General features: G+C 39.8%; 2 protein-coding genes across 2 annotated transcripts; one reads left to right on the top strand and one right to left on the bottom strand.

The window, feature by feature from the left end:
- Window positions 1-1,313: 1,313 nt before the first annotated feature.
- ath (ATP-dependent RNA helicase DHX33) lies at window positions 1,314-32,963 on the top strand. The gene is made up of 14 exons (XM_071591517.1): window positions 1,314-1,590; window positions 1,702-1,917; window positions 1,999-2,131; window positions 2,685-2,850; window positions 4,339-4,472; window positions 12,974-13,158; window positions 14,927-15,002; window positions 16,835-17,028; window positions 18,047-18,176; window positions 22,547-22,678; window positions 25,257-25,411; window positions 27,655-27,826; window positions 28,966-29,166; window positions 30,518-32,963. Exons 2-14 carry the CDS (start codon window positions 1,730-1,732, stop codon window positions 30,713-30,715), a joined length of 2,064 nt encoding a protein of 687 aa, XP_071447618.1. The 5' UTR covers window positions 1,314-1,590; window positions 1,702-1,729; the 3' UTR covers window positions 30,716-32,963.
- Window positions 32,964-38,470: 5,507 nt separating this feature from the next.
- On the bottom strand, window positions 38,471-101,728 carry LOC139693376 (kelch-like protein 17). The gene is made up of 14 exons (XM_071591504.1): window positions 101,639-101,728; window positions 86,279-86,600; window positions 83,318-83,414; window positions 79,511-79,632; window positions 77,211-77,325; window positions 74,808-74,914; window positions 52,717-52,833; window positions 49,866-50,082; window positions 47,216-47,360; window positions 45,181-45,281; window positions 43,079-43,234; window positions 41,334-41,610; window positions 40,066-40,260; window positions 38,471-38,525 (listed from the first exon to the last, which is right to left on the bottom strand). The coding sequence occupies exons 2-14, from the start codon at window positions 86,504-86,506 to the stop codon at window positions 38,471-38,473; spliced, it is 1,932 nt and encodes a 643-aa protein (XP_071447605.1). The 5' UTR covers window positions 86,507-86,600; window positions 101,639-101,728.
- Window positions 101,729-144,179: the final 42,451 nt, after the last annotated feature.

Raw genomic sequence — 144,179 nt, forward strand, 5'->3', positions numbered from 1 at the left:
CAAACTAAGTTTCCAAGGATTAAGAAAGAATTTATTTTTTTACCTTGAACATTTATGATAAAGAGGTTGTCGGATGATTTTTACCATGTGAGGTATGTCCATAATGAGACACATTTATGTTACACTGCTGTAAATTTGTATCCAAACTTAAACCAAATATGAGAGAAAATGGTACAAGAAATATATACAATGGCTTCAGACTTTGTGGAACTATTTAGTATCTATATTAAAAGATTTTGTACTTTTCCAAGGAATTTATTTTGAGGTACTAAGTATTTCACTGTCTTACGGCATCATCAGTCACCAATATCACTAGCAAACAGCCCTGGAATATACATGCTCAGGACAGAATGGGGAGAGGGTGATTGTGGTTGGGGTGAGGAAGGTTGGGATGCTGAAGGTGGTGGTTGGAGTTATTTGGGTAAGGGAGGAGGCAGTGTAGCTGTAATTATGACGCGGCATGGGAGTGAGGTTAATTCTCGTATTAATATTGAAAAATTTCCATTTCATGCATCTATACCTTTTGAGGTGGGGTGTCATTGGAACACTTAAAAAAGTAACTATCCAGTAGGTGATAAAAAGTAGATATCTGTTTGTATCTTGGAAGTGGCAAAATTCCAAGCCATTTTGAAGAGAAAATGTAAAACTACTTGAATTTTTTCTTTACACTCCTGACAAAATGAAATTTTTCCGTTTTCATTTGAATAAGAACTTATTCAGTTTTCATAATTTTTATTTAAAACTTTTTTGTCATTTTCAATTCTTAATACCGGGAAAATATAAGATATAGAATAATGTAATTAGAGCATTCAAATGCCTGGATTTAATTTTTAGTGGGTTAAAGGGAAATTTCTTCCTTCTCCCACATATTAGTTGATCCATTTCCCTTTTCCTCGATCTCTATAGAGTAATTTTTGGTGAGTGTGTGGATGAAGATCTCCGGAAATGGCCCATTATTTTTAACAAACCTATTCAGAAATTTTTGACTAAAATTTTAATTCTTCCTGGATCATCTCTTTTAACTAATGGGTAGTTACTTTAAGATGCTCTTAAGAAAAAAGAATTAAACATGCAAAGTTACTTTTTAGCTGAATAAATAATTTCAATCAAGTTATTGGATGAAAATAATATGCTGGTTATAAATGTAGTTTTTAGTTAGTTTTGAAATTGAATTTCATGCGTGTGGTGTTTCTTTCATTTCTCCATTTAAATCTCCGCCTTACATTTGTAGGACGCTGAGTACCATCTTATTTCGTGAGGAGGCGCTGCGATAAGCATGGGCATAATATTTTTAAAGGCATGCGGTACAAGTAGTTAAAACTTGCAATCATTGCGATGGCTAGGTAATCAAGTAATTTGACGATACTCTGGTGTCCTGTTGTAGTTTCATGGCATTTTTAAGATGCTGTGTTATTGGTGAAAAGAAATCTGTTGGGATGCGTCGAAGAAGTTGAATAAACATTTCGATTTGCTCTATGTCGAAAAATAAGTTTTCAATTTGAAAACTTACGCAAATAGAATGCCCAGTTTTTGAAAACTGACCGTGGAATTCCTATTAACTGTATAGTACAAAAGAAGAAGCCCATTACGGTAAGGATACATTTTTTATTCAATTCATAATCGAAGATATTGATATGTACAAAAAAGTGATTGTCATTGAAAGTTTAGTATTCATAATTTTTGTATTGTACTCGCATATAGTGTAGTTCCTTTCGGTCCCGGTACTATCATGGATTCTAAGTACAAAACAGGGAGTCTGATAAATGGTTCCTCACCTCAGAAGAATGGACCGTCACAGGATGATGGGCACTTACCGAAGAAATTTCGCTCTGATGACTCCCCTCATTCCAAGGGATATTCTAATTCTAGCATCAATAAGCATCGCCGTTCATTGCCTGTTTTCGCAGTAAAAAATAGGTAATTGTTGGAAGAAGGCAAATACATTTAATGCTTGGAAATATTTGAATTAAATTGGACTTACCATATTGCCATTTTCAGGCTTTTGGATGAAATTAATAATTCGCCTACCATTATAATAATTGGGGAAACTGGATCTGGAAAGACAACACAAATCCCACAATATATTCATGAGGCAAGATTGGAAAAAGCTGGTGCCATTGCTATTACTCAAGTGAGTGAATTATCTATTTACGATTTTATTCCTTTCCTAGTGATCCCCAAGTTTTTTATTTATTGGTTGAAATTTCAGTCGGTACAAAATATGATGCATTCCTGTTCTTTAATGTATGTGATCTGACCTGTTTTTGCTCATTATTGCTGTGTTAGTTTGTGATAGTGTTTACCATTGGCAGCTTTTGTCTTCAGACATGATCTAATATAATCTATCCAGTAAAGGTAGTCTGTGGACAGTTCATAAAGCCACTTATTTTGTGCTACGTATTGTGTGGACTTGATCTTATTGGACTTGTGTGTCATTTCCTTCTTCATTTATTTGTAGCCCCTGCCTTTGTGACAATGCGTGGGGATAGTGTAATGGTTTAAGTTTGTCTTCTAAGTAGTTGCCTCTAATCGAGTATGCTATCGAAACCTAGGGCATTATGGCTTAAAGAAAACCAAATCAAAAATTTTTCACATTTTTAAAACATTTGAATGTGACATGAAAAATCACCAGATGTGAATGATTTTATGGCGAATGGTAATTATCGCTTGTTTTTCCTCTCCAGCCGCGGCGTGTTGCAGCAATCACGGTAGCGTTGAGGGTAGCTACAGAGATGGGCTGTGCGGTTGGACATACAGTAGGCTACGCTGTGCGATTTGAGGATGTGACACGTGGTGATACCAAGCTCAAGTACCTGACAGATGGCATGCTGCTTCGGGAAGCCTTAAGCGGTATGTGTGGATCTCCACATTGGACCACAACAATTAATTGAAAGGGACAATTATTTTAAAACTAGTTCTAATTTGAAACTCCTGTGTTTCGAAACCTGTCTCTCTCGGTTCCTGCATTTGTTAAAAATTTGTTTATTTTTGTGTATTTGTTTGTTTGTCTCACTCTCTGTAGCTGGTGTTTGAAAATTAAGGGTAATACACTTTGCAGATAGCGCTGGAAGAGGGGAAAATCAAATTATCAACAGCATTCACTGCATAATTTCACATTTTCAACCAAAATTACAAATGCTCAATTTGATATTTAGAATCGGGGAGGATCAAAATAAAAAGTTTTTATTATAAGGGACAGACAGGCATGCAGAATGGTTCCCAGCCCAGTTCATGTTGGCTGGAACTCTGCTTGAAGCAATTTTTAATTTTAATGAAAAATTGCTTCAAACAGAGTAATGCAATGTAAAGATTTAAAAAAAAAAAACAGAAAAATAGGAACATTTCATGTAAAAATCTGGGGTGTTTATTATTTCCAATTTGAAAGAAGGTCATAATTAAGGTAAAATTTTAAGTGTAATGTGTAAAAATTTAAATTTGGAGCAGAATCCAAATGCTTTGGTTATGCTTATGCCAAAAAAAGAGAGCTCAAAAATATGGTCCCTACTTGTATTCTATATTAGAAGCAAGGAAATACAATACTAGGATTTGAAAGTATTTCAGGTGGAATTTATGATGACACAAGTGCTTGTTAGAGTTGAATTTGGTTTAGTAACCACCTTTAAGAGGATATGGTTGAGTTATTAATATGAATTGTGTCAAAAGGTTAAGTCAACTCCAATAACAAGTTGAAATACATTTAAGAAACAGTTTTCTGTTCATTGCAAATAAATGTTATTATGACAGACTCCCTCAACGCTGTCAAAGAGTTGAAACTTTGGGAACAATTTCAGGCAATGCTAATGAGAATGTCACAAGAGGTAGAAAATTTTAATGGATATTAAAAAATGAAATTATGACTTCTATATGTGCACTGCCGTGGACTGAGTGTGGGTGACTAAGATTGCAATTTTGCAATCACTTTTCAGGCATTTTATTTTTATCAATTATATAGATTGTGATAGGTTATTGCCGAGTTATGAAGCTATTGTGTCTAACTCATTCACCTACTTAATGGAGGAAAACTAGTTTTTCCTTTTAAAATGAGTTTTAACGTTTAAATGAGTTTTTATACCATTCATTACTTAGAAGATTAAAATTTTGGCTCATCTGAGAATTATTGCTGGAAGCATGGTCAGTTTACCCGGCACAGATGACCAACTTAAAGTATGAATCGGCTTAATTTGGGAAGGTATTGTGATCATTTTCAGAGCACCTTGTCATATGCATCTGCAACTTTTCACATCATTGGCTTCAAGACCAAGCGTATGACAAAATTTAAATTCCCACCCCTAATTTTTCTTCATTGAAATCTTTAATTTCTCTGCTTATAAATTTCAGACAACCTGTTGATGATGTACAACGTTATAATCCTGGATGAAGCACATGAGAGGACAATCCACACTGATGTATTGTTTGGCATCGTGAAGCAAGCACAGAGCATACGACGTGCCAAAAACTTCAAACCTCTCAAGGTAGTTATCAATTTAATTACAAACAATTTATCCCTTGAAGCTATAAGGGAGCAGTGGGATCATTGGAACTACTCTATCTTTCCCAGGAATATCATAATTTATTTATCACACAGCAGATGAGGGTGCTCACATGAATATGAATTGAAGTTTATCTTTGCTGAGCCTAGAAAATGTTTCCAATTTTCTTGTAGTGTACTTGGTATCCTCTTTCCTGTCTGCAGCTCCTGTCATGCCCTTGGTTAACCCAAGAAACTGCCTTGAAGGGAAATTTACCAAAAGGGAGGACTGATCATTATGCTAAAAAGCTGATAATCTTGAAAATGGTCACTAGTTTTCATTGAAGTCTTGCATTTCATGATTGGAGATTGTTGTGGCTACTGATGTGATTAATGTCATGATTTTTGAAAAAAATCCAAAATCCCCTTGCCCCAAATTTAACTGCAAATATATTTTTTTAAATTTTAGAGTGGGTTTTGAATGAAAAAGATTGTAAAAAATCATGCATTTACTGCATTTAATTCTCTGGTGTTTTTCATTATGAACTAAAAAGGGCATTTAAACATATTCTTCTTATTTTATATACAATGTAATACGGATACAACTTCTATGGTTTCTGTATGCCCATAAGTAACAGTTTTCCTAATATATACTCATTAAACTATGTGGGAGAATAGGTAGCATTTCCTTATGTGATATTGAAGGTTTTTATTGTGTTTTAGATACATTCATGGCTTTTTCATGAATTTAGCATGGAATAATGCAAGCCACAGTACTCTGTTTAATTAATGGAAAACCAATGCTAGTGGTGCCGTAGGATTGCCAGATTGTTATTTTAAATAAGGATAAGGGAATTAGTCAGATTTTGACTGTAATAATAAGTGAGTTTTTAAAACCACCAAATTACAAAATACAATTGAAATGATTCGAAGATACTGACTGGAGGCTAAATTCCAGGCGAAACCTGCTTCTCTCACTCTGTGTGATTTTTTGAACGCAAGATCTTTCTGGAAAACCATTTGCGGCCCAGGAAAAGAAACTATCTCCCCTTATGCTGAATGTCACTCACCATAGGGTTTAATATTTGGTTAGCTCTACCCTTACATATCAAGCCAACTTTCGGGTTGGAAAAGAAAAAATAATAATTTTGTGATTCCATGGAAGATTTATTTCGATACAACCCCGGTTTCGACGTTCAACGTCATTTTCAGGTGACCACACTTACAGACATCCATCTATATATATTACACTTAGCTAGGGGTGTGGAAGTGGGAAGGTCCAGAAGGGTGGGTGGGAGAGAGAAATGAGCAATGATTGTTGGAGTGAAGGGTAGAAAGTGGCAGGAGGCCCACCTATGGGGAGCTCTCCTAATGGTGGAGGAAAGTGGTGGGTGGGTTTTAAGTTGTTCATAGACATAAATACGTATCCCTTTACAAATCTCTGAAGTCGACGGAGAGTCTGAGAGAAGTAGAGGGTTTTTTTTTCCCTCATTAGCACAGGTGTTGAGTAGTGGTAGGTTTAGGTTGGGGGAGTGGGAGGTGAACAAAAGGTCATTTACCATCTTTTCTTTGGAGCATACACTTTTTAAAATTTCAAGCTGCTCTAAAGTGTCTAGTCTTAAGTCATTTCTTTTCCACTTGTAAAATTTCAAAATCAAAGTCACTATTGTGGTTATTTTTCTATAAAGGTTTCGCAAAATGTGAGGTTGACTTTTTGTTCTTCATGCAGGCTTGGTGTTCCTTAACCCATTCGTGAAATTTTCGGCCTGTTTGTCCAACATACACTGCATCGCACTCATGTCTTAACTTATACGCTCTACTTTTTCAGTTTTTGGAATTTAGTCTTTTGTGTGGAAAAGTAGAGGTTCCTGAGGTTCAATTTATTATAATAAGCCAATTAAACTTATCTTTCTGCGATTTTCTGCTAATTCTTCTTGTGTTGCCATCCTGATATAGGATTCTATGCCATTTGGCAGTAGAGTCTTGTCACGGTTGGGATTTATAAATGTCTCTGACTGCCAGTTGATATAGTTTTTTAACATGCAATTAATTAATTAGCTGCTTATTAAATCCATTGTTTCTAGCTATTATTTTTATTGTTGCTAATTCTTTTAGGAAATTCATTTGTGACGTGGGAATGTTCAGTAACTCCCCCGCGGGTAGGGGGATAGAGAATACTCCCGCAGTATCCCTGCTTGTTGTAAGAGGCGACTAAAAGGGCGGGGAGAAAACCCCGAAAACAAACCCCAAGCCAGCAAGGGATGCGTCCGGACAGTGCTGTGGATCCACTGTCTGTGAGCGGCCATACCATCTGGCCTGCGATCCGCCCAGGTGTTTGCCGTGCCTGGAGACCCGTAAGGGAGAGAAGGGGATCCTGGAGGGTGATCTTTCTGGTTCCCAGCAGGGTTTCGGATGCCCTGCATGGACCGGAGAGTGATATCCCTCTTCGGCCCCGGATTTCGCGTAAACGGGAGGCCGGGAGCTAGCCACTCCCGGTCAATCGGCTTCCGTCGCGTTTTTGCTCCGGTGGCGAGTGCCAAGGTTGTGGGGGTCTGCGTAGGGAGGTCGGAGATGTAAGGGTTTTGGTGGGCCCTTGCACCGAAGATCCACCCCGAAACAGACAACCACTCCTGGAGCGCTATATCCCTCGAGTTAGCCCTGGCGACCACTCCGGTTTGGCGGAGTGGCGTCCCAAATGTGTGGCTCCGTGGCGGGTGGGGAGGCCGAGGGACGAATCACTTATTATTATGGAGGAAAAACCCTTTCCACCACTAAAAAGATCCCGTCCGGACACCGGCGGGGGAGAAAAGTGCATTGGCGCATGTAAGCGCTATTTAATTATGTCGTGCATAAAGGAAGGTGAAACCTTGAAAAAGGTTTCTCCTTTCTTAATTCGCAGAGTTTTGTCACAGATTGTGCCTGGGGACCCAAAGAGCGTGAAGAAGCTCCGGGATGGTACACTTCTTATAGAGACCCTGAACGATACACAAAGCGAAAAACTGCTTGCTATGGGAATGCTCCATGACATTCCGATTAAGGTGGAGGTGCACCGCACTCTTAACACCTGTCGGGGAGTCATCAGTCACTACGACCTCCTATACGTGGACATCGAAGAAATCAAGAGAGAAATGTTCTCTCAGGGAGTGACTGATTGTCGTCGACTCACCACAAGGCGCAACGGAGAAAACGTAAACAGCACCTCCGTGATCTTGACGTTTGCGCGTGATAGACTACCCGACAAGGTGTTTGTGGGCTATGAATCGGTACCAGTGAGGCCATTCATCCCAAATCCCGTGCGTTGTTTCAAATGCCAACGGTTCGGCCATGTCGCGTCACGCTGCGAGGGTAAGGCCACCTGCCCGCGCTGTGGCAAAGACGCGCACGAGGATAAAGAGTGCTCTTCGGAACCTCTTTGTGTCAATTGCGAGGGTACACACCCAGTGTACTCTCGTGATTGCCCGAAGATGAAAGAAGAGAGGAAAGTCATGGAGATAAAAACCCTTGAAAAAATCCCATATGCGGAAGCGAGGAGAAAATACAGGGCGCTAATCGCCCCAACTTTCTCCCGGTCCTTTGCTTCCGTTGCAACCACGCAATGTGTAAAGTGTACCATCGCCACGCAGACGGAGATACCGAAAGAATCCCCAATTGAAAACACGCAAGTGCCTAAACCCAAAAGGGTGAAGGATGGAAAGAGTAAGGTGGACAAGGAGCCACCTACTCCTGTGGGCCCTTCAAAGAAGAGCCCACAAAAAATCACCAAGGGGAACACGCCAAAAGGGCGTGAGAATACACCTTCCCCGCCGCCTCCAGTCAAGCTAAAGAAGCCGGAGGTAATTGAAGAGGACCAGAGTATCTCTGATACTGAGGTCTTCGCAAACGAGTGGAAGAGGAAACATCGCTTCAAGCGATAACCTCAATAGAGTTGGTCATCTCCCTTTTTAGTCATCTTATTTATTTATATATTTATTTATTTATTTTAATTTAACACTTTAAATGTGTTCCATTCTGCAGTGGAACTGCAATGGCTTTTATCGGCACAAGGAGGAGCTGGCCATTTTAATCCAAGATTTTAAACCCTCTTGTATTTGTCTCCAAGAGACCCATTTTAAGGCTGAAGATAAGGGTATTCTGAAGGGGTTCACTGTTTTTAGAACGGATGACCTAAGTGGCCAACGAGCCCAAGGGGGAGTAGCAGTTGCGGCCCGTGAGGCCCTTTACACCTCGCGAGTCCAACTGAACTCTCCATTCCAGGCCGTCGCTGTCACGGTGCACACCCCTGAGAGGATGACGTTATGCAACGTGTATCTGCCAGAGGGTGCACCGGTGACCCGCCTGAACCTTGAAGCCCTTGTCCACCAGCTTCCTCAGCCGTTCATTTTGATGGGAGATTTTAATGCCCATGATCCTCTCTGGGGAGGTCCAGAAACCCAAAGCAATAGGAGAGGTCGAATTTTATCCAACTTTATTGAGGATTTTAACCTGTTTTTATTAAATAGCGGCGAAAAAACCCGCTTTAACAGCTTCAATGGGGAATTCTCAGCAATAGATCTTTGTCTATGCTCGAGAAGTCTAGCCCCAAAGCTGAAAATGTCCACCCACAACGATCTCTGTGGGAGTGACCATTTTCCTCTTCTACTCGTTAAAGAAGACTCTTCGCCCACCATTTCAAAACCTCCGGAAAAGTGGCGTATTAACCGTGCGGACTGGCCACTTTTCAAGCGCACGTTTACATATAAACACGACGCAAGTTTCGACGCGTTGCACAACGTCGATAAACTAAGTTCAACGCTGTTGGCGGCAGCTACCAAAAGTATCCCTCGTACGTCCGGGAACATTAATCGAGCTCCTGTCCCTTGGTGGAACGGGGAATGCGACCGGGCGATTCGGGCGAGGAAAAAAGCATTGAGTATTTTTAGAAAATATCCCACGGCAACTAATCTGGCATCGTACCGCCGTCTGAGAGCGCGAGCTCGAAGGGCCGTGAAGGAGGCCAAGAGGGCTTCCTGGATAGAATACGTCTCTACCATCAACCATCGCACGCCACTTGGTCAGGTATGGGACAAAGTCAAGAAAATCTCCGGGTCCAAGGGCTCATTTGTCATCTCGCCATTGCTCGTTGCTGGCCGGGTGGTTAATTCACCTGCCGAAATAAGCAACATATTTGCCAGTCAGTTCGCGGCCAATAGCAGTGACGAGGGCTATGCCACGGACTTTGCGAACCTGAAGAGGCGATGCGAGAGAGTCCCTCTCAATTTTGGTGCAGGTCCTACAAGCGAATATTACAATGAGCCTTTCACGTCCTGGGAGCTTAAATCCGCCATCGAAGACTCCCATTACACCTCGCCAGGGGCGGACGAAATCCACAACGCATTTCTCCGGAACATTCCGGAAACTGCGATTGGGGAGGTCCTAAATACCCTCAACCAACTTTGGAATGAGGGCAGTTTTCCAAATGCCTGGCGAGAGTCCATCGTGATACCAATCCCAAAACAGGGCAAGGACAAAAATGACCCGAACAACTACCGTCCCATATCTCTCACCAGCTGCCTGTGCAAGGTGATGGAACGGATGGTAAACCGACGTCTCATGTGGTGCTTGGAGAGTCGACACCTGCTCTCCGACGCTCAGTGCGGCTTTCGGCGTGGCAGGTCCACGACAGACCATCTGGTGCGCACTGAGAACTTCATCCAGGAAGCCTTTCTCCACCGTCAACACGTCATAGCAGTCTTCTTCGACCTGGAGAAGGCCTATGATAGTGTGTGGCGATGGAGAATCCTCAACACGCTCCACAAGTGGGGATTTAGAGGCAACATGGCCCTATTTATCAGGAATTTTTTAACAAACCGCCTTTTTAAAGTAAGGACTGGGAAGCACTTATCCCGATCTTTTACACAGGAGAACGGGGTACCCCAGGGTTCAGTACTGAGCGTGACGTTATTTGCCATCGCCATCAACGACGTGGTGGAATGCATCAATGCCCCGGTGATGGCATCGCTCTATGTGGACGACCTAGCCATATTTTGCCGGTCGACACGACTGCCAAACGCTTCCAGGCAAGCCCAGGTGACTCTAAACAAACTGGGAGAGTGGTCGCGAAAGAACGGATTTCGTTTCTCCATGGAGAAAACGAAATGCGTGCACTTTCGCCGTCTTCGCGGTTACCACGTTACCCCGACCCTAACCCTGTTGGGTAGGCTTCTCCCATTTGTGGAGTCCGTCCGCTTTCTCGGCATGATCCTGGACCAAAAGCTGAACTGGCGGGAGCATATCCGCGTGTTACGCGAGAGGTGTCGCCAAACCCTCAACGTTTTAAAGTTTTTAACTCACTCCACTTGGGGAGCAGACCGCACCACCATGCTTTTATTGTACAGAGGCTTGGTGCGATCCAAACTGGACTATGGTTCCATAGTGTATTCCTCAGGACGAGAGTCTTACTTGAGACCACTCACATGTGTCCACAATGCTGGGATACGGTTGGCCACCGGGGCATTTAGAACAAGCCCAGTCCCAAGATTACTTGCAGACGCAGGGGAGCCTCCGTTGGAAACCCGCAGGATGATTTTAATGGGCAACTATGCCTGTAAAATTTTATCGGATACAATCCACCCTTGTTTTAACATAGTTTTTAACCAACGGTTTTTAGACTTATTTAACAGGCGGAGAAGGGCAACTAGGCCCTTTGCCGTTCGTTTTAATGATTTTATTAATGAGGTAAATTTTACATTTCCTCAAATATGCCCCGTCTCCTATGCTAAGTATCCGCCTTGGTTAACACCAATGCCGGATATTAAACTCATTGCCTGTGCACGCCGCAAAGCCAAAACGACCGATTCCGAATACCAGCAGCTCTTCAGTGCCGTCCTCAGCTCACTTTCTGACTTTGTCCCAGTCTACACCGACGGGTCAAAGTCAGAATCTGCATGTGCCTATGCGGTCGTGTCCCACTACCATGGAGTCGTGAGGAAAAAACTGCACACTTCATGCAGCATTTTCACAGCCGAGCTGTCAGCCATAAGGACGGCCCTAGGAGAAATAAAAGAAAGCAATGGCTCTTTCCTCATCTGCACAGACTCGTTGAGCGCCCTGAAATCTTTATCGGTCTTTGCACCTGTGCACCCGATAGTCCAGGAGATCCATTATACCCTGTTGTCCCTTCAGAGAAAGGGGAACAGGGTCTCCTTTATATGGACTCCTGGTCACGTCGGCATAAGAGGTAACGAAAAAGCTGACCAGGCAGCGAAGGATGCCCTTCGACAACCCGAGACCGACTCCACCTTGGTTCCAATGGAGGACGTAAAGGCCGCCTTGCGGAACTCGGTCCTGCATCAGTGGAAGGAGACTTGGCAGTCCCTGCAAAATAATAAACTCAGGGCAATAAAACCGGTCGTTTCACCATGGTCCTCTTCCATCCGGAAAATTCGGAGGGAAGAGGTCATGATTACGCGCCTGAGAATAGGACACTCTGCCCTCACTCATTCGTACCTCTTTGCGGAGGTAAAAGAACAGCCCCGCTGCAATGAGTGTTTCCAACCCCTGACGATAAAACATATCCTGACGGAATGTACAACATACCAAAGGGCCAGAGACATGTTGAAGATAAGGGGAGACTTAAGAAATATTTTAGGGGATGACTCTGGGTCTATAAACCGAGTCTTAAGTTTTTTAAGGTATACTGGTTTAATGGGGCAGCTTTAGCTTTGGAGCTCATAATTTTAATGCTTTTGATTTTAGCATTTTCCTTTTTTTTTTTGTTTATATTATTTATTTATATATTTATTCGTATTTATTTGTTTACTTATTCCTAGTTTAAAAGGAACATAAGTTTTACGTTATGACAGTGGTGCAAAATGACCATAGCTGTCGACGCACCCTAAAACTCCTAAAACTACTATGTTCAGTAACCTGTGAATCATGGAATGAAAAGCGAATAATTTTTGGGGAAAAACAATGTCTCGAGTTAAAGTGAATCACTTGGTCAGTATAAGAACTTTTTCTAAAGATGAGAACTCTAGGTGGTTGTTCTATTTGAAATATTTAAATCAAGGAAGTTGAGGGAATTCTTATGTCTTAGCTAGAGTTCTACATCTTTCAAAAATACCCTAATTGAAGAATGCAAATGTTATGTTTGTTTTACTGGAGACATTTTCTTAAATATTTGAAGGAATATGAATTAAACACTGGAGAAACCGTTAATTATGGAAGATCTGGCAATAGTTTGTTACTGCTCTGATTCATCCTTTATTAATCTTGCAGTAGAAGGGATTAAGTGCAAATGTTTTTGACCCAGTTTGAATGACTTCTCTCAACATTTTGATGTCCTATCATGATGTGTGGGTTTTTCAATCCATGCCCCCATCTGATCTATGTGCAAAAATACTGTAATACTTTTGAATGAGTGAATATTTTTACTGATGAACGTCACCCATAGATAATTTCCATGGATCCACACAAGTGTTGATTGTCTGTTTGAAATGCAAATGATGTTATTTAATATTATTTCAGGTAATCTTAATGTCAGCCACAATGGATGTGGATCACTTCTCTGCCTACTTTGATGATGCACCCATAGTGTACTTGCAAGGCCGCCAGTACCCTGTTGACATAATGAGGACAACCAAGAGTCACGAGGACTACAATTTTGCCATCCTCGTCACTGTGTTCCAGATTCACAGGGAGGCCCCTCCAAAGTAAGTGCCCTTTGACCTGGTTTGTTTAGTGACTCCAGGTTGTGACCTCTTCCAGCATAATGCATTGCTAATGAAATGAGTGGATCTGCTCTGGAGCCATTCATCTTAGAATTTCGATAATAATGGAGGACATTGATTTCAAGCTTGGTACATGTTTTTTCAGTGCAAAGAAATAATGGCACATGACTGCACAAACCATGGTTTCATGGTGGTAGGTTGGGTTTGGCGGGGGGGTTGAAGAGGAGAAGTGTGGTATTGGGAAGGTTGGCTGAGGGAGAGGAAAACGCAGCTTATAGGGTGGCTAAAATACTCTCCCGTGAATTATGTGGTACCTCATGTAAATGGGAATAACAGGAAGTGCACTTTACAAGTTGTTGATGAAAGTTAAAAATGACTTGTGGTACTTTTTTGAGCTTTCCGTTGAAATTTGCATTCCTGCTTTGCTGTAGCAGAGATTCCCAAACTATCAAGCAAAGGTCAACCATTACAGTTAGAGGAAAATAAGTCTATTGTAAACATTGTGGTGTCCTCTACATGTACTGCCTAACATTGTGCATGCACTGTTTTATTTCTGTTATTACTGACCTGGAAAAAACCTCTCTACTTGAGATTGTAAGTTGCAGATCTTATTATGTGGCCTTGAAACTTGAGAAAAACAGTGAGAAATGGGATTATTGCAATGCCATCCTGCTTAAAGAGAGTAGATTGCTGGAATTTTGCTCCAGATTTATTATTAATCAAATTTTTAAAAGGAATCATTTATGCTTTTTTTCAAACTATAAGCTGATCTAAATGGTTCAACGTTTTCCCACCCGTATCTAACCAATTAACTCCAGATTCTTCTATGACAAGAGTTCTTTTAGAGAAACATTTTTCGAATAATATTTAATTATTTTTTGAAATTTTAGTTCTTATGCTCTTCTTTAATCTTAATTGATTTTCTCACATTTTGTTTAAATTTTTACTGATATTCTTTTGCTAACTACTTTGTGTAAGTATTGTATTGTAACTATAGGGACCACTTTTGGCCAAGATATAAAAAATTGAATTTTTGAGTCCAAATTTTGTAATTTAGAGGTTTAGTGTAAGGCTTCTGATTATAAAAAAACCGGTTTTAATATACATATCAATATGCAGAAATTTCAAAGTGTAAAAATCATTCCCCTTGACTGGGATTTGAACTCGGATCCCTTGATGTGCGGCCAAGTGCTTTAGCCAGTTAAACTCCCGAGGATTCCTCTTACATTCCAAAATTGTGGGGGATTTTAAAGGAGGGGGATGTAATAATGAAATACCATACCAGTAATGTCACAGGTTGTGCACTTAGTGCCACAGTCCACGAGGTCAAACACAAAGTTGTTGACCTTAGACAAATCCAAAGAACTACATCATAACATCTTATTCCTTTTTTTCCCCAAAAATTTCAGAGTTGGATATGTTAGCTTAACTGGCTAAAGCACTCAGCTGGACATTAAGGGATCCAAGCTTGAATCCCGGTCAAGGCGGATAATTTTTACCCTCCGGAAATTCTGCATTTTAATGCACATTAGCAGATGACTCCTTTAAAAGTTACTGTTGCGGCATCTCCTGTAGTTCTTTGAATTTAATATATCAGATGGATACTCATGAAAATATGAAATTAAGTATTAAAGAAGCCTTGCATTGATATGCAATTTGCATAAATGACCCCATCGGTGAAATGGTGGTTATAGATTTTTGTGAAGATACAGTCATATTTTGTTTTTGATTGATGTGGTTTCCCTTCCAGTGAGGATATATTGGTGTTCTTGACAGGACAGGAGGAGATCGAGGCGATGGTGTTCAATGCAAGGCTTGTGGCAAAGGTGAGTGGATTGAATAGTTGCTGTGACGTAGAGAGGCATGTGGTGTGGAGCTGTGAAGGTGTGGGCCTTTTGGTGAAATTCATATGTGATTGGGTGGAGTTCAATGCACAACCAGTGCTCCTTTTTGCATTGTTGAAGAGAGTCATAAAGTCAAAGAGTGTCAGCACCACTCTCTCCCTGCACCATGGTTGTGGCTATTGGGGTCCTCTGAAAATAGAGGATCACCTGAGAATACTTCTTGACTCTCTCCCTGTCTCCAACCCTTAATAGGAATTTGATACATCCCCTTACTCCTATTTTGCCTGCATAACACAGTTATAAACTGATGTTCATGTAATATCTCCTTGGTGTGACTGGAAATTTTATCCAAAGGGAATGACCATGTAATTGGACTAGATTGCAGAGGCACTATGAAGCAATAAAATGGAAGAGAATGAATTTTGAAGAGTTCGGGTAAAAAAATACATTCATCTCAGAGGTTTTTTAATAATTTTTGATAATTGATTTATAAAATTATTTATTATTAGACCAGGGTTCATAATGTCTCATTTAACTGGATTTAAATTTTAACATCCGTTTAAGATGAAAACTTAGTTTTATGACAGCTAGTTTAGTTCATAATTAATCATTTAACCGCTCAATAACTGGAAGACAGTGTTGCTGTGGTTACAATGTTCACAGTACCTTGTGAGCAATATTATTACAGTGTATTTGGTGTTTGGCATGTGCTAATGTAATTTCTGTTATTACTTCATTTCACAGATAATTTTGGGCTTGGGTTTAAAGTTATGTGAATAATGGCGTAAAAATTAATTTGACTTGTATCTATGTAATCATATGGAATCTATTATTTTCACTAAAGTTGTTTTGAAGATTACCCAGCAACAGTATCTGTTGCACTTAATTATTCAATGAAAAGAAATACATCACTTAGGGGTTAAATTACTTAAGCTATTTTCAGTTTTTTATCTGTCTTCTTCTTTGTAAAGATCTGCAGGTTATAATTACCCTCTCCCATACTTATATTAAAAAGGTATCTTTTTCTAAAAAAAGAATTAACCACTTTTAGTTTTGAATCTAACAGTTTCAGGCTTAACTTGGTGGAATTCTTTCATGGTGAGGTGAAAGAAAGAGAAAAAACAACTTTGCACTTCCACACACTTTAATATAACACGACCATGGTTTCGATTCTGCGCATCATCGAAACCATGGTCGTGTTATATTAAAGTGTGTGGAAGTGCAAAGTTGTTTTTTCTCTTTCTTTCACCTCACCACTTTTAGTTTTGGTTAAAACACTAATTATTTTTATCACCGATCAATTGAAATACGTTTTTGTCCTAGAAAAGTTCACCACATTGCAAGCCAACTTGTATATTTTTATTTTAGCGATGTTCAAATGCATCCAATGAAATAAAACAAGCATTTTGAAATGATTTTTGTAGGTTTATAAATGTATAAATTATTTTGAATCATGGTTTCATTAGTAAGCATTTGCTAAATACCTTCTCTGTTGTTCATGGATAATTATATTTGTTTCATCATAATCATTAGCTGAACAATTTCCTAATAATAAATGTTAAAATGTTTTTTCTCCAAATTAAAGGATAACCCCTTAGTCAAGTCCATGGATCTTCATGCGGAAATATTCTTTCATTGAAATTTTTGAAGTGGTGATTGAATAGGAAACTGAAAGTAGATTTGCCAAATCTATGCTAAGGCTTTTGAAAAATCCTGAATCATGTATGTCCCAAAAATGATCAATTGCCATTTGGATTGGTCTAACCTTTTCTCACTTGGAATGTTTTCCTTTCACATTATGTCCTCGCGAACAGGATTTGATGAAAAGTGCTCCACATCTTCGAGTTTTGCCCCTTTATGCCGCCCTGGCACAGTTCCAACAGTTGGAAGTGCTGCGGCCTGGATTACCCAACACCCGCAAGCTCATTCTGAGTACAAACATTGCTGAGACATCAATAACCATTCCTGGAGTAAAATATGTTATTGACAGTGGCATGGTGAAGCTTAGGTGAGTGAAATAGAGTTCTGGGAGTAGCTGTGGGGGTCAAGCCAATGCCTGACCCCTGGATGCTCTCCAACAAAAACAATTGCCTCTTCCAACAAACAAAGGTATTCAACTTTTGAAATGGGAGCTCACCTATCCCAATGACTAGAGGTAAATAACTGGAAAGGTAAGGAGAATTATATACAGTGAAATCACACCTTTTCAAAATTTTAAAAGCCTCCATTCGATGCCTATTGTCTTGCTTCAACAGCCTTGTTTCCATGCTGTACAAAATCACTCTCCATATTAAAGGTTTTATGGGTCTATTCTTAACATCCATACTCAACTTTCCGGGCATCAGTCAGTTCCCTTCTCCTTGTGAAAATTTCATTGCTTAATGCAATTCATTTACTTATGTCCATTCTACTTTGACAAATCTGGTCCAAAACATGACTGAGATAGGTAAACTACCATCTGCTCGAGTCAATGAATTTTAATGCTTATCTTAGCTTAATTCCTGGGTTAACTGTTCTTGTCATCTTCACCCAAGGGAGGAAACATTCTGTGGAAGTCGTAGAAAATATTTAATTCACCTTTTAAAAAATAATATGTTCTATTCTGTAAATGAATACCTGGCATTGTTGCTATGTATCAATTCTGGCTTAACCAATTAATATGTAATTATACTAGTGTATTGGTATGTATATTTAGATACTGTTCTAAAATTATGAAATTTAAATCTGAGGTGTCCTACATTTGTGTATGTATGAATATGCAACTAATCTCCAGACAAATAAATGTATTATTATTATTAACTGATTTTTTGACTGATTAAACAGTCCTTTTCAAGGTCAGAATCATCCTTGTTCTTGAATTGACCTGGAAAATAATTCTGTTATCTTTGAAAGCTGGGTTTCAGAGTTGAACATATTCTGAGGCTCCTTTAATTGTTTATTTCCTTTTGATATTAAAGTTTGGAAGTTGATGGGAAATGTAAAAATTCAAATTGGTCATGGGCACACTTGTTTTGTATGCTTTGCAGGACGCACAACCCCATGACTGGCATGGACTCTCTCAAGGTGCAGCGTATCTCAAAGGCACAGGCATGGCAGAGGGCGGGCCGGGCTGGCCGTGAGGGACCTGGAACCTGCTACCGAATGTACACGGAAGAGGCAAGTATCTCTTATTATTCTTTGTTTCTTTAACTTATATTCTCCAATGTAAGATGCAGCTCCATATATCTTTTCTGTTACATCTTTTGAGACAGTCCATATGGAAAAAATTTTTGTCAAAATAGTTTATAAAATTCTTCATTTCTGAAAAATTCTAAGCTCAATTATTGTTGCATTTTGATGTAACTAATTCATTGAGTGATATGTTAAAATTTATATGGGCCACAGGATCTTTTGTTGCCTTACTTTTGCTTTTTCTCATTAAGAGATATCACTATGGCAGATCACATTGATCACTCGGCTGTAGAAATACACTGACAATTCCAGAGAGTTATTTCTCTCGGAGAGAAGACTGTATCATTACTTTGATTGAAAACAAAAATCATCATTCATGACGAAAGCAAATGTGATTTGCTTGTTATCGGAACCACAAACTTCTCATCAGAGCGAGTTAACTCATTTGGGGTAAAATATTGACTGACCCATTTAAACATTTCTAGACATATTACTGAAACTGCAAATTAGCTCAAAATATCATTGAATCATTGTTAAATTATTAAAAAAGGATATTTAATGGTAAAACAATGATTTTCAAAAGATTTCTCAAACTTTTACTTACTGTAACAAGATGTGAGTCTCTATTTGATTTACCTTCTTGACCTAAGTACAAGTTGTGACTTAATTTCTTAAATATGCTTCTAACTGATTAAGTTCATTTTATTATATTATGTATTTTTATTGATTTTTAATTTTCATAGTCATCTAGCTCTTGAAATTTAAAACAATGTTAACTTGATTTTGGTGTTATAATATGCATTATTTTTACTCATTATATCATGGATTGCTAATAATTGAATTTATATGTAATAATCCACAAAATGAATGCTCTCAAAGCATCATTCATTTTGAATGATGAATAAGAATTACTTAATTTTTCCACACAAACTTTTATTTTTACGACCGGGTTTCGACGAGGATCGTCATCATCAGGTAATTTTTACAGAAATATACACACATATATATACCATTGCAATGCTTGAAAATATGAGGTGAAGGAGTAAGAGACAGAGTTATTGGTCAGTATGGCTAGGGGGGGGGGAGGGATAACGGGGTGTAATTTGGTCGGAGAGAGGGTGGGGACGGTTAGTCCTTTGGGCAGGCAGGTAGAAAGAGGAAGGAGAACGGGAGGGGGGTCCCCCTTGTTCTTGGGGCTGTTGGAGGGAAACGGTTGATGTGGGAGTGAAAGGTCGAGGAGATCTGAAGGTGTATAATACGTCATTAACTACTTTGCACTTGGTCCTTTCACTCTTGATGATCTCCATCTGTTCGAGCGCGTCCATCCGGGGTCCTTTTCTTTCCACATGCATAATTTCCAGCTTAAAATCACTAGAATGTCCGTTATCCAAAAGATGTTTCAAAAATTGGGACGCACCATTCTTGTTTCTGAAGGAGGCTTGGTGTTCCTTGAGCCTTTCCTTGAATTTCCTTCCCGTTTGCCCCACGTAAACGGCTGACCACTCACAGGAGAGTTTGTATACTCCACTCTTCTCTAGATCTGGGATTTTTTCCTTTCCGTTGGTTATTAAGTTTTTTAAATTTGTTTTATTGTAAAAGGCGGGTATGAATCTATCCCTTGGTATCCTACTGGTGACTTTCAGGGACAGCTTTCCTAAAAAAAGAAATCTTTGCCATTTGGCCGTGTTGTCTCTTTCGGGGGCGGTGCTATCGATTAATTTTACAGCCCTTTTCTCCATTTTCTTTTTGTACAATTTATCTACTAACTGAGTCCGGTAACCGTTATTGTGGGCAATGCATTTAATTATTTGGAGTTCTTTGTTTACATTTTCCTGGGTCATGGGGATGTTTAGCAACCGATGTAGCATCGAATGGAAGGCCGCCAATTTCTGAGGGAAGTGATGTCTGGACTTTGCGTGTATGATTTGATCGGTTTGGGTGTCCTTCCTGAAAATGGAGAAATCTAATTTTCGGTTCCTGCTAGAAATTGTTATATCAAGGAAGTTAAGGACTCCGTGGATTTCCTTCTCCATGGTGAATTTGATTGATTTATTTCGGGAGTTTAGAAATTGTAGGAAGCTGTCTAGTTGTCTATGCGAGCCTGTCCACACACACAAAATGTCATCCACATAGCGATACCAACATAACACATTTTTCAGCAGGGAATTCCCTGACGAGAACAGTTCACTTTCAATATAGTCCCTGTAAATGTCTGCTAGTAATGGTGAAAGAGGTGATCCCATGGCTAAACCGTCGGGCTGCTCGAAATATTTACCATTAAACTTAAAGTAATTTTGTGAGACACAAGTATTTATCATTGCACATACTTCTCTGACTATCGGGAAGGGGACAGTCTTTCTCAAAAGCAGTTCTTCTGCCAGAGTCATGGCTTGCTTGGTGGGAACACTAGGGAACAAGTTGCTGACGTCGAAGGAGACTAGAATGCATTTTGGAGGGATGGTCACCTTGGATAATTGCTTAGTTAGGTCTGAGGAGTTCCTCACACCATATTTCGGGGAAAACTTGGAAAGGTCCCTGAATATGTTATTGAGTTTCTTAGCCAGAAGGTGGTTAGGGGCCGTTACATTCGACACTACCGGTCTGATTGGAACATTAGGTTTGTGTATTTTTGGAAGTCCAAAAAACCGAGGCGCTGAGGGATTTAGTTGGAATAACTTTTGCATTTCGTGTATGGTAAACAATGTGGAACCAGATTTTATAGAACTTTTACACTCTTTTTGGAACTTCACTGTGGGATCACTTTTTAACACTCGGATGTTATTTTCTTTTATGAAAGTCTCGCACTTGGTAATATAATCATCCCTGTTCAAAATCACTATGGAATTTCCTTTGTCCGCTTTCTGCATGACTAGGTTTTCTGATGCCACAACACGTCTAATTGATTTCACAGTTTTCAGGTCCGAGAGATTTGTCCCAGCATTAAGGACGGATAGGGAACGCTTCTCCAATTCGCGGGCCACGAGTTGCTTGTCCCCGAGTTTTGACTTTCTCAGGGCGACTTCACAATCGGCAGCAAGATTTTCTAGATCATTGACATTGATAGGAAAATTCGGGACATAATTCAGGCCTTTTTCTAGCAGATTCTTCTCGTTGGGCTTAAATACGTGGCTTGTTAAGTTCACTACTCTTTCGCCAAAACACGGGGTTTAACTAAGGGTTTCCCTGACTCCTGGGTGACCGGATTTTTCTGTCGGATGAGGGCTTTTAGCTTTTTTGAGATAGTGGCTCTCTTTAAAAATACAACTTCACTGCACCTCTGGCGGGTTTGTGTGGAAAAATTAAGTAATTCTTATTCATTATGAATCGTTTCCACAAAGTGACGGCGGATACTATACAGTACATCATTCATTTGTTAACAGCTGTTACCATGATCAACTTCATTTGTTCATGGATTCCTGCTACCTTCAATGAAATATAATGGGATTCAGTTGCCATTAACCCTACCATGTTGTCACATGGATTACCATCAGTTGTAGTATCCTTAAATATTTCACAGAGATGAGTAAGTTATGCATTTTATGTCTCTTCTTCGGGGGGTGTAATTTAAGCAATTCTGAGAATTTGACTGAGCATTGCATCTCACTACTTAAATTTACATAAGGAAACTAGAACGAAGTCTGGAGTTAAACTTGCATTTTTCAAATTAAAACATAAGTGATTCACCTTATGTATTTAAATAGATAAAATAAATGGGATAATAGCTTTGAAAAGAGAATAATAACACATAATCATGGTTGATTGAAGTTACTTAAGGATAACTAAGCTAATTTCTGAGGACATTATGAAATGTATTTTATTCTAATCAGATTGTCAGATATACACTTTTACACTTGAGCCTTCATTTTTGCCGTATGAAGTCATTATGTGGGTCATGGTAGTCCAGAGGGTAGAGCATTGGATTACTGACCGGAGGGCCTAGGTTTGATTCCCAGGAAAGCCACTCTGCACACCTGCATCTCTACCCAAGTTATGTGATTTTTTGGGTACCAGATTTTCCCGGGAAACAACCGGCACAGGGAAAGGAACTGGCTCCCCTACCCTGATGGGTGAATTTCACACGCCGTCGGGCTTAGTACTAGGTGAACTCTGGCATCACCTCCCAAACCAACCTTCGGGTTGATTACTTTGTTTATGGTTTAAAGTCATTATAAGTCATTGGTAATTAAACATCCATAAGATCAGTGGTGAAAAATAATTCATGGGGTTACATGCGTTAAATACCTGAATAATCGGGATATTCCTAAGCTGGACAACCTCTGGTCCCTTATAGTCTGGATTAGTGAGGGGTTACTGTACTGTGCTTAAACTCCTTATTTAACCCTTTTGCTGCGCAGGAGTACAACAAGATGGCTGAGATGACAGTTCCTGAAATCCAGCGGTGCAACCTGTCAGGTGTGGTGCTGCAGTTGCTGGCGATGGGTGTGAATGCCCTCTCCTTTGACTTTATGGACAAACCACCCACTGAGGTATGCTTTGCATTCATCTTGCCATGTTCTCTCCCTTATTGATGTCAGCTGAGTGACCTGTATGATTATCCATATGAGTGATGGTAATATGAACCCTGGAGGGCCCTGTGTGCATTTGCATGAATGAGAGTTATTGAAACTATTAACAGGCCCTTGGTTACTCTCCTCTCTCTAAGAGTGCTAAGATGTTAAACTAACATTAAATTTACTGGTACATTCTTCCAATAATGGTATGGGGAGATTTTGTCTGACCGGACCTTAATTTTTTGTACAGATTCAAAAATCAAAGTTTGAAAAGAAATAATTACGTGAATGGAAATTTCAGGAAGGAATATTCCAACCTGGTCCTATATGTAAGCATGTAGTATCTTCTTTATTCCCAGTCCAATGTCCTGATCGTATGGAACAAATAGTTTTTATCGCAAGGAGTTATAGGAGTGCAAATGTTCTGTGAATGGTTAGTAATGTTACTATAAACAATTTTTAACATTTTCTTTCCTGTATTTTCTGATTCATACAATGTATTATGGTTATAAGAGAGTGCTTAAGTGAAGTGGAACCTCTTAAAATAAGCATAATTCATTCTGGGATCTTTCTCGTAAGGCAAACACATGTTTGCTGAGGCAATTTTTCCCATGTAAATTGATGTAAAATGCCATAATGCATTTTGTGCTGAAAAAAATAAATAATTTACAAGGTTTATTCAAAGAAAAACATGCATGCATTGTTTAGGCAGGTCATCTTCATCTTTTCTTCTATCACAGAATGAACTAACCTGGAATGCAAATATGATTTGTAGAAAGCAAAAAGAATCGAAATGATAAGTTAATTATTTATGATACATTCCTAATGATTTTTTGCTAGAAAGCTTTCTACCGACACTAGGTTTTGCCAACAATTCAACATTTTGTGAAAATGCGACTCAGCATTATCATTCAATAAATTTCTGGTGCGCGTATCCAGTACCTTATTAGGGTGATGCATTCTATGCATGGCACGATATTACAGTTTCCACGCTTTCCCATGACCTCCGCATCACATTTATCCTATTCTTCTGGACTTAACATTTCTTGAAGGCTCATGGGGTTTCTGAATGTTAATCAAGCAGGGGTTTAAATTTTCAAATTGCCGTTTGCATATGCACAGAATAGCAGCATGAGATGGCTTTTCATTGGCTTGTGGCTGGGCAATGCATTCTCTTCTGCTGTTGCGTGTACAATACAGGTTCGCTTCGGCATCTTTCTCCGGTTCTTGTCACAATTAAAAACCTGTTGCAGGAAGTAACTCTTAGAATCGACCGGCTTCTTGAAGTCACCGATGAAGTTCTCTCCTTTGACTCGGCGCTTGCTGCTTCACCATGCCTCTAAATGCCGTGGATCCCTGTTGTTCTCTTAAACTTCTTGGACCAGGCATGGCTCCCTTAAATACTTCTTCGACCATTGATGATCCTGGCATCTTCTTAACGATGTTGCTGGACATCATCACTATTACCTCACAAATGATATTCTTGTTAATAGTGTCACATTGTAATTGCTTTTCATTTATCCATGTGAGAAGCAACCTTTCAACATCATTGGGAATACGTGCCCATTGCTTAGGAATTTTAGTCATTCCCTTTGAGGTATCTATCTCCTTAATTTTGTCCTTGTATTTAAGGATAGTGGAAATTGCTGATATAGACTGATTGTATGTGCATGCTAGATCAGCCCCAGTTTAAACCTTGTTTTTGCTTTTCAATGGTTTTATTTTTCATTTCTACTGTTATTCTTAGTCTCTTATGGCTATCTCCTTTTGGCTTTTTCTTTGAGGACATTTTTCAACTACGCCCAAAATGTTATTAATCTTTGCACAAAAAAATCACAAAATAAGTCAACGCAAGTTTGGGAAAATGTGTGATCATGAGCGATATTAAGATGCTTGCTAAATGAGTGTTAAACGCTAACCGAAGTAGCAGGTGTGCAATAATTCTGGGAATTCCCCTCTCATCTTCACTTGCTATGGGAAAAGTCACTTGTTAAGCGAGTATTTTTTTCTCAAATGTCTCTTCATTATGCAAAGGACTGAACATGCAAAGTGCTCATGAAGCTAGGTTCCACTGTAGTGATATCCTTCCATTTCTGAAGGGTGTGATTTTGTTCCATTTGTCAGATGTGCTTACTCAATGGAACAAGTCAACCACATTCGTTCTTGTGATTCCAGTGTCTTCTAAAGCTACAGTTTTATAGATTTCCTCTGTTGTTATTTTCCATTTTAGATAGACAATAAGATATGATATACTTATACTTAAGAAATGACTACTTATAGTAGTTGATATAAGATTTAGCATGAAATGGGTGCAATTTAAATCAAAGAGATGAAATAAAATGAGGAAAAAATTGTTTCTGCCAGTAATCACACTTCTGTACCTGCGATAACCTCACACAGAGTCCTTCCTCACTTAGGTGAGGGAGGGAGGATTGTGAAGAAGAGGGTTACATCAACAGCCCACTGAATAACGTTTTACATTTTGTAAATGCTACAGAAGGCATATTGTCACAGCTGCAGTGATCTCTTATCTTTGCTTCCTTGTGCATTCCAGTCGATCATGGAGGCGATGCGGAAGCTATCTCACCTGAATGCTATCCTGTCAGTAAACCACCCGGAGTTGACACCCCTCGGTCGCCAGATGGCCACGTTTCCACTCGACCCACACTACAGCCGTGTCATCCTTGCTGCATGGGAGATGGGATGTGTGTAAGTGTGTTTAACCTCCTTCCCTAGTCTCTCCACCACCTCCCGATGCTTAACTGCACATGCAGACTTCCTTGCAAACGCCTTCATTTCTCTACCCAAGATTACAATAGTCATCCTTAGTGCAATGGAAACAAGCACTATGAATACAAGTTATTGCTTGCTTTTGTGACTTTATGGTTGTCATTTTTTTTAAATTGAAAATTAATCAGAAAAAGATAATTTCCCATGTATAATGAAACTAATGAGAATGCAAAGCAAAATACTCTTGTTATTAAAGTTCCATGATATATTTGAGCCATTTTCGCTCTGGATAGAGGTAGATAAATATTTGTTTCATATGTGCTTGGTCCTTAGTTCAATCACAATGGTAGGTAAAATTTGTATGCATAGTATTTGTGAAAGAAATGATGTGAAGGAAATTGATTAAATCTTAATACAACTTATTTTATTCAAAAATGTTGATGACAAGTAAATTAACTGGTGGTTTTAAATGGAAGCTAATGTGGATGAGCTAAAACTGCTATTTTCATTCCAAAGCAGGAGATTTGTGAAATTTACGAACAGACTTTGATTGTTCCTATATAAGGATGGTGGTACACAAGTTGGTAGAGCATTTGGGTTTTTACTGAAGGTTGCTGGGTTTAAATTCCATCTTTCACTGCTCTATTTAAAGCCTTGGCTCCATTAAAAATGTTATATTGGTGTGTTTTTTTTGTTTAAACTTTGTGGAAAAGCAAATGGTGTCACAGTGAGAATGAGGAGAGGATGTAGGTGAGGATACATCTACACAAATACCCTACGATTCACCAAAAAGGTGTGTCATGGGGTGGGGTGCAAGCACCATGTAAGAAGAATTGGGCAATAAGGGAGGATATGGGAGAAAGGAAAAAATATTCAGTAAAAAACCTCATATAGCATGCAAATTAGTGTACATGCTGGAGGGAGACTTAATTCAAAACAAGTGTTAATTTCACCTGATGAATTATTCCTTTGTTAAACCAGAAATAAGGAAATAAAAATGAACCACAGCCATTTATACGACAGACTTCCACAGTAAAAGACAGGTCATGCAGAAGGTAGAAGTGGAAATTCTACTATTTCATGGATATAAAACTCAAGTTCCCTTCCCCTAAAATCACAGGTAGATAATATGAAACACTGCTCTGGCAGTGGACCGTGTGAGGCATCCCCCCACAGAGAGAGATGAGGGATGGAAGGGGAAGCTTAAAAACAGCAAAGATGAGTAGGCAATATTGTACCAAGCACTAGATTCATTAAATGAGTCTCATGTGGTCATGCGGGAAAGGATTTGCCAACAAAACACACGAGATTAATGAAAGGTCTTGCACTTTTTAGTAAAACAAATTATTTCCTTGACACTGTGAGTGGCAAGTGGGATTTTTGTTATCTCTAACCCTACAGGGGCTATCTCGTCTGTGGGAAGGAGTCCTTGAGACTGCTAGTTCTGGGATCTATTTCTCGAATTTTGTATCCATGATCCAAAGAACTAAAGTAAGTTGGAATGTGAATAATTGACTAGACCTTGGTGCTGAAACATGCGGCTCTGTATTTATATAATAAGTTCAATGTAGCCTTGAATTTTCTTTTTCTAATGATTCCCAACCCAACTCCCAAAGCATTTCTGTGAGGCTTTTTGTTTTTTCTTAACATTTTTAATGAAACAGGCTGCCCTGTGTTTAACCCTCTCAGTTTCCTGAATGAGGCCTTTTTCAGTTGAATCCCATATACTACATGCGTATTCCATATTAGGTTTTACAAGAGCATGGTAACAACATTCCTTGACCTTGACTCATGCCAACAATGGGTCTAATATATCCCAATTTTTTATTTGCTTGCCATATTTCATATTTTACGCCTGTAGGTGCCCCAAGTTAAGTCATTAGTTACAGTAACACCTAGGTATTTTACCATATTAACTACTTCTAGGTCAACTTCAGCAAGTTTGTGAACAAATCCTGTTGATCTATTTAAGAAATTTACCACCAAACAATGCTGATAATACAAGTGAGGTTACCAGAATATATTCGAAAGTGTGCACTTAAAGGTGATTCATGTAACTGAGATAGGGGTTATAATACTTTCAGCATTGTTGTGGTGTCCAAAAATTATCCCACTTTTTGGGAAGTTTTTTTATTTATTCATGCTGTTGATATTCTGAGGTTCTGAATATTCATATTTTCCTCACGTCTCTCTTTTGGATGGCTTTTGTCACCTGGGCAAAGGGAGGAGGTTGTGACACTGGTGGCAGTCCTCTCTGGGGAGAACCTGCGAGTGACTGTGTCCAAGCGCCGTGAGGATGCTGCAGCTGCCCATCAGAAGTTTGTCTCTTCAACTGGAGACCACATAACCAATCTAAACATATTCCGTGCATACAACTCTGCCGCCATGAAGAAGGTTTGCATTGATTTTAACTTTATTTTATTCAGTCAAAAAGAAAAATGATTGTTTGACTCAACTGTGGGCTGTTTTAAGTAATGGAAGAGCTTAAATACTATCATTAAATGATCTTAAAAATTAATTATCCCAAGTGGTTTAAACGATTTCAAACATTTGTTAGTTCATTGGAATTAAATTCTTATGACATGCCCTCATCATTCCAAAACATCATCACAAGCTTAATTATTGGTTTAAGCTGAAAGGTATCCTAAATACATTGGGCATATATGGTATTAAGAAATAAACTGATAAACATTAAGTCCTATTGAGTAGAAATGCTTCAAATGAAAACAAGTGTGCAGGCCTTGGCTTTCGTGTAGTAATCCATCAAGTAATGATTCTAAATTTCAGGTATTTCTCTAGGCACATCAAGAACACCTCTGTTCATCTCTATTACTTATTAGTTGAAGTTGCAGTGGTATTGCATGTTGTATTTTGAACATGATCATAAATGATTTTCATTCAAATGCTATTAAAATTGATGTACTAATATTTTTGGGCATATATTTTAGTGAAGACTGTTTACAAAATAATTACTTTTAATTTAATGTTCAAAAAATGTCAAAGTGAGCCTGAATGTAAAAGATCAATGACACTCATGTTCTCTGCATGATGTAATATTTTTAGTTTCTATTATAAGGAATAAGATTAATTGTATAGTTACAATAGTCTCCCCAAGCACCCTACGGGAATTGACGAGGTAATTGTTTTAGCACTTAAAGAACATAATAAAATATTGCCAACCAGTACTACAATTTACTAAGGATGCATTTTACTGCATGAATAGTTTGGTGAACTTGAGTAGCCCATCTATGCAGCAAGTATATGACATTTCGTTTAGTTTTTGTTGTGATGAAATTTATTGTCTCAAAGTGTATTACTTATACTGTAAGATCACAAAGGTTTGCATCTCTCTGGTATGAAATATTTTATAGGATGCAATGCAAAGGCTGTAGGGTATGTCCCTTGGCCAAGCACCTGACAGAGAAACATCATAGGGTGGTTAGTGCCCTATCCAATGGGAGCATGGCTGCAAATGCCATCAAATGTCTTATTCTTGTTGTAGTGTGTTCAGTATACTTTCTTTCTCCCACCAGCAATTCTGCTTTGATAATTTCCTCAACAACCGCAACCTTGAGTATGCAGGGGGCGTGAGAAGTCAGCTCCTTGACTTGTGTCGCCACTCCAACATTCCCATCTCGTCTTGTGGTCAGGACAGCGATTGCATCCGCAAGTGCCTCATTGCAGGGCTCTTTGGAAATCTTGCACAGCTGCAAAGGGAGGGTCATTATCTCACGGTAAGTGAAAATAGTCTCAAGTGCATGTTGTGTGAGTGCAGGGATCATTTTCAAAGTCATTCATGTAGTGAGCTTCTCGTGGGACCCAGCGGGGGAAGTTACTGCTGCCTATCTCTCAACAATGCATGTATTCATGAAATGTTCCCACAGGTTGTGGGGGCCGGGACATCTTTTCTTTTCCCCTTCTGCTTAAATTGCACTTGAGGACAGGTCAATCCTCCTTTCTATTTCTTCAAGCCAATCACGAAGGCATCACCAATACTATAAAGGGAAAAAATGATTTAAATATCTTGTGCTTTGGAGCATATGATTTTGTTTTTGTGCATTTATGGTGGAACAGCCAATGAGCATCTATGCTGCAAGTTAATTAATTACTATTAAGTGGACATAATCCTGTTCAGGCGTTCCATAAGTCGTGCATGCCTTGACTTGCATAAATCTGCCCTTGTAAGCAACCACAGACTAAGATGATTGCATTTGCAGTTTCTAATCACCTGTCTGGTAAAAATGAAATGTGCATGTTCTTAGTTAATCTTATGATAAATATCACTTCAAACTATGAAGTAATTAAAAAAATAAAGGTGAATGGTTTTGGAAATAATTTACTCTCAACCTGATGGGTATCATATGATTTTTGGCAAATGATTTTGACCGTTTCAATAAGTTTTCGTGCTTATTCATTCCCTTGATTTTAAAGAAGAAATAGAAGCCATAGAGAAACTTTGGATACGTAAACCTGTTCACCACATGCACCTTTTTCCCTGGTATTGCTGCTGAAAAAGAGGATGTGCATCTTAGACGAGGGTTTGAGTCTCTCCCATTTATCTGTTTGTCCTTCTTGGAAATCCTCGGGGTGGATAAATTGACCCCTTCTCTGCCTGCAGGGCCCTAACACATAGCATGAGACCAGGAGGGCATTTTGTTTGCTCACCTGACTTGAAGGCCATCGGTCAATTGCTACTGGTCTTCATTGATTCTAAATTGATGTAGTTGTAGTCTTGTCTAATATACATGGATTGAAGTGCGAATATATTTAATAAATTTGGGAATTTGTGGAGTTCAAGCCAACTAATTGAGGAATCACCTTGGTCTTGAAGCTGCACCAACTTGACCTCTTCTGTATGCATTGGTGGATGGTGTAACTTTGTGGAACTCCTTCATCTAGGAAAGGAGAGCACTCAGCTATTCCACACAAATAAAATTTTACTACAATAGTGGCTCGTGTATTGTCTTATTCCTATTACCTCTTCTATATTGATAGTTGTCCATGAGGTAATCAGTCCCAGTGTTGGCCATGCATTTTCTATGTTGCTTCCCCTAATTGCTTCCCTCTCGCTTTACCATGCCACAGGTTGGTTCAAACCAAGTGGTTGCCATACACCCGTCATCTGTCCTGTTCCGCTCCAAACCTCCACTAGTCATCTATGGGGAAGTGGTGCAAACCGGAAGGTGCTATATGCGCCAGGTGTCATCCATTGACCCAGATTGGGTGGCCCAGATGGCACCAACAGAGTTCCAGCGAAAGCTGTGCCTCAACGGTGCTGGTTGAGAGAGAGGAGGTGGAATGGTGCTCACATGGTGCAATGGGGGGATGGCAATGATGTTCCCCATGGGGGCATCTGATTCTGATCTTGAATGCATCATCCCCCTATGTTGCGTGGAGAGTTAGGGAGACAAGCAATTAAGATGACCATGCATTTGTCACACCCTCTCCATTTCAACTTCGACCACTTGGGATTTGACATTGTACATGAATACCAGCCCTTAATGCATTGCAGCTTGGGCCCTGCAATCCTAATCAAGCCAAGTGGTGGTATAATTTGTGATCGATACTAGTGAAAACTATTTAGTGAACTATCTCCACTGGTTAACTCTGCTATCTTGATTGGATTGGATCAATTGGTCTCCTCTCAGATTTCGGATTCTATTGCCCCTGTCCATATCGAAAATGTTGAATTTTCGCTGCCTAAGGTTCCAGAGAGAGAGAGAGAGTCTAGAGCTGAGAGGTGACTCGAACCGGTTGTTGGATGGTCATTGTATGTTGGGGACTGCACCAATATAGAAGTGACCATGTGGAGAAAGCTACTTCCTCAGCAGCTGTGGGAGTAGAAGTTCAAAATATATGAAAAACATTATGTGCTGGCACCACAAAAAATATATGGAAACCTGGGAAAAAGATATCATGTGATATAATGTAATCATGTGTAATGATTTGTTTCATAAAATTACCCACTAAATCAGCTAATTACTGCATGGTTGAATCTCTCTTTCTTCTGGTAACACATAAGAATTGACATGGTCTCTTTCTTCCAACTTCATTGTTCTTTTTTGGCTCAATTTCAGTTTGAGTAGTGTTAAAATTTACTATTGGAGTGTTTTGTTCAGCTGAAAGGTATTTGTGGTGTTGACCAATCAGTACCTATTGTGGAGAATTTCCTAGGACTCAGTTGATTGCTTGAGTTGGTTTAGAGTTTGGTATTACGAGACTTTCTTTGGACTAGAGACAGTGAGAATTCATTACAATTTTTGTTCGCTAGCAATTGATCACCAAGTCTGTAATGGGTATGCAGTTTGATCGAAAGTTTATTAGGTTTTTTTTAATTTGATATTGAAAGGTGCTTCCCAATGTTCTGATATTTTGTTCAACTGTTTATTAAGAATTACTAATGCAAAAGTGATTGGTTTATTTTTTTGCATACTTTTTTAGTTTAGTTACCAAACTGCATTATGTCATTTCACTTTCTGTCTGGAGTATTTGATTTTCATTTGTTATTTACTCCAGGGAGATACCTGAAGAAGTATTTTTTTCATGCTTATTCCTGCACCGTAAAAACCTAATGAACTGTCAGCTGAGATCTTATTTTCTCCAAGATCTCTGAGAAAAGTTAAAAGCTTAACTTAGCTCCCGCCAGCCTTACATTTATCATTATTCCTCTATATTCTGTCTACTTTTGCAAGTATAAAAATAATTCGCCTTTGAACTGAGAATTGATTACTGGGATTCCTATCACAGTTAACCCACATTCTCCAAACAGTGTTCATTTCTGCCTCTATTTTTGTATTAATATTTGTATGGGAAAATTGCATTGTGTATCCCATGTTATAATGCAGTTTCATGTTATTTTATCCTTCCATTCAAATTCAACCTATGAAATACACTTACCGACATGCAGTGAAAATGTATCATGTATAACAGACAGGGTTAACTGTTATTTCCCAGGTAAATGCCTGTTTTTGTTCATGGAATCACTAACTTCATGGGTGAAAGTGTACGAATGAAAAAGATATTCATGCATTTTACCCGTAAATTTATTTTGGTTAAATTACGTTGTTGTTCTTTGGTAAAAAATATTTTGTTTTTTATTTTGTTGGAAGTAAAGATGAGAGATTTTTGGCATGGATAATCACTGAGCCGGTTCTGCAGAATTGCCCATGTGAAAAGCAATGTATATGCAAATAATGCCAGCCACAGTCAATAGCCACTTTATTGATAAACTTGCCTAAGGTCAGATTAATCAGGAATTGCAGATGCAAGAAAAAAATATTGTTTATTTCATTTTAGCAATAAATGTGAATGTAAAATATTTTCCTTCACATTCTGATCGAGAATGCAGGTGTTGCAGTTATTTAACTAATAGCCCTAATCCAGTGACTTGTTTGGAAAAAATTAGTTACCAGGACTCACCATATCAATTTACTAATCACCAAATGGATCCCTGTGGTGGTTATGGTGCTTGGAATCATACTATTTTGTACATTCTGCCTCAAGTTTTTCTTCTGTTCTGTTCAGCTGAATGTCTAAGACCATTTTCAGAGTTATGACATTATCATGTACGTATTGACAGCATTCTAAAATCTCATGTGCCAAATGGATGGTTTAAGGAAAAAAATGGTGGGGAATGATATATAAATAAGTCAGAGTATGTATTACAATTTGAATGAAAATATGTTTCCTGATGGGGATTGGCAATTTTCTCACCTAATAAAATTGTCTAAAGCCAAGGCATGGCCACAAATTATGCAACCCTTCTGGGATGTAGAATTGAATCAAATACAAGTAAGTTTCCCTTTAACGAAATCATTTTAGTCCTTAAAATTGAACGCGACACTATTCTTTAAGTAGCATTGTTTTGCCTTACAGCTATTCAAAATACAGCTTCTATTAAAATGTGAAAGATAAAACTTAATACCTGTTTTGGAAATCCAATACTGCTAATGGAAATAAGTTCCATTAATGGTATAATCATCAGCTTATTTCTTTTCTCAGTGTGGTCTTATTTTGTTGCTCAGAAAGCACACTTGCTTTCTGGTGTTGACATGGTAAAGGGTTGACCTAGTTATGATCAAAAGCATCAGCTCAACTGGAATTTTTGTGGTTTCTATGTACCTCTTCCTGTTTGATATGTCGAAATAGTTACAAAGACTGCCAGTAGTTTCACCACCAAAGTGGATATTCGAAGTAGAGGTCCTTGGCCATTATAATTGTGCAATAGGTCCAAAGTTTTGAGGATTATCTCCGTTGAATAATAATGGACTTGCAATCAATTGTCAACAGTGAGTATTTGGGCATTTTCTTGCATGTCGAGCCCATTGATATTTCTGAATCACAGAAGGTAAAGCAATGAATCTCTCGCGAGGTTGATAGTTTTTTAACATTCATATAAGTTGAATTGACAGCTTCAAGTATGGAAAAGGTTTGCAAATGTTAAAAATAACAACAGTAAAATTGTTTTGTCACAGAATAAATTATTTTGCTTTAACATATAGTACATTATCACAATGGAAATCAGCAGGAAGGAGCAACTCCCCTGTGAACACAGTGTCCTCTTGGGGCAACTTGCTTCTCGTGTCACAAGGCAGTGTTACTGTGGTCAGCAGAGGGGAAAATTTTGCAACATAACAACCTCATCATCAGTCTCATTGACACAGCTGAATGCAATTGCTTGTCATCCGTAATTTTAACATTAATGCGAAATTCAAAAATATACTTTGCTCATAAAGAAATTCACATTGTTTGCATAGTACAATTTTGTAAAAGACATTTATTCTCATATGGTCAAGTTTATATTATTGTTTTAGCAAAATAATTGAAAACGCATCATTTTTTTCGTTTCAAAATATGATTGTTACAGTTTTTTTTCCCTGACATCACATCATTTTTAATGATATGGAATGCATAAGAAGCAAATGTTTGTTACAAAAAACTTTTCAACAAAGTCATCAAAACTAAGCCTCTTCTTTCCAAATAAGGGCTTGACTTAATCTTGATGTCTGTTCAAATTGCTGAAAATTTACACACTCCCTTTGCCCCAAGTTGTACAAGAGTTTTTGTTGTAAAAAAAAATCATCAGAGAAATGCATGCAAAATATTCTGTGGCAAAAAGTTTTTCAAAACATGAATATGAAAAGTGATTATAATTGGAGCAGTCTTCGTTTTTATCATTACTGAAGCACTTGCTCAGTTTGCTTGAGGTTCGTCAGTCATTGTGACATTTTTGAGAGTTATTTGGCACTGGAGAGAAGAGAGTCTTGGTAATTTTGGAAAATGTATCATTTCCCTTTGTCTGTTCAGTCGAGGGGAAAGCAGGGTGAGAGAGAGGGAGCCAGGCGCACCATGAATTTGTTCCCCTTTGGAGTTATGCATCATTGTCCGCTTGACTTGGGAGCTGGACAATTATGGTTACAATGATCAAATGATGGTATCAAAAAGTCTTATAAAAACATTACCTGAAAAATGTGGAAATGAAGTGCATTATGGTATGAAATATGTTTCTGTGGAGTTGAGGGAGGATTTGATGCAGCACACACAGCAAGGAAGATTCTTTTTCATTTAGAGAAGTGGAAATCAATGAGGGATGCATAAAGTGTGTTTAGAAAGATACGAGTGAATCACTGTCAAACCAGCAGGGAAACCACTTGATAATATTTTATATTTTGAGGACTTTAATAGTCATTTTATTTGGAAAGATCAATCCTTTGAAGGAATAACTTGGGAAGTGCAATTGTAATGACATTTATTGACTAATTTTCTTAACTTTGTGGGTGTCAAAGTTGAAGTTTTTTGCAATTGACAGGTTTGGTGATACCAAATGCCTCATACCATTTTCCTGGCTTTTGCCTTGTTCTTGAATATATCTGAGGGGAGTCACAGATGTTGCTGTTGTTGATGTACTAAAAAGGCTTTATGAAAAATGCAAATGAACAAGATGGAAAGATACCAAAGCTACAGAATTAAGAGCATTTGACAGGAGCAGAAGAAATGGAAATTCTAAATCTTCCTCTTTTATCAATTCTCCTTTGCTTAGGGAAAAGTTTGCCCCTCAGGACAACCTTGGATTAGAGGAGAGAAAATACTTGGCATGATAGTATAGAGCTGGGCTGTGTGGATTTTAGTGGGAATACTTAGAGTTTATGAGTTTTACTGCAAATTAATGAAGATGCATATAAAAATAAGAGGAATATTGTTAGAAGTATTGACTTTTATTCCACAGTCAAGAATAGATTGTGAAAATTTAACTCTGTATGAATGGGAATATTTTTCAAATTCTTTACCAATCTTTCAAATCGTTTCATATTTCAATACATGCACATCTATTTGCTTTGAGGGGCACAAACAGAACAGCAAGGTGTGGTGCCTATTACAAGACTACGAAAATCCATGACTTCTGAGTTTTTCATTTATACTTCCTGAATTGGTGTAATTTTGAATTTATCTTACATACAGTGGACTTAAGTCCACTCATTCCATTAAAACAGTTCAAAAGAAAACATGGGCATGAGAAAATCAATTTGTTTCATGTGGTAAGCATAATAAAGTTTAATTTCTTCTTTATTAAATTTGTTGTTATTCAGAATTTTTTGCCCAGGTAAGCTGCGTTTTTACTTAATCTTTTTTCAATGAAGTGAAAAAACCTTGGCAGTGGTTATGAGCAGCATACCAATGCTCTTTTATTTGTTGGATTCTGGGATCATTATGCAGGGGGAAACAGAACTGCTGAAATATCTGAAAGTTTTCAAACCTGGAGCAATCTCAGTAGAGGGTTATGTGAAAGTTGACCTCAAAAATATCAGAGGGTAAGTAACATGAAGGGCATTCTTGTAATTGTTCAAGTGATGTCTGGTTGCTCAGCAAGTCTGTCCTGTGTCTTCAAGGTGAGGCATGTTGGTATGACAATGGTGTATCTGTTTGGATAGTCTGACAGTGTTGTCTAATGGAGGTGGTCACAAGGGAGTTCCTGGAATGCATTGAACAAACCACAGGTTGCTCTCTGAATAAAGTGAATATAATGATAACGTTAATTTTGCTAAGATTGTCATAATATTGTCACATGGAAATGCAAACATTGAAAGAGGCTTTACACTTAGAGGAGAATGTTTGTGTCACATGAGACAGCCAGCACGAGTCTGTGACATTTTGAGATTACGAAACCATTGCCTTCCTGGCAGAAATAATGGAATGGAGTGTACAGTAGTAGTAGTATTTAGGGGAGGTGACTGGCAGCTGAGGTTATTTGCACCATAGAGCCTGTCACATTTTGAGATTACAAAACCATTGCCTTCCTGGCAGAAATATTGGAATCAAGTGTACCGTAGTAGTAGTATTTAGGGGAGGCGACCGACAGCTGAGGTCATTTGCGCCATAGGGGATGGACAGGAAAGGATGAAGGGTGGAGAGAAACCCGGCGTCGGCATTAGCCTACTCTTTACAAAATGCGCCAAGGGGTCTGCAGCTTAATGTCCCATCCAACGGATGGCGTACTCTCTCAAAGTGCCCTCCACAAAGCACCTCAAGTAGGGATCGAGATACCTCTGAAAGATGTGATAGAATAGCACAGTAGAGAGGAGAAAGATAAAGGATTTTGAGAGTAAGAATGGCTGTCTTTTAAAATAAGAGATGTGAAAAAATGTGATTTTTTTGCAGATATTTGGTCGGAAATGGATTACATGAATTGTTAGGTTAAGTTCCTATGTGTCATATGAAAAGGGGGCAGAGTTTCATGTTTTTTTTTCTGAAGAAAATCATTTTGTTACCAGCCATTGCCAAATAGGCTTCATTTATGTAGTCATTTTGTATTAGATAAAGGTAAGTTATTATGAATATTATCCTGTCATTGATAAAGTTGCTGCTGCATTACTCTTTACATAGACGTTAAGCACATAAGGTCACACTACCAGTTAACATCAAAAACTGAAATACATTTGACTTGTTTTTGATTGTAGAAATATTCCCTCAATGATAGAATTGTCATATTTTTTTTTTTACTTTTCCTTCTATTTTCACTGTCTGGTTTCTCAAATATATTAAATATTGGAAGTAAATGGGTCGAAATAAAATGAATGCTATTTGCGACAAGTCAAAAACCATTGGATGTAAATGGAAGCTAATGAAATCATCGCAAAGCACTTGAGGATATCAAAACCGCGAGATACTTGGAAAAAAAAATCGTACTTTCCAATTTCTACTGCCAACATGCTTGATGCTAAGGGACTAATTGTATCTTTAGTGAGTAAACCATTAAAATAAACAGGAAAGCAATTGGTGCATATCAGCAACCTGTAGTTAAAAATAGCAATTTTCCACAAAAATAAAGTTTAATGCGACCGGTTTCAATGTTACATCATCATCCACCTGATGATGATGTAGTAAGATTGAAACCGGTTGCATTAAACTTTATTTTTGTGGAAAATTGCTATTTTTAATTAATCATGATATTCCACCATATCACGCCTGAAATGTCTCTTTTTAGCAACCTGTAGGTTCATACTTGCAAAATATCTGAATATTAAAACTGGCAGTGATGAAAAAAACCTAAATGTATGCACCTAAGTTGAATTTGAGATCTTTATCTGATACCACATGGCACTCATATTACATTGACTCAGCATAATGATTTGAGAATGCAGTTTAGGTTTTGTTGTCCCAGTTGTCAATGCTGTTAAATGATAGGTCACAAATAAGTATACGAGTGTGTAGTGGTCTGTTTGCCTCTTATTTGGTTGGTATTCACATCAAATGAGTGAACTTTATTCAGAATAGATAATCTTTCTAAAGCAACCTATTGATGTTGTGAATTAGAAAAGTGTTGGCTGATAAAATCTTTTTTTTTATCCAGATATTATCTCATTTAAGTAATTCCTAAAAGAAAACTCAGGATTTAAACAACATGTACCTTGACCTAATATGTTATTTACTCATGAAACAAGGCCAATGTATGTTAGAGTTGAAATAATTAAAGAGCTTTGTTTAGCTCACAGCTAATAATTTGATTTTATTTATTTTTCAAGTAATGGCCAGGATTGAAATCTATGATGTTCCTGTAATGCACCTGCCATTTGCTTTTGCTAGGCTCATTGAGCACCTGCACATGTAAATGGAGATCTCACTAAATAGTACCTACCTACCTACACACTCATGACATGGTGAAGAATTTTTAATCAATTGTCTGTACCCTACTAATAGTTACATAAATTTCCATTTCGTATGAAAATTTGAACAGAAATTGAAAATTATTTTCTAATTTGAATACTGACATTAATACTTTTCAGGTCAATAAAATTTACTGGTTTAATTGATTTTACGTCAAATTTTCCAGCATTGTAGATGGAATCCAGTGATGAAATTATAAACACAGCATTTAATATTATTGCATTGGAATGTATTTAGGACAAAAGGAATCCTGACCACAGATCATGTCTCACACACGCAGAAACATACATGCTTGTTTGTTTTGAGTTTTATGGTGTTCATGACAGTTTCTGTTATCTACGGTGGTCAGTTAACCTTTTTTTTACCAACCCTGTAACTCATTGATTTACCAAAAATCAACAGCTCAAAGGAAAACATGATAATGAATGAACTTTCATTGAGAATTTTTCTCTATAAATCGTTGAAAAAGGAAATTTATTGCTCTGTATAGGCAGCATTAGAGTTCGTTTTAAAAATCAGATTTCACAAAGGCCAAATCCTCTTTTAAGTATTCAAATCACCCATGGTTCTTTATCCTTATATGCGTTTGCCTTTTGCCAAGAAAGGAAGCAGAAAAGGAATTGTGGGCTGGAGGGGAGTGACTCATTTCCTTTTGCTTCAAAGCTGTAGTTAGGGAGGAGGGGTATATTTAATTTTGCATGTACTGCATCCTATCGACATGTTATCATGTTTTGAAATGGTATTATTGCTGATGTTTTGTTTCATTCGCAATCCAGGCATATCCTCATGAGGTGGGATGTCATCCTATGATGGACATTGTGTGTGTGGTCATGTATGGTTTGGTTTGGGAACACTTCATTGGCAATGATAGTTACATGAGAACATATGCCTCTCTCCAGTTATCCCCCAACCAAACAGAACCACATTAACCCCTTGTGCTATGCCTCTAAACCTTAGATCATCTCATTTTGTCGTGCTGAAATATCATGGTTGAGAGACATATTCACCTTTGCTCTGAAACTACCTCTGACATGGCTAAGAATGAAGCATGCAATCTTCCACTTTTTATGTCATTTTAATGACTGTTTGAGACATTTTTTTGTACCTAAATAAGAAAAATGATGTTTGAAAGTTTGCATTGAGTTATCATTGAGAGTGTTTGAAAAAGTGGAAGACTGCCATGATATTTGAATGATGAATAGGTGTACCATGCCATTTTTTGCCCACCTCCTCCCCATCAACAACCTCCAGCGGCCCTCAGGCAGCTGGGAAGGACCATCCTCCAGTAACCTCCCCCCAGGCCTCCCCTCCCTCCTCCTCCCAGCCACCCTCCGACCCACCCCCCACCCCCCTTAGGTGGTCAGGTAGCAGTTCCCCCTCCTCCATCACCATCCCCGCCCTCCCTATCTCCCTCCCCATCCCCATCATCATCATCCTCATCCCCCTCCTCCCCCCAGCCGCCTCCTAAGCACTCGTCCCCCATTCGAGCGAAGAGGCAGTCGAGGGCAGCTGCTGCAACGCTGTTCCTCCGTGCCAGCATGGGTGCTGCAGCGCACCACTTGTTACTCCTTGGCTCGTATCGCTCCACTGAGCTTAGGCTGGAGCTGCCATCGTTCCCACCAACCGCAAACAACCGGCCGCTCACATTCACCAACTCGTGGGTGGCCCTGTGATGTGAGTGAAGGGGCAAGTGACTCACTATCTCGGGTGCAAGGCATACATGATATACATTGGCATTATTGATTAGGGTGTTCAATTTTAACTCGATATTTTTACAATGCTCTATTTTACTGCGGCATGGAAACATGGTTGTTGAAAGAAGGATGATGAATTGGAGGTTTTTAAATGTGGATGTGGAGAAGGATGGAGAACATATTGAAATGTAATGAAATAATTGACTTTGTAATTCCACACACTTTATTTAAAAAACACGACCCAGGTTTCAACGTTGAACGTCATCATCAGGTCTGATACTTGATGATGACGTTCAACGTCGAAACCTGGGTCGTGTTTTTTAAATAAAGTGTGTGGAATTACAAAGTCAATTATTTCATTACATTTCAATATGTTATGCAAATTCCACAAAGTTACGCCTGAGACAACAAAAAAGGATGGAGAAGTTTGAAGTGTTCAGAAAGGAAAGGAAATGAGAAAGTGCTGGACATACTTAGAGGGGAGGTGGGAGGATATTTATAGAAATCCAAAGGAAGCAAGAAATATAGTCGCAGATCATTCTGATTGGTGATGGGATGTCTGTGATAGAAGAGAGAATGTTAGGAAAATGAGGAAGGGGCAGAAATTGAATAGTAATGTTGGAAGGGATGAATGAAGTGTGCAGAATGGGAGAATGATTAACTGTGGTGTTGGATGTCAGGTTGTATTTTGCTTGGAGAAGCAAAGGAATGTTTCATAGTTCAATCTACATCCTTTCAAAATCTACCCTAAACATTAGAATACCAAAAATAATAAATAGTTTTACTAAATTTTTGTTTTTCGTATACATTGATTAATTGGTGTCAAATATACTCTCATACAGTAATTTTTGGCTATGATTTAAGTTTAAAGGAAATTTTTTGTAGATATTTTTTTATTCCCCTCATGCTTTCTAAGTCCGTGATTCAATGATTTATATATGATTTCCTGGCCACTCGTTAACATGGATATTGATAATAGATTGTGAGAAAAGACTTGTTTTTTGGGACGAGTATTTGCGGGCATGGTGTGGGTGCATGCTTCTCACCTGCGGGAGATCATGGGGGCGATGGGCTCCCATGCATTGCGCCGCACATTGAGCCTCTCCCCGCTGGACATACACATGGTGCCATCATTGCCGCCAACGCAGTAGACAGCTGCTCCGCCTACGCCTTCATCTCCAGGCATTGCAGCCACTCCGCTGCTGGACCTACGACTGCTCATTGCGGGTAGCGTGACCCATCGTCCCTCACGAGGATCCAGTCGCTCAACACTTGCCTGGTAGTTGCTGGAGTCAAAGCCACCCACTGCATAGATGCACTTCTCTGTTTGAACGATAAGGGTAGATTGCTCACTGTCTTCAACAATATGACTGAGACTTAACGAGTGAGTGGGTGCACAATTGTCCACAGTTGCTGGGAAACTACGGAGCTTGCGTATATGTGTGATTATTTAATGCTTGGAATGAACAGAGAAATAATCATTAAACTTGTTATTTCTTATGACTCTTAATTTTAAAAAAATTCCCGTACATATTTCTTTACAAAACTTCCCCTTAGAGGTGGATGTACCCTTTTCACCTTGTTCTCCGCATCACAAGAACTTCCTGGGATGCCTTGTTTTATCATCTTGTTGCACATAGTGCCTGCCTGCTTTGTCTTTTTGGAGTCATACCCTAATGAATCTACTTCAAAAATTGTCTGACCTGGTGAAGTCTTCACTCTGTTCTTGAAGTGATTTTCAAGTATCCAAATAGTTTTAAAAAAATAGCAGTGTTGCAAGTCATCAAAGGTGAAAGGAATCAAAGTACAAATCAAGATTGGCTGCACAATGATGATGCATGAGCTAATACTGTGGACACTAGGCATAAAATGGTAGAGGAAAATTGTGTTTAACAGCCTACTGAGGCCAGGGCTGCATTTTGAGCTGTACAAATCATATAAAGGAGCATCATTTCAATCATTTCAATTGGGCATCATTGCAATATATAATTGATTGAACTTTCACAATCATTTCTAGCAAAATAAAATAATTTTAGGTTATGATGCGAATCTTACTCTTCTTTCCATGTTAATTTTGATACTCGGTCATGACATGCTAAGGAATCTATCAATAGAGATCAGCCAAAGCATACACTTTAATTCTATCTCGTATATTTAATGTAAAACATGTTATGATTTTAAATTAGCAGAAAATTTTATTTCATAACTTTAAGATTCTTATGCCATCTAAGAAATCATAAAAAAAGCATCTTTGGAAGAAGGTGCAACTTTTCTCATATAGTTGAATGAGTTTGGTTTGCGAGACTGATACTTCTATTCCAGGGGCATCGTGTGATGAAGCTGTTCAGTTTTTTTTTTACCTTTCCTCTAATGCATAATTAAACCAAAGATAAAGTTCAAAGAATATTTGAAGTCAAAGTACAGACAAAGACAACAAAATAAGTGAAATAGTTTGTGTTAAACAATGAGGTCTATTAAGACCCTTCAGCCAGGTCTCTTTTAAAATTAGACTTACAATATTGAGTATAGTGTAAACACCATAATTCAATATCTTCATGTGGTCTTGATTAGAACAATATATGTTTTTCAAAAAGGGACCATTGAAAAAATATGAAAATGTATGGTAGAATAGTTTCAGCAAATGGTCCTGAAAAAATTAAATTTTAAACTTGGTGACTGCATGATGTGAAATGACCACAATCTTGATGGCCATACCACCACAACTATCAACTCTGAAGGGAAATGTATAAATGTGTGTTTTTACTCGGAGGACACTGTGTTTGGTACTTACCAAGCACAGCAAGTCGGCAGTACCTCCGTCTGGTGACCATGGCTGGGCATGAAGTCCACACTGATGTCAGAGGGTCAAAACGCTCAACACTGCTCAAGCAGGATGCTCCATCATAGCCCCCACATACGTATGCCAAACCGTCAAAGCTGCAGATGCCTTTGTTTGGACATAAAGGGAGAGAGATGTTAAGGCTGAAGTAAGGATCAGAGGAGAGAATGCTATGTGAGCCTCTTCTTTCACCAACTTCTTGACAAACCTCCCTGACTTTATATAGAGTTGATTCAATGTTATCATTTGAGAATGTTGTGAATGTGAAGAAAATGCATTAAAGTATATTTTACGTAACTCCATTAAATCATCCAGGTTACATAGATTTAAAATTTATCAGTATATAGGTATTTCAGAGTGAAAAATAAAGACATTATAGAAATTTCAACTGCACTACCTGTTATATTAGATAACAAGTCATCTATTGAGTCAGTTATGTTCATATTTTTTTCGAAAGTTAGTTTGGGGGAGATAGTATGTGTCTACATTTAAAGAAATGAAAAAATTCAAGTCAGCCCAAAAATATTGGTCATCTGGGGCTTACATTTGGAATAGAGCTTTTAGGTAGGTGGCTGCTATCTTGGGTCTTATGTGAATGCCTCAGAATAATTTGACTGTGCCTACCTGGAGGAAATTTGAAGATGAACCAGTGAGGAGGAAAAGAAATGCATATATTTTTTATATTTGAAATATTTTGCTTTTCTGAATATAATTGTGATTATTCTGTGACTTTTCTTTTAGCTGTGCCAGCAAACATTAAATCACAAGATTAAAAAAAAATCAGAAAGTTTAATGGGAACAGTTAATACAGAGATGGATGCTCTTAAAAGCTCATTTAAAAGAGATAAAGGAAATTGCCCAAGATAGTTCTGGATAAATTTTTGGGTACCTATCATTTTACAGTCAGTGCGGAAATGAATTAAGGAAAGAGGAAGATGGCTTCCCGGCAATGTTAAAAAATTATGAGTATGGTCTTTCTCCCATACCCAGGGCATATATGTGGTAGGAGGGTGCCACTGTGTGGAATCTGGAATGCTTGAAAATTGATGCTAAAATGTGATCATGAACCACACTTTTATGACTGGTAATGTATCCTACATGAAATGGATGGGGTATTGGAGAATTGGAACTGCCCTTGTTGATACATGCTTGTGATAACATCTGAGTCATTACCACCACACATAAGGTTGGTAAAAGATGCAAGAGGGTGTTATGTGGGGCAGTAGGGGGTGTTGAAGGTCAAACAGGGCTATCATTATTGCTCCTACATGTTGGTGAACCATTTTTTTGTCAAGATTTTGACCCACAGAGAGTTAATTAAAATTGTCAAATCGCTCTTTTAGACTATTTGAGGTGCAATTGATAAGTTTCCAGACTATCCTGATTTGCTTATTTTGATTCATTGTCGTGATTTAGCAATCTGGAGAGGTTGGTAGGTGCACTGATATAAGTCACTTGTCTGCAGGACTAATGAGTCAGTGAGCAAATTTGTAGTTTGGTGATTTTGTGTGCAAAAGTTTTACTTGTGCTTTTCTGGTGCTCTAGAGGGCTGTTCTGTGAGGCCATGATGGTTAAAAGAAACCATTGATACATTTTTCCAAGGGCAGGAAATACTCTGGATTCTTTGTCAAGCTTTAGACCATAAGTAATGTCGCAGTATTCTCTTTGAACTCCTTTCTTCTCCCCTCTTATTGGACTCTTTGTTTGTTATTTTATCCATCCATTTGACATTTTAACCAAATATTTCGGACATTTTTACGTTCACTTTAAGGGTGTTTGGATTATGAAATACAGGTATGTGATGTGAAACAGGAGACAGAATGCAAGTGAATATACTCTACAGTAACATAGATAATTGGATCAACTTTTGTGTTAACATTTCAAATGGTTTGTATGTTTATTCTTTTATGATGTTATTTTTTGATAATGATTTTCCATCCATTTCATTTGCACTCCTGTATATATATGCAAATGTGAATGGTATGTCTGAATTATAATGAATCCATGCAATGTATCTAATTACTGGTGGAGAATAAAATTCTGCTGTACATTACCAAGGCAGCTCCTTTTGGTGCCCATTGGGGTGACAGCTGCCCACTGGTTGGTCAGTGGATTGTAGCATTCTGCTGTGGCCAGGTCCGTTGCCCCATCATACCTGTACCACGAGGGAAAGATAGGGAAGGGGATGAGATGTAGCTCAAAGTCCTTTGATGATACAGGGCAAACAAATTGGCAAACATGAGTGGGATGAAAGGAATGTGCTGAAAGAACAAGGGAACTGGAACTTCATTTTTTAGTGTTATTCTAATTTTAAATGTTGATTTTCATTCTTGTTTCATTCTGCAGCTACTGTCCACAGATGGGCTGTATGTTTGGGCTGTATATTTGAATGTTTTATGTTGACTGATTGTGACATTTTTTTAATTTTATAAGACGCTATACTTACATAAGTAGAACTGGCAAGAGGATATCTGAATAACCCATTAAAAAGTAATATGAAAAATATGAATATGGAAATATGAAAAAATTCATAAGGCTAATAAAAATTGGAAATTAGGGAATAGGGGGCAAAAGTAAACAAATTATGGAAACATTCTCCTTTTTACACACTCATTGTCTTCCAAAATATTCCCTCATGGGAAATGAAATTTTGGATCCAAAATATTTTTAAGTGTATGTTGATAATTAATATTTTCTGCTAGTACCCTTAAGATACTTCTGACATGTGCATCTTGGAATAGTTTTATTCATCTGTTGGATCTGTGAATAGTTTCAAGTGTTCTGTGTTAGATCAAGAATAGATGAATTTTTTCGAATCAAATCTTGATGAGCAAAACATTTTTAGCCGGTATATATGCTATCATGGAAACAATAATATTTTTTTCTCAAGGGTTTAGTTCTCCAGTTGCTTTGCCTCTGCTGGGAATCTGATTAATATCTTGATGTTCCTGGAAGTGTTTAGATCCCATCCTGTAATCAATGCATAGAGGCAAAATTTTTCCACAGATTAAGGAATTCATTGACTTTTAGGCTGGTGGTGTAAATATATGTAACACATATAACACCAGTGGCTGAAACCAATGATTATGAAACAATGTGCAGCTTTTTATAATTTGGTGATGCAGTAGGCTTTTTCCCAGGCAGAGGGTTAATATTTGAATATGTGTAAAAGGAATGCTTGAACATGCACAACATATAACAAATAAGGTTATATAGTAGTAATGGTAGAACAAAATCTTTGAATGCAAATGGAAGAATATAGTAGTAAAAATGAAGGAAAAATTTATTTCATTCCTGTTACAAATTAATGGGTTAACTAAATGATTCCAGAGTTTCCATAGCCCCACTAAAAACAATTTGGAGAGAATATAAATGTGATGCTATGTAAAAATAAAATTAAATGAAGCTTAAATGGACATGATGAGAGCAGGATAAATCAGTGCCAATTCATCGACAGTTTAATACCCTGTGTTGTTTGTGTACCATTTTCCATTGCCTAAGGATTGTGTGTCAATGAAGAATAAATGGTATTAATCTCTGTTTACTCTGAGTGCCTGCTTACCCAAAATTCATGGATTTCAGTACTGTGCCTCAGTAACAGGGGAATAAACTGTGGTCAAATGCATTGGCTAGGCAAGAGAAGGCATAAATCTGGCATTGGGGAAACAGTAGGCACATATTTTTGTACTAGTATTTTAGGGAGGCGACCGACAGCTGAGGTCATTTGCGCCATGGGGGATGGACAGGAAAGGATGAAGGGTGGAGAGAAACCTGGCGTCAGCATTAGCCTACTCTTAATGAAAGACACCAAGGAGTCTGCAGCTTAACGTCCCATCTGATGGACGTCGTACTCACTCAAAGTGCTCTCCACAAATCACCTCAAGTAGGGATCGAGATACCTCTGAAAAATATTCAACACCGGCAGGATTTGAACCCGAGCCCTCTGGGTGAGAAGCCAGTATGATAGCCACTGCACCAATCCTGATCCCTGGCACATTTTATTGCGCAGAGGGCTAGTGAAGGGGATAGTTTAGTGGAGGGTTAGAAGAATCTCCCTGAGCGGGCATTTCCCAGGATTTGTACACTCACCCTCCGACGACATACAAGAGGTGTCCAATTGCGGTGACTCCTGTTCGACTTCGCCGGAATATCATTGGTGCGATTGAGTGCCAGCGGTCAGTGCGGGGACTGTAGCGCTCGCACTCATTGTGCGTAGCAAACAGGTTGCCACCACCTTTGGGGGAGAGGAGCATGCAAATGTTGTCATATGTCATTACTCAATGCATTATTTTTTTCCGATATCTATTGGATATTTGAAGACAAGCAAATAACTTAATTGCTCTTAAATAAGGTGTACATTATGGCAATCATAATAAAACCATTGTAATGTCATCTAGAAAGGTGTATCATTTTGTGACAGTGAGTGTGTACATGAATTTTAGACTAAAAGAGATTTTAAAGTTTGCCAAATCATGTGATAGTGATCGTGAGTGTATACTGTATATATATACACTCACGCAAACACATATATATATATATATATAGAAAAAAAATATATATATATAAGTATATATATATACTTATATATATATATTCTATATATATATTCTATACATACATATATATATATATATATATATATATATATATATATATATATATATATATATATATATATATATATGTATATATTTATATCAATTCAACTGAATAATATCTAAAATATGACATTCATGCAGTAATACAGTCATATATTCATGATGATAACTCTGCTCGCACATGAGAATAATAAAGTAAAAACAGAATATCAATACTCACATATTAGAGATAGACCAGTGGTCACCATAAATAACCAGATTAATATGAAATAGAGTTTAATTTTAAGTGGTGTACATTCTTTCAGTTGAGCTGAGAGCTGATGTTGAATTCCAAGCAACCCTTTCTTATCGGGATCTGCACCCAGGATACCTGAGCAGCCATTCCCTGGACCCTTCAGGTGAGTGGGTGCCTGGCCCACTATATGGCAGTATCGCTTATCTGGTTTGGCTCTGCGGGTGATGTGGTGAGCTCATGGCTTTGTTGAGTGTCTATTCTACTCCCCCATGGAAATAAGTTTTGCCATGAATGAAAAAGATTCCCTTATCACTTTTCTATCAGGGTGTTTCTTTGCTTGTGACCCATGGGTAAACTTCAATGCTAACTGTGGCAATGGACACTGATGAGTTTGTCCAACAAGAGCATGGAAGAGTAGAGCATTTGGCTGAGAGGGAGACTTGCATTGATGTAATGAATCAAATCTCCATTTTTGTGGTACCCACTCTAATATTCTTTAAAATTCTAATCATATCTCTTCAAATATTACATCTCCCTGGATATAACATAATGATTTGAAAATTTTCTTGTCGGAGGTGTTTCCATGTCCATGCCAAATATATAGATTATAATCCAGACCAAAATCTTATGTCACTAATTTGCAAATGCTACTAAAACTGTAGTTTTTTCTTTTGGAAAAGCTGTGAGAAATTAGATATGCACTCTGCATTTCCTTTGAGAGTATGAAACTTGAAAATACATGTGAAACAGGTGAAAAATTTACCAAGTATATGCAATGAATTTGCACTAGTGATCACAGGTATGTGCATATATAGCCACAGGGGGGACGGACATTTTCATCCAACCTTTAAAATCTGACCACATTTTCATTAAATGAAGAACACAATGTATTTTTCCACTGTTTTTTTATTTTGATACTACTAGTTTCAATGCTTAGGCATCATCATCAGGTACACACCTGGTACAGTACCTGGACGGCTAAGTGTTGAAACCAGAAGTACCAAAATAAAGAAAAGTAGAAAAATACATTGTGTTCTTCATTTAATGAACATGAACTTCCACTAAGTTAAGCCAGAAACAATCGAATACATCTGACCACATGTATTTAGCTGAGAATTTCTAAGTTATTATGTTAATTGGAGTTAAGATGTCTCGGCTGGTCTGATTGCTGGCTGCGTAACTATAAAGTTGACTGTACAAATAGTTAATTTTTCACTTATATTATGGTTTCCTTTCTCAAGCTATTACAATTCTGTGGAACCACCCGTTAAAAAAAGTGTCAGTTTAGTAAATGACTGCACATTGTCAGGAAGGAATTTTTTCGAAAGTTAGAGTTCTAACATACAGTTGATGAGAGTCATGCATTGACAGGTGTATAATAAAAGCTTGAATTAGCTTAATTTAACGCTTCCGACCCTATTGCCCTAGCTAGGTCACTGTTGGTGGAAAAGTCAGAAGCAGTAATCGAATAGGGCTACTTGTGCTTAAGATTGCACCCTCCTCAGAGATTCGTTGCTCTCATGCCTCTGAGTCCATCTGATCTAGGGAGAGAGACATCCCTAGAAAATAAAAGGGTGTAAGGAGGTAGGTGCGAATGATTAATGAGTGGACTCCTCTTCGTCTTCTGGTCCCCCTGAAATTTTACCCTTCCATCGATCATGGTGCCACGCACCCTTTTTATATACATTTATTTGACGAAAGAGCTTAATTATAGCTCTGATGGCCTGAAGTTAAAATTGTACCGCCAAAGAAAGACGTTCACCACCACACGTGGACCATGCACCTGGTCCCAATGTGGCAATGGGCGGGTAATTCTCATCTGGGGGTCACCCATTCCTTAAAGTTCTAAACTGCTCCGCGTTCCGCGCCCAGAGGGTGGGGCACGCCCGTCGTAGGCCACGCTCACCGATGGCGAAGAGGTACGGCCGCGTCCCTTGGGGCCTCCGATGCGCCGTCCGGGGCGTAGACAGCGCCGCCCTCTGCTCCGGCAGCAGGTGGTACTTCATGGCCTCCAGCACCAACTCGCGTACCTCGGCGCCGCCCCTGCGCACCAGCGCCTCACCCTCCACTCGAGACATGAGGAACGAGCGGCCAATGAGCGCCAGTCGTACGTGGCGCATCAGCTGGAACGAGAGCGATTCCGGGTTTTGCGTGCGTATTCCTCACCTGGCACGGACGGAGTGAGTTCGCAATGAACACTTAAGTGAACACGCGGAAGAATAAAGGAATGATCGAACTAAATCAGGGAATCTAATGCGATCGCGAACGATCATCTTCAGTTAAGTTCGTGCAAGGGTGTAGTTTGGTAATGTGTTTTGCACCAATTGCCGACGAATACTATTTAAGAAAACTATGAAAGTAGAGGCGTGGTAGTCCAACGGTTTGTGTAATTGTTTCCTGACCAGGGGCCTAGGTTCGATTCCGGGTTACCCCCCTGGATATCTCTCGTATTCACTCAAGCCCTGTGATTTTTGCGGAAACCAGGTCTTTTTGGGTTTCTACAGGCTGTGGTGACGTCACAGGGAAAGGAGAATGAATGAACCATATTAATTATTTGCGTGCATTACATACGCCTTACATCTGCTACACTATATGCTTCCTACTTCCCGAGTATCTCATCAGATTAGAATTCCTGTTATTAACCTTAATTGGATTGGTCATGTCAGGCAATTTTAACATTAATAGTCATCGCTTGGTTGTTTGAATAACTATTGCTTGTTCACATACAAACCTGGCATTATCACATCCCCACTGACTTTAATTCCCAACTCAAATCCTTCCTATGCTCTTTAAATTTGTGCGGTAGGTTCATAAAATTTAAATACTTGAGATGATGACCAAATTTGTCTGACTCCCTTTGAGTACAATTCCATTGTAGGAGTATTTCGTGTTTTGCCACGATAAAATTGAATTGAGATTCATCCATATAAGGAGAGTTCTTCCTCCATGAACGCATTGTTTCTTTCTTCCATTGTACCGTTATTTTTTTAGGAAATGTTGGATTGGGGAGATCATTTAACCTTAGTCCCATTTAACCTTAGCATCACATTTTTAGTTTCTGGGAAAAGGCTTGAACAGATTCTTCGAGAGAATTAACGGAATGGGCAACAAATGACTCACACTTAATTTGCAAACATGAAGCACCGGGTTTTCAGTCACTTTTCGCTTTGTTGTTGCAATGTTTTTAATTTTAATATTTCGGGCGATGGACGAAGGAAGCGAAACTTACTTTGAAGGGTTCTCGTCCTATTACCCACCCACCGTAAAGGCATCACGATGTCACTGATGATAATCAACGAGATATCATCTCTTCTCTAAGTTCAGACCCACGTCTTTAGCCTGTGCTTCCCGACTGCATCTAACCCGTAAATTTGATCGCTTACTTATATGCATATCATGTATATTCATGAATCCTGTCCACTACTACACGTATGGCAGCTATGGCATAGCTAGAAAAATGAAATATTAGCAGATTGTGAACTCTTCGTTATTATTTTATTACCAACTCATTTATTTTATTTATTTGAAGGTAGTCTATAGTTTCAGGTAGGTTTTGGATGAGCAGAGACTGAACACCCGTACTTTCTTTGCCTCACCTCAGAAGACACAACCTGAAACCCTGAACGACAGTAAACTCTTCTCCTATGTGTCAAACTGTCAGCATCCCTTCATTCTGTTCAACATGCTTATTCTTGTTCTCTCACTTCCCCGCCTTCCTAACATTCTCTCCTCTATCACAGCTTTCAACATTCAATTTCAATTCCATCACCAATCAAAACGCTATGCATCCACCTTTCCTGACTCATTTTGAATTATCCCAATTCTTCTCTCTATTTCCCCACCTTGCCTAGTATCCCTTCATTTGTTTCCTTTCCGTCCATTTTACCTTTCTGTCCTTCTCCTCATCCACATCTCAAAAAGCCTCTAATCTGTGTCTATCATCTATCCGCGTTCCCAAATCAAAATGTTCGCTAAAATTTTGTTAACATTCTTACTTAACGCCCCTGCCAAGAATTACCTGCTCGTTAGGAAAGCTTATTTGCCTAACGCAATTCTTTTTCCTATGTCCCCCCTAGTTTGACCGTCTTGCTCCCGAACATTTCCGTGAGAGGTAAACTTCTCCACCTGCTCTGTATTTTCTCCTCCTATTGTAACGTTTAACTTGGCCTTCCTCCTTCTCTAAAACCTCACAATCTTTTTTTTGGTTACGTTTATTTTCAGCCCATGCCTATCACACTAACTTTCCAATGCGCTCTTGAATAAATGGCTGACTGCGTATCAAAAATTTAATTTTTGTAATCAATATTTAAATTTCCGTATTTTATAATAAGTTAGCAGTTCTGGAAACTAAAAATCTTACTTTTAATACATAGTTTTTGGGTATACCTGTATTCCTTTACCCATTAGATTCAGTCATGGGGCAGAAATTTGCGAAGGTAGGATTAAACGAACTTGAAATCCGCGTGAATGTTATCTGGTGTCAGTAGTTTTAGTTTGGTGCTCTAGACTTATTAAGGCATTCAACTGTCATATTACTCCCCGCCGTTTCACTTAACATCGACGACGCATTTATTCGAAAAGAAATGCAATAGTTACCCCTGTCATATCATAGTGCTTATAAACGTGGCCCATTCGCCAATATTCTTTCCCTTCGGACCGTCCTAAGGCAGGCTCGGGATTGGGATTGGGATTGAGAGTCTGGGCGCGTGCTCTCGGTGTGCTTTGTTCGAAAGAGTCGCGGTGTAACTGTGCCTTACCTGGGGCAGATGCTGTTCCCTCTTGGCCAAGTCGTGCTTAACCCAGCTCAGTACAGCGAGGAAGACCATCTCCTCCGAAGGGACGTTCAGTTGGGCGCTGGATATCAGACCCTCCACCTATGCAAGATGAAGGTAAGAGAGAGAAAGAGAGAAGATATAACATAGCCGTTGTAGGCAACCTTTTGAAGATATCCTTTAGTTATTCGATAATCTTATCGTGAGGGAGATTCTATATATCATCACTTACTTTAGTAATAGGATTTACTGGCTTTTTGTCTTCGTAAAACAAATCGAATTAGGTTTGAAACTGGGCATCTTCAGTTACATGTAGATACACCGATAATATCCAGACTCAACTTGGAAACATAAATATTTATTATGATATAGCGTGAAAACATATGGTAACATTTTTTTCGTACGAATGTTAAAGCATGAATGCAAATACATCACATGTTTTCCTGAGTCATGCACTTTTCAAAATATCATCTTCCACATTGGGCGTTTTTCGAAGATTTTCTCGTGAATCAAGAGGCCATTTAACAGCGCGCCGTGTTTGTTCAGTCGACTCCAGTCACTCATGCCGGCCATGGCTTAAGGCCAACGGGGCAATTCGAGGTGTATCGCTTGGTTGCTAAGCGTTCTATTTTTGGTTTTTCGGAAAATAAAGTTTGTTGACGAATGATTGACGGGTAATAACACTAGGTACTGAAAAATAGACCGGCTCTGCGTCGTATAAGCAAGAAGAATATCAGCCGCGATCGGTAAACACGAAGCAGCATGAAGAGTAGTCTTCGAGGAATTGACTCGGGATCCGAGGTTAATTGATGGTTTTGACTATCATTGCTGTCTCATTTAGAATGGATTGTCTTCGATTTTTGGAAAGCGCATGTAATATTGACTCAAGTGTCTCAAGCGCATACAAGGCCCACCTTATTAATTTAAAAAAAAATAATATATAGCTCTCACGTAAACTGGCAATTTGTGTGCGGTAATCAAATGTTCGCATCTCATTTCAGTAAAAAGAGGAAAAATGTGTATTGAAAATAGGATGCTAAGTGCTGCAAGAGACAGCACATTAAACTATAAACGTAAAAGAATTCAAAATTGATCATGATTAACCGTGGAAGAAGAACGTTTTCCCGGAGAAGGCGAGAAGAATTTTATGGTAAACTTTCTCAAGAGACCATTAGGGCCAAAGGGGATTATACCTGGTTGTCCGCCCGGAGTAAGAGAAAAATCTATGGCAGCCACGCGAGATAAGATAAACACGTTGTTAATGAAACCAGTGGAAGTTTATGGAAGGTAAGTTAGGACATGCAGAGGGACTTTCTGGCAAAGAGCTTAAGTCAGTCGGTTTAGAAAGAGAAAGGGAATTCCAAGTGGACGAGGATGATACTTGGTTAATCTTGGAAGAAACTTGATTGGATAGAGTGAATGGATTGCGTCCGGGGTCATGCTTCCGACCCGTTTCTCCCGAGAAATGAGTGGGGGGAGACAGAGAGACGGATCTCTGGGATCTGAAGCTGAATGACAAATGTCCCGTCCGTGACTAGTCGAAGGGCCTTAGGGGAACCCCAGGCAGGGAGAGGGAGACGATCCATACGGCAGACCTCGTCAGGCACGTAGGCTTTTTTTCCAGAGGAGAATTTGCTTATTGCTTGCAACAGTGATTTGTCGATTTTCTCTGAAATGGCGAGTTATGGGCCGGTTGACATTGATTTTCATACTTAAAGAATAATTGGATGGGATAAAATGGGTACCTAACTTATAACACCTAAGCGGAAGGGAATGAGATTTTAAAACTATTTATTTGTTGGATTTCTGAGTCCCTACTTTGACTGAAAAATTTGCCTGCTCTAAATGTGTTTTTTCTGTTGGTTCTTATTTCAGTCTGCTTGTTCGCTTAGCAATGGTGACCTAAGGAAACCTCATCAATTACAATATAATATGCATTTATCGTAAACACTAATATAAATTAAGAGTGCCGTGTGGTCGGTTATTTGACGGGTAATAACAGCTGATAGGAGCGAGTAGGTAGATTGCGGAAAGTGCTGACGAAGCAGGAGATTTTAATATAAAAAGATAAAAATAGTATATCGTAACGCGGATATCTTCGCATAGAAAATGGATGTTTATGCATTCAAAATAAATTTTTGACGGAGTACATTTGGAATAATTTTTTGTGAACGTTATTTTGAAGCAAAACGTGCAAATCTTCATTCTATAATGAGGAACGGTCAAGGGAAAGTTTTAGACGGTTAGTTCAGACGGTTCCGACCGTGAGTGAGGCATGAATATGAAATTATACAATATCCCGTTTTAGGACCCATATATTCACTCATATGCTTACTTCTTTTAAGTTTTACTTGTAAAGTGAAAGTGATTTATAAAGAGTACCTTGATGCAGGTTATATGGGTGTAACATTAAGTCGACATATTTTTCGAATAATTTACTCGAATCTTTTTTGAAATATCTAAGCATGCATTATATATGGACAAAATGAACCTGTACTGATTGCTTTAACATACCTTACCTTAAAGTGGAAATTACTAAATGGTTTCTATTATAGCTTTGAGTGACAACCCCAAATTAACGATTTTTAAGCCTCAAAACTTAGGAAATTACATCTTGCAACAGAGTAAAAACTCATTCCGATTTCTCGAGGAATTTCAAATTAGGTGCGACCGGTTTTCACCGTTTGTAGCTATCACATCGCCTGAAGATATCATCGTATCATTGAACCGAGGGTACCTTCGTAAAAGTTTCGGAAAATTGACATTTTTATAATACTCAAAAGTGACCAATGTGATAGCTACTAAATTGCCACAAATTCTCATTACTTAATCATGATTAAGTGCAGTAGTAGAATGAATACCATCTTGTTGAATTTGAAACCTGAAATTTCATGAAAACTTGAAGAATTAATGTAGAAGTACTAAAAAATATGAAATGCCTCTCAAATATTTCATTTCATTCAGGCGTTACCTTACTAACTTGAAAGATTTTAACCTCTGTGCTGCAGAGGAGTTTGGAACCGAAGTATTTAGGAATCATATGCCTCACATCTCTCGTAGTTAAATTGAAACATTTTCAATGGATCGTAAAATACCTATAACATATCCCTCAGCAGGAATCAAAAGCACTCAAATTTACTCTCTAGAATACCATTTAGTGTGCGGGGACATATTATTCGTTCAGCGTATCCAGCTTGAAATAAGCTACTTAACCTTCAATGAGAAAATTTAGCTAAATATCGCATTTTAGTATACATTATGGGGGTATCAATTAAATAATATTTTTGTGTTCTACTTTGTTTATAAGGTAAATTAATGTGGACTTCGTTAGGAGTAGGCTCTTCGTTAGTGGATAACTTATTTCTTAAACATTAAAAATGTCATAGTTACCATTCTTAAGTGAAAAAGGTGGATTCAGATAATGCACATAAAAATTATGAACGTTTGATACATATTCTTGATCCTGTATCTAAGATTAACCAAGTTTAAACGTTTCCACGAATGGAAAACCAAAAATATTAGTAAAATGTCAAGCATATGGCTGCAGTATCACTCCAATTTCAACTTATTTATAGTAATGCTCATAAAAACAATAAAAATTGTCCTACGTAATATGAATTGCGTACTGAAATATTATGGAAGTACGCAATAAGAAAGTAACGAGAGATATATTTATTTGGCTCGTTTTAACACTTCTAGAACTTCTTATCGCCTTCATTCTTCGTTTGCTCCGTACTTTTACGAACGCCTTTCCGTCGGAATGGGTCACGTCATTAAGTTACTGGATGGAGAAAAAATTTGGCAACAATTCTTTCTCCAAAAATAAGCGCCCAGAGTACTTGGCCCTAGGAATACTAGACGATGAAATGGAAAAACGCTACGGGAAATGAACTCAGACAAGTCTTAAAGAATATAAAATATCACCGTTGAGTTATTTCCGGGAAAATGGAAGAAAGTTTTTTTATGGGCTTGTACGTATGAGGAATGAAGAAGGATGGAATTTGGCCAAAATTTGGTGGCACCTTAAGTAAAACGAATCAAAAAATGGTAGCGCCATTAAAAAAATTGTGGAATTAGAGAAAGAATGCTTACCATAATTGTTCATAGCTTTGCAATCAGGTGCGATAATTTTTTACTGCAATCTGTGAACATTTTTTTTCATTTCCTATCATGGCTAGATCAATTTTGATCCTAATCCCGAAAAATATTTAATTGGTAATATGGTGGAAATAATTGAAAGTGGTAATTATTGCTATTATGATTTAAGTAGTGATATGGATTAAAGTGATAATATGGGGTGAGAGTTTTAAGAAAAACAGGCTTAATTTTACATGTGGCGAAGGTCCTGAGAATGGCAGTGGCAAGAATACTAGTTCGGCGTATTAAATTCAAGTGTTTAAGTCAGCCAGTCATTTGCAGATACGTGATAATATTCCCTATTTTGAAACCCCCCCCCGATCTTTTGTCTCTTATGTGCGAATTGTTAATATAAAATGGTCGGATTGATAGTTTCGAATAGTTTAGAAAAAGATGAATTTTTTAAAGGACTGCTCTTGATGTAATTAATGATTTATTATCGCTTGACAAAGAACTATTTGTAAATCAGGTGGGATACACTTCCCATCGAGAGCTTCCCTGAGCAAATAGCTATTCGTGATTATTAATGGATTATGCTATCCGAAAAATATGATAAACACACTGTCGTAGTCTGCTGTGAATACAAGGTCCACGGCAGGACGACTTTCGACGGCGTTGAAACATCTTGGTCAGTCGCCCCTCCCCCCAGAGAGCAATCACAGCAAAAAAAATGGTTGATTACATTTTAATTCATCATAATCGAGCCTTTGTTTGCTCTTAAGTGTCGTTAGTTGAGCCTTTCCACTAATTTCTATTGGTTCATCTACTTGAAACGTAGAAATTGCCCCAGACGTGTTGTGATCAATAACCTGCGCTTCGGTATCCTCAGGCACATGTTAATTGCCTGGATATTTGTGCGGGCAGGAAGTAGTACCTTTATCATTTCCTTATCTGGATCGTCCCACTTTACTGTCGAAACAATTATTTTTCAGACTATTTGAGGTGTTCGGCTAAGAGCGGAGTCATTATTCTTTGCCACTTAATGAGCAACGAGATAATTAGCTTCTTGGGCTTTGTCAGTAAGTTTGACGCATTTTGAGAGTTCATTGAATTTAAAGTAATTAATTATTTTTTTTGAAAGAGGTTATTATCTTTCGAAGGGAATAACTTCCAAGCTGGTTGGAAGTCATTGGCTTTTTGGGAAATTTATCTTCGGACTCAATCCAAATGGGGGCCGGTTAGTCTTCGTCAGCTCAACTCGATAAAAAGCCCTTCTATTTGCTAAGTGATTGTTCTCGTGTTTAAGGTAACTAGGTGCCAGTATCTTGAAAAAATTTTCGTGAGTAGTCTTGCAGTTAGTGCTCACCGTTGTATATTTGGGAGTCGAATTTATTCCCTTCCTCATGTTGAACTCTTGTAATCTTCTCTTCTTTGTTTTTTTGAATTATAAATTCATGCCATGTAATTTTTTTGTGATGATGGAAAGTATAATCACATCATTTATTTGTTGAATAATTGAAATTTAATTTTACACAATCGAAAGCGTTATGGTTAATCGCAACGACGCTATAAAGTAGAAATAAATAATGACTTAATGATAAAAATGTACGAAATTTATGAAAGAATTTGAGCCGAACTTTTTCAGCAGAACAAACTTTAGGAGAATATTTTCCCTATGGTAGTATTGAGACCTCGTGAATGAATTCTAGAGAGTTGTCGCAATGTAAATGTGCCAGGAAAAAGGTATCTGCCCTGTCAGAGTCATAATACCCTGTGTTAAGGAAGAACATTAGAGATTTTAAGAAAATGACGCCAACTCTTTCATCATTGTCTTGAGGATGTATTCATTTGAAGCAATAGGAAACTGGCAAATACTACCTTGATCAAAAAGTTCCCGGAATAACCACCGTGTGGCGCTCCCATCGTTCCGATTTGAGTTCTGTTTTTTTTGTTAAATTGGTACATCTGTTGTTGATATTCCCTTTAAATCTTAGTGTCATAACTTGACATTTGCAAAAGTTACGGTCGGTTTTCGGTATGTCCATCAGTGCTTCCTGCGATTTTTCCATTACTTCCTCTCGGCTGCTAAAACGCGTTCCCCGTAATGGTTTTTTAACTCGATTGAACAGAAAGAAGTCACAGGGAGCCAAATCAGGTGAATTCGGTGGCTGTTGGATGGTATTTGTTGCATTTTCCGTCAAAAAATTACGAATAATGATAGCACTGTGCGACGGTGCGTTATCATGGTGCAAAATCCACGAGTTTTCTGCCCACATTTCTGGTCTCTTTCGGCGAATTGCTTCACGCAAACGTCTCATAACGCCCAAATAATACTCTTTGTTTACTGTCTGGCCTTCTGGCAAAAATTCATGATGCACTACACCGTTGTAATCCATGAAAACCGTCAGCATTGCCTTCTTTTTTGACTGAAAACGACGTGGTTTTTTTGGTCTCGGCTCATTTGGTGAACGCCATTCACTTGCCTGATGTCTGGATTGCGTGTCGTACTCATAAACCCACGTCTCGTCTCCAGTAATGATCCTTTTGATGAATGTGGGATCGGATTCAGCCTCGCAAATCATGTCTTTTGCGACGTCAACACGGTCTCTTTTTTGCATGAAATTGAGGTCTTTTGGCACCAACTTTGCTGCTACACGACGGAAACCCAAATCATTAACCACAATGTCTTGGGCGGATCCATAGGCAATGTTCAAGTCCTCCGCTATTTCTCTGATGGTTAATTTGCGGTTATTGACCAACATTTCTTTTACTTTATCAATTTTTTCACCGACTTTCGATGTCGATGGTCTGCCACTGCGTTCATCATCTTCGATTGACTCACGACCACTTCTGAACCGCTCGTGCCACTGGTAAACGACCGTTTTTTTTAGAGAATCGTTGCCGAAACACTTTTCCAACATTTCCAACGTCCGTGCGCCACTAAATCCGTTTTTACGCAAAATTTAATACAAGTTCGTTGTTGCAAATTTAAATCCATTTCTGCAATTGTAAAAAATCGCCAACACACACAGAGATAGATGTACTCTTGGCTACGTAACTTTTGCAAATGTCAAGTTATGACACTAAGATTTAAAGGGAATATCAACAACAGATGTACCAATTTAAAAAAAAAACAGAACTCAAATCGGAACGATGGGAGCGCCACACGGTGGTTATTCCGGGAACTTTTTGATCAAGGTAGTATTCATTTGATGAAACATGACTAAATACTTCTTGAATAATTGCTATTTAATCAAATGCAAACATTTTTCCTGTGATTAAATGAAGAATACAATGTATCTTTCCACTGTCTTTTATTCACGTACAACCAGTTTCAACGCTCAAGCGTCATCATCAGGCGAGTAAAAGATAGTGAATTTTCATTTAATTAAAATGAATTTCCACAAAGTTGAGCCGGGAACAATTGAATATTTTTCCTGCGCACTAATTTGAGAAAAAGTATGAGTACGTATGTATTTTTAAGGTTGGTTTATTTCCTAAAATTTTATCTAAAACGTTTCATAAGAAGAGACATTGACTAAGTTGATGTTAAAGTACAGTACGTATTGGAAATACAAAGTTGAAACTTAGGAAGATGCGGTAGAGTTATTTGGTTTTATTGACTACCCCTGAAGTCGCAAATTTACAACACTACACTAATAGAAGTATGCATTGAAGTAAAGGATCGAAGTGAAGAATAAATCAACCAATATATTTATAGATAAACAACTTTTATTTAGGTAAATCTCGTAGGTTTTTGCGCAAAATATAGACGTAAACTCTTTGCCCTAGCAATTAACTATTCATTCCGGAGTAATTTCGGCCTCCTACGAAATAATTAGACGTATTATTGATCTTCTCTTACGACAGATTGAAAGGTACTGATGCCTTGTGTGTCTACGTAAATATCAATGGACTCGGATTGACGCGGATTATTGTGGCGGTTGTGCATTCTTTTCTCAATTCGATCCACGACGAGGTGATATTTAGGATGCCGAAAGAGGAATCGAGTTGTTGAATTGCTCATGAACTGCTACAATTAATACGAAACATCAAAAGAGTATTGATGGACAAAGTTATCAGGAGAGGGCACAGTTTTCATCAGATGCCACCACACCTGGATACGAAAGCGGAGGATTATTTAATTGAAAGTGTAATAAAGCGCTGGAGAGGCTATGTACATTTAAGGGAGCGAACATTGTTTATCATTGTTTTCCTGGAACAGTCTTGGGATTGAAAAAAAAAGATTGTTGTTTTGGTTGCCCTGAATAGCGAATGAACCACCACCAAACGTGTATTCGTACATGACCCATTTTATTTTTTTTTCGACGTTCAAAACAACCTTGATCTTTTCCTGAACTTTTCGTGACACACCTGGTCAGCGACGCACGACGGTGCCGCGCGATATACCAGTTGAGAAAGCCTGGCTGGCTAAGGGGGCGCAGCAAGGGTTAATGCCTTTTACAAGCGAAGAGCGACTGTGATACAGGGTAACGGACGAACGACTAACGCCAATAACATCACGCCAGGGGGTTGAGGGTTAGCTACAGGATTGATTGGACGGGTGCTGGAAGTCCGGCAATCCCCTTCTATTTGACTTCGCTCGTGAGGATGATTAATGGCTTAGTTGACCCCGTTGTTGGTACATTATTATTTCCTGCAGTGCTGCAGAGTTGGGTGACGTTCTTCGTGTTTATTGGTGTCTATAGGGTCGTGTATTTTTCGTTCATCTCTCCAATATTTATTTATTCTTAGATTGATACCTTCCGTCACTTTAGGATACTGGTTACAAGTGAATTTATAATATTAACCAAGGATTCATTTGAAAATTTTGTAAAATTTTGATGAGCTAAAGATTTACGAGTCCTTCTCGCCCAGAAGAGAGAAACGCTTTGACATCATCGATGAATGCATTCGAGATATGGTTCAGACAATCGGCCCTTAACATCGATGTTGGGTTTGGGAGGGCGACAGGTCGTTTATGTCACGATCACAGCACCGGATAAATATCGCACTTATCGCCCGAGAGCAGTCAGGAATCACAATTTCCAAGCGGGATTTAAAAGCATCTGTTTGGACCACGTAATCAACATGTGCTTCCTTTCGAGTGCGGGCAGTGGATGCAGGTGTCTTGTGCCCACGTAGAGAGTGCTTGTTCCACCTCAGTGCACGTAGTGAGCGCGTGCCCTTTGACCTCCTCCCCCGCCGAGCACGACGAGCCGTTGACCTCTCTCCGCCTCATTTCCTTACTGGAGCGGAGTCGTGGAATGTGGGGGGTTGGGGAGACGGTGGGTGGGGAGGGAGGGTGGGGGGGCGTCGCGACGCTCGGCAAGGTCATCGCCCCTCGCCATCGATCCGACGCCTAGCGCCGCCCCGCGACCGACAGCTCCCACGCGAACCACCTCGCCACCGTTGGAGAGAGAGAGAGAGAGCGGCTCGAGGGAGAGGGGACGTACTCCAGGGGGGGAACGAAAGGGGGGCGTTTGAGTGGAGGGTGGAAGACGCGCTGCAACTCACTTCGACCCTCTCAGTCACCGCGTCGGGCCTTGGGGTACGGAGAATGGCCGACTTCTCAAGTCATTCACTGTTGGATGCTTAATATCCTTTAAGCAACGGCCTAAGCAAAGTTTTATTACGGAAATTCCTGATTAAATAAAATAACAAACATGTGGGGTCGATTCTGTGTAGTTCTTGAAATTATTTTCAGCAAATAAGTGTACCTGTGTCCTGGGGGATTAATTTATGTTTCGTATTTCAACATTATATGTTTTGAATGGCAATTAAATAAGAATGCGACATATTCATTTGACTTCCGCTATGCTCGGGATTAGGCAAAATCTAAGGAATCGAAATGGGTGGATGATTTGGAGGGATGCGAGTGGAGTGATCCGTAGGGGGTGTGTTCGTCTTGGGTCGCTCCCCGTGCGGGAGGCCCCCGTTGCCCTCCCAACCTCTCCCGCTCCTGGACCGTGCGCCCCGAAGTGATCCGACGTGGCTCGTTCATCTACAGGTGGCAGCAGCGGTGCCCGTTGCTTCCCTGGCGCACCATCAAGTAAAGTGAGCGAAGCCAAGATACCCTGTACAAAAATTCAAACCTAAAAAGCATGTTTAAAAAAGTATTGAAAATATTCAGTACATCATTACTGAACCGTGGCTGTAGAAGTATTAACCTAAAGCATTTATAGGAAGTATTAACAAGAAGTATAGGAATATTCATTGCTGCATTTAAGAAACTATTCATGAGACGCATTGACAAGAAGTATAAACTATCCAATACTGTTATCATCAGTATTGGAGAAAGTATTGATCAGAAGTATGGAAGGAGAATATTCAATACCATAATAAAACAAAATTTTCAAATTAGTGACGTATTTTTTTTTAGGTTTGATTAACTTAAATATTGGATTTTTTTAAGGCACTGGTGGTTTTAAGGGCAGTAGCATATCTACAAATCTAGAGACACTCGAATTAAATGTACGCGTTGACATTAAACAACATGAATTTCGCGCATTTATGCAGGCATCCGAAGACGTGTAGAATGAGAGGTCTTCATGGGTGAGTATCCACACTGCCTGTGTGGTTTTTCGTGGAAAAGAGTTAACTTCCATTTAGAGCGCTGGTTAATTTGTTACTATCGGAAAAAATGTTGAATGGACCTACATTTCGTCGTCCGTCCTGCAAAGTCACAGCAGGACTCGTTTAAGTGCACTCTCACATTGTCGAGTCCCGGTCTTGGATGTCACTTAGATGCCCCCTATGCTCCAAGCTCTCCTCCAGGACTTGACCGAGATGAAAAAGAAGACTGTGTGAAATTAGACGACTCTTGCACCCGAGAACTGTTGTCGAGAAGTTCTGCCAATCAGACAGGAAGTTCTGTGTATTTTCTGCCAAAAAAATACGATGGCTACGACTTAGCGCGCGACTTACGCCTATGACTTAGCTCACTCATGTAAAATCACTATTACCATGACTGCAGCGAATTTCCTAATGAACGAACAACGTTTGTGCGTTTCTGCGGCCCCCACTTGGCCAACTGTCGCACCTGTGTCAGAGGAATGAAATGGGAGGTCTGCGAGAGAAGGTGGAAGCTGATCTCCGATCATTATCGAACCTCTCCTCCTCGGTTAATCCGACCTTTCCCTTCGTAACAGTCGGTCAAAAGGTCCTCATTTAACATTCCACGCGCCAACTCCTTCCATTCGGTGCCCAATTCCACTCCCAAGAAACACCTGCTCCTTCTCCTCCATCCACATCCCTGAAACACCTGGTGGCGAAAAAGGTCCCTATTGACCCAGTCGAATATACGAAATCGACCATCTTGGTGGAAGGGCAAAATCACAGACCCCTGCACCTCTCCACCTTCTTCATTAAAGTCTTCCAGACGTAATTACGTGTACAGGAGACGTGATATAAAGTCATACAATGCCATTCAGTACTCCGTAGCGATGGGGTTATATGCTCTGATGAGGGGTCGAACCGAGGGGAAAGAGTTATACTCCTGATAAGGAAATCTTTCCTACTGATCCGAACGCTCCTCTGGTCCAAGAGCGTAGTCCTGGACCCGCGCGGTTCCCCTCTGCTCGTCCCCGTCCACCCGCTGAGAGCCACCCCTTCTCGGCGAACCATATCTTCGCCAGAGCACTCATCGCTAAGGGTAGTGCGATTATCTGAGGAGGGGGCTTATGGCTCGAGCCAGACGCCGTCGCCTCGCCACACGAGCAAGACCAAGTGGTCTGCGACGAGGACCCTCCTCCCGCTCCCCCTAGGACGACCATTGCCGCCCCTCCCACCCAACCACCCTCGTTTGGCTTTCTTCCAGATTCGTAAGTCTGCTATGACTGCAATCCCCTCATTCCCTCTACCCACCGTCTTCCTTCTCTTCATCTTCCCCTGTAAAAAAATCTGGGCAAATTGTAAAACTGCAGCCTCAATTTTTTATTCAAGAAAGATCATCTCGCCCCGATGAACACTCGGTTTGCAGCCCGACGCAAATTCTTCGCTGTTTCATGGTGCTCCTATACTCTCCCGCCGAGGACGGGACGGGTCTCTGAACCTTACCTCTTCCCATCCACACAAATCTTCAGTCCCAAACTCGTTGTTTCCGAAAGTGTGATTTCGCTCGTATCGCTGTGGCTAAATTTCTACAAATGCCATTCAGCATTCTCTATCCACGGCCTTAGGCCTAATGCCGGCCCAAAAAGTCTCCTATCAAATATCCTCCATGTGCTTCACAGGGTTCGTTACTGCCTTCATCGCTCTCTACCGTTCCTGCATCCACCACTTTCCAAATTCATGAGAATTGGCGATTATAACTCTAATCCCAATTGACTCCCCTCTGACTGGACACCAGCGATACCCTTCCTATCTACGTTCTCCAATCCCTACGAGAAAGGCATCCTTTGACGTCTCCTTCGTGATAGAGGAACTAACTGACATTTCCGACACGTACGGACCGGTTTCCGTTAGCGCGCCGCCGCACGTCAGGTTCTCCACCTTCGCTCCTTAAGCTTAATGCTTATTTTTGGTTTTGCTATCAAGTACGTAAATCTTCGTGTTCAACCTTCAAAAAAGCTTCGCTCCCCCCTCCCCCTCTCCGATGTTTTGTAGCCGACCGCGTCCAGGTACTCCCAGACCTTCAGTTGAAGATTGAACGTATGTTTGGGAATTTACTCCCATGCCAAAAATATAAAAACGCTTGTTTTATCCGAATGTCTTGCTGAAAAAATAGCTCTTTAATGGAAACTGTAACATTGCATGCAAAACTGATATTCCAAGATCCTTCAAGTGTAGCTAGACCAAGTACTACTACGGTACACACGTGCGTAAAATATACCCTCGGTGAGAGAAATACTGATTTCTAACTACTCATCATGAGTATTTCAATCTTAAAATTGGCGTTTTGCAGTCCTCAATTCTTCTCTATTCAGTGTTAAACCCCTCACCTCCTGATTGCTTTTTATTTGATTTCCTATTGAGTAGCTTCAGGCGTGATGCGGTGGAAGTCGAACGTAATAAATAACTGATCGTAGTACTTTTCCACTTGATAAAATTTATTTTAAGACCGAGTTTCGATGTAGTAAATCATCATCAGGTTAATGATGCTGACATAATACATCGAAAATCGGTCGTAAAATAAATTTTATCAATTGGAAAAAAGATACGATCAGTTATTCATTACTTCCTATGTACCTGTACCTGTCCCTTGGTTTTCCTCGCGGGATCTTTCCTTCCCTTATACTTGTATTATGCGTCTAACTAAACTAATCTATTGTAACTCGAGGCGTGTCCAATTAATCTAGTTCTTCTTTACCGTAGTGGTCTTCAAATGGCGCTTTTCTTTCTCCCCATTATTCTTGCTTATTGACGATAAAAGTAAACATAGGGTTGCTAGGTCGCTAACCCTATGATATGTCTACGATCAGGGCCCTTTATTATGTACAGCAATCCTCTCTGAAGAGAAACCGCCAAAACCGTCGCAAACTCTCCTCCAAAATAGCGTCTTCCAAAGTAGAACAAATGGGTTTTGGTTTAACCGAAATTAACCCATTTAAGAGTATTGAACTTCTTGCATAGTATCACTGAAGGAATGCTTCACCGTACGATTTGTTTCAACTAAAAATCCTGTGTTAGATTAAGCCTTGACACTATATCCTGTAACAACGACTAACATTTTGAAGCCCCAATTAGCTCTCAAGTGTCCGTACACTTAAGGCAAACCACGACTCAAGTGAATTTGAAAAAAATTATGGATTCATTCTGTTTTTATGTTGACTTCAAACATCTACAATATCCAGGGAGCGATTAGCACATTCCATATAACCTATGTCTTGGGAAATCCACACCCGACACCGCTAAAATTCAATCGCACTAAACTCACTTACTAGTATACCGATTCAAATTTGTTTCGGATGTTTCAAGAATTTTAAAGATTCTACTCTCTGAACGGACCATATGTATTATTGAAATACAGCAGGTCGTCTCTTTAAGTATGAGTCCCAGAAAAATGAATTATGGTTGATTGTAGACACATTATCAGGAAATGCAAGGAAATATGATGGTCTTAACGAGGATTGGATCTGTGTTGCCATTATTTATAGAGAATTCAGTTCACTTTACATTTTGAAAGTAATCGTCGACAAAAATACGTGAACTGAGGGAGTACATCTCTTCGTCAGATTCCCTTGCTACGTTTTTGTGGAAATTTCAATGAAATTCACATCTCAGCTGCTGTAGTATGCTGCGGATAATTTTAAGGTAAACGTGGGAAGTTGGGGAAAGTTAGCGATTTTCATAGCCCGGGCTCATTCTCACTCGATCAGGCATCAGATTTTGTCCCATATATATTATTCCACATGTTAAAGTCAGTCTCTCATCCACCGAAAAGAGCTAGATGGAGAATGTTTGCTCTTCCCTCGAGAGCATCCGGGAGGCCCACCGGTCTCTTTCCGCTGGAGGGAGGATGTCGGTCATAGCTGACCGACTCTCTTCCGTACTTTGTTCCGCGTCACTTTCGATTCTTTTGTCATTGTTCCTACTACTTCTGCTGCTGCTGCACGCCTTTCTGCCACACCTGGTGCTGTTCCGATCGCATCATTGGCCTTGTATCCCTTTGCGTACGAATTGTGAATGTATGGACTCGATTAAATACTCAGGCGTTACTCTCACTCATGAACTCTCCAGAGTGAAACATATACAGGGAATATGCGGACAAACTAAAAAAATTTAGGATATTATAGAAGAGTGTTGGGGTAATGTGATGAAATGTTTAAAAGAGAAATGTCATCTTTCGCTCGTTAGGCCTCGTTTAGAATATGGGATCTTCATGAAGTTAGATTTATTGCTAAATTAGATCGCGTGCAGCATAGAGGACCTGGGTTTGTGAAACGTTGTTATGAGAAACTGCGTAGCGTATTAAAATTATTAGAGGATCTAGATTGGGAATCCCTCACGGAGCGAAGGCTAAATTACAGTTTAAATCTTTTGGATAAATTGGAAGGACGTCTCTTTAGCAATGACGTTCAAAATGTTTTATTAGCCCAATCGTTTTACGGTAGGAGAGAACATGTGTATAAAATCCGAGAGACTAAATTCAGACTAGATGGATTTATTTATCTCACGAATGATGAGGGATCAGAATAAAGTAACGTTTTTCCGATCGGGCTAAGATGGAAAGGTGTTTTGGGTCAGGATTGGCCTGGTGTGTAATCACCCCCTGCCACACATCCTAGTGGTGGCTCGTTGGGTATTAAAGAAAACTAAACCAATCCCTTTTCTGCTTCCACTGCTCGTCTATTCAGCACTTCCACACCCTGGATTACTTTAATTTTGAGGGTCCACCCTACCAAACGGCTGGATTGGTGGGGCGGACTCTCCGTACTCAGTCGCTCAAAAGGTAAAAGAGAACCTTAGTTGTCTCAACTGTTTCCGTCAGCAGCAAAAAATATTTGATTTGTGCATCCCCTCTGTTCGTCGAGCCTTCCATCCCGACCACTTCCATTCTTTCTTGCATTTCAGAGCAGAGCTCCCATTTCCGCTGCCACTATACCTTGGTCCATGCACTTCTGCATTTTACGAGACCACTCATAGACCATTCTACCTCTTTTTATCCAAAAACTTAAGGTTCCCCCCTCTAAATGCAGTAAGAATTTCAATAGCCATGCGTATCTGCAGCGAGAGCCGCCCGCGAGCTGAACCCCCGTCACTAACTCCACAGGGAAGAGACGGGCGATGCAATAAAGTAGTCCTCATCGGAAGACCTTTTCCTCGTCCGAGCCTAAAGGAGAATTTCCTCTCTGATCATCTTAAATCCTACGTCAATCATAAGTCGCGGATTTGAATCGCTCAATGGTTCTCCTAATTCGATTCTCGAAGAAAAACCCATCGTCGGCGACGACGGATGAAGCGTCTCACATGTCAGTCCCACACTTAAGCCATCCAATATCCTCTTGGCGATGCCGATCGCCTCCGACTCCAAGGTGGGACGGAAATCGGACCTGGACGCCACGCCGCTCGCTTGACCGTGTGCGGTGGGCCTCCTTGGAAGGGGAGGGGGATGAGGAAATTCTGCCTCTCGCGGGGGTCGATGGGGGACAGGGACGGGTGAGGGGGGGTGCTTCATATTTCGGGGAAGCCGTGTAAGAGGGAGTTGTGCTGCGAATGGAAGCGCTTCCCTCTCTCTCCTCCTCGGGGAAGAATAGTTACGTGAAACAAAATCGATCGCTCGATCTATCGATCCTCTAGTCGACACACGCCGCCCTAGTGGCCTCCGAATCTGAAGGCGAGGCGACCCCGGACATCGCTCTCGCGACCCTGGTTGCATCATGGTTATGATATACTATAGACGCAAGGGAGTGGAGTAGGACACCTTAGCAGCTGCGAAGGAAAGTGGGGTGTGGTGTGGCCGGGGCGATTTTCGCCACCCTGTGGTGGCCGCTGTCTCGTCATCACCGTTTTAAGCGAATTTTTAAAACCACCGCTTTCCTAGTATGACGCAAATAAAAATGTCTTGGTTATATTTTATATTCCTTTTCCCCTAAATACTATGCTTTCGGATGCATTTTCCTTAGCCCAAACTTTTTGGTTTACTAATCATCCACTAAATATTCATCTACTGTCTTTTCCGTTCTTTTTATCGATAGCCGTAAGAGATATGTACAAACCATGCTTAATTTTTAATCAAACTTTTGGTGTTTTCGTCCTCGCAAAATTCTCCTATTTTATGGAATGGGAATGAAAAGAGGCCGAACGAAGTCTTCTCGCCAAGTCTCTTCCCGGTAAATCATACAAATTTTTCCCTGAACCGTTTATTGGTTCTTCAAGGATGTTGTCGATATCCAGGGTCGTATTTGATTTCATTTTCTTTAACTCTATCTCGTAGGCAAGTATACCTGGACCTTCATTAAAAGCGCAATCCCTTTTAATGTCTTAAACTTACTATCTTCACCGTTTAATTTTCTTTTACTCGTTCTATATTCCTCAACGCTGTTTAGTTCCTGTGACTATTTCGCTTGTCGTATCTAGAGCGTATATAGGAAGGGCTAAATAAATGAGAAATGCATAATACTCTAATTATCGCCTATCCTTTCCTCCATAATTCCAATATTTCCGAATACTCAACAAGCTCTTATTTTTGTCGGCATGTTCTGTTTTTTATGCGCACGATGTGGAGGGAGCAAGCATTAGGGAACACGTTACGAAATACGAGTATATCGCCGGAACCGGTCGCGAATATATCATGACCGCACTTATTCCGATTCTGTCGAAGAGAGAAGCGGATTCTCAATGTTCACAACTTATTCTCATTAGCGAATTTCAAAATAGGTTATAATCTCGTAAATCGGGCATATAAGGATGGGTGGATTTTTTGAAAAATCCCCTTTTTAAAAGTGTATCATATAGTATTACGGCACAGGACAAAAAGTACGTTTTCATTACGAAAAAAAAATTACGATTTAAAATACGCAGCATGGAAAGATATGTCCATACGGGACACATAATTGGCAAATATAGCTAGCCGCTTTACAATAATTGCAACCCAACACAAAGCGAACCAATAACGTGAATTTAATTTTTTCCTAATATATATTATTATTTCCGTAGTACACATTCCTCTAATATCACTCTCTCTATCTTCGCCAAACCTTTTAAATATCTTAAAATCCACCCAACCCATTGACTGGGGCTCTTCATGCCTCCCTCCATCGGCCATCGACCTGAGCTGACCGCGCTGAATAAGCACGTTCCCTCATCCTCACTCCACACGCTTACCCCTCTCCTCCAACGACTGCCTTTTCAAAAACCTCATTTTCCAACTTTCCTCCTCCTCTATTGGACTACGTACAGCTCCATCTACTTCCACGTCATTAATCATTGTTTTCAGCTGAATATCCATGTCTGTCAACCATTCCTATCACTATGCATTCTTGTTCTCGTGGCATGACTTTTGACTAATGTGATTGCTTCCAAAATCAATGCTTTCGACACTTACTTTCTTAGAATACCTTTTCGATATGTCTAAAAAAAATTATTCCCTGCGCGAATTTCAAAGGAAAAATCATTATCATTAAATATGAAATTCGTTGTCTCCGGGGCAACTTTATGGAATTTACACAACATATTTAGTATGAAAAAAGTAACTTGGTTATTCCACACGACTTTTATTAAAATACGACCAAGGTTTCGACGTTGGACGTCAAGATCAGGTGATGACGCTACCTGATGATGACGTCCAACGTCGAAACCTTGGTCGTATTTTAATAAAGGTCGTGTGGAATTACCAAGTTACTTCTTTCATTTTAAGTTTCTTTAAATATGTATTTATTATTAAAGAGGTATGGGAAGAACCTGAGGTAGGAATGAAAGTGGGCGGGGAATCCGTAAAATCAGTTAGGTTTGCGGATATACAAGCTTTAGTTTGTCAGTCAGCCAAAGGGTTGCAAGCATTGCTGAGTGAATTGGAAATTCTGTGCGACAGGTATGGGATGAGAACCAATATTAATGAAACAAAGGTAATGCGGTTTCGTAGAAAGAAAAAGGCTAAGCTAAACATTAAAATAGGAGGTCAAAAACTAGAGCAGGTAGAACAGTTTACTTATCTCGGTACGGTTTTGGACCAACAGGGTCAAAGTAGTAGGGGCGTAAGGAGAAGAATTGCGCTAGGCAAAGAGGCTTTCACAAGGAGGAGGGAGTTGATGACGGGGACGTTGAGGAAGGATATTAAGAAAAGACTCGTAAAAACTTTGATATGGAGCGTAGCTATGTACGGCGCGGAAACGTGGTCATTGAAGCAGGAGGATAGACGTAGACTGGAGGCTTTTGAAATGTGGGTGTGGAGAAGAATGGAGAAAGTAAAATGGACAGAGAAGAAAACAAATGAGGAAGTACTTGGTATGGTGGGCGAAGAGAGGGGTTTGTTGGGAGAAATCCTGTGGAGGCAGGAAAAGTGGCTGAAGGGGGCATTGACCAGCAGCGGGATGTTGAAGACTGTAATTGAGGGGAGAATGTTAGGCAAATGAGGAAAGGAAAGGAACAGGATAGGGATGTTGGACAGGATGAGGGGAGGAAGAAATTACTCAGAGATGTAGAGGGGTCACAGGTAGAGTAGGATACTGGATTTTGTATTTTGTGAGGAAGCACAAAATATATATCTAGTAGCTGTGTCCATCCAAAACCTACCTTAACCGGTAGATTACCTAATAATAATAATAATATGGAATTCAGTCCATTTACTTGGTTTCATTGTACGAAAATAACGTTCATTTCTACGTGTGGTTCGGTAACTTTGTGTTAAAGCCCTCGAGCTTTCAAGAAGTTGGTCTTTTGAGATGCGGATAGGCAGAAGAATGGAGAAAGCAATTTGGGCAGAGTGGATGACTAACAGTGAAGTTTTAAATATGATGGAGGAAGAGAGGAATTTTCGAAATGAAATGAAAATAAGGCTTAAGGAGTGGGTGGCGGAGAAGATTGGAGAGGAGGAGGTGGATAGGGGTGTGGATAACTATGGAATATAAAGCCTCTTTGTGAATGGTAGCGGGGAAGAGGAGGCCAGGAGAATATTTTTTGGGGCATCTTGAGAGGAATGGGAGAAGGGATGGAGAAGAAGGACTCAATGTGGGGGAGGCTAGGGTTTAAGTGGGGAGAAGTCCAGCCTCTGTATCATTTTTGCTTGGAACTAGTCTGAATGTGATTTTTTTAAGTTAGATAACCTATGATGAGGCAACGATAATGATGAAAAAAAGAATTCCTATTTTAAATCATAAAAGTAGAAAGTTTTGATAATATTTTTTCTCGTTGGGGTGTATTTGGAAAGTAAATTTTACGGCAATATGTCTTTTAAATATCTTGTAATAGTCAAGCGTAATATTTCACGTAATTTACAAATGCTCCAGTCGATGATCTCAGGCTCAACCCTTGCCGCTTGGTGCATTGATCTTACGGTCTTATACATGTAGTCCAAACCTGCTGCCTCTTCATACTTCGTTCACATGGGAGTCAAGATGAAACGAATTAAGTCTGTCAGCCAAACACACGGAGTTTATACGAAAGAATCAATATAAATTCTTCCTTACAGTTTCTCCTCAAACAACAAATAATCCATCTCCAGAAGCCAGGTTGCCTCAATCATCTTTTCAAGGATTGCACCATCTCGAAGGTTAAGTGCTCCCAGAAAGTTCCTTATCGACATACTACCTTGATCAAAAAATTCCCGGAATAACCACCGTGTGGCGCTCCCATCGTTCCGATTTGAGTTCTGTTTTTTTGTTAAATTGGTACATCTGTTGTTGATATTCCCTTTAAATCTTAGTGTCATAACTTGACATTTGCAAAAGTTACGTAGCCAAGAGTACATCTATCTCTGTGTGTGTTGGCGATTTTTTACAATTGCAGAAATGGATTTAAATTTGCAACAACGAACTTGTATTAAATTTTGCGTAAAAAACGGATTTAGTGGCGCACGGACGTTGGAAATGTTGGAAAAGTGTTTCGGCAACGATTCTCTAAAAAAAACGGTCGTTTACCAGTGGCACGAGCGGTTCAGAAGTGGTCGTGAGTCAATCGAAGATGATGAACGCAGTGGCAGACCATCGACATCGAAAGTCGGTGAAAAAATTGATAAAGTAAAAGAAATGTTGGTCAATAACCGCAAATTAACCATCAGAGAAATAGCGGAGGACTTGAACATTGCCTATGGATCCGCCCAAGACATTGTGGTTAATGATTTGGGTTTCCGTCGTGTAGCAGCAAAGTTGGTGCCAAAAGACCTCAATTTCATGCAAAAAAGAGACCGTGTTGACGTCGCAAAAGACATGATTTGCGAGGCTGAATCCGATCCCACATTCATCAAAAGGATCATTACTGGAGACGAGACGTGGGTTTATGAGTACGACACGCAATCCAGACATCAGGCAAGTGAATGGCGTTCACCAAATGAGCCGAGACCAAAAAAACCACGTCGTTTTCAGTCAAAAAAGAAGGCAATGCTGACGGTTTTCATGGATTACAACGGTGTAGTGCATCATGAATTTTTGCCAGAAGGCCAGACAGTAAACAAAGAGTATTATTTGGGCGTTATGAGACGTTTGCGTGAAGCAATTCGCCGAAAGAGACCAGAAATGTGGGCAGAAAACTCGTGGATTTTGCACCATGATAACGCACCGTCGCACAGTGCTATCATTATTCGTAATTTTTTGACGAAAAATGCAACAAATACCATCCAACAGCCACCGAATTCACCTGATTTGGCTCCCTGTGACTTCTTTCTGTTCAATCGAGTTAAAAAACCATTACGGGGAACGCGTTTTAGCAGCCGAGAGGAAGTAATGGAAAAATCGCAGGAAGCACTGATGGACATACCGAAAACCGAATATAAAAAATGTTTCGAGGATTGGATCAAGCGCTGGCATAAGTGTGTTGCAGTCGATGGGGATTACTTTGAAGGGGACAATATAGATTTAGATGAATAAACTTGTATTTTTAATTTTCTGAATAAATTCCGGGAAATTTTTGATCAAGGTAGTAGTATTCAATTGCCATGCGTAAGCCCACAGGATTTGATTTACCATAAGGGTTTGGAATCATAATTTTGTATTTCACTAATTCATTTATTATCTTCGACCTGGTTTCATGTCATTACATCTTCAGATACATAGTATTAGATACAAGTGTTTATGGAACGTTAAGTGGAAAGGACAGAAGAGTAGGGTTGGGGGAAGGAGATTGTTGCATACGCATTGGGTTATGAGAAAGAATATTGCTTTCTTTTCACCCCCTGTGCAAACAGCAGACTCTTCCTCCCTCACCTTCTCCCCCGTTTCCTCTGCCTTACGATATATAAACTCATCTATCTAAGATTGTGTCACAGAAGATGTAACAAAGTCTCCCATATTGAATGAAATTGTGGAGGAAAAAGTTGTTATATTCCAATTTAGAGCAATGCCAGCAAGTGATGCCATGCATTAAGTTTACCAAGGATTTGTTCTCCGCATTCCCTCCCCCCTCACCTCGTGGATCGGGAGCAGCAGGAACTCTTCCGTCTGCATCACTTCCTGGAAGTTCTGGAGTGCGAAGCGGTGGGACTTGCGATGGAGGTCCTTGCAGGCGTGAGCGTCTGCCGGTGTCGCGACGGGGGCCGTCGTCATCATTGGGAAGAGGGTGAGGGTAAGAGAAGAAATTATTCATTTGCGCGAGGAGAAATATCCCCTCAGAGCGTAATCATTTATGTTTGTAAATGCTATGAACATAATTCAAGGACAAAATTAAAGAATGAAAATGCAGAAGAAATACGTAAAATTTAACAAAACGTAATGAAATATCTGAATTGAAATTAACGTAGAGAAAGGGATAAGAACAAACAAAAATGCATAGTTGAACAAATTACTAGTACTGGTAGTCCACCTTTTATGATAGGCTTGGTTGGAGAGACAGACTATAAGTCAAAACATGACACCCCATATGATAGTAAATTCGTCTTCAATTCTACAAATTTTCTGCCTTCCTTCATTTCGTTATATTTTTTTTCTCTCTTTTCATTTGTCTAACGTAACTTCGAATTGCAAATTAAAAGGTTTCGCATCCACTTTTCTTTCCTCCTTTGAATTTTCCCCAAAATTCTTCCCTCCTCCCCCATCATCCCTAGCTATTTCTCGTTTCCTTTCTTTTTCACCCGTTTTATTCTTCCCATTCTTCTTCTCTACGCCCAAATCGAAATGCTAAATGCATACCCAGCAAAATAATAAAAACCCCTAATCCAACTTCGAGAAAAATGAATCAATTCTGGTGACATTTATAAAATTAATTTTTATGACATATATAGCAGGGAGAGAGAGAGAGAGAGAGACAGGTTATGGGGTCAAGTACATCATTCGAGGTATAGAGGCGAAGGTGGGGTTTTGACCCCCAGGACCCTCAGGTGGAGTGAGCGACTTAGGGAGCAACGATGAATGCCACTCGCTCTTCCGCCCACGCCCTGTGAGTGAGTAGCTCTCCCCAAGGCGAGGGCCACTCCACACCCACTTGAAGTTCACATCTTTTGGTTCTCGTCCGGCCGAGACCTCTCGCCAGAGCTTAACTTCTCCGGGGCCACGTGGCTCCCATGGCTTGGCTTGTCGTTGACCACGCCGGGACGAGGGGATGTGGGGAAGAGGCTACCGTCCCGCAGACGTGGGAGGATGGGGCCTTGCGCTACATTCACTCACTTCCCAAAATCGACCGTCGATATAAAATAAATATCGATCGAAGATGACAAAGGAATTAAAAATAGCCTTGGCTTTTGGTCATCAAGTTTATTTTAATCCTTGTAGATGAGAAAGGGAGTCTGTAACGCTTTTTGGGTTTAGTGCCTCTCTGCTTGGTTCTTTCGCGTCCGCTCAATACCACCGCTTTTTTCAAATTCTCCCCAATAATATTGGAAAGGTAGGTTTACTGGTCCCTTACACTGTTTTCGAGAGTTTTCCAACAATATAGAAAATACTGCTTCGTGTCATTTCGTCTCACCGAAGTAGTGACTTCATTTCAGGAAGTGAAGAATTCATTATTTGAAATTCTCATTATTTTCCATGATGCAGCCGTCTTTTAATACTGATAATTTTCCATCATCATTCAACTTTTTCCGTGGACCACACGTATAGCAAGTACCATAACCCTGGGTGGATCTTCCTTTTCCAATTCCATCTTTATGAAACCCGGAAATGTGTGGCAAAACCAGGATAATACCCGTGTGAAATGTATCTCCTGATCGAATTTTGCTAACCACCCTGTTTTATAAAACCGTTACCCACAAAATTTTCATTGGGTCGAATAGTCTCAATTCAGGTAAATATTGCGATTGGGTTTTTTTATCTGAACGATCTTGGAATACTTGTACGTTCGAAAATAATGTGGTAGAAATCATTTGTTTGGCGACAGCTCCGTGACTGGTGAAAATGCGTGCCGATATAACTAACCCAATTGTGAAGGAAAATTCGATTTCGCCACGAGAGTCATAAGAAGTTGATATTTCCAATCTCTCTTGTATGTTTTTCCAATTGCTGTTGCAATCCGTAATTTTATTTTTTATCGCTGACGAATAATTATTTTTTTGATGAATTTTACATTTGACAAATGATTAAATTTCTGCCTATCAATGGAATCTGGCAATCCATATGAAAGAGGTGGCAGGGATTTCCAGGAAATGGTCCGACCAATATGAGGTCGCGATGACATTCAATACCCCTGCCCTGCGCCCAACACAACCACCCTGGAGACGAACGGGGGTTGGCAAGTAGGAACCGAATACTACAACAACTCAGAATTGCAATTGCTTCTGAGTCGTGAGCGCGTGCTAGTTGGAGTCTCCAGGGTCGAGTTCAGGAGATATGTCGTCGCGGGTAAGGGAAAGTGGGCTGGTGTAGACAGAGTGAACTTACCGGCGAAGCTCCGGATGCCGAGACAGTTGGAAGGGTGCAGTTGGCGAAGGAGGAACTTGCAGCAGGCGTCCGTCACGGAGGCCATCTGCAGGAGGCTCGATGCGGGGAGTAGCACCTGCAGGAAACACACAGGACGTTGGACGCAGGACTGTCGCAATAACTGTCGTACTCGGGTGTGTCAAATATTTTCGACTCACACAAATGTATTAATGTAAACGAAGGAATAATACTCACTACTGCAGGAATTTGCGTGTATACATTTTCCTGTAGGTCGGAAGGTTCCGAAGTGAGGTGATCGGGGAATGCGGTAGATTTTGTAGAATAACGGTGGATATTAATGCTTAGATTGAAAAAAATGGTGGTAATTCAGTCACATGTATACAATGAGGAGCGAAATTACAGGAGAAACAGTATGTATCGTTTTTCAAAGCCTATATGGCAATGATCATGGCCAATTCGAAATAGGTTATTTATTAAAATTTGTTGTCTCAAGCGTAACTTTATGGAATTTGCATAACATATTGAAATGAAATTGAAATAATTGACTTCGTAATTCCACACACTTCATTTTAAAAACACGACCTAGGTTTCGACGTTGAACGTCATCACGGCTATTTATTTTTTACGAGGACCCTTTTTATTTGTTTCTATGTTCACGATGGAGTTTTTATAGTGCACATTTCATTGTGTGTGTGTATTATATAAGTGTAGATACACGCATTTACGTATATATGTAATTTAAACAGAGAAGCGAGATATCGCTAGCGAACAAAAACACAGAGAAACACAAATGAAACTCAGATGTATGCCGAACTTTCGGTGGTTAAACTACCTTCCTCTAGGGAAAGAAGGAACACATACGTGTTTATATATATATATATATATATATATATACATATATGCCCTGTATATATATATATATATATATATACATTGATGTATAACAACAGTATTGTCAACTTTCGCGCGGACTGTTTGCTTTGGCAGGTGTTCGATTTTCATTTGATGGCCCCTGCCCCTGTATGTAGGGGCACTGGGCCCCCTCCTACCCTGATGTGTGAAATCCACAAGGCCACGGGCTTAGTACTGGGTGAACATTTTATCACCTACCAAACCGACCTCCGGGTTGATTACTATATCTACGGTTTTTACATGTATATGTACCCGTGGTAGTGCAATCGAGTCCGAAGATGAATTAAGAAGCTATCATTTAATTTAAAGCACATTTAACCATGAAATTTATTAATAGATGAAAAACTTTTATAAACCACAGTTACAAAAGTCACGCGATCCGTGTTCCGATGCATTAGCGCCATCATCATCATCATCAGGTGAGGCAAAGGAAGCAGCAACACTCTTTTCTACTTAACAAAGAGGGGAGGAAGATAGGAGGGAATTAAGGACAGAGGAAGGGTTCTGCTGTGTGAATACAGGTATATGTTCTCTCTACCTGCAGATGGTGCAAGGGGTTGGAAAAGGCAGGATATACGTATTCATTTGATACAATTTACTTCAGCGCCACCAATTCATTTTGAAGTGTCTAGTTCCGTCTACGTATGGATTTTATTATTTTTTAGCTGGATTAATGGATTTTAGAGTGGAAACAAAGGTGAGTTTGACGCTTCAGGTAAGCGAGAAACTTTAAAAAGAATTGGTGACCCTAAAGTTACCGTTATCAGTGAATACTTATATTCCGTCTTTCCTTGCTGCAGTTACGTAATATATTCCCTCCACTAACCCCTTATTTTCCTCCCCCCCCATCTTTGAGTATAGAAAATGAGTTGCTGTTTCCTTTTTCTCACCTGTGATGCCACCGTATTGAAAGCTGGGCCATGTGATTTGATAACTGTGATTAGTAAAAGCCAATCAATAAATTTCAACGGATTACCACAAAGTTTCGAAGGAACGAGTCCTATTAAAGAATAGAGTATCCATCCATTGCAGATGAAGTTAAAATAATTCTCATGAAGAGGCAGGTAAAAATATCGATCAGACCGTCAGCATCGTAGTCATGAATGGTTTCGTGGTGCGACCGCCTTCTCGTGTCAATGGGTACTCTTCAGAAAGGAATCGAGATTGTCGAGGGTCTATAATGAGGAAATTCCGATGTCATCGCTTCACGACGAATTCTGAACTGCGTGTACAATAATTGGTGACTTTTCGAGGTCGCTCGTATAATTTAGGGACGGTAATTTCGAGACCTCCCCGAATGGTGCCTGCCTCCAGAGAAAAGCAGCGGTGAGGTGGGTGATTATTCGTCAGTCAGTTTCACCTTCGGAATGGAGCGCATTTTCACTCACCTGCACGTTGTCCTCTGTGATTAGGATCTCGCCAGAATATGCGTAGTCCACCAGAAGATGGAGTGCGGAAGAGTCGATGTCGTGCAGAGTCACCTCGCACTGTAGTTTCTCCGCCATGTCGTCTGTGGGGGAGTGGAAAGAACCGCGTGATAACGTTGGGAGTTAACCGCGACACCACGCAACATCGACATCTACGTCTACATTAACACCCTGCAAGCCGCCGCAAGTGCGTGTAACGGGGGATGTTCGTGGGCGATGTTCGAGGGGGATGTGACGAGGTCACCTCCCGTAAAACAGAATAAAACCACGTGTGAAACCAACAAATCCATGCCAATTTACACCCACATAGGCGATTATATTCATAGAAATACCATTTTAGCTTACACGCATGCAAATACATATATGTACTATCAACTAACATACACATGCACCAACGAATACGTATACCTTATGTCTACGCAGAGTTTAATCTTGTCCTGTCTTGACTTGTAAATCGATTGTCTTTACTATATCTGTAACGGCTTTGATTTCTTACAAATATGATTCCTGATTTTCCACGGAAAGAACGAAAACTACGCGCACAAGTATTACACGAAATTACGCTCATTAAGTATTGGAAGACCGTATACACGAGAATGAAGACAAGGTGGAGGTAATATCAGAATATTGGGGCATATTTTGAAATTTAAAAGAAATTCTTTCAGCAAATATTCTTTTGAAAATATAGTCTAATCACGATGGCGTCTTTTAATTGTGTTTTTTAATGCAACAATTTCAGAGAGTAAAAGTCATTCGCCTTGACTGGAATTCCAACCCAGATCCCTCAATATCCGGTCGAGTGCTTTAAATACCTAAAAGGGCAAATTTTGTAGAGAATCAATGATATCGCATAACGCGCCTTGTGTTGACATTACATTTTACGGAGACTTGAATCATTTGACTCCATCGGCTTCTCTCCATTCCCAAGTTATAAGGTAGCATCATAAAAAAAGCTAAGTGTTATTAAACATGTGGCAGTAAGCAATGGTAACATTGAACGTTGGATGTGTAAAACCTACGAGGAGAAAGTCACGAAACAAGTCACGGGGGAAATTTACAGCATCCTTGGTGAGGGAGGAAAGAAAGGGAATTAAGGGATCGAGATGGTACGATGGCTATCGTACTTGCTTCCCACCCAGAGGATCCGGGTTCAAATCCCGGCGGTGTTTAATACTTTTCAGTGGTATCTCGATCCCTGCTTGGGTTGCTTTGAGTGAGTACGCCATCGGTCGGATGGGACGTTAAGCGGCGGACCCCCTGGCGCCTTTCTTAAAGAGTAATGCCGACGTCGGGTTTCCTTCCACCCTTCATCCTTTCCTGTCCATCCCTAATGGCGCAAATGACCTCAGCTATCGGTCGCTTCCGCTAAATACTACTAATAAGAAGGGGAATAAATTTACTTCTTTGAGCGACATATCCCTCAAGGTAAAACAATATCTGCAGGAATTGAATATAACTTTTTACATTAAGGCAAGCATAAGCTTTGTCACACAAAAAACAATGTGAAAACTATGCATAATAAAATGGGCGTACATAAATTATAGTGCATGTACAATCCTGTAGAGAACACTCGCCAGAAAATCTCTCTTCCCAAAAAATCTATTCAAAGAGAGACATCATAGTGATTTCTTCCCTTAATCCTCCATACAAGTGAAAAGGGATCCAAATTATAACTAAAAGTTCGAAATGATTTAAAGAGTAAAGAAAAATGCATTTTAGAGATTACTGATCTTAATCTCTACCGCAGTCTCCTCAAAATCGGCCAGAATACCTCATTAACCCCATTCCGTTTCTGACCCTTGCCATGGCGCACTCCCACCCCACAAAACTCACCCATTACCCCTCCTCCTTCGCAACGATCATTAACTTACTGGTCTCTGGCACTTTCCACGGTTGCAATGAACAGAGTACTTGCAAAGGACGCTCTTTCCCTTTCTACTTCCTTTTAATCCGCGAATGCCCCTCACCCCCGACCAATCTGTTAGCTCGAAACTAATGCTTTGATTCAGTTGTGAAAAATATTTTCACATGTACGCTACATGTGTTTAATATGTATTTTGTCTTCTCTCTCTTTTGATTACCTTTGCTACTCAAACTTGACGATGTCTACTGTGGATTGCACATAAATGCCATCTAATGACAAATTAATGTATCATTTATTGAATTTATTCTCGTGGAAACAGCATTCCGTCGTCTTTGTTCGCCTGGGGCAGGCCCCGGGAGCACTATGGTTGTGTGGTGCTTCACCCGACATAAAGGGGGCGTAGGTAATTTCTTTTTACGAGATTAGGATTTTACGCTCCTTATGCTTCAGATCATCCCATTTTATACGTTTATCTACATAGAATGCTAAGTGAACCGTTTCCCATATGGCCATACCTCATCTTGAAATAATCCTTAAATTGGCACGGTACTCATTTTTAAATGTTGATATACTTGGCATAATTCTACTCTACTAATTTCTGTGTAACGTGCGGTCAAACGCTATACCTACGATTATTATTATTATTATTAGGTAATCTACCGGTTAAGGTAGGTTTTTGGATGGACATAATTACTAATTAAATAATTTGTGACCCCTGGCAAAACACAACATCCTACTTTACATCAGTTTCCTCTTCAGCTCTGAGTACTTTCTTCCTCCCTTCATCCCGTCCAACATCCCTATCCTGTTCCTTCCCTTTCCTCGTTTGCCTAACATTCTCCCCTCAATTACAGTCTTCAACATTCCGCTGCCGGTCAATACCCCCTTCAGCCACTTTTCCTGCCTCCATAGGATTGCTCCCAGCAAACCTCTCTCTTCGCCCACCATACCAAGTACTTCCTCGTTTGTTTTCTTCTCTGTCCATTTCACCTTCTCCATTCTTCTCCACACCCATATTTCAAAAGCCTCCAGTCTACGTCTATCCTCCTGCTTCAATGACCACGTTTCCGCGCCGCACATGGCTAAACTCCAAATTAAAGTTTTTACGAGTCTTTTCTTAACATCCTTACTCAACGTCCCCGTTATTAACTCCCTCCTCCTTGTGAAAGCCTCTTTACCTAGCGCAATTCTTCTCCTAACGTCCTTACTACTTTGACCGTGTTGGTCCAAAACACTACCGAGATACGTAAACTGTTCTACCTGCTCTAGTTTTTGACCTCCTATTTTAATGTTTAGCTTAGCCTTTTTCTTTCTAGAAAACCGCATAACCTTTGTTTCATTAATATTGGTTCTCATAACACATACATATACAATATACGACGCTTTTAAAAAATCGTGATTTTCAAAACTTCTGCTCGTGCATGGCCCAGAGGATGAGATTATATCATATTTACAAATATGCTTATGCGAATAAGTTATAAAAACTGAGGATCGGCTTCCCTATCGATAGGATCAGAATACGTTCGACTGTAGTACATTTGTGACCGGTTTCGGCGATAAACTTCCGCTGCTATGTCCCAGATTTATTCATAGCTGTTTACTAATTACGTCGATTTCTCCTTAAATGTATGTCGCTCACAGGATGAACGGGCCTTGTTGAGGAATCAAAAACATGCATTAATAGAAAAAGGGATATCAGAAAATTAGGATTTTACGCATTGACTGTTGATGTACCTGCTTACTTTCGCACATACGTGTAATTTTTGGTCTTGGACCCCCTCAAACCCCCCCCCCCCTGCGACGTAACATAAATAGAGCACGCAAGGAGTGCTGAAATGGAATTAATAAATGCATGTACAGTTTTGTATATTATGCGTAGTTCATCGGAAGTTCTGGGCTCTCACCGTTGAACATGGCGTAGAAGTAGGGGCTGACGGAGGCGAGGACGACGCGGTGCGCCCGGATTTCCTCTCCGCCGATCTTCAGGACGATGTCGCAGAGCTGTAGAGGAGAGAGGAGAGGACGGGGTGTAGGGTTAAGGGTCTAGGGAACAGGGTGCCACGCCCAGAAAGGGTAGCACTCCTCTTTTCCCTCAGATTCTTGTTCCAACAAAGTGAGCCTTTTGAATAAACACTGACACCAGATGGAAAAACATATTTCTCCTCCACATTGTAAAACCAAAGGCATATTTATTTAAAAGGGGAACACGTTTAGCAAAAATACGTGGCATATGACCTATTACTAGAGGAATTACACTTAAAATGTTAGTACCATTGACGTATAGACTTCGTTTTTTTTCATAAATAATGTAACAATTAAATTATCATTCAGCTCAGGGTCTCTATGTTGTTTAAAGTCTAGGCAGTCATACGTCTTCAATGAATAATCTTGACTTGTTCAATGTGAGGATTGTAAAAATTTAAGATTCAAATAATTTAGCTTACTCCTGTACCACTAGGGGGACGTGATATTCTAGTGGGTAGGGCGCTGGGTTACCGGAGATCCTGGGATCGTTTCCGAGTGACGCCACTGGGCACACTCAGCTTTAACCGGGCTTTGTAATTTTTTTTTCAGGTATCAAATTTTCCTGTGAAACCACAGGTGGCACAGGAAAAGGAACTGAACCCCCTTAGCACCCTGTCAATGTTTGATTTCATTTAGCACTTAGTGAGGCTTGCCTGGGAATCGAACCCGGGTCTGTAGTTCAACGATCTACCCCTAACTACCGCAACCCATATGTATGTATATATATATATACACATACGAGGGTCATCCGGAAAGTAGTACCCGTTCGTGAAATAAAGACACAAAAGTAAATATTAACAAACATAAAAAATTTTATTTGAAAGAGGATACTTTAAACTACTTCTCAACATAATCTCCAAGCAAATTAAGGCATTTGTCATAACGTGTGACAAGTTTCTGTATTCCTGCTGCATAGTCCTTCGCCGCCAGCTCATTGAGATTTGCGAGGGACCCATCTTGCACAAATTTTTGCATAATGCAGATGGTGTTTAACAATTTCATGAACAATTGTTCGAGAAACATTGGGAAAATGCTCACAGATGTCATCAATTGTGACGCGCCGATCGTTCCTCACGAATTCGTCAACTGAGCTCACCAGTTGGTCTGTAATGACAGACGGTCTCCCCGAACGCTCATCGTCGTGTGTGTTCCCCCTCCCCGTGTTGAAGTTGCGACACCACCGCCGAACAGACGACTCGTCCATTACATTGTCTCCATACACCTCCTTTAATTGGCGATGAATATCACATGGGCGAACGTTTCTTGCATTGAGGAATTTAATCACTGCCCTCACTTCACAACTGGCGGCGTTCTCAATTTTTTTAAACATTGTAAACAATCACAGAAACAACACAGGCAATGCTAGCGTCACGCAACTTGGCTCAGAGAAGGCAGACAAGCCACTGAAGCTATCTGACCTCGTCCAGCGGCTACTCGCGTCGTCAGCACTTCATGCGGCACGAACGGGTACTACTTTCCGGATGACCCTCGTATGTATGTATATATGTATGTATATATATACACATATATATATATATATATGCGCGGCACGAACGGGTACTACTTTCCGGATGACCCTCGTGTATATATATATATATATATATATATACGATATATATATATAACAGAAACAAAAACAAAAAACAGAAATACGGAAATACAGAAATACGGAATACAGAAACTTGTCACACGTTATGACAAATGCCTTAATTTGCTTGGAGATTATGTTGAGAAGTAGTTTAAAGTATCCTCTTTCAAATAAAATTTTTTATGTTTGTTAATATTTACTTTTGTGTCTTTATTTCACGAACGGGTACTACTTTCCGGATGACCCTCGTGTGTGTGTGTGTGTGTGTGTATATATATATATATATGTATACACTTATGTGTGTGAATGTTCGTGCCTAAAGCCTGCCTCCAATACGATGAAGCGCTCACTTCGTTCTAATAGAACCATTGGTTATCCTCATGAAATCATTACCGCGCTTAATACTTCCATGAGAATTAACAAAATCCAATGGAATTCATTGACATTAAAAGAATATCTGAAGGAAAGTTTATCTTAATTTGAAAGAACTATGTCTTTAAATGTACTTTCAGAACCAACTCCTTTTTTGTGATAGTAACCTAAAATGAATCCACATTTTTAAAATATTTTATTTCGAAGAAATTTATTCGGAGAAAATTTGGAAGAAAAAGATGATAAAGTAATTTGGACTAGAGTAAGCTAACTTTTCGTGGTGTTGCTTCGAAAACGAAAATTTATTCTCGGCGACAGTCGAAAAAATGTATTACACTTGATGGCAATAAACCATTTCTCAATCTAATAAAAACTTTGATGACTTAGATATTGATTTTTCCGAATGCATCAACGGCAAAAACTGTAATATATTTCCACATAAACAAGATGGCGGGTCTAAGTAACGATATTGTCACACCACACATGGAATCGAGTCCGGGCAATGTATTTAGGCCGCGTCCAGCTACAGGACGTCAACTCATTTCCCATCTGATGCATGTCAAATGGGGCAGTCCCGCTAAGACGGTCATGTTTTCTAGTCGCTATGTGGTCCATAAATGTCGTTAGGACGCCAATTTAAAACCAGGCCTTTTAAAAGGGAAAGTGTTTGAGGGAGTGATTCTCCACTCGATCCCGAGAGCCCCGCAATATCACTGCTGGTACTGTCTCAAGCGCATGCCAAGATCTCGAACTGTCTACCGCTCTGCCACATGGCTCCCACGTGGCCACAAATCTGGCGGGAATTGTGCGCTTCGATCGATTTTAAGCACGACGGGCCAAAATCCCCAATGAAAGGGAATAAATAAAACCCGGCACTTACCTGCGAGTTGAGCCTCATCCTGTTGATGGCTGCGAAGGAGACGGAGGAGTGATCCGGGTTGCGGTGGAAGAAGTGCGAATGTATGGGCGGAGGCGGGGGTCGAATGGGTGGGGTGGAGGCTGGGGGCGAGGGTGTGGCGGAGGCGCCGCTGCTGGGGCTGCTGCCGTTGGTGGCGGAGGCGGCTGAGGCGGCGGATTGGGCGGAGGGATTGGTGGTGGCGGTCATCATTCCGATGGCCCTGAGGTAAGCGGCGTGCCCCACCGCGTCCTCGGGCCGCAGAACGTACACCGGCTGCGGGTGGCCTCGCGGAGCCACGGACACCCTGTGCCCACACAGGAAGGGAGAGATAAGGGAGAGAGAGAAACATACTTGACCATCATTCGTTAATACGACGGCGTCGTACACCGACACCCGTCTCATTATTCAAGGTAGATAAATGAAAATATGCGTTCGGGAAAGACGATTTCAGGAAAGGGAGGGGAGGATTTCGAGAAATTTCATAGCAGTTCGTGGGCCGCGGTAGTCCAGGGGGTAGAACGTTGGACTACTGACCGGAGGGTCCCGGGTTCGTTTCCCGGGCAAGTCTCTGGGCACCTGCAGCGCCACCAAAGCTATGTGATTTTTCGGGTGCCAGATTTTCCTGGGAAACCATAACCGGCACAGGGAAAGGAACTGGCACCCCTACCCTGATGTGTGAATTTCACTGCGGGCATAGTACTGGGTGAACTCCACCATCACCTACCAAACCGATCTTCGGGTTGATTACTTTGTTTATGGTTTTTTATATTGTAGCATTAACCGATTGTAAATAATACTATATAATAAAACCAGAATACATTTATATTAGTTTTATTCGTGAATTTCGGGATGATGTTTGGGTATAGGCTTGGAAGACTTACTTGAAATCTGCATAGGTATCAGATCACATAAACGTAGGTAGCGGATGGAGAAATAGGTTTGGTATTGATACGCAGGGTGTGAATAAGGATATTCGCTACTTACATTTGATATTCAAAGTTTGAACGCGGAAGATGTTAAGAGATACAAGGGTAAGTCTGGATTTGGAATGAAATTAGGTGGGGAACTGATCAAGTCAGATTTGTGGTGTATTCAATTATTAGTTCTCCAGTCTGTCGGGAGAGCGCATTCGTTGGTGAGAGCCTGACGGGATAGTTGAGAAAGGAATGGAATTAAGATCAATGCAAGTGTAACCGAAATAATAAGGTTTACATGGTATAGGAAGGCTAAAATATGTAGACATTAAGGTCGGAGGACATGAAATAAAGCAGTTACCTTATTTCTGGAGTGATACACATACACGTGGGAACATTGATTACAAAAGAAGAATTACGTTCTATAAATAAGCTTTTACATAGAGTGGGAGTTGACATCAGGGATTTTGTATAAGGATGTTTAGAAAAGAGGACTGAACATTAACATGGAGAATAGTACTAGATGGCTTCGTATCTAGTCCTTTGAGACTAGGAGATAAGCCTAGAGACTTTTGATATGTGGGTGTGGAGGATGGAGAAAGTGAAATAGACGGAATAGAAAATAATAAGTTCTATAAGTATGGTATTTTAGGGAAAGGGGTCACTCCGAAAAAAATCATACAACTTTATAGAAAAATGATGTAGAGAAATGATTTAGCGAGATAGAGGAAAGGGAAAATTACGAATGTTGGACGGAGTGAAGGGATGTTGTAAGCACTTTTAGCTGAAGAATAGCTTATTATGCTGCAATGAGATGCGGTATTCAGGAGGGAATTTGAAATATAGCATATTCTATCAAAAATTAACCTGAGAATAAATGGACAATTCAAAATTAATGATAAACTGAAGAGAATGTTATCTATACATGCCAGCCAACGGGCTTTTCTTTTTTAAAGGAATTTGAAAAATTGGATTTTAAAAGGCCGACAAGATTGAATGGGAGTGGTGTGGCGGCAGGTGGAAAGGCTGTCCGTAATTCCTTGATGAATTCACGGAATTATTAATCTGTGAGACCCAAACGGGCAATTCTACCGGGATTCTGCGCTTGAATGTTTCCGGTGTTGCGGAAATTTGCGCGTGTCGGCGTTGACACGCTACCGAACGGAAATGGGCCCTGCGACTACATTTCCGGCTCAACGACCCACGTTACTCTTGGTGGGGAAGAGGGTCAGGGGTGGAAAATTTTTTGGTATTCTTTTCAGTGGATTTACAAATTCTCATTTATTCCCACAAAAACAATTCAAAAGAAGGAAAGTTTTCAAAGAGAATGTGGACACGTCTCGAAAATCGCCGGGATACATCTTGTCGGGTTTCCCTTAGACTTATTTTCCAATATGACGTCTTTCTCGTGTTATAGTTGTTTTATTCCTCACGAAATGGAGTGTTTCTGGGGTAGGTGATATGTTTTGAGGCGGTTTATAAATATTCTGAAAGTTTCCTAGCAAATCTTCACATGAGATTTAAATCAAGCCCTTCAAAAGATCGAGTCTCCTGGACACGTGGGTGAACGGGTGTCCCAACATAATGCAAGTGGCGCCTCCTATTGACGTAGAAAATTTTACTGCATCTCGAGTTTATTTAACGAATCAGTCCGATGTTTTGATGTTGAGTGTGTGGAACATTAAAGTGTTTACGTCATATCAACGCCATTGGATCCATTGACTGGTCATATACATGAGTAGCTGGGCAATATATAACACCATAAAGGGAGCGTACTCGGGAGTACCCACAAATGAAAAATTATTGCATTACGTCGTTCAAGTCTCATTTATATATGATTAAGCCGATAAGATTTGCAACTCTAATTTGGATTTGGTTTCGTCATGATTTAAGATTCACTTCTCTCGGACAACGGAGAAAATGAGGGTGTCACAAGATGTTTGGAAGTGCTTACTTTCGTAATTACGGAACTGGAAAAAGATTCGCGTCAGAGATGAAGGGCACTCTGATTAATTTCCACCTAGTTGCGGAGATATAAGGATTAATATGAAAAACTGTTTAAATCTAATCAGCTCACACATATCCCCTTGTCGTAGAAAGCTTTTCTCCCCCTCGATTAAACTTGGCTAATCAGTTTAAGTTGTCTGGGTGCAGAACGATCTTACAGTTTTTGCATACCACCAAAGTAAAAACAAAGTTCGTCTCTATTTCCCACACGGCTTGAAAGGTGACTGTGGAGCATAATAAGACTGGTCATATACTAACTATTCTACTATCTAACAATTGTTTTCGGCTTCGATCGAGTTTAATTCTTGTCATTTTGGTTAAGATAAACTTAGATACTATGAAAAATTCGGAATCTACAACAAAAAATAAGCAACTGTAGAACTTTTGTACTTTTATTATAATAAATTCCTTAAATTATCAGATTGACTAGAATATTAATTGAAAAAATAAATTGCTTATCTTAGGAATTAAAATAAAATCCAAAGCCCTAGTGTGTGTGCGATCGAACAAAAAGGTTTCCTTGATCGTCAGGTCGATTCGTTCGACATGACGTATCGGTATTGCTTAGCGCTGTTTAAAATTTGGAGTCATTTATTTACATTCGTTTTATTCAGGGAACGGAGAAAATTAATATCGTAAAGCATTTTCATTCCATTTTACAACACTGGAATCTATTAAATGATAAAAGATTTTCTGCCATGTACAAATTTTTATGGAGTGAGTTTCCAACAAATTATATCAAATGCACTAATTATTGCTCAGCTACTTGTATTACTTTTGAAAAGTTGCACCTATTGTATGAGTATTTAATGCTATACGCCAGCCGTTGAGGTACAGACCGTGTCATGATAGTCTCTTATTATGTGACAGTGTACAGTTAAGGTAGGTATAGATTTACACAAAAGTAACTTTCCTACATTTGTTAGCCTCGCTCAAAAGACAGTCGGACCCCCCGTAAAAAACTGTTCTTCACTGCTGCATGCATTCGATAACTTCTCTTGATTCCGTCCAACTTGCCTATTCCTTTACTCCCCATATATTGCTTGTCTAAATTTCACCCATCAATCACAGTCTTCTCACATCTCATGGCCAATCAAAATTCTCTATATCCGTCTTTCATGCCTCCTTTGGATTTGGTACAATCCTCTCTCCTCCCGTTTCAACATGCTATTGCACTTTCTCGTTCATTTTCTTTTCTGTACATTTTACTTTCTGTCCATTTTAAGTTTTACCTCCTCCACACCCACATTTCAATAGCATCTAATCTACGCCAATCATATTGCTTGTATGGCCATATTTCCGCGCCATACAAATCCACATTCCATATCAAGTGTCGAGTTGTTTCTAAACATCCCTGTAATCTATTACTTCCTCCTAGCGAAAGCTTCTTTGGCTGACACAATTCCTTTTCTTATGTCCCTACTACTTTGACCATTTCGGTTCAAAGCACTTCTGAGATGAATAAACTGTTTCACCTGCTAAAAATCAATACCTTCTATTCAGGTATTAATTAAATTTTTCCCTTTCTTGGAAACCGTATAACCATCGTTTTGGTTACAAAGATTCTCATTCCACGTCTATCACACTGATTTTTTAATGTGCTCAGATCTTCTTATTACTCACTGGCTGACTGGCTAACCAAAGTTTGATCACCCACAAACCTAAATGATTTTATTAATTTTTTCGACTTCCATGTCTATCTCCACTTCTTCCCATGTCTCTTTTACAGTTTCCTCCAGATATTTGTTGAAAAACGTAGGTGATAATGGACACCCCTGACTTATTCCTATTCCTAATACTGCGCATCCGGACTTTGGTTTATAACCTCCGTTTTGTTTAGATCGATTATCATCCCATACCTGTCGGACTGATTTCTAATGCTCGTAACCCATTCCTGACTGACTAACTAAAGTTTTATCATTGGCCGAACTAACTGATAAAATGAATACCCCATCGACTGTCATTCGGATATTTAATTCTTCGTATTCGTCTTTTAAGCATTTCTCCACACATAAGTTGAAAAGTACGGGTGATAATGAAAACCCCCGTCTTACCCCTCTTCCTGACACTTTCCACCTCGAATCTCCATCTACGACTGGTATCTGAGCAGTCTGAGTCATATTCCGGTTGCAAAAAAGTGTCCTATCCCTCTATTTTATGCAATACACTCATTATTTCTACCCAATTCAGTATATCGAACGCCATTTTGAAATCTACGAAAGAGATAAATACATCCTGATTGTTTTCTATGTTCCTCTCTATTACATACCTCATTAATCCTATGTTATCACGCGTGCATCTCCCCTTCCTTTACCGAAACTGAATATCTCGTGAGTAATCATTCATCTTTAAATTAATCCTCTGATTGATTATCTTGAGTATCACCTTAGCTGCGAGCGAAATTAGTCAAAAAAACAGGTTTTGGTTCCTGTCTACATAGGTACCGAGAAATATGATTTTTCCCCAAAGTTAAGTTCTGTTATCATAGGTCTCCTGTGTTTTTCAGTAGCAGTTATTGGGGGAATAAAAAAATAAATAGTTTATAATTTGTAATCTCAATTATTTTTATCCAAAGAAGAAATAATCAGAATAAAACCAACATCAATTATTTGCGGCATTATATACCCACCGAGGGTTCCTGCTCTAGGTACTAGTGATAGATATTATTTCCCTAGGTACTCGTAATGGTGCCAAAGTAACGGTACCTAGGATTTCATTGTCCGAGTAATTGTACCAAGGTACTCGTACCTATTTTTCTTATCCTAGATACCAATTCCTTGTAAAAATTAATTTTATTAAGAGAAACCGTGTTCGCAAATATTTGTAAAACGTAAAGTGATAAATAAAAATATGGAAAAATAAGTTACAATTTGGTTCGTCATACCTTAGAAGTGGTGGGCATTAATGCAAAATTGGGGAATCAGGGACGTCAAATATAAATTTTTACTTCATTGATTTTGAAGGAACCTATCTGGACTGCGACGAAGTAATTTTAATGCGAGGATCGAGTAACGTTGTACTATTTCCACTTTCCCCGATCGGTCGCTTCCTCCCTTCCTTACTCACCCCGTCGCGTGCGGCTGCTAAGGACTTAGGCTCGCTAGCTACGGGAGGAGGGGAGCCTACGACCAGTGCTCCCGTTGCACTGGGCAGAGAGGGGCAAGAGGGGTGTGAATGGTGCTGGAGAGTCGGTAATTGAGGACGAGGGGGGCAGTTGGGGGCGAGGTCGCATCCTAAATATTATAAGGTTTACTATAACCTTAGTTCGTCCTCACCGCAAATATGACAACGCCATCTGGATTCCTGTTGACGAAACAAACTTCGACCTCCTAGAGAAAGTTCAAAAGAATTCTATGAAGCAGACGCGTTTTGCAATAAAAACCTCGCGTTTGATAGACATTATGTCCCTAATCTTCCTATCATGTTGTCCATTCAGACTTCACGGCCGTGGGGAAAAGTCCTCGATGTTTCCTTTGTCCACAGTGTTATAAATTGAGTCATTGATTCTGGAAAATTCGTTGGTTTTTTACATCTTTCAATTTCCACTCGTGAGTTTATGATGTTCTCAACGCTTTGATTTACCTTTTTCTTTTTAAAATGTTTGGAATTGATTCCCTCTCTATGAATAACAATAAACTTAAATTAATTCTCGGATTAGGTTGGGTTTTACTTAAAATCTATGAATTAACTACATATTTGTAGTAAAAAGCCCTATAAATTCTGCCATCAGACTTTAAATATATATATATATATATATATATATATATATATATATATATATATATACATATATATATATATATATATATATATATATATATATATATATATATATATATATATATATATATATATATACTCGTAGAGATCGTGTTAAAAAAACCCAGGTTAAATCTTTTTAACACGAGGCTCGTAGAGTATACATTTCACGATAGTACTGAATTGGATGCCTAGAGTTTTCATTTTTCTTGAAATTTCGGTTCAATACGCTATATAATACACAGTAGAATGTATGCAATAGAAAAATATATAATCAGAATACGTATTAGAATAGTAACTCTAGGATTTGAATGCTGCTATGAGCGTAGGAAGAAATGAGTGAGGTAGAGGAACATATAATAGAAGGTGATATTGATATTGACGAATAGAAATTCGACGGCAGAAACGGAACTACTGACATAAAGTGAGAGAAATGGATAAATAAATAAATATCGACAAATAAATGGTATTATTTGTGATATCTGCTCAAATGCATTAATGAAAGTAAGGATATTATTGAAGAGGGAAAAGAGATGGTGGTGAGGATGGATTATTTGGGGCAGTCAGTTATACGTTGACAAAGGAAATAAATAAATTGAGCAATTAAAATACGTCGAAGGAAAAGTTAATTGCTGGAGAAAAAATCATTTTCACCCAGAATTTCCAGCATGATGGACAGTTTCGCAATGTGGCCATAATTTTCAAATGTACTGGGACCATAATATAAAGGATCTTCTGGCTGGATAGGACACGACAGTCCAATATCGTGGCCCCAAGGTAATAAAATCTAACTTCGATTATTATTTACAGTGGGAAACTTAAAGAGATTTGTTTAAACGAATTAACGAGGTAAGCTTTGGGATATTTAAGTGACAATTGAAGTATTTACGTGAAATTTAGTATTTTATGCTTATTAAGAGCGAGAATCTGTGTCGAAATGAGGGTCTGATTGTTAACAATTTGAAATTATGTCTTTGAAATGTTCAACGCCTAGGTCGACGACCAGGACTGTCGCTCTTTGCGTTGTTATGCTGTAAGCTGTTTCCATCCCTTTACCTTCCCTTGTGGAGGGGGAGGTAGGAGGTGCCGTAGGCTCATACGTTGCGGTGAGAGCGTAGAGTTGGGGGGGGGGGGGAAGAGAGTCTTGTTACGAAAAGGGCAGGTGCGTGTCATAAGCATGTTGGGAAGGTGGAGGGTGTTGGCGGGTCGAAGATGGTGGTGGGGATATTGTGTGTGTGTGTGTGTGTGTGTGGCAATGGGATTATTCACGTGGTTGTAGCCTCCGGCGTTGTCCTTCGGAATGCGGAGATGGACAGGGTAGGGCGTCGTACGCTCGCGGCTTGGGGTGGGGGAGGTGGGTGGTAAGGGTTGGGAATACGCGCACGAGGAGCGGGCTTCCGTGTGCTCGCCGGATGGGGGAGGGATGATGCCCCCGAAGCCTCCTTGACAAGCGTCCCGGTGACTGTCACGTCACGATGACGTCTATCTTTGATAGGCGGGAAAAGTATTCCATCGGGAAGATTCCATTATATCGTGGTTTCGTCGTCGCCCCATGACATTCAATATACTGCACATACCAATCGAGGTTGATCCTCCTGAAGGCATTATTCACAATTGAAGAGAATGGACCGAAATAATTTTGCCGGCGACACATAGGATGCTTTTTTATTCACCATCAAAATTTGCATTAGATTAACGCGTGTATTTTATTTCATAATTTAAACTTTCGCTTGCTCACTTTTTTCACGCATTTTCATTGATTTCGTTTTTGAAATTTTTATTCTCCGACTAAAAGGACAATTTCTGGGAGCATACACTGTCACCCAATGTTGCAGTTCTGTCGGCCTGTGGGACCAAATAACCAACTAATCGATTTCTATTGAGCAACGTTGAGTGATGGTTGAGAATCTGATTCGAGGGCTCTGCCGTGAATGGTGGACTTTTTCACTCTTGCGCCTACCATGGCCAACATGAAAATATTTCTTTCCCAATTTTCACTGGAAGATATCATTTCGCTCCTATTCCTCCTCGTAATTGAATATATTTAATTCTACTGGTTCATGGTTCAATATCTACCGTCATACCAGCTTTCAGGATTACGCGAAGGTACAGAATCCCTTAACTCTTTTATTTTCGCCCCCAACACCCCTCTTCTTTGCCCTACTAAGCCTCCTACAATGGGGTAATTCCCTTCCTTGATATGAGACCTTGGGTAACAAGAAATTTCATTAAGTAGACGTGCTCTGGGTGAGATGCACACAGAAGGGGAAGCAAAATGAGGAAATAAGAAATGACTATCAGTTGACACTATTATGGCATTGATAGAAAACGTATACGTGTAATTTTAAGTATATACTCACAAAATCCTTTTCATCCATCTAATCTACTTGACATGCAGATAAAAAAATGTCATTTACGGCCTTTCCTTAAACTTCTGCTCGGTCTTTTACTTGGACGAATGTACAAATCTCTCTCTATCCGTCTCTCCGGATTAGCAGAGTTATTCCACCATATTCCGTACCTCTTCCAATTATTCCACCCCTCAGGCCGACCCCATACACTCAAACTTTCGATAGACGCTTTTTCCTCTCTATAATCGAGGTTCTCTCGAAAAATGCAAGTAAAATTGACGAGAGAACCCGAGTGATGCCCCACATCAACCTCCTCCGTGCATTTGAAATCCCAGCCTCATTAGAGTTCAATGATACACCTTACTCATATCTCCAATTTTTTCTCCCCTCTCCGACACAATATTTACCCCTTCCAGTGTTTCCCTAACCATCTTCTTTCCGCTTCCTCCCTTATCCCATTTTGGAGATCAGTACTATTTACTCTTAACACCTGTGGCTTTAGAAGCGGAGAATATTAGTTGGATCTCCAAGGAATAGTAGTACACCCCCTTCTTACTTTTAAGTTCTGCATGACCTGTCTTTTTATGGTGCAGGCCTGCCGTATAATGGTTGTGGCTAATTTTTATTGCCTTCTTTCACATAAGAAGTAACCAATTTCCTAGCTGAATTAACACTTGTTTTGAATGAAGTCTTCCAGCAATATGTATATAAATTTGTACATTATTTGCAGAATAGTTTTTTTACAGAATATTTTTCCCTTTTACCTCAAACTCCTTTATTACTTACCTATTTCACCTGATGCTTAAACACCTGCCACATACCTTTTTGGGGGTTCGCGGGAGGGTATTTATGTAGATGTACCGTTTCGAGGAAGAAAACTATGTATGTATGTATATATATATATACATTACATAGTTTTCTTCTCTCTCTCTCTCTCTCTCTCTATATATATATATATATATATGTATATATATATACACACACATAATATGCGTTTTTTAAAGGCATAATATCTAGAGAAAAATGCGACAGTTTTTCCTACTCATAGAAATGAATGAATTAAAATCTTAATTATGAGTGATACCTCTCCTGTCTTCTTTCTCTAAGCGGAATTGTTAAAAAAAAAATTTTTTTTTGGTTCTAAAAACTTTCCAGAAAAATATATCCAAATTAAATCTAGTCTATTTTATTTGTGTATTTTTACGCTATTTAGGCAAACAATCAGAGGTATTACTCCGTACCATCTTATTATTCTTTGTTTTAGATCGACACAACTACCAAATAAATATCTCCTAAAGAAACACAATCCAGTAATCTATTCTACATGGTGTCCCACTTCATCTCTGTGTACTTCCGTCCTCCCTTCATCCTGTCCAATATTCCTATCCTATTCCTACCCTTACCTAGTTTGCCTAACATTCTCCCCTCTATTACAGTCTTCAACATCCCACTGCCGATCAATACGCCCTCTAGCCATTTTTCCTGCCTCCATAGGATTTCTCCCAACAATACCCTCCCCTCGCCCATCATACCTAGCACTTCCTCGTTTGTTTTCCTGTCATGTAACCACAAAAAAACGAACAAAAACATTGATTTTTAGATTTATATGCGTGTGTATGTTTGTTAGTTTTGTTAATATGTAGATGCTAGTTATGTTTTACATACTTGAATATGTTAGTAAGATATACATGTATATTCTACACCGATACATATTACAATCGATATTTTTGATGTTTACTCTATGTAAAAGTTTTGGATAAATCGCTCAGCTGTCGCGTCCATTCCGGTATCTCCTTGGTTCACCTCCCAGTGCCTCTTCCCCCCAGTATCTCTTATAAACTCGCTCCTCTCCTGCCCTCAAATATCTGCCAAACGATGTTGGAGGAATCATGTCATGACAACCCTGTTATCCTGCAGGGTAGGCAAAGTAAATGTTTTGCGTGCTGCCAGATTCCACGGCGCACACAACCCTCGCCCGCCCGCTCGCTGGAGTGATGGATTCTCCACATTCCGGAGGTAGGGCGGGTGGGAGGCATCATCTGCCGCTGCCCTCCCTCCCACCTCTCCGGGGACGTCGGAGTCCACCCGACCATCCATCGCCATTCCACGGCGCTCCGAAATCGAATAAAGCTTGCCAAATATCAAATGTCACCTTCTTTCGAACAAGCTTGGTGTTGTATAACCTCACCAATGCCACTGCGATATATTGATATTTTATTCATGCAGAGTGAATCGAGGAAATCGTGTACAGGTTAGAGTAAAATGTAGGGGGGGGGGGTGAATATCTTTCGATATTTCCCGTTCAAATTTTTTCAAGTATACAAATTATCGGAAGTGGGTTCTATTGCCATGCGTGGACAAAGGCATATCATTTTCGGCTGATTGTTATATATATGTATATATATATATATATATATATATATATATATATATATACGAGTACTACTGTTTCTCCTGAGTAAGACGGAGCTAATTTCCGTCGAAATTATTAAGAAATAACGTGTGAGTGTTCTTTTGAGGGGTGTTCTTATATTGTTTGTTGCGGTGCAAGTTTTTTATTCAACACTTGCATGTTACCTCGACGAAATCATACATATATATATAAATAAAATATATATATATAAATATAAATATATATATATATACACACACACACACACCCTACTCAATGAATTCGGCTGGGATATCATCAACCACCCTCCTTACAGCACGAAAGTTGCCCCCAGCGACTACCACTGGTTTCCCCCTCATAAAAAACAGGACAGAAATTTAAGTCAGACGTGGAAGTACTAGAAGCAGTCATCAGTTGCCTTCGCGACGCGGCGGGAAAAAGGTACGACGCCAGTATTAAAAAGCTGCTTACAAGGATGCAAAAAGTAATTGATCGTCAAGGCGACTATGTAAAAAAATAGCTAAATGCGGAAACTTTCCAACGATGCATGTAAAGTTGAGAATAAATTTGATTTTTCATGAAAAAATAGGAGACCTTACTTTTCGAATCGCCCTCGTACAAGTACAGATATCCTGGCTAGAAATAATAGAAGCATATGGACGTGATAGAGTAATGTATTTCGTATTAAAATTATATGAATTATTTCCCTTATTACTTATTTCTTCATGCACTAACGATGTTTTCCATAAACCAAATAATTGTGAGATTTGACCTTTACAGAGGAGTCACTCATTGCAATACTTTTTCCAAATATGATCTTGCGTTTCACTACCTTTTTTGGCGCTATACACATGGAAACTTCTGACTTTCTGACCTATTAAGTATTTGTCTATTGCAAAATCCTCGCGGAATCACTCAGCCTTGATTCACAAAAGAATGCACGTTAATTTTGATACTCCCAGGGGAAAGCATTTATTCTGAGGTTCTACAAACGTTAACTGGAGCCTGTAAAACCTACCACAAATAGCCATGTCACTTCATGCGGAAAATATGTAGATTTCCATTCTAGGCCTATCTTTCGTTGGAAATATATATATATATGCTCGTAGACCACAAACAAAATGACATTCAGAAGCACTTATGGTGGCATGTGAAAGTAACATTCCCCCTCAAAACGCATGCTCAGGTTTGAGATCGTTCATTCATCCAGTGTATTTCGGGAAACGGAAGTATGGAGACGTGTTCTATTGCTATGCCAACGCGAGTAAAACATGACGCGAGAAAAATTGACTCTTACCGAGATTCATCGTCGTTTAAAGGCTGTTTATGGTGACGATACTGTTGATAGTTCTACTTTACATCGATGGGTAGTAAACTTTCGTGGTTGCGAGCATGGAAAAACCATAATTGTTAATGAAACACGCAGCGGACGTCTTTTGATTGTGTTTAGGGATGCTCACTGAGTTTATGAGACCGATTTTATGGAACGAGGGAGTACGGTAAATTCTTCAGTATGTACAGACTCTAAAATACTTCCGACGTCGAGTTTGTCGGATTAAAGGCATCCTGGCGCTAATAATCTTGCAACCGGACATTGCTTGTCCACACAATTCAAGCGCGACTGGAGAGGCTCTGCGAAACCTGAAATTTGAACCGATTTGACACCCTCCCCATTCCCCCAATCTTGCACCTTGCGATTATTTTCCCCTCAACTCAAGAAACACCTCGAGGGTAATCATTACACCTCGAATGATGAGGTGAAGTCAGTTGTCAAGTCCTGGATTTGAGAAAAATTGGAAGAGTTTTTCAGTGACGAAATGAAAAACCGTGTTACACGTCGGGAGAAATGTGTCAGCCTTAACAGAGACTACGTTGAAAAATGAATATGTGATTTTGAAACTTAAGAATTGTGCATTAATGTCCTTTTTTTCGATCTTGTTATTTGTTTTTGCTCGCTCTCTACAAGCATGTGTGCATGACTTTTCAGCCTACTCTCGTGTGTGTGTGTGTGTATACTCGTATTACGGATATATATATAAACATAGCCAGCATTAGTCGGTGATATACATAACTATTATGTCAGTGATAGTCTATTAGTCGGTGATATATACACTATTTGAGTAGGTCGGGGAAAATAAGAAATTGAAGAAACGAAAATTTTATCGACTCTTGTCAAATTGCATAAGTATCAGACTCATAATAACTGCGAACTGTAATCCTGTTCTAATTATAACATGTTATTGATCTTTTTCTTGCCGTAATAAATATATCACCTATGGTATTTATAGATGTCTTTTTACTGTTAGTTTAAAATTACAACAGAAGAAAAAGAAGCATCATATATATTTAAACCTGAAAAACAGGTGAAATTATTTTGATATCCAACCCAGATAGTCTGGTGTGTAACCAACCTTCCTTCCTGAATCGTCCAAAAGATCGCGGGTCCGAATCCCGTCATTGAAAATGAAAATTGTGCCATTAGTCAATGGTTTATCTGTTCGAGAGCTGAGAGCAATGCATGACTGAAACAATCGGAGCCTATTCTTATGAACGTACTTTGTTCCACGAGTTTTTCGGTTTTTCAATTTTAAATATTGTTCAAATGAATTGGAATGAAAATGAAAATATTTTACAGGGAACAACTATTTCATTCGTCGTGTTTGATGAGATACGATAGAGATGACGCTAATGTAGTAATGTCATTTCGAAATTGTAACAGAGGTCGTGTAATTTTCAAAAATGTTTCCTCCTTCTTAGGACATTCAATGGAGCTACTATATATTGCCATACACCCTCTGGCACGTAAATACATGCTCAATAGGCGTAGATAATATAGCTCCTATGAAGTTGGGAAAAGCAGTGCCGGAGAAAGACGGTAAGGAATGGAATAGTATATATTATATTAATTTTATTTGCATTTAGTTTCACGTTTAAAGCATTAAATTTTGCAGCACGATATATATAGAGATTTGTGGAGTGTAAATTCGCGAAAACATTCGATTGGATACCGTAAAGCCCGCTTTCATCTTAAAATTTCAGTTTAATACGCTATAAAATACATAATAGAATTTACGTACCATAAAAATCAATTATGAGAAGCGCATGAGAATAGTCAGTAGCATAGAATTACTCCATAGCTGAAATATTCGGCGCACATTCTTATAAACATAGTTTACTCTACCAATATTTCAGTTATAAAATTTAAATATTGTTTCTCAATTAACTTTAACACTTAAACAATACTCGAGCATCCACATTTGATGAAACCGTCTCAAGTGGATCGACAGCTTCTGAGAACGATTTTTGCTCAATAAAAACAACAATATTTTTAATCGGTCTTTGTCGCCTTGGGGCCACGACGTGATCGGTTGATGGTCAACCAGCCGCCGCGGACGCAATTGCCACGTCGCGGCGGAGCGGGGACCTGCTCTGGAATCGTGGCGACGAGCACTGTCACCCAGTATTCATCGCTGTGGCGACGACCTCTTGATATCCCGCGAGCATTCGAATTTCCCCCCGTCTCCGAAACCCTTGGCGACGATCTCGTGAAAATTTTCGCTTTCTCTTCTACGTGCGCGGCTTCTCCATTGGGATCGCGAGGAGGCCATCTGTTGCCTTCGGGATTGGAGGGGGGCGTCCTTCTGCTTCTTCCCCTCCGTCCGCTTAGGCGCACGCGCGGAAGGAGAGACACGTGCGCCCGGGGAATGGATCATCGGGTGAGAGGACTCCGGGGAAGGGGGAGAGGGAGGGTGTCGCGCCGGAGTGTGTGTTGGCGGAGGAGGCGTTCGGTGATCGTTTCACTTGGAGGCGGCGGCGGTGGATTTGGGGGAGGGGGCGCGGAAAGAGAGCAGGTAGGGGGAGAAAACAGGAAAATAAGAGGGAGGACAAGGGTTCAGGGATCTCTCGCCTACTCACTCACCTCACTCTGCAGATGAGCCGGCGTGGTCCTTCCCCAGGATCCTCCAGGATTCCTGACCCTCGCGCGGAGGCCCTCAGGCCCCACGCCTCATCTCCGTCCCCCTTGGGGGCGGCGGCCACCTGGCCCCCCGCTCCTCCGATCCCTCCCCCGACGGGTGAGGAGCCTACCCGGCGCCACGGCGGCCCGTCCCGGTGGTGGGGCCCGGTACCTTCGGAGGCCCAATCGTCTACAGCGACAGGGGGGGGGGTGGGTTCCCAGCAGGGGTCCCGCTCACTCTTCCCGTGGCACGCGCGCGCAACCGCACTATCTCTTCTCTCTCGTAGTTACCCCTTCCGCCGCGTGTGCAAGGGGGGGGGGAGTCGATAACGTGCGTCGAGGCAGGAGGCCGTCGGAGAGGGAAACCCGGCTACTCCCTCCCTCTCTCTACCTATCTATCTATCTCCCCCGCTCCCCTCTACTCCTCCTCCTTCCCCGGCACGCGCGGCCCCTCTGCCTCGCTGCTGGTGTCCGCCGGGGGCGTCCGCGATCGCTCGACTGACGCCCCCTGCCAAGCGCCGCTCCCTCGCTTCCGTTCTCCGCCACAGCGCGGCGCTGTTACTGGGAGGGGGTGGAGGGGAGGGGACGCGCTCTCTCCTCCCCCACGGGGCTGCTGACCCTTCCCTCCCCTCGTGATACGAAAGCCTACCCGTTGTTTCTTTTGAACCCCTCGTCGCGTTTGCTCGGATGTATTCGCGTCAGAAATTCTATTGTTCTGGAGTCAATAGCTCAGAGTGACGCTCTGAGAGTCGGCGTACTGTACGATTGTGATAAGCATCCGATCCATATACGTGCAATATATATGCATGGGGCGGCATGTTAGTTCGTTCAGAATCACCATCTTCAATACTTGCAGTTCATACTTATCAAACTTTTTTTTCGATACGCCCAAGTCTATCGATATTATTCAGTGTAAATGTAGACCATGGCAAAGCAAAATACTCCAAAATAGAACAAGGGCACAATGCAAACATCTAGCAGTATAAGTATTGAAGTCTGATGCATTAATAATATCAAGAATAAGCAGGGATTTTTTTGCTATATTTTCAGTATATATATTAAAATTCAATTGCGGATTTACCTATGGGAAATCTAGAAAACGTGGAATTTCCTTGGATATTTACATAAATTCCTGCATACTATTGTGCAAGTCGGCTGCCAAATCGTATTTGTTTATTTATAATCGAAACAGCCGTAACTTCAGTGCCAGCGTGTAATGCACGTTCCTCCCGCAAGAAGTGTTTTTGGGTTACCACCTGGCTATATTCAATGCTTTTTGTTATGCTCATTTATTTTGTTTTTTCATCACACAAATATTTCTCATAATATAATTATAGATAACCTTGTTGTGATTTAAAAGGGTTATTTTATTTTGAAGTAGTTGCTACTCAATGGAATCCAGGCTGCTATGATGGCTTGAAAAGTCCGTACAAAGTCAGAAAATTTGCACTGTTGGTATGTATCAAAGTAATTTTCAGTAAATAGAATTTCTTGAAGAAACACACCAAGTTTCAGCCAGATCGATCGATTACTCTGCGTTAAGAGTTTGTTTGAATCGAAAAAGTCGAGTGGTTTACTACAAATGGATGAAAGAGAATTTCGTGTATTGATCGAACATTATTTGGACAAGGTTGGTCGTTTCCGAAAATTATGGGGAAACTTGAAGAACATTATATAAAATTCGCTGCTTTGATAAGAATGATTTATGAATGGTATCCAAATATGCAGTAGTGACTACAATGAGCCTATATTACGCTGAGGATTCTGGACGTCCTGTTGAGGTCACAACTCAACAAATCGTTGATATAACCCATGGTAGGTTGATGGGTAATAGATGAGTAATTGTGCGTGCTAATTGGAACTGGCGTGATGTAGGTATCTTGAGTAAAAAATTAGTATTTTCGGGCGTAATTCTGTAAAATTAGAACAAATGTAATAAAAATCGGATAGTAGCAATTTTCCACTAGATAATATTTATGTAGGACCAGGTTTCGAAACATTACACCATCTTCAGGTGATGAAATATCGTACGTAAATCTTATCTAGTAGAATATTGCTCCCATCCTTTCTTTATTATTTTGACTAAACATATTTGGAATCAGTATTTGGACTTACGAAAGCTGTACGCGTGATGAATGCCGCGATATCTCACGGTTGACCAAACACGAATTTGTTTAGTGTGTTGCCGTGCCGGTTAAATGAAATCCCTAGGGCTTAAAAGCGTTGTTTTGTCACTGTAGACAAAATATGGGGACACCACTACACTTCTGACACCAGGGAACAATGCAAAAAATGGGTAATCAGTCGAGAATTTACAACAAAGAAGGCGAACTCCTTTTCTTCAGCTGGGAAGCATATAGCGACCTCCTTTTCTCGAGGAATAATCTTCATTTGAAATTTGAAAAGGTTATTAACTATTACAGCACCTGGGCGTGCATATAATGCATTGCTAATAGACTGTTTTTGAAAATCCATCTGAAAAATAAATTCCAATATTGTCCCAAAAAAGTCCTTTTCCATCACGACAAACGCACCAGTTCATTCCTCTGCAATGGTCGCCGCTAAAGTGATGGAGTAACATTCCAACTCGTTCCCCTTCCCACCACTCCCCAGATTTAGCTCCCGCGGCCCATTGGCCATTCCCCAATAAGAAGTAACCGTCAGCGGCGGGGAGATTTTATTCAAAGATGAGTGATTACGGAAACAAATGCCTATTCTTAAGAGTTGAAACAGTAGCGTCATACGGAATGGGTCAAAAAGCTGGAGAAGAGGTGGACAAAATGTAGCGTTATTGGAGACTGTTAAAAAAAATAATTTTTACCAAATAATTAAGTAGTTTTCATTTTTGCATTGATTTTTCAAAACAGTCGCGTGTATTGCCTCAGAGGCAAAGTTTTTCAAAACATGGTTTCATGAGCTTATCTAGTCATAAATTGCGGAAAATTTTTAAGTTGCAGTCTGTCAAACCTGGAAATGTTCTGGAATTTTGTCTTTGGATTTTTGCGGAAACCATGGTATAAGGATTATCTCATCGGACGATTAATTTGCAGGAAAACGTTTTCAACTGTTGTCTTCCTCTTTGAATCTGTTCTGAATTTTCTGATTGAAAATGATTTCTTTTTATCCTTTATTTTCCGCCAAAAAATTGGCAATCATCGGTAAATTCAGGGGAATTTTGGAAGAGTTCCGTATCTGAAAAAGGTTTCATCAGTTCTTGCTATTGACTAGTACTGGACATCTGTGCATTCCGGACAATCTTTTTCCCGATGGCAGAGTCGGTTTGGTAGCCTAATGTTGTGACGCGTGTTCGACTATTGTCCTTTTCGGAGGCGTACTTCGAGCGGTTTCCCTAGGGAATCCCAAATGGAAAAATCCACGGGGAGAGATTATCCAATTGGTGTTCAGTATGCGGAGAAGTCGGTAATAATTTTATTTTTTCGGTTTGTTTCCCCATTTATGGAGTAGAATACGGCAATGCCGTGTTTCCGGATACTTAAAATCTTCCACGAGCACGTAGGGTAATCGTTCGTAACGAAATTAAATTAACATTTAATGTAAGATTTGACCATTATTTCAGGGATATTATCCACTCCTTGTGCCAGATCGATTGAAGATTAAAAGAACTTTTTCTCTGATAAATGACATTTCTCTCCTATCTAACGATATTCACACTTAATAAGGTGCGTCATAAGCGGGCGTTGGGAAAATGATTTTGATAATGCTGTATAGAAAAATTAGGAATCCTCGGGTTTGTGAGACTCAAGTTATGACTGGAAGTTATTTCATTCGGAATAATTATAATTTACGTAATTGTTCTAATCCAGAGTATCGCATCGTTATCCTCATTGGTCACCCTAAATCTTCATGACATATATAAATTTCTTGTAATCCGGTACAGATCTTGCCGATGGGAATGCTAAAATGTTTGGCGTGCCCTATTGCAAATATTATGAAGGTTTGTTATCGTCTTCTTCCATTACTAGATCTGCGAGGTGTAGAACCATTCGCAAACCTTCGCTTCATGATGGCATTACAATTGGACACGAAATAACTCACGGGGATCGAGATGGTGCGGGGGCTAACGTACTGGCTTCCCACCCTGAGGGCGCGGGTTGAAATCCCGGCGGTGTTGAATATTTTTCAGAGGTATCTCGATCCCTACTTGAGGTGCTTTGTGGAGGGCACTTTGAGTGAGTACGCCGTCCGTCGGATGGGACGTTAAACTGCGGACCCTTTGGCGCCTTTCGTAAAGAGTAGGCTAATGCCGACGCCGGGTTTCTCTCCACCCTTTATCATTTCCTGTCCATCCCCTATAGCGCAAATGACCTTAGCTGTCGGTCGCCTCCCCTTAAAACTACTACTACGAAATAACTCATAACCCTGTCCCTGAGTTTATGCTGTGTGTATGTGTTACGAGTATAAGAATTTTCCTCGTTAGAATTTGGGTCTCGTCTGTACATTTCTGGCACTCTTGTCTTTCTCCCATGCGATTAGAAACCACAAATGGTCTTTTTAAAATATCTTTTGGCATTCCAAGGAGACATATCCATACGACAGACATTTGGTACACCAATTGCCGCCTCTCGTATTCCACCAGACTTGAGCATAGATTTTGCCCATCTCCTGTGTGAAAATATGGTTTCAAGAGCCAAATGCTTCTTAAATAACTTGCATAAGGGAACTCAAAATGGAGATACCAAAAAAAAAATAGCGAGAGATGTAGATCAACATATCAATTTAAATCATCTTCGTTGAAACATGATCCCAATTTTTTGACGGCGTTCTGTGGGTAAATATTGCATAATTTGGCGATTTCTTAAAATTCTCTCAATTGGAATAATGCCGAGGAATAATTAAAGATTAAAAAAAAATTGAAATTAAAGTCAATTTGATTCATGGTTAAATTTTATTTTAATATATTTTACAGACATTTTTATTAGACATTGGAAATAACTTAGACTCTCGGGGATGTAGAAGTGTGTGCATTTTGTTTTGAGAACTTACACATATATTGAAGCTGATTGCGTTCGTTTATTCCGCAATATTAAGTGTTTAATTATCATTATAATGTTTTTAAACGTCGATTTTGTATTTTGAGAATCATTCAATTCCTCTCTCTCTTTCTATCTCGTTTCTCCGGCCAATTGTTTAATGAGGTTGGTTATCTTATCTTGGAGAGACAATAGCTTCCTGCCCCTAAAGGAAGTGGCGCTCGTCTACAGATTTCATTCGCGGAATGCAATAACCGACTTACGATTGATTTGACTGATCGGTGTATGAGCCCTTGAGTCTCAATGCATACAAGAGTTCTCAGTCGGTAGCGGATCTCCGAGTGGGAAGAGATACAATTCCTGTTGTTTTAAGGATTTCTCTCTTGTTTGATGAAGGTGAAAAGAATTGGCATTATTTGGAGTGAAGAAAGTGTAATGGAGGAAATTCTAATGCACACGACTTAAACGTTAATATTGCATTGGTGGGATTCGATGACTATCTTGTAGATATACTGGAATGTGCGATCAATTTTTCGTGGATTACTCGTCTTACTGAGGGTATATTCTTGTTGGAAATGAAAAAAAATGGTAACTTTGTTATTACACAGAATTTTTTTTACGATACTAAGGTATCGTAATAAAATTTCTGCGGAATCCTGAAGCGACGGGTATATTCGTGCGTGATTAACCACAAAATGGTTACTGTCGTGCCGTCCAATGCTAATGGAGAATTAAAATTTTTAATGCTTCCTGAATCACAACAGCACACGTCTTATTTCTTTTTGTGTGATTTTTTTTTTCAAATTCGCTACTCGGGGAGCGCTACTCTTTCCTCTTGGGTCAGCCGGCGTCGTTCAAAATCGCGGAATGGTCAGAGGCCATGTCGACGGTACTTCGAGTGGCTACTGCCTTTTTTGTTCTTCCGCTTGTTCTTCTTCTTCTTATTCTTACTTGCGCAGTTCTTTGGCGGGTTGTAATTCATCCAGGCTGCCAGGTCCAAGCGTGGGATTTCGCCGCAGTGTTTCAAGGGGTTCCTGGAGTGAGTGAAAGGTTGAAAGTTCATTAAAGGTGGTTTTATATGGCGACGGCCTGGAACTCTATCGCCAGCCTCAATAGCGGTCGAGTAAAAAAAAAAATACCGGCATTCGCGCCGGTATTTTTACGGTTTTGAGATCGGGAGCGTCCGTTTTATTAAGGGACTGAATATCGCCAATGAAGCGAGTGGATGAGTTAGTTGTATTACGTAATAAAAAACATTGAGATCATGATTTTCGTTGCGCCGATCTACCGGAGTTGCGCCTGAATGTAGAGGTACTGTAAGATTATGTCATTATTCAAATCTGACGAGCATTACGTTTGTATTTATGCGTCTAAATTATTTATTTACCGAAAGGCTTGAACGAGATGTGGTAATTGAGAGGATAGAAATTTAGGAATGAATTCATGCGGGAACTAAAGAATTGTAGGAAAAAAAATGGAAACACGCAGGAAATCACAGCAAATATTACAAGATGATGAGAATGGTGACCATTTGAGACCAGGGTTTTTGCTCATTTTTTTACGAGAATTTTAGGTATGATAGTGGACGTATTTTATGTGCCTACGTCAAGGAAAGAGAACACGAATCAATAGCAAAATGTGTGTGTGTATCTTGAACATAGGAGTAAGGTCAATAAAATGAGTTTCTTTTTCATCTTGTATTGCATTAGTTGTATCTAGAGAACCGGAAAAATGAGTGAACCTAGGAGTAATCCTTAAAAATATTAAGTAATTCGGGGAAATTAATGATGTGATACCACTGCGAATAGACAAGCGGTTACATGAGAGCGGGGTTACGAAAATAATACGTCTGATTTCCACAGCAAACCAAATCATGACGTTTCAAGCTGAACCCAGGTCCCTTGGCTTGAGGCGTGGCGCGGAAACATTTGCGTGTCAAAGGTTGAGAGTGATCTCAATTCATCGCCGACGATACTCACTGATAGCTGATGATCCGGAAGGCGTCCATCTGCATGTACTTAAGACCCTCAAGATTATCGCAGAGCAGGGAAGACAGGCTGACCTTCAGAATGGCATTGTACTGGGCTGCAAGGAAGAATTTGAGATATGCAATCCGTTCATGCACATGTCCTGTGGTATTATCGCCCTTTACATTACTTATTCAATAGCATACCAAAATAAATAACATTGAAAGGGGTCCAGTTAGCATTCATATAAATTGAAATGGATATGAATGGAAACTGAAAGCATTGTCCTTTTAGTCATGTTTTAGCGATAATTATGGTCTCCATTTTTCCATCATACTTTATCGTGTTATCTCTTGAACGCGTGGACATCGCCGTGAACAAACTTTACACTACGTTTCACTCATTGTTCCTTATACTTCGTCAGGTAGCAACTGTTAAGTTGTTGTGATATAGTTTCGTCGTTCAAGAGAAGTCAGCAGAATGTATTGAGAGCACCTTAGAGAATTGGGGACGAGGAAAGAGTTGTTGATGGTGTCCCTGAAGGCATGAGCTGTTGAGTAAGGGAGAACTGACAGGCTATCAGCCACTGCGAGAATATGTGGCACGGGGTGAATACACACCAGAATAATTTTACCCGAACGTGACCCAAACGCGGTCGAACAATGTTATTATGATACCCTAACGTTCGTGGAAAAAATGAAATCTCTTCTAAATATTTTCTACACTTAATATCTCTAATTTTAATAGCATGCTCTCTCCTACCGTAGTACGATGGGGGTAATAATACATTTTCCGCATCACTGCTAAAGAGACCTCCTTCCAATTTATGCAAGAGCTTCAATCTTAAGTTTATCATATCAATGTTTTACAAATCCAGCCCCTCTACGCTGAACACGATCCAATTTGGCAATTAATCCAACTTCGTGAGGATCCAAAATACTTGCAGTATATTCTAAATGAGGCCTTAACCAGCGACAGATAACATTTCTCTTGGACCTTTTCATCACATTTGCCAATTACTCTTCTAAAATATCCTAATTTTTTTGTTAGCTTGTCCACATATTCTTCGTATGTGTTTGACCCAGGTGAAGTCGTGAGTGAGGTTAATGCCTGGGTATTTAATTGAGTCTATACATTCCATTTCGGTGTTCCCAATGCAGTAGGCGTTCGGTTGGGAATTACTCTTTTTTTTTTTAAATGTATGACTCCGCACTGTTTTAAGTTTGATTCCGTATAAAGAGAGCGTACTGCCCTTTAAATTATCCGTATTAATAAAGTTTTTTTAAATGTTTATATTTGAAATAGAAAAAAATCTTATCCCTATTCATGAAACATACGAATCGTCTAAATCACTTTCAATTGGAAACACGGTACGCATGATAAATGTAGTTAAAAATCTCCTAATTATTATTATGGTGCGACAACATGCAGCCATTTGCCGCTAACGTCTACTCAAATCATGTCGCATTGCTCGACTCCAAGAAATGCATAGTTTCGTGGAGTACAACGGTTATTTCAGAAAATGTTAGGATTCTAATACTTGAAAGCTTACTTCTATCCTTCACCGCTGAGGTAAGTATAAGGATATTTCACCACATCACAATTAGATTTGCTGGCATCTATTTTTTTTGCGTAGATTCATGAAATTATTGACCAAAATATTCAAGAATGTCAATACAGGCATTTAGCCAGATAGAACATTTATATATTCATATTCTCTTCCTTCCCATTGGTTATACGATTTACTCATTGAATAATGGGCTAGGAATCAGCTTAAAAATATGAAAAAAACATCTCTAGACAACTTCTCCTATCATGGGCTTCACAACCTTGACGTGGTGGAAGGGCTTGATCGTTCCGATTACTCCTCGAAATGCACTGGGAGACTCAATAATAATTCCTTTTTGTGCGGTGATCCACGCCAGTTACACTTAAAAAATAAAAGCCAGACAAAAGAAAGTTGACGAAGCCCATGTAAAATGATTGCAAAAGCGTATGACCCCAGGGATGACCGATAAAGTTATCTTAGTAGTATTCTGTTAATAAAACTAAAGAGGAAGGAAATAGTAAACAAGTTGAGCTATCTACTTCACATATCGCGATGGGTAAGAGTTGGTTAGTGATTATTGACAGTTTTAACACACCAGTCAACCCAGTTGGGCGAGTGTTGTATCAGGAAGCAGTTTCCGAGTTCACCATCACACCGAATCGTTGCACAGTCGGAATTGTCAAGAACAAAAAAAATACGAATAAATGCCGTAACATTTTAAATGGGGAACTGGAGTATTGCGGTTAATTTTAACGAAAAGGAAGCTAGAAAAAATTAAAGAAGGAAGCAACAATTTCAGATTGTAAAAACTATTTGCCTTGAACGGGATTCGAACCCGGATTCCTCAATTTTTGGTCAAGTGCTTTGGCCAGTTAAGCTATCGAGCCGTTATTTTAAAATGTTGAAATTTTGGGTGATTAAAAACCCCCAAAATTAGAAATTGTTGAAAATCCATCTTTCCTACCTCCTTTGTAAACCAAAGGAGGTAGTAAAGATGGATTAAGAGCATTCTGATGATCTTGAAGACCGTAATTAAGGGCAGAATATTAAGCAAACGAGGAAGGGGTAGGAATAGGATTGGTATGTTGGACCGAATGAAGGGAGAAAGGAATTACACGGAATTAAAGAAGGACCTATTGTAATGTCGGATGTCAGGTTGTTTTGTCAGGTGAGGGAAGTATATGTATCGTCGTACAGTTGTGTAGGCTGTTTCCTTCAAAACCTATCTTAACCGGTAAAACACCATTAATAATAATAATACGTCGCATGTAATATAAATAGATGCATTAAAAGGTCATCTATTACATCTATTACAAAAATAGAATATATATTAATACAGATAACGATTAGAATTGTAACAGAGAAATTGAAATCAGTAGTTTGATCAATACCTCCCAGCTGAAACTCTCGAAAAAGAATGTCAGTCGTCCATGATCGTTATTGATTGGGCAGTGGTATAGTAACCAGTAGCAAAAGGAACTCATCCAGATGATTTTACCTGTGGTAAACGATCCTGGTCCGTTCGCACGGTCGAAGAAGTAGCGGTCGCCCTGTCTCAAGCGGAAGAACTGCTCGGCGATGATACATCCGAATGTGGGGCCCACAAGACCCGAGGAATCTCCGTACGTGCAGTGGTTCTCCAATGAACCACCTACATACAGGTCCACGTCGTCGACCGTGTGGTAGAGGTCCATGAGGGCGTGGACGCTCTGTTTTTGGAGAGAAAAATAGGATATGTTATGCCTTTTAACAGAGGGTAAACATGTCTCAGAAGTTCACAAGGCGGAGCAGATGGTGGGAACTGGGGTGCTTAGGGAGCAGATTGAATGAGCACGGAACATGCACCAGATATAGTAATGTTTCCAAATTCATGATGTCCTCTGAGGGCTGTTTGCCCCGTGTATGGAAAGAAGAGTCAAGATAGTACTCGAGGATATGATTAAACCCGAATTTGGTGGCGACTATGAATGTGATTCTCCAGCTGGGATCTTTAGACCAAGTATCATAAGGTAAACTTCCTCCACAGCTGTCAATTATTTGCGTACTTATTGAGATAGATCGTCCATTTTCAATGTTCACTCTCTATCGAGATGACTGCGCAAATTTCTGCGAATTAAGCAGCCTTGAAGATCACTTTTCAGCATCTAATATTAATGTATCATGGGGCATGACACGAGGGGGGGACAAATACCTGTTGCGACATGACGTCCAGAAAATCATTGAAGTTTGTTGCCTTGGGGAGGCCACATATTTCCCTCATATCGTTGTAACTGGGCAACCCGTGGTCTCTGCCCCTCTGGATGTCAATGCTGACCAGGTCCTTTCCGTAGCCCTTTTTCGACTTGAAAAGTTTATTCGTGATCTGGAAAGTAAAGGTTTGAGAAAATAGTGACTGGAGAAGGAACCAACTGAAAAAAATGGCTGAGATGAAGTCCGGCAGTGCAGGTGAAAACTATCAAACACATCCGAACCGACGTTATTCCAATTAATACTGTGTGTAAAGCATGCACTGATGGCATATTCAGAAAATCGACCTAGCTACTCTAGTCGACCTAGATCTTAACTAGCAATATTTGTGGAGTTGGTGATGATATTCCTACGTGTAAACCATTCATGCCGTTACCTTTCAAGGTAGGCATTATCAGGAAAAGTTTGGTTTTAAGTTATGAACGGAAAACTTTACCTCCTGTTCACTCACTCGTCACTATCTGCATCACTCTTTCACTGCGTACCACATTTTTAATCCTTTTTTCTAATATTTAACGCATAAATGTGTGTATATACACATATATATGAACCATAAACCGAAGGGGCCTAAATGGTTGGAACAAAAGCATAATAGGCGTCCCATTTGACATTGTTCCTTCACTGAAACTGACCTCCGTGGTGAAATATTGATCATTATTCTCGGATGGCTGGTTGGTCATTCCCCGGAAGATGGAGTTCAAGTAGTCGGGCTTCTCCAATATGGTCGAGTGGTAATGCAGATCACTGAGGTACATCAACTTCACGGGACATCTACCCTCGTTTTGGGTCCTGCGGTAAGAGAATGGATTAATGCAGGTGGACATAATGAGATGGAGATGTTTTCGATTTAGGGAGAGCGCGTGTGAGTTGGAGTGAAGGAAATTAATTATAAGAAAGTAAATGAGATCAACTCCGTAAAATGCCGAAGTTTGATTTAAATAATGCATCATATATTATATTGCATAATGCATCATATTTTAGTCTTGAGTTTTGATTCCGGGTCGCACATTAAACAGTTCATATTTCGGGAACTCTTGGAAGTCCTACATAACCCTTAAATTCCTCAAATTTTGAGTCACTTATAAACCAAGTCATTTCAACGATGTATTAATTCACACAATGATTGAAATGTGTGATAGTTAAATACCATTTAAAAAATGAATATGGCTCATTCTTATTCTGATTATCTTGCTCACAAAACTTTAAACTTAAGCCATCCATATTCAAAAAGTTATCCAACTTTAAAATTAAGAATTTCGAGTCAATTATTGTTTGAAAGATATCAGTGAAACAGAGTAAACTATAGGTAAGCTACTGTGTATACTAAACCTGTATTCGGAATTTCAGGTTTTCTCAATGGGGTGTCTTATCGACTCCGACGAAAAAATGAATTTTTAATTTGGTTTCGATAAATATTTTTCACCCGACTGAATAACGGATTTAACGTACTCAAATGCATTCAAGAACCTTAAACTCACCTTATATTCTTTGTAGGATGGTAATTTTTTCACTTTTAATAATATTCTGGAATTTTACTTTTATATACCTGTCCTCTAAGACTAATATACTAGTTTCACAGGTATGTTTGAGTGAAAGATAATTTTGTAATATTTGGTATGGAGCGCCGGGGATAAAAAAAAATACAAATCGCCTAAAATCTTGTTTTGGAGTGTTTTTTCGATGCCGTCAACAATCAGCTGGAACCGTATATCTAATTATAACGTAAAATTAATATTTAGAATATATCTGACATACTATGAAGTAGAGTACGATCTCGGAACACGCCCACACGTTGAGCTATGTTGAGGCCATGTCTTTGAGGGGACATATCCGAAACGTTCTACGGCGACACGGTCGTCGAATGCGGGTATGACTATATTTGGAAATGTCTAGAGACTTTTCCCTCACAAATGAATGGCAATCAACTCATTTATGTTCGATAAATTTACAGCATATCCAGAGCAACAGTTTAATAAGTCTGGAAAACGAGGATTCCCCACAAAGAGGAATTTTTGTCACTCACTGTAAACGTCCTTCGATGAGGCTGTGAAGATATCGGAAGGCGGCCGACGAGAAAACGGTCAAGGTCGATGGGTTGACGCTGCCGTTGTAAGAACCGCTAGGTGGTTGCCCTTCGACCCCAACCACCAAGTTCAACTTTTGCAGGATCTTTTCGCCTGTCGAAATAAAAGAAGACTTAATTCCGATATCTTCGGGGGGTGAATTATTTTTCTTGAGTGTCAATTTAGATGATTAAAAGGTACCCAATGAGAACTGACGCTGGAAGGCGAGCATGCTTGGTGTTCATCTAACCGTAAGATTCTTGTGAGGAAAGGAGCGTCGTGGTTTTTCTGTGTGGGTGGGTGATAGAATCTTTATCACTTGTGAGGAGTGTGTACCACCAAAGGAAATCATTCGGGAGAACACACGTCAATGTTTGATTTCGTCAACTTCTAATCACTCAATTGGCCCTTCCTCCAATTGTTGGCACGAATAACACACTAATTTATCAATGCCCATAATTGAGCATCAGAACTTCTAGCGTAAACTTTGGGCTTTTACCCCGCGAGTTTATTGCGATGAGAATTTCTGAGTTCCCTTTCCAATAAGCATATTCAGCGCCTTCAGCTGATATATTTACTTGTGTCCACCTCGATTAGATGACCACACTGAAGTGGGTAATCGTATACTTTCGACTTGTCATAAATAACATTGAATTCAATGTCCGCCCAATGCGGTGCAGTCATTTGAACAAGTTTGGAGTCCTCCGAGAAAATAGATGAAGGAACAAACTTTGTTCATTTTGAACTCTTTACGTTCAAAAGGAAACATGCTTTCTGAAAAACTTAATTTCGTTTGTCAACCTTGTCAAATGAAGGAATGTAAGATCTTGGCTGGTTAATGGTTAATGCCGAAAGGAGGGATAAGATTGTGCCGGAAGTAATATCCTTTTTTGTTTTAAATCTCCCAGTAATTTTCAACCGTCGCGGTTGGTTAATATGGCTAGGATATCAATGGTAGAGAACGAAGAAGTCATGGCTTTCGACCTTGAGTCCTCTGAAGCTTAGAATAAGTAGGAGAGGAGCCCACAGGATGTTCACCGTCTTACTCGGTACGCGTGACACTCACCCACTATTTTCTTTAGGAAATCCCTGTACGTGATGAGGCTTAACTCCGCGATGACGATCCTCCGGGCCTCCTGGAACACAGTCTCGTCTCTCCACTCTGGGTGCATATTACTCAGGAGCCTCGCCAAACGGTTGTGCTCTCGGAGGAGCAACACGTGGAACGACGTCAGCCAGGGGTGATCGTTAACCCTTTCGTCACCTAGGGCCGCAATCCATTGGAGAAGATAAGAGGAAACAGAATCGTATGTCAGTTGCCGTCGGAGATGATTGTTGGTTAAGGGCAGGGGGAAGGTACTGACCCAGTTAGGGATGAGGGACGGTTTCAGATACCCCTCATTTCATCGAGCTTGTGTCTGTTATATTTCCAAGTTTTATTTTCAATTAATTAATGTGCTGCGATTGAAAAGTAAACAAAATAGCTTTTTCAAATTTAATGAATCTAATTCTCACCGTCTAAAGTGGAAAAGTGTGATTTTACTCTATGTCCAGTTATGTGGCATTATAATTACACATTTGTAACACACGAGACTGTGAACAGCAATGTGCTGTTGATAGTATCAGCTTGCTTGTTCATAAAACCGCTTCGAGATTGAATTTTCCCATCCATTTCGGTAAAAATTCCTTGGTTGGGTTTCACTTTAACAATATGAGATGACGGCTAACAACATTTCCTTAAGGGCAGTTTTAAAAATGCTCCTTTCGTACATCAATCCCGATGAGGGAGTTAAGTTTAGTTTTTCCGCACATGGGAACCTACAAGTAACGCAGACAGAATCATTCAGTCCATCGTGATTCTCGACACCATTAATCGACTGATTAATGTTTATAATATTTCAGATTGATTCTGGGTAACAGTTAGTTTAGAGGCATTTAAAATATTGACATAAGTCGTTAGCACTTGCTAAACTTTTACTATCTAGATTAGGACCAAAATGCTTCGGCCTTATTTAGGCTCGACCTTGGAGTTATTATAAATCCATAATTAGAGGTAGAGAACGAAAATATTTTGATTCATTTGACTTGGCAAAATTATTTATCCTTACTTCCAACTCAGGTGAATTTTCCATTTCGGAATGTTAATACTTTGTCTCCTCCCTTTCCTACTGGCTGTTATGCTGCCTCCGAGTCACAATGCTTCTCTAGCATAGTACAGGGGGTAATATGTAAGTAGATTATACCTGAAAGGTAGCAAGAGTTCTTCTTGGATGAACCCTCGTAGCAGCGTTTGTCGTATTCATGTAGGAGCAGCGGAAATTCCTGGCCGGTATGGTAATCCTCCTCAGAAGATGAAGACGATGAGGACGATGAGGATTCCGAGCTGTGCCAATAACTCGGATGCCCATATCCGGGGCCCCAAGGCCCATACCCGGGTCCCGGGTATCCACTACCAGATCCATAGTACCCACTCCCGGAGCCATAGTACCCACTACCGGATCCCGGGTACCCACTACCGGAGCCATAGTACCCACTACCGGAGCCATAATACCCACTACCGGAGCCATAATACCCACTACCAGATCCATAGTACCCACTACCGGAGCCATAGTACCCACTACCGGAGCCATAGTACCCACTCCCGGAGCCATAGTACCCACTCCCGGAACCATAATACCCACTACCGGATCCCGGGTACCCACTCCCAGAGCCATAGTACCCACTCCCGGAGCCATAATAGCCACTCCCGGAGCCATGATAGCCACTCCCGGAGCCATAATACCCACTTCCGGAGCCATAATACCCACTCCCGGAGCCATAGTACCCACTACCGGATCCCGGGTACCCACTCCCGGAGCCATAGTACCCACTACCGGAGCCATAGTACCCACTACCGGAGCCATAGTACCCACTCCCGGAGCCATAATACCCACTACCGGATCCCGGGTACCCACTCCCGGAGCCATAGTACCCACTCCCGGAGCCATAATACCCACTTCCGGAGCCATAGTATCCACTTCCGTGATAATGGTGATAGTGGTCCTGGGGAGGGATGTTAGAGACCAAGAAGGTAAACAGAGATACGAATGAGTGTTAGGTAAATTAAATGAAAATATCACATATATAACTGCAGACAGAAAGGAGAGAAGTATATGCATGACTTGGTCAGTGACTCTGTGAAGTTGTTTCTTTTAATGTAGTTTGAGGGAAGTGTAATGAACAAATGCGTATCTTAAATAATAATGACTCTAGAAAAAGGTAATTTTTGGTCACAGATAGGAATTTATACTTGATTAGGAGAAACGAAGTGGTCCAATCAATCATCCTAGCGATTTAGGCACTCACACCTTGCCATAGTTACCAAAATTATTGTAATATACCTTCTTGTAAGCCTTCCGCACTTTCCTCGCCTTCAGCCGGCCGCCCTTACCCTCTCGTAAAAAGTCACCAAGTTCCTGGGTGTCGCCGTAGAGTATGGAAGCATCCAAGAAGCTGCTGACGTGGTTGATCTGTAGAGCGTTAATTTGGATAATCATGGTAAATAAGGATACTGAGTTATTCACGCCCATGAAACATACAACAAGGTTATAAAAACTACAGAAAATTTTGCCATCGTTTCTTATGGCACTGAAATATAGGGACTACTTGCCACGTTTAAAGGTTTCTGATTGTTAGTATTTTACTTCATTATTAAATAAATTTTCATTGGGATCCGTCGAAGGAATGGATGAGAACAGACATGCAAAAGACAACTTCAGAGTGATTATAAATGAAACCCGAGAATTAAAATTTGTCAATATCCATACGTACGTTAAGTTTTCTTAAATGGCCGGCAGAGTATAGAAAATTCGCCGGTAAACTTTCAGGGTATATTTGTCTATTGATCGGGGAACATAATATCGCGACTAATTGCTGAGCAATGAGGTGACACGGTGGAGAGAGGATCAATCCGAAGTACATGCGCGCTTTTGCGTAGCAAAGTCGTCGTGGGAATGATTCTGGAGTTAAATTTACGTAAGTATGTGGTTACTGGTGCAGTACCTCCCTTCAAGTCTTATTGAACAGGAAAGAAATAGAGCTTATGGAGCGCACACATTCGTACTAAACTATGTAAGTTCTCATGAGATTCAGAGAGGTTCAGAACAAACGAGTTGAACGTTGACACTAAAGGAATTATAATGGCCCCGCACTACTTAGTGGTAGATCAGATCACAAAGATAAAATAAGGGAGATAGATTCCAGTACAGATAGATACAAATACTCATTCTTTCCCCGAACAATCAGAAATCACAATATTAAGAAACCGAAGTCTCTTTAGAAATATTAAAAACATTGAATTTACAAGTCGGAACAAAATTTAACATTTAATTTTAATCCTTATCTCTCTGGCATCGTCCATCAAATGCACCTCGGGGTTGGTACAGTGGATTTTTCTCAGGATTCCATTGTCAATGCTAGATCATTGGAAAGCATAAAAAGGAATTCCGTTTCTTAGCCGCGGAATGAAGGTTCATTAATGTTTTGCTCGGTATATTTGCTGATGCGTTAACTGTAGATTAATTTTCCGTTTATTTATTAGTTTGACACTCAAATCGCCTTCGTACGAGATTTGGACCTCTCATCCAAGAAAGAGTAGAGCTTTTGCTGGTCGGGTTTCCACAGCATGTGAGAATTCAGCTTCGGTACTCCTAATGTCTAAGTAGGAGATATGTATACTCTCAGTGATCTCGTATGACTGAGGTAATATAATATATTATTATTACATAATTACTATATGGCTTTATACATTCTTAAATTTAAAAATATAATTTTATTTCATATCCAATTTTATTTTATTGCCGATCACAGAAATATAAAGAAGTAACTATTTAATACAACCTAATTTAAATGCGCTTATTTAATGACTGCATCGCCATTGAATTACGTTGGCAAAATAAAGAATGGCGTATAAAATTGCACAATTTCCATGTGCACCTCCTCTTGGTTGACAGACATTTGGATCTACTCTTGGCTCGAGCAAGCTCTTAGAATTACATGTATGCACCGAGTACAGCTATTAGAACTTCCGAAATCCGGGTATTTTTCCTTGTGTTCATTTAAATCCAGGAACCGAATGTTATTTCCGACGTTAAAATATTTCTCTAGCATGCTTATTATTCGAATCAACCGAAAACCAATAGGTATCCGCTGTTATACGAGGATACGCAGAATTTCACAGAAAAGTGCTGATTCTTCAAAGATCTCATTTTCGCGGATCCGATTTTTCGCCGACTTCCACGAACACCCCTTCGCATAAATGGCCGTAAATAACCAACAAAACAAGATATCAAAACAAAGTGATTAAAGGCGGTTATTATGGAAGTTTCTGTGGACACAATGCCTTAAAACGGTGTAGAAAAATAACCAACTGGAGGCGGGCTATTAAAAAAGTTCGGGAACCTTTTGAACATAACTCGTGCAATGCTAAATATCATACCTGAATTCCCGTTTCATTACTGAACTCTCCGATTAACCGTAATCGTGGTAGAAGGAGTCGCTTTATATCAGTTACTCAGTGGATGGAGTGGGTGCTCACCTGTTGGACAGGTATGCGCTTGTTGCTATTGGAATCGTGGTAGTCTTTCTTACACCTGATCCATTCCGATCGCACGAAGTTTAAGCAGCGACGCTTGTGCTTGGAGTAGTAGTAGTCATCCTTGTCGACGTAGATGGGTAAGCATTTGCTATTCCAAGACTTATCGTCATGATGTTCTGACTGCTGGCAGCAATCGAATGGCTCGTAATTATCTACACGTCGATTTACGGGGTCGAAATAAAAGATCGATAGTCACTTAGGAGGGTCACAGTGATAGATTCTATGACATACTATCAAGATAATTCAAGAAAAATTTCACTCACCATCGGTCTTTTCTTCCTGAAAACCAATGTCATGCGTTACAACTTGTGCCCACTGCATTAGTGAGAGGGCGTGGACATCAGAGGGGTTGTGCCCGTCCTTGAAAAGAGTGATGCTGATGGTTCTGGGGGAAGGAAGCCCCTCAGATCCGCCGGTTTTGGGCACCTTGCTCTTGCCTATAAATGAGATCGAATGAGTAGATGAATGATCAATATGGGCACAATTGGAACAGAAATTTATGTTGTCCGATGGGAGATATTTTGAGATTAATTAAAAAAAGCAATTTTCCACAAAAATAAAGTTTAATGCTAATAATGATAATAATGTTTAATGTAGTAACATTGAAACCGGTCGCATTAAACTTTATTTTTGTGGAAAATTGCTATTTTTAAATCAATCATGATATTCCACCATATCACGCCTGAAACGTCTCTTTTTATATTTTGAGATGTTTACAGAGCAGTTCAGGTCATAATATTCCGCACACACATTGTTTTCTTTACACGATTTCGTGTTTAATTAACAAGAATGAATGCGATTTTGAGGGAAAGAAGGCGATGCAAGAGCTGAAAATGTTGGCGTCGGTGATCACTTTGTGTTGAAAGCAGAGCTGGAGCTAAAAAGGAGAAAGTCCAAAATATTTGTGCGATGTGTGGAGAAAGAATAAACATGTTATGACTTGAGGACGTTGTATTCGGACTTCTTCAGGAGTAGATATAGACAATGATGCCGTTGAATCCTTCGTGGAAGAGGGTGGAGAATAAATAATGGTTGGAAATGCTAAGATGTTTTCCTTCGGTAAAAGTGAGGGTTGAAGGCATGGTAATCAACCGAAATGCTAGTTTTAAGAATTGTGGAAAATTTCAAATTTTGTTTTTCTCATAATTTCGAATTTCCACTGCATCTCACCTGAATCTGTTGAATATATTGAGAGAAGGCATAGCCTTGAAGCAAATCCTATGTGGGGCATGAAATTTCCACTTTTAGGGCAGAGATGCGCTTCCTTTCGCAGTGTCGCTTTTGGTATTCTAAATGCTAATGGATAATCATTGGAAGGAAACCTTTCTGCGCTCAGAAGTATCAATCGTTTTTGAATCTGAGGCTCTCCGATCAATAGCCGAACGCTCTTGGTACTGTTCTATCACGCCGAATATTAGGTAGATTAGTTTAAAATTGGACTGCGGAGACTCTTAAGTAGCCGGGAAAGATTATTGTGCCTTCGGTTTCAGGATTACCAGAGATGAAAGAATCTTAACGAGATTAATTTTCACTCTTCTCGTATCCGCACGCAAATTTTCGCCAATGATAGTGATGCCATTGCGAGAAGAAAAGAAGAAACGAGAATTAAAGAAAATGTGTTATTGGCAAGAAAAAAATGAAATTGACGAATGCATGAACCGAGCATAGTTGTGATTCGAAAATGAGGATGAAGAAGGATCTAACTGGATGATACTGAGAATTAAGGATATGAAGAGAAAATATTCATTACTCGTATTATATGCAGAATGCAGACGTCAGATAAGCGTGGGTGAAAATAACTACGGATGACGAAGGTGTGATGAGAAGTGGGCTATGGAGGACAACCGGAGTAAGAATTTATGGAAGAACGTAGGATCGCCACATTTGGCAGATGACAGGTTTTACGTTGCGGCTTTACTACGATAATCTGTGATGACCTGAAATTACAGCTCGGGAGCGTACTCGAATGGAATGGCATTCGAATGTGTTTCTCTCCGGCCAATCACTCAGAGGATGGGAAATTAATTACTCACCATCGGTGTATCTGGCCTTAAGAATCCTCAAGAAAGGGGTATAAACCGTTCCGAATCCCTCTTCATGGTTGCAAAAACCCCCAAGTTCCCTGTAAGGCGAGTTCTTGCAGTAGCAATTGTCAACATCAAGGCCGCACGGCTGTTGAGCTGAACGGGTGTTCCAGATGGCCGGCGTGTAGCCCGCTGGACAGGTCGGAGGAGGGGGACCGTAGTAATTGGACCCACCGTAGTTATTGGACCCACCATATTTATTGGGCCCAATAAGTTTATTAAGCCAACCATATATATTGGACCAACCATATTTATTGGGTTTACTGTAAGCATTATTGTTTGCATGCCTCCTGAAAATGGACGAACAGTAGTTAATTGATTGGATTAATAGTTAATTGATAGCATGTAGTACAATATAACCTCTTTTACGCTAACTTAGTTAAAATGAGCACCAAAGTAGGGGTCCCCTTTAAAAACGTTTGCGATGTGTGAAATTCTCATGCATGCAAACCGTTTGGGAGGGAGCTTACGTACTTCCTTGCACTACAAAAAGTAGAAAAAGCATTACGGAAACGAGAAATAAAATATTTATTTGAATAGCGAATACTCGGTAGCGGAGCACTGCCAAGTAATATTAGCTAAGTAGATGGACCACGATTATTAAATGTTGGTTTGACAGGTGAGGGTAGACAGCTGACCTACAGGTAGGCCTACACGTAAGCCCAACGGTGGTGAATAAAATTCACCTATCATGGTAGTGGGGGGGGGGTTCCTCTCCCTGCGCCGCCTTTGGCTTAGCAGGGAGATCTGATACTTGAAAAATTACCCAGCTTGGAGGAAGCTGAGAGTACCTGGAGGCGTCCCCGGAAAGCGAACCCTCCGGTCTGTAATCCAACGGTATACTCACTGGACTATCACGTCCCCTAGATAGATAATGAGTTATTTTTAGCATTGCTGTTTTTATCTTAGAAACTGTCACTTAACAATATTGGTCCTATTTTATGTGCTTGAAAAATTGTTTGTTTCGGACCCAAACTCTTGGGAATACTTTCTAAATACATATCTTCACACTAACATATCCATGGGTGTGATACATGTTTTGGCAGCCGTTTCAGACTAAGGCTATGAATGGCATCCATCATAGTGTATTCTGAGGCTCTAGTCATGAAAGTATCGACTTAATTCCATACATATGATTCACATTTAATTTCCCGATTATTCATATTTGTATGCTGGTTTTACGTGGAGCCTGATGATATGACACACGATTATCTTTTCATAGTTTCCACTAATCATTTTAATATTCACAAAATCGTCCAAAATAACATGTCCATACGAAAAGTGATAATTTTATTTCCCTTTCACCCCTGGAGAAGGTGTAATAAGGCTTTTATGATGTTCAAATTAATTTTTAGGATATAATTGTACTTGGTTGTTAGAATTGTATTTGTCATAGAAATTGCCACGAAACGAAGTAAATGCGCGTCGTAAATAATTTAACCAGGCAAAATCACGCAAGCGTAATACGAGAGTTCAGAATTGAGAGGCGTTAAATTGACCACTGAATGAAATTAATTGCATCCGAAGGAGGGACTGAAAATTATGAATGGACAAAAGTGATCAATTTGGAAGTTTCAAGGCAACATTGAACCGTATATAGCCCTTGGAAGAATCAGTGATGTATGTATAATGAATGATCTGTGAGAATTATGATGCGCGTAAAAGAAGTACAGTATTCCTTTTTTACACTTTTCCTGTTTTCGACAAGCACGAAACGTACATGTATTTCGCCGTTAAAAATTACCCATCGAAGTTAATGATTGTGTCGTGAAAATTTGAGAGTCTTTCAGATACGCAACAAAATGTGTGAAATAATGGGATATTCCATTTATGAGTAAATGTATCATCATACGATTATACGGAATCCTTAACTGACGAGAGGAAGAGAGACGGTATTTCCATGTCGACTACACCTTCTCCAGAATCACTCGCGTTTCGGTACAATTGGATGGTTATTTCGTCACTTCTCCCATTAATTATTACTTCTATTTTCCTAATCCCCTTTATTTTTACCTTGTTCACAAACCATAAAGTCCCTTGCATACTCAAGAGCACAGTTCACTTCACTTTTAATTTAGCGATACTTTTTCCAGTGACCTGGCGGGCATCAATTCTTAGTGTTTTTCTGTAAACAGACGAAGATTTTGACTTCCTGAGTGTTTTAAGAGCTTTGAAAATAACTTCCGAAACGATGAAGATGTAAGCAATGGGATTTGGCAAAAAATTAGAATAAACCTGATAAAACCCAAAGTGATATCATAAACAAATATAGTGCAGCTAGTAAGCAAGGACTAGTGTATTGGCAAAAAAAAAATAAAATCCACCAAGTTTATCTTGGATAAATGCTAAACTCGAGTGGCCAAAATATTATAGTGAAACTAGAGAGCACCTGGTAAAAGGTAGCCAGGGTCTAAGGTAATACTGGTACCTGGTCGACATCCACGGGGGGAAGTGGGGGCGTGAAGAGAGGGTGTGTCTCCCTCCCTCATACCAGGTTTTATATTTTTGCTTTAATCTTCCCCGTTATTTACTTTCAGGATAAATCTCAGATGATGATGATTTACAATTAGGTGAATCTAAATTTTCCCTTTGAATCTTCTATCCTGACCCACAGCAAATTCCACGAAAGTTTTTTTTTCTCAAATTCTGAGTGGATTTGACGGAGCCTTAAACGATTCGTGTTTGATGATGAAATAACGGGTGTCATATGTAATAAAATTAGAGAGATTAAGTGTAGAACAGATAGATTTAAAATGTAATTTTTCCCACGAACGATAAGGGATCAGTATAACATTGTCCGACCGCGGTGGGGTCATATTCGGGTCAAAATTAGTCTAGTGTGTATTCACCTCCTGCCACACACACTAACGGTGGCTTGCAGACTATCAAAATTATTAAAAAAATAAAATTAATGTACGTGTCATTAGTTACCAGGCTTTTAGCAGTCGCCAATAATTAATTAATCAAGATAGATGCCGTGAAATTAGTTTTTGAGGTTTTCTTGAATAAAAAAAAAGTTCGATCACATATTCTATCCAACAAATTTCTGTGAAAGAAAAAGTTTAGTGGCCAGTCGTACATGCTTTCATACCTGCTGTCGCTGCTCTCAGATGAGCTGTGGTGACTGTCACTGTAGTGACTTTCACTGTGGTGACTTTCGCTGTGGTCACTGTCACTGTGGTCACTGTCGCCGTAGTCACTCTGGCTGTGGTCACTGTCGCTGTAGTGGCTACTAATTTGACTATGACTCTTGTCCAGATAACTTAAGTCGTAGACACTGGAGTCACTATGACTGGAGTGACTTGGACTGGAATCACTGTGACTGTAGTCGGTTTTGCTGTACTTTGCTTTGTTGTACATATCTCCGAACAAGAGCCTTTTTTTATTCTCTGGGTCCTCTGGGTTGCAGTCGTCTCCGGAGCATGGCTGTAATGAAAGTGGGCTGACCTGGACGTCTAAACCCGGAAATACAATGAGCGATTAGACCCTCATTTGTTCAGTAAAAAACGTATTGAAGAGTGGAACTTGTATGTGTCCCACTCTTATTTATTGTATGAAGAGCAGGAAGTATTGTTTTGGACCATCTATGCTGATCGTTGAGTCAGATGACATGTCTGAAATCCAAGATTAGGTCGCGATGATACTGGGTAAACTCGGAATTCTCAAGAAACATTTATTCTAGCTGCCGTCACAACGTAAGGGGGCTGTGTCGCTTAACAAGTTTACTGCTTGATGTCGCCAATTTCTGGAAAACGCATCAATTTTCCTTCGCGTGATGCGTATGAGGAGTGTTCAATGAATAACGGGAATTATAGTTCATCGGAAAGAATTTTATATATTCGTGTTTATCAGTCTTATCGCCTTAGATGGTATCCCCTTCCAAGTGATCCCTAGTAGATATTACACATGTACACGGATGCGAGCGCTTTTTCCAATGCTCCAAACACTTCAGGAACTCGTTCTTTGCTATAGCTTTTAGCTTTCTTAGCGATGCGCTTTAAATCTCATATATGGTTGTAAAACGACGGTCTTTTAAGGTTCTCCTTATTTTTGAGAACATAAAAAAGTCCCACGGGTCCGTGTCTGGCAAATATGGTGGCTGGGACATCATTACAGAGCTATTTTTGGCCTAAAATTCACAAACAAGCAGGGAAGTGATGCGAAGAAGCATTATCGTGGTACGAGTGTTGCACGGTACTCGTACAAAAGCCATGAATTGTCTCATGACAAATACGGGCGTTTATTTTGTATTGATTCACGCAAATGGCATTGAACTTTTAAGTATTACTCCTCATTGATCGTTTGACCTTGTGGCATGAACTCATGGTGTATTACGCCGTGGATTATGCACTATGCGTAATTATAAAATTACCGTTACCTTTTTGAACACACCTCGTATTTTTACCGATTTTTTTCTCATTTTTATCACCGTCCTGTTTTATATCTACAAATATGGAAATCACGTTTTCAATGCTGTCATATGACTCAATTCCTTGGTTGGATAAGCATAGAGTTAGTGAAAATCCCTCTTATTTTGAGTGGATTAATTCGGATACTTAATATGTAAGCGCATTATTTTTAAATAAATATTCGTATGTTATTTCAACAACTACCTGAAACGTTTGCGAAATGAAACTGTGGCAAGTTGGTGCTGCTGACTGGGAACTCCGCAGCAGCTCTGGCAGTGGTCCACGCCAGGGAGACGAGGATGACCAAAGGCCATCCTAGGGTGGACATCCTTCAGCGGACCCTAGTGAGAGAAGGAGATATTCTGTTTTGATGCCCCTAGAGAGGGAGAAATAGGGATTTCCCCTGATAGGGTCACCCAAGCCAGAAAGGTCGAAGGAACTTGGAACAAGACGAAAGATAATCCGCGCAGTCTGTTCCTTTATGAGGAAAGGCTACTCAATGAGGCGGCAAAATCATCTGGCCCCAGTAGGGAGGCCATTTGAGTGATGGTGTTACATTAAAAGCACTATTGAGGAAGGCACTGGAAGACAAACTCAATTATTTATCCCATGCAACTATGATGGACATAGATCTGAGTAGGAGTCCTGGAAACTAAAGAATTTGGATCGCTGGGAAGTGTATCATGCCCGGCAGCGGAAGAGGCAAGGCTTCTGCGGTCCTCATATCAAGTAATCGGATTATTAGAACGATGTTGAGAAAAGAAAAAATCGAAAAATATAATCTGGGAAATGGAGAGCGGAAATTTAGATATTTTAGGGCTATGCTAGGGAAATGGAAAGAATAAGGATAACAAATTGTAGGAGGGATATTTATAAAGTTAATACACAGCGGAGGGAAAGAGATCCAGCCAGTGGTGGCAATAATATTAAAAGAAAGGTAGGAAGAAGCGTGGTAAAAATAGAAATGACTAGAGATGAAATATTATTATCATTAGGAGTAAATTCTAAAACAATAAACTTGGTAACTATTCAGGTCAACATGCCACCAAAAATCCATGGGAGGAAGAAGATGTCAGGGTGAACGTTTGATGAAGGAAACAATTGGGAACGTTCATCGGGGGAAAGATTTGAGATGAGGAATTGGGACACGAAGTTAGGCTAAGGAAGAAATTGGTAGGTATAGGACTTGGGTTTAGGGACAAGGAATGATGGCAGGAAGAAAGAAATAAGAATTCTGCAGGAAACAGGGTTTTAGTCATAATGAAAACTTGGTTTAATCACCACAACATGCGTAGTAAAGCATGGAAAATGTTCTGAGGTTCAGAAAGAAATCAGTTAAAATATACTACGAGGCTCAATACTCGTATGTCTAGTCCCAGATTTATGAACAGCTTGATTAAATTGAAGTTTCTCGGGAGCGGATGGGGATTCATATCATACTTTCGTACTGATGAAGTGTGACGTCAGTTTCTAAAGAATGAAATCGGGAAGGCGAAAATGGAACGTAGAGACATTAACCGGGACGACAAGGAAATCTGTGAAGAAAATGATGAATGAGGAAAAGGAGATATGCACAATAGAAGAAAAATAGAGTCATACGTATCAAAAAAGGGACAAAGGAAGCCGAAAACTAAACTAATGGAACGGTATTTAGGAAAAGGACAATAAATAAGGCATTACAAGTGAGATAATTACAGACAGATGTAAAAGTGTAATGGAGGACACAAGCAAAGAATTACACAGAAAGAAGCATAAAGAGCTAAATAATATACTGAGGCAGGCAACAAATAGAGCAAAAGAAGTGTGGTGGAAATCGCCATGCAAAGATGTGGAAATTATGCAGAGGAAACGTGAAATCGGTGCTCTATAGAGAAAGGTTAAAACCCTCTCAGGAAGTGAGAGGAGAAAATCGTTGCAAGCAATCAATGATGAATCAGGAAAAATATTAGTTGACCCAGAAAAGATTCAAAAGAGATAGAAGGAATATATGGAAGAACTTTATGTTAAAATAATTAGGACAGCAAGGTTAGATATAAAAAGAGAATATGACGTAGATGAGGATAGCATAGGTCCAGGCTTACTCGATGGTGAGATAGAAAAGGTATCGAAGCGATATGAAATCAAACGTCTAGGGGATAGACGACACTCCCACGGAACTACTTAAGTGTTTAGGAAAGGGTGGGAGGAAGAGTTTTTATGGACTAATTGGTAGCATTAATGAGGGGGGAATTTTGTCGAAAGACTTTGTTAGATCAGTGTTATTTCCTATGCCAAAAAAGGTAAAGGAAGCCATATTTGAATACTACCAAATAACAAGTTTGATTTTGCACGCAGCTACAGTGGTTCTCAGGATCACCAATAAGAGTATGGCGAGCACGGCAAATGACTACTCAGGACGTGATCAATTTGGGTTTAGGAAGGGGGGAGGCTCGCACAATGCAATTGCAGTAATGAGGACGTTAAAATAGAGGAACATAGAATACAATACAATCACGATGTATTTGCCTGTTTTGTAGATTTCAAGAAGGCGGTTCGTGTTATTTTTAAAAATTTATATTTGTGTAGAATCGCACAATATTTTATTTTCTACTTGGTAGAAAGATACGTTGCACTTGAATCGTTCTTACCCACCTCGAAATTTTCCAAATCAAAGACTGTGTTCAGTTTCTTGTGCACCCGAGCAAAGGTTCACAGTTCGATAGAATGAATTGTATAGACATGCTGAATGTTTTACAGAAAATAGTATTGGAAATAATATTGGAGCCATATGAGATTTTTTCGTAACTTGTACTTGACTAAGATTGCTCAGGTGTGAGAGGGGATATAGAGTCTGGGTGAGTAGTGCTAGGAAAAAGGGTGGGACAGGAATGCCCAATATCACCTGTGCTTTTCAAGGTGTATGTGGAGTAAATGATTAAAGAGGTATGGAAAGGATTGGAAATAAGAATGAAAGTCGGTGGGGAATGAATAAATCAGTTAGCTCTGCGGATAATTGAGATTTAGTTTGCCAGTCAGCTAAGGGACTGCAGGCATTGCTGAACGCATTAGGTGATCAGTGCGATTTTTATGGGATGAGAAAAAATATAAGCAAAACAAAGGTTATGCGATTTTCGAGAAAGAGAAAAGCTAAGTTAAGTTGAATTATTGAAACATCAGTTCATAATTTAGAGCTGTTTGAACAGCTTACGCATCTCGAAAGTGTTTTGGGCCAAAAAGGTAAAATTAGGAGGGGACCTAGGAAAAAGGATTTCATTAGGCAAAGAAAGTTTCACTAGAAGTTGGGATTTGCTGACGGGGACATTGAGTAAGGGTGTCTAGAAAAAGCTTGTTAAAACTTCGATACAGGTATGGAGCGTCATTTTGTAAGGCTCCGATACGTGGTCATAGAAGCAAGATGATGGGTTTAGATTGGAGTCTTTTCTATAATGTCACCCTGGAGAATGATAATGTGGAGAGGGGAATATGTATCGAAGGCATCTTTCCGTAAAAACCAAGATCCGTGGTTCAAATCGCTTTCTAGTGACTTAATTTCTGTTTGGAATCTTTCTCCTTCATGGCTTACCTTAATATGGTCCTTTAATATTTTTCTCCCTCTTCCTTAGTGTTCTCACGAATAGTGCTGGGTGTAGTAAGTGGGAGAAGGTGCGATACCCTTCTTCTCTCACTGCCTTAGTCCTTTCTGCTCCGTCGCTTCTCCTGTCAGCGGGAATGCAGCACCCGACGACACCCACCACCAGTGGGGTAATCCTCTCTCCGTACTACCGAGCGGTGCCTCCGCTATGGCTGAAATGAGAACCTTTGTTCTCGATTTCGTCCTTTTACGTGCCGAAGGACCTATTTATATATATATAAATATATATATATATTTATTTATATATATATATAAATAGGTCCTCAATGTCCCCTGTGTTCATGTGTTGGTGACCTGATTGTGAACTCAGCGCTTCGTCGTAATCTGCGCGCTTATTATTTATTGCATTGGTTTTCGACCCTCGCTCCACTAGCAGAGCCCTTCTGCTTTCTACCCCCACCCCCGGCAGATAATTCTTCCCTGGGAGATATCTATGGTGATCCCTCGGAGGAGGTGGGGGAGGAGTGGAAGGGTTGGGCGACGATGTTTTCAGTCAATTTTGGGACGATAAGTGTATATTTCGGTACTCCTTTCCGCATATGGCTTAATGGGTGTGTTTTATGTCGTCAGTAAGAGATACGGAATCGGCCGGTGCTGGAATGGTCGCTGTCCCTCCCTATCGCTGTGGACTAGGGGAGGGAGCTGTGATGGTGGTAGTTAGAAGTTGATTCAGAACTTTTAAATCCATTTAGAGGTAATAAACCTTTCCTGTCCGTAAAATATGGACATGGCAATTTTCGAAAAATATATTCCAACCGTGGTTGGTAGGTGTGCATTGGCGTTAAAACCCGCTTATCGCTTTCGCCCCCCTGCCTTAAACGTTCTTCAATGACCTCCCCCAGTCTTTCTCGTCCCCGTTGTTTTCGGTTACTCAACCAATGAATCTTTTGTTCAATTATTGACTTAATTTCTATTTAGTGGAAATATTAACGTGAATAGCACATTTATAAATACACTCGTTTTAGTACTGTCCAAGTTGCGCCATCAGGAGAGAGAATAAAAAAGCCATCTGCTTTAAATATACGAACGGTCGAGCTCTTCGAAGTCAAAGACTTGTTTGGAAGTTCCAATTGAAGACGAAGCTCTTGGAATAATGCTAAGTTTCGACTGTGAATACGTAAATTTGCATTTTTAATGAGAGAGTACTCAAGACGTCTATGCCTGTATTCTCGAAAACTGAGCTTAATACAACTTGTACTTTGCAATCTTTTGTAATATCCTTAAATCCCCGCCCCGTCCCAAAGCCACTCCCATACCCTGTAATAAACCTAGATGCAAAATATGTCCTATTTCCAAAACCCGAACCCCAACCCTCTCCCACCAATTCCCTACTCCTGAAGTACTTCCAGCAATATAGTTTACCTTCATAAGTGCCAACTATGCCCTGCCTTTTATATTGGACAGTGTACCAAACCCCTAAATATTAGAACCAATAACCACGATGCCTCATGCAAAAATCCTTCCCTGATTAGGATGCTCCCAATCCCAAAACACGCTTCCGAAAATAACACTCCCTTTGATAAATGCCATAGTGTCTCCATATTAGTATCTTTCCCACCCTCCACTCAAACTCAAAACAATAAAACAGGCGTAAATCTTACTCACTGATTCCTGGAATGAGCCGGGTATTAATATTAGACATTAGTCACCACAAACTTTACATATTTTCATCCCCCCTCCGCTCCCAAAACCTTCCATATTATACCCACAATTCTAAAAATTCCCCAAATTTTCCCTCGCAAACTTTTCCCCACCTTCCCATTCCATCCAGCGCCTCCAACCCCATCTATTATAACGTTCTCCTCAGTTCCTTCTCTTCCTAGAGAGAGGTGGCTTGACCACCGAAAATTCGAAAACGTGTGAGGTTCTTTTCTTTTTTGTGTGTTTCTGTTCCCTAGTGCTAACTTGATACACACACATGCATATATATTAGGAAAGGGATAGGAACACACATAAAAGGCGAACACAGGAGAGGTGAAGAAGGCAGAATCGAGCAGATCACAAGTGTAAAAATATTCCCTTGACTGGGACCAGAACCACGGGTCTTTCGACTTGCCGGGCTGATGCTATCGAGGAAAAATAATATACACTGAAATCTGCGGGGGGTTTATGCTACCAAGTGCCTCAATTCTTTGGCCAGAAGATGACGTAAGGGAGCTGTTTCATCCTCCAGAGGAGAAATAGACGACACGCAAAAGGAAAGGACAGTACGAAAGGAATCATACAATGTCATAAAGGATAAGAACAGCGAGTTTCTGGGCACGCATAGTCAGAAGAAGGAGACCAGCCACATTGGCCAAATGCGCATTCATACATGAAAACCCGCCATACGGTGAACGAATATTCATTCACATGGAAATGGATATAAGGAAAAGGAATAGGAACACATAAAAAACGAACACAGGAGAGGTTGTGAAGGCGGAATTGAGCAGATCACAAGTGTAAAAATATTTTCTTGGCTGAGACATGAACCACGGATCTTTCGAAATATTTTTACTCATATATATATATATGTGTGTGTGTGTGTATATATAATACATATATATATGTGTGTATATATACGTGTGTGTGTGTATATATATATATATATATATATATACACATACACACACACATGGAAATAGTTATAAAGAAATGGGTTAGGATCACGTATAAAAGACGAACACAGAGGAGGTGGGGAAGCGGAATCGAGCAGATCACAAGCGCAAAAATATTTCCTTGACCGGGACTTGAACACCGGATATTTCTACTTGTCGGGCGAATGCTCAAACCATTTGAGCTCTCGAGGAAGCGTAAGTTAAACTTAGATATACGGGTATTTATGCATCCCGCAGAACTCAGTGTAAACTTTATAGATATTTTGTTAAGTTTAACTATAGATTATTACATTGTTTCTGCAGTGTCCTTCCAAATTCTTGATTTTAAATAAATAAAATAATAAGATTAAATAAATATAGAAAAACAAAGTATTTCACAGTATTTTAAGGGTGAATGCATGTAAAATTTGTGGAAATGCAGCATTGCAAATTCATTTGAAACATTCCAGTTGGTTTCGAATTAGTCAAAATATTTTCATTTCTCCTTATTGGAAGTTGAAGAATTTCAAACATTATTTCCTAAACGCCTAAGCCAAACCTTATCTAAGAATACTTTCCACTAATGCCGGGTATATCTATACCTTTCTGTGAATTGTTCCATAATCTTTGGAGTGATGAAAAGGACAAATTTTGGTCAGTTTATTTTTAATTTCTGTGTGCGTAAGTTCATTTACAAATTATCACCTATCATAATTTCCAGTTTTATGTGGTTGGTGACAAGTAGGTATTATGCTTATTTCGCCGCATATATTATCAACGAAACGGCAATCATGAACGCAACATTTTAATGGTCAGTACGATAATGTCTTTTTATTGCTATTGAAAAATCTATGCAGGAATTGAGCCCTTTAACGATGCATGAATATGTGTGGATTCGTTTATGTATTTAGTGTATGAAAATGACTCTTTTCAAAAAGCTTTCGGTTATTATTATAAAATCGATAGTTAGCTGCAAAGTACATGCAAAATCAAGTGGCATAATTTAAAAATATTACGAAATTCGTCATTATACTCCTGAATAAATTCTGGCCCAGCATGGACAAACGTGACACTCCATATTTAATGTGAACAATATCTGTCCTAGAATTTCAAGTTGACATTAACACTGGAAACAACTTGGTACAGGTGCTAAATCACTGCATTATTTTAAGCAATTGGTATCAACCTGTAATTATTCCTTTCCGTAAGTCAATGAAAGCAGCAATAAGCGTATGCAAATACAGCGGTGTACTGTTCGTTAAAGGATATTGCTTTCAAATGTGTTATTCTCTTGTTAATAATGACTAAATTGGACCGGGATTAACCTCTCAGGGTTTTGTTTTGGCATGCTGGAGAATACGAGGGTAATCTCAGAAGTTACCGACCCAACAAAGAAAACATATTTTTGGAAAAAAATGTATTTATTTTTCAACATAATCTGCTTTCAACTCTATACACTTTTCCCAGCGATGTTCAATAAGGTGGATACCCTTTTTATGGTAAGAACTGTCTTGCTCCTCAAAATAGCCATTAACTGCCGACATCACTTCTTCACGGTTGGAAAATCTTTTACCACCGAAACATTTTCTCAAGTTTGTGAACAGAAAATAATCCGAGGGGGCTACATCCGGCGAATTGGGTGCATGAGATAGCAATTTAAACTTTAATTCATCACGTTTGGCCGTTGCAATAACGGATTTGTGAGCTGGTGCAATGTCTTGATGAAACAACACTTTCTTCTTAGCCAAATGCGGCCGCTGTTGCTTGATTTCTTCGCTCAAACGCTGCAATAAGTTCGCCGTTGATAGTTTTTGCTTTTTCAAGATGGTCAATGAAAATTATCCCACGCGTATCTAAAAAAAAACCGACGCCATGACCTTGCCTGCAGATGAAACGGTCTTCGCCTTCTTTGGAGGCGGTTCTACCTTTTGAATCCATTGCTTTGATTGTTCTTTTTTCTCGGGTGTGAAGTAATGGACCCATGTTTCATCCATGGTAATGAAGCGGCGCAAAAATTCTGCGTAGGAATTTGGAGCTCTCAAATCCGTTATTGCAAATAATAAAAAAAATAAATTTTTTTCCAAAAATTTGTTTTCTTTGTTGGGTCGGTAACTTCTGAGATTACCCTCGTATTCTCCAACATATTTTTTCCAAAATTTTTGTTTTCTTTTTGGGCCGGGAACTTCTGGGATTACCCTCGTAATTTACTTCACTCACAAGTTTTACTAAGTTCCTTAAAATTCTTTAATAAGTCAGAATTGTAATCGTTGTAATTGCACGGAGAGATAGCTCGTTTCTTTATTGTTTTTAAAATCAGAATTAAATTGGGGAACGTTTCGCGGTGAAAATGTGAAAAGGCACCACTGAATTAATACTGCGTAATACGAGTATATTAGTATAAAAAATTAATTTTGACTTTCTGCATTATGTGTCGACCCACTCTTCCCAGGGAATCTTTTTTGCAAAAAGTTCTTCTTAAAATTTGACTTCGTGTTTTCAAAAACAAAAATGTGATAATGGCAAACAAGGGCAAATAATAAACCGCTGGGTTATGACTATATGCGAACGAAAAAATGGTAGTGAGGTGGGGCAGTGCGGATTTAGGAGCATATGGTTATCACGTTATGGACTAAAACAAAGGCCCTAGAAAGAATTGCGTGGCATTTAACGTTGAACGACAGAATAATCAAGTTTCGCACAAAACGCAAATCATTCAGGTATACGAATCAGAAACTTGTTCTGAGAAGTTCAGCCATGATATCACCGAATATTACCATGCTTTAATATCAGAAGGGAAAAGAGAAAGCTAATGGTCGAATCAGCGAAAACATTAGGTGGGTTATAAATAACACAAAACGACATTTTTTACTTGACTATGGAAGATATTCAATTGTGACAAACAGGTTATCCTCCCCCATAGACTACAATCTATGTGTGGCGGAAGGACTTATGCATTCTCATGACCCTTAGAGCCATTCTGGCGGGAAAATTATTGTTTTCTCCTGGTAGGGTCTTTCATACCAGGAAGGTCAAAGGGTAGGGGCTAGATGAAAGGAAGTCCGAGCAGCGTCCGTTCCTCAGTGAGGTGGCTGCAATGGCGTATGATTCCGTTTGGGCGGCCATTTATTTAAATGATGGTGTCAAATTAAAAAGCACTATTGAGGAAATTACGGAAAGCAATCCCAATTATTTATCCCAAGAATGCCATGATGGACAGTATGCGTAGAGGAAAGGAATCATGTCAACTACGGGACTCGGCCCAGTCGGCCGTGTATCGCGCCCGGCAGCGGGAGAGACAATCCTTGCAAAACAAAATCGACAACAGCAGCACGGAAAAGAACCGAACCAGTTAGGAGATGAATGTTAGGACTATTTGTGAACAGGGAAATTAGAATATATAACGCGAGAGCTGGAAAGAGGAAATATAGATGTGTTAGGAATGGTGAGGGGAGATGGAAGAGTAGCGAGGATTATTGTCGCGATAGATATAGAGTAATACACAGCGGAAGGGATGAGAGCCAACGAGGGGTGGCAATAATATTGAACAAAAAGGTAGAATGAAGCGTAGTAAATAAAGAGCAGGCACATGATTGAATATCATTAATAGAAGTAACAGTTGAATTAACGAACTTGATCGTTGTTCAGGTCTATATGCCAACAAATAATCATAGGGAGGAAGAAGTTGATAGGGTATTTGATCAATTAGAGTAAATAATCGCGCGAGTGATTGAGTGATTGCGTGTTAACGTATGTCCTTTCTGTTTCATTTGTTATTTATGCGTGATTGACGGGTCCCTGACATAGGAGGAATCCTGGTAAACCCTGAACGAGTAAGTGCTTGTAAATCGCAAAGGTCACTGTTTTCGAAAAAAGTGGCTTCTCTTTGTTTACTACGCTTCATTCTACCTTTTTGTTCAATATTATTGCCACCCCTCGTTGGCTCTAACCCCTTCCGCTATGTATTACTCTATAGCTATCGCTTCAATAATCCTCGCTACCCTTCCATCTCCCCTCACCATTCCTAACACATCTATATTTCCTCTTTCCAGCTCTCGCGTTATATATTCTAATTTCCCTGTTCACAAATAGTCCTAACATTCATCTCCTAACTGGTTCGGTTCTTTTCCGTGCTGCTGTTGTCGATTTTGTTTTGCAAGGATTGTCTCTCCCGCTGCCGGGCGCGATACACGGCCGATTGGGCCGAGTCCCGTAGTTGGCAGGATTCCTTTCCTCTAGGTATACTGCCCATCATGACATTCTTGAGATAAATAATTGGGATTGCTTTCCGTTACTTTGCTCAATAGTGCTTTTTAATGTGACACCATCATTTAAATAAATGGCCGCCCAAACGGAATCACACGCCTTTGCAGCCACCTCACTGAGGAACAGACGCTGCTCGGACTTCCTTTCATCTGGCTCCTACCCTTTGACCTCCCTGGTATGAATGACCCTGAGCGATTGAGTGAATTAGCGAAAGCGTGCGTACATCCGTTTTATTATTTTGTATTCATCTGTGTGATTGGCAGGTCACTGCCATAGGAGGGATCATTGTAAACCCTGAGTGTGTGTATGAGTGCAATTCACTAGTGTGACTGCTATTCCTTGACACACCCTAGTGATCGAGTGGCTGTAAGTTTGTTTTATTTTTTTATTATTTATTTTGCCTTTTTGGTGTGGGATTCAGGTGTACGCGGGTCACTGTTTCTTAAACACACCCAAGTGATCAAGTGTGTGTTCCCTATCCTTCCCTTTACTTGTAACTTAGTTTTTTCCCCCACACCTTTTAAAACCTCGTGCCAATCAAGTTTACGGTCTCGGCTATCTCGTTTTCAGTGGAGAAATACTTCGAAGAAGATGAATTGCGTCAGGCAAAGAAGGTTTTACAAGGAGGATAGTCCCCGCCATTAACCCTCGTTGTATAGGAGGGTTAATGACGGGGACTATGAGTAGAGATGTTAAGAAAAGACTCATTAAAAATTTGATATGGATCGTGGTTTTGCGTGGTGCGGAAACATGGTCCTTAAAGGATAATGATAAGCGTAGAATGGAGGTTTTTGAAATGTGGGTGTGGAAGAGGGTGGAAAAGGTGAAATAGGCAGGAAAGAATACATTGGAGGAAGTACTACGCATGGTGGAGGAGGAGAGGGCATTGTTGGGAGAAATCCAAAGGAGGCTGGAGAAACATGAATGCTGAGCATTTTGATTGGCGATGAAATGTTCAAGAATGGTGCGATAGAGGGGAGAACACTAGGCAAGAAAGGAAGGGGTGGGAATAGAATAAGCATGCTGGACGCAATGAAGGCAGGTGGGAGTTCCCGGAATTAAAGAGGTGTTAATTGTAGCATCAGATATCAGGTTGTATTTGTTTCTAAGAGCCAAAGGAACGTATCGTTGTCTCGTTTTGTAGCCTATATCCATCTAAAACCTACGTGTACCTTGAACTTTCGAATAGCAGCAAAAAATGGGCAATTTATCGCTGCAGAAGCATTCAATTATAATGTTGTCTTGAGATTTTGGTGGAAAAAGACGCTAACCTTTCCGTAAATTTTTCCTATTCGGTCGTGGTTATTAAGATCGTATGGTCTGTAGATGAAAGTAAGTACATCTTCCCTCATATTTGCCTCGTGCCATATTTAAGATAAATTGAATCATAAATATGTTCATTGAAATATAATCAGAGTTCATCTCCGTGGCCTCAGAGTTCATCTACGTGGTTCACCTAGTATATGGCCAAAAAAGTAGACAATTTTCATGACTTTTGTGTAGTAACCGTCCCCATATCTGTTCATAGAAGGGTAAGAAACGTGTACAATTTGACATTTTATTTATATATGTATGTATATATATATATATATATATATATATATATATATATATATATATATATATATATATATATATATATATATATATATATATATATGCTTTCGTAGACGTAACAAGGAAGTGCCGAATAGTACAATACATAGTAACACACAATATAGAAACACAAAATATTTTTATATATATATATATATATATATATATATATATATATATATATATCTATAGATATTTCCTTCCAATGTAATGAAGAGAAGATCAACTACGTCTCATCTACCAAAAAATATTTGGCATTTTCTTGCCCATAGATATTTTATTTTTTTGTCAATTTTGAGGCCACTAACAAACAATAAGGTAATGTTTCTTCCTAATCTGAAATGAAATGGGAGGAGAAGGATGGATTAGGATGCCACTTATCTCATCGCAATTACTTGCGTAGTGAACGCAATATAGGGTCGCGTTGTAGTCCGGGACCATCGGGTTAACTCACGCAGTGGATTTCGCCCACCGAAATCAGTCGTAATTTACCTATTAAGTCACCAAGGAATATTTTCTGGGGATAAGGTTAGATGGGATAGATAAAGGGATAGAGTTTATATGGGATATATAAAGGGATAGAGTTAAAATCGTCGTGAAAAAACGTTTGGGGATGTCGATGACAGCGATTTTAACTTGCTCCCACATTGTCAGAATTTTCGGAGATGTATTCCACTGGAATTGAGATCCATCTTTGTCAAAAACTTTTCCATAAAAATTACGATGTTTCGCGAGAAAACTTCTGTATAATAGCTATTATGGGCAGAGTTAAGTGTTTGGTCATAGTCCCAATGATGAGGTTAGGTGAAGTCGCCAATATCGTGGCCATGAAAGGGAAATTTTTTTCTAACTTTGACGTACTAAAGGCTATCGTTTCATCAAGAAGTAAGAACTACAAATGCTCAAACGCCATTTAGGCCGATAGCACTGGGGTTATACTTATAAAAATTGCTGGGAAGTGTATTTTCAGAGCTGATACGTTAATTACGCGATAAAACGAAAATCGTCATACTCTTTAGAAAATAGGACGAATGGATAAAAATGTAATCGGTTGGGAGTGTTCTACACCAGATGGAAGATTTTGCATTCATTTGGTCAGTATTTTGAAGGAAAATGGGCGTAGGAGGAGGGGCATCCGAAGAATGATTTGGTTGGCGAATCTCGCACGAGTAAAATAATTTGTGATAGATAGATTAAGTTAATTCTCTGCGATATTGACGTAACATATGTTTGGTAACATTCATTCCCTATACGCATGCGTGAGGTTTTTATATGTGAAGGATTCGCAGAGCATGGCCCGAGCATTCGATCGGCACTGCTCTCTCAAGTAAGTGAAATTTATGTCCGGAAGTCCACCCGCGTTAAAATTTTCGCTTTACTGGTTGTTTCTTAATATAATCAAATGACATGTGGATAAAGGCTTGCGACAGTAATGAGTTAATTTCCTTCCAAATTCGCCAAAAAAATGTCACATCCCGTGACAATGACATTTATTCGCGACGAGATCCTTGGATACGAAGACGGAGAGAATCAAATCGGGTGAAAGCTGAACCGTGGAAAAGCTCAATCTTTCGTCTCCTTGCCCTATCTTTTAAAATATCTTTAATACAATTTCAGCCACTATTCAAAATAAATGAAATGCCAGGACAAGAGCGCGTGAGCTCGATAATTTCTTAATTGGGCGTAGAGAACACAATCTGTTTAAAACCTTCGAAGGCCAAAAAGTGATAAAGGACAGGAATCAGTCGAAACGAGTTACCGTGTATAAGCAACCTGAAGGATATGCAGTTCAACCTTAAAGATGCTAGGTATAATAACCCGGGTTGTTGGAAAATTTAACGAAAAAGCAAGGGCGAAGTGTAATTCCGCTTCAGTTAGACCGCATTTTAAACGCGCGGCAAGTATATAATTGGGATTCACGGGAGAAAACGAACGTTGATTGAGGCATTGGAAAATATTCGGGGAAGCTCCGCCAGATTTATTGAAAATTGATTCAAGAGGAGAGTAAACTTGACGGGAATGTTTGGGAAATATAGTATGTTTGGGAGCCTTCTTGTTCATGAAGAGTAAAAGCAAAATTTAGGCTTTTGGAAAGGTACAGGACACTTAAATTTGCTTGTGATACTGTGGGAATTATCATCGCGCCACATACTTGTCAAGAAGAAAATTATTTTAACATTGACAAAGTTACCCACTCCTACTTCCTTAATTTAAAAAACGAAGTTTAAAACTATGCTGGAACACATCCAACGTTGCATGATGCCGCAGGTGATGTATTTTTATCAGTGTACGCGTGTTTGCGTAAGATCAAATACACACATATACTACCTTGATCAAAAATTTCCCGGAATTTATTCAGAAAATTAAAAATACAAGTTTATTCATCTAAATCTATATTGTCCCCTTCAAAGTAATCCCCATCGACTGCAACACACTTATGCCAGCGCTTGATCCAATCCTCGAAACATTTTTTATATTCGGTTTTCGGTATGTCCATCAGTGCTTCCTGCGATTTTTCCATTACTTCCTCTCGGCTCGGTTCCCCGTAATGGTTTTTTAACTCGATTGAACAGAAAGAAGTCACAGGGAGCCAAATCAGGTGAATTCGGTGGCTGTTGGATGGTATTTGTTGCATTTTTCGTAAAAAAATTACGAATAATGATAGCACTGTGCGACGGTGCGTTATCATGGTGCAAAATCCACGAGTTTTCTGCCCACATTTCTGGTCTCTTTCGGCGAATTGCTTCACGCAAACGTCTCATAACGCCCAAATAATACTCTTTGTTTACTGTCTGGCCTTCTGGCAAAAATTCATGATGCACTACACCGTTGTAATCCATGAAAACCGTCAGCATTGCCTTCTTTTTTGACTGAAAACGACGTGGTTTTTTTGGTCTCGGCTCATTTGGTGAACGCCATTCACTTGCCTGATGTCTGGATTGCGTGTCGTACTCATAAACCCACGTCTCGTCTCCAGTAATGATCCTTTTGATGAATGTGGGATCGGATTCAGCCTCGCAAATCATGTCTTTTGCGACGTCAAAACGGTCTCTTTTTTGCATGAAATTGAGGTCTTTTGGCACCAACTTTGCTGCTTCTCGACGGAAACCCAAATCATTAACCACAATGTCTTGGGCGGATCCATAGGCAATGTTCAAGTCCTCCGCTATTTCTCTGATGGTTAATTTGCGGTTATTGACCAACATTTCTTTTACTTTATCAATTTTTTCACCGACTTTCGATGTCGATGGTCTGCCACTGCGTTCATCATCTTCGATTGACTCACGACCACTTCTGAACCGCTCGTGCCACTGGTAAACGACCGTTTTTTTTAGAGAATCGTTGCCGAAACACTTTTCCAACATTTCCAACGTCCGTGCGCCACTAAATCCGTTTTTTACGCAAAATTTAATACAAGTTCGTTGTTGCAAATTTAAATCCATTTCTGAAATTGTAAAAAATCGCCAACACACACAGAGATAGATGTACTCTTGGCTACGTAACTTTTGCAAATGTCAAGTTATGACACTAAGATTTAAAGGGAATATCAACAACAGATGTACCAATTTAACAAAAAAAACAGAACTCAAATCAGAACGATGGGAGCGCCACACGGTGGTTATTCCGGGAACTTTTTGATCAAGGTAGTATATGCATATATATATATATTTATTTATTTACTTTAGTATAAATGCATATTTATGAAGAAATTTCCCATCCCGTAAAACCCCACTTCATACGCATTAATGGCGGCTTGCGGGGTATAAAGACTATATATATTATATATATATATATATATATATATATATATATATATATATATATATATATATATATATATATAAACCAGCAGTAGCAGGAAAGAAGACGCAGGAGAAGAAGACCACATTAGTTAGAATAGGAACGTGGAATGTTAGGACAATGATGAGGACAGGGAAATTGGAGAATGTTAAGCGAGAGATGAAATGGGGAAAAATAGATATTTTAGATAGGTGAGATGGAAAGATAGCGGGGATTACTGGAGTGATAAGTATAGAATAATATACAGCGGTGGGGACGAGAGCCAATGAGGGGTTGCCATTGTATTAAATGAAGAGGTAGGAAGAAGCGTAGTCAACATAGAGCAGGTAACGGATAGAATACTAATAGTGGAGATAAAAGCAGAACCGACGAACTTAGTTATTATACAGATATACATGCCACCGAGCAACCATAAGGAAGAAGAGGTCGATAGGATATATGATCAGTTAGAGGACATAATCGCGTGTGTTCCTGCAGGGAAACATTTGATAGTGATGGGGGATTGCAACGCGACGGTAGGCGAAGGAAGAGATCGTGATGAGGTCGGGGACTACGGTTTAGACACGAGGAATGACCGCTAGGAGAAAGCAGTTCAGTTCTGCAGGAGACAGAAGTTAGTCATCACCAACACTTGGTTCAGATACCACAAAAGACACAGGTATACATGGAAAATTCCAGGTGACTCAGAAAGGTATCAGCTAGATTATATCCTGGTTAGACACAGGTTTAGGAACAGTGTGATAAATTCGCACAGCTTCCCGGGAGCGTATGCGGACTCTGACCACAATTTAGTTGTTATGAAATGTAGCGTACGTTTCAAAAAGATAAGGCAGGGGCGGCGAGTTAGAAAATGGAACGTAGAAGCAATAAATGGGTTGAAAAGGAAGGAATACAAACAGGCGGGAGAGAAAATCATGGAGGATGGTAAAGGGCTCAGTGCTATCGAAGAAAAATGGGAAATGGTCAAGAAAGGGTTTTTTAAAGCCGCAAAAGACACTATTGGAGCCGTTACCGCTAAAAGGACTAGGAAACCATGAATCACGGATGAGATGATTACAAAGATGGATGAGCGGCGAAAATGGAAGAATATAAATACAGAATTAGGCAAAATGAAGTACAAAGAATTGAACAATAAACTGAGGCGGGCAACAAATAAAGCAAAAGAAGCATGGTGGAAGACGCAGTGCGAGGATATGGAAAGTCTGCAGAGGAAGGGTGAAATCGGTGCGCTGTACAGCAAAGTTAAATCGTTATCGGGAAGTAAGAAAGGAAGAGCTATGCTAACAGTTAGAGATAAGGCGGGTAAGGTAATAGTTGACACAGGAAAGATCCAAGAGAGATGGAAGGAGTGTATAGAAGAACTGTATAGTAAAGTTGCGGATTGCAGGTTGCGGATTAGCCTCCTTTCCCTCCAATCTATTGCTATTTTCTGCAGAATACTCATTAGTTTTTCCCAATTCACTCTATCAAACGCTTTTTCGAAATCCAAACAAAACTTCGAAATCGACCTCTTCTTCCTTATGGTTGCTCGGTGGCATGTATATCTGTATAATAACTAAGTTCGTCGGTTCTGCTTTTATCTCCACTATTAGTATTCTATCCGTTACCTGCTCTATGTTGACTACGCTTCTTCCTACCTCTTCATTTAATACAATGGCAACCCCTCATTGGCTCTCGTCCCCACCGCTGTATA

The sequence above is a fragment of the Hetaerina americana genome, unplaced genomic scaffold, assembly GCF_022747635.1.
Source record: "Hetaerina americana unplaced genomic scaffold, ioHetAmer1.1.p SCAF_48, whole genome shotgun sequence".
NCBI classification, from domain to species: domain Eukaryota; kingdom Metazoa; phylum Arthropoda; class Insecta; order Odonata; family Calopterygidae; genus Hetaerina; species Hetaerina americana.

Excerpts from the sequence above, each read along its gene's own strand:
- ath (XM_071591517.1), top strand. The coding sequence starts at position 1,730 with ATGGATTCTAAGTACAAAACAGGGAGTCTGATAAATGGTTCCTCACCT. Across the intron at positions 4,473-12,973 it reads AAAACTTCAAACCTCTCAAG|GTAATCTTAATGTCAGCCAC; the intron begins GTAGTTATCAAT and ends ATATTATTTCAG. Across the intron at positions 29,167-30,517 it reads GGGAGGGTCATTATCTCACG|GTTGGTTCAAACCAAGTGGT; the intron begins GTAAGTGAAAAT and ends ACCATGCCACAG.
- LOC139693376 (XM_071591504.1), bottom strand. The coding sequence starts at position 86,506 with ATGATGACCGCCACCACCAATCCCTCCGCCCAATCCGCCGCCTCAGCC. Across the intron at positions 83,415-86,278 it reads GGATGAGGCTCAACTCGCAG|CTCTGCGACATCGTCCTGAA; the intron begins GTAAGTGCCGGG and ends TCTCCTCTACAG. Across the intron at positions 38,526-40,065 it reads TTCGCTCGAATGGGGGACGA|GTGCTCAATGAGCCTAGCAA; the intron begins GTGCTTAGGAGG and ends TTACATGTGCAG.